This window comes from Urocampus carinirostris, chromosome 17, assembly GCF_059441175.1.
Source record: "Urocampus carinirostris isolate Australia breed hairy pipefish chromosome 17, RoL_Ucar_1.0, whole genome shotgun sequence".
Taxonomy (NCBI): Eukaryota; Metazoa; Chordata; class Actinopteri; order Syngnathiformes; family Syngnathidae; genus Urocampus; species Urocampus carinirostris.
This window is the reverse complement of record NC_142365.1, coordinates 21,175,753-21,319,931: the sequence shown is the minus strand read 5'-3', so window position 1 is coordinate 21,319,931 and position 144,179 is coordinate 21,175,753. Positions and strand designations below refer to the sequence as shown.

The 144,179-nt window shown below is 40.0% G+C and overlaps 1 protein-coding gene across 2 annotated transcripts; it reads left to right on the top strand.

The window, feature by feature from the left end:
• Window positions 1–30,723: 30,723 nt before the first annotated feature.
• Window positions 30,724–124,579, top strand: gabrb4 (gamma-aminobutyric acid type A receptor subunit beta4). Of its 2 annotated transcripts, XM_088320711.1 has the most exons (10): window positions 30,724–31,431; window positions 40,424–40,512; window positions 89,686–89,753; window positions 91,032–91,252; window positions 100,532–100,614; window positions 106,372–106,509; window positions 108,278–108,430; window positions 109,986–110,242; window positions 114,931–115,020; window positions 119,526–124,579. In XM_088320711.1, the coding sequence occupies exons 1-10, from the start codon at window positions 31,352–31,354 to the stop codon at window positions 119,883–119,885; spliced, it is 1,539 nt and encodes a 512-aa protein (XP_088176837.1). In that variant the 5' UTR covers window positions 30,724–31,351; the 3' UTR covers window positions 119,886–124,579. The 2 variants fall into 2 exon arrangements, with proteins under 2 accessions (XP_088176837.1, XP_088176839.1); XM_088320713.1 differs by lacking the exon at window positions 114,931–115,020.
• Window positions 124,580–144,179: the final 19,600 nt, after the last annotated feature.

Genomic DNA, 144,179 nt, shown 5'->3' with positions numbered 1-144,179 from the left:
ATAGAAGTGTGTGTATGAGTCGAGAGTAGTATGTGTGTGAGGTTAGTTTTATGTGAGAGACAGAATAGTAGTCAGTGTATGAGAGTATGGAAGAATGTGTGAAAGAGTATAATAGTGTGTGTGTGTAAGTATAGAGGTGTGTTCATGAGAGTATAGTAATATGTGTAAAAGAATAGTGCATGAGAGAGTACATGTTTGTGTGTCTGTAGGAGAATATAGTTTTGCATGTGAGAGCAAGTAGGATTCACCTCTCAAACGCCCTCTCATACATACCTCTCATTCTTCCAAACTGAGATGCAGGTGCTCAAGGAAACAACATTTACTTGTTACATTTGACAAAGGAGAACGTCGCATTCGAATCTCTTATGTCCCTAAAGCATCAGCAGGGAAGAAGGACGCATGACTCCATCCAGAGGTCTGCACTGGTAGTACATGCAGGTGTAAGCGACGCTTTGGTTTGGGGGTGGGATTGGGAGGGGCGAAGGGGGCATTTTATTCCCTTGCCTCCCTCACCGACTTGCAGGGTCTCGGTGGTGGTCACCAGATGGTGCTGTAAAGGCGGTTTCATCAATTCCAGGACTTTATCTCAACTCTGCTCTCTGTCAATAGAAGCAGATATTACTACTACTACAATTACTACTACCAGTACTACTACTACAACAACAACTACTACTACTATTACTACTTCTATTTTCACATATTTTCTTTGGTCAAACAGCACCAGATTTCCTTTCAACGTAGGATTTGGGGCAAATAGGATTCATTCAGATACTTGATTTAGTACTAATAAGGTCCCAAAATTAGTCAAAAAAAAGGAATTTGAAGACTATTCTTCAGCTTTTACTTCTTTACCAAATTAGGACATTTTTTCTCAAGGTTTTTGCTGGCTGGGAGAAACAATAGAAATTTCAAAGGATACAGTGATTCAATTACAAATAAATGATCAAAATACGGTAATCTGATTGAATAATGCTCACCCTGTGCTATTGTCACCCCAAGAGCAGGTTTTAAGGGACAGTGTGTAATATTTAGTAACTCCTATTGGTACAAAAAAACTTACATTCAGTAAAAAACAACATTGATTTGAATACTTGGCAAAATACATAAACTATCAAGCCAATTGTAATTTTTATCAAAAATCATAGGTCCAGAAATGGGTATTTTTTTACACAGGGCCATCTTGTGGTCAAATATTACACACCGTGGTTTTAAAGTTTATGACAAGGTTATAGCACCTTTATTAATGGAACAGTTTAATTTATTTGACCACTGTATTGTTTAGTGCAGGGTTACCCAACCATTTTGAATCTCAGAGCTACTATGTGTTACTGATTAGCTCGAAGGACTACCAGTTTGGTACACATATAAACACATTTGTTATTACTATGTTGTTACTCTGTTGTTAAAGGTTATAATTATTAGAAGTAAAATCAGTCTAGTCAACCACTGAAACCTCATGCCAGTTAGAAATTATATTTCCTAGAAAATCACAATGACCAACCACTTGTGAGTTTTTTCACAACTTGTCAGCGGGCTACTCGGGGCTACCTGGTACCTAGTGTCTACTACAGAAATATTACAAAACAACTACAAAACTAAATATCAAATATAGTGCATAAAACTGGGACTTAGTGTATTGCTTTGCTTTCATAGATGACAATAATAATAATAATAATAATAATGATACTACTACCACTACTACTAGGACTTAGTGTATTGTTTTGCTTTCATAGATAACAATAATAAGAATATTAATTATTATACTACTACTACTACTACTACTACTACTTCTAGTACTACTACTACTACTACTAATACTAATAATAATAACAATAATAATCATAATAATACTAGGTAGAAGAAGAAGAAAAACTTCAGAAATGCTTCTACTATATACCGTACTACAGTAAAACTATAACAGAGAAATACAACAAAAATACCACTCCACTAATACAGTACTACGAAATTACTGAAATAATACCACAAAATACATCTACAGTAATACTACAAAAATGCATCATAAATACCAGAAAAAAACCTTGACAGAAATCCGACTACAGAAATACTACAAAAGCTTGATGAAAATACAACTATGGTGATACTACACAACTAAATATCAAATCTAGTGCTTAAAGTAGGGGCCTAATATATAACAGGTATTTTGTTGTGAGATTTCAACACCAGATCGACTAGACATATTCTATTAAAATTAAATATACAAAGAAATACAACAGATGTCTGATGTCTGCATGGATATTTATTCCCAAATGATAAAAAAATGGAAAGACCTATGAAGATGGCAATTATTGTTATTACTACTATTGTTATTATCATTTGGTAGTATTATGATGGCGGTAATGATATATTTCACTATTGTTATCATTATGACATTGAAACAAAACCAAGCACAACTGGGTCTAAATTTCGTCCACAATTAGTTCCCATTTTTGCCGCCTCCATTTTTATTATAAAAATCAAATAGGTCTTTGTTCACTACCCACGTCTATTTTTATCAAAGCGTTTCGAGGGAGGAGTCTGAGAAATGACGAGGCTTGGGGGATTCGCTCATCTCCATGGCAACTATATTGCAAGTGTTTATTTTCAAGTGTCATTTTTTGCAAACCTCATATAACTTCCATCTGTATTCCCCCCATCTAATCACATTTGTAAAAGACCACTTCTATGAGGAGAGACTCAGCTTTTATCTCCTGGGGTGCTGGGTTTCCCCCCCTCTATACCCCCCACCCTCACTCATTATTCCAAACAACACACTTAAAGAGACAGTGTGTAACATATTAACACTTACTGCCACTCAATTGTGTAGTATAAGTATGAGTGCTTAAAATCACATGGGAGATTACAAACAACGGAGAATCAAAGTGACCATGTCTTTCTTCTCATTTTTTTGACCAGCCTTTCATGAAGAAAGCAAAAAGGAGGGAAAAGCAATAGGGAAATGAATGAAAAGATAGAAAAACAAAGGAAGAAAGAAAAAACACAAAGAAAAAAGAAAGAAAGAAACAATTAGGAAAACATTAAATAAAGGAATAAAAAAGAAAAAATGCAAACACAAAGAAGAATGAAAAAGAAAAAAGACAGAAAATAAGCAAAAAGAACAAGGAATACAGAAAAAATAAAGAAAAAAATAAAGAAAAAAATGGAGAAACAGCAAGAAAACAGCTAGAGAAATGACAAAAAAAACGACCGAATGAAAAAAATAAAGAAAATAATACAAAAAGAGAAATACGAAAAAGAAAGAACAAATGAAAAAAAGAGGAAAAAAGCAAAAGGATAAAGGAAGAAAAGTAAAAAAAAACGACAAAAGAAGATAAAAGGAAAGAACAAAGAAAAAAGGAAAAAGAAAGACGAAAAAGTCAAGTCAGTTAGGTCATGTTTATTTGTGACGCTCTTAATCACAAGGAGTCTCAAAGGGCTGCACAGACCACAGATTTTTGCAAATCACAGACTATTATTACACCATCCCCTGATCTAAAACCTACACGAGGGCAAGGAAAAACTCAAAAACCTCAACATGAGGAAAATGAAGAAACCTTGAGAAGGGACCCTCACATGAGGTAACACCCCTTCCAGGATGACCAGGCTGCTAGATTTTTGTTTCTAAATAGATTACTTTCATCAAACTATTAAAAGGCTCAAAATTAAAGCAAAATAAAAATTTAAGTCATTTTGTTACGCACTACATTTTTAACTAATTTTTGTATTATAACTGGAAGTTATATTGTATTTTGTAGTATTCCTGCAGTCCGATTTCTGTAGTATTTTTGAGCAAAATAATGTATTAGGTCTCTGTGTTTAGTCGGTATATTTGATATTTAGTTTTGAAGTAATTTTGTAGTGTTAGTATGAGTATTTTCGTTGTAGACACAAAAACACATTTTATTAGTAGTACTTTATGGGGCAAATGCGTATTTAGTCAATCACCAACTGTGCAAGTCCTCCCATACGAAAATATCAGCGGGGGCTGCGGCTGTGGGTGTTGGGTTATATAAGAAAATAAGAAATAAAATCAGGAAAATTAGGCCTTAATTTAGATTTTTTAAACTTATTTGACAGTCCAATCTTAAACAACGTCATCAAGTTATTAGATATTTTGTGCTACCTCATGCGCAGATTAAAAGAAAGAATAAATAGTAATCCTCTGCCACCTACTGATATGGATGAGTGATGCAGTTACTCGGCTGATAAAAGCAACTGACTAATGGTACGCCTTTTTGGAAGAATTAAACTAGGGAATTTCCAGCGGCGCACTGGTTGAAAAGCAACGCTTTAGATATTTTCCGACGAATTTGATATTTTAAAGTAAAAAAAAACTGCAATCTAACATTATTGCAATACTACTTGTAATACTACTTAATACTTAACATAGTATTTAAATTAAGATATTTTAAATTTGTTTCAAAAGGGGTTTTGCCATTTCCTTTCCCAAAGTTTGACAAATAATTACCAATTTTAGGCACTAAAAGTGTTTCAATTTTAATCAAACAGCTACATTGCAAACTTTAATATTATAAAAAAATACATATACAGTGCACGTGTACTTCTATTACAACTTTTACAGAACAAGAGCTAAAAGAGCCAAACCAATAAAGCAGCAATGTAAGAAGATACTGTACTGTATAACATTGTCACCTGGAGAACTATAACATTTTTAATTGCAGAATACTGTGAAAAGTGTTAATTGTCTCTCATTGAGTTTTTTGTTAAAGAACACAACATGTTTACAATTTTGGTTGGTACTCTCTGCAGTTTGAGATGTATTTCATGTGTTCATGTAAATGTGTGGGGTTGCCAAAACAGCAGACCACTGTACCAGACAAATTACACCTGGCATTGCTCTATACATCGTTAAAAAAGAAAACCCACACAGCGCTGCGCTACATATTTTCGTCTGTCATTTTTAACTTCTGTTAGGGATGAGCACACAGAATCGGCCTTCTCTTCTGCCTGGCATGCAGGTTGCAGCAGCAGGCCAGGTGGGGAGGTTAGCTAAAACTGTGCCTGCCAATCACACACTCAAGCATAACCTTAAAGAGTTGCGAATGGCGCTGGCTGAGAGAGAGAAGGGCCTGGCTATCTACAAATATATCGGCAGGGCTTTGAGGAACATGGTGGAGGAGTGAAGAATCAATCCCATGCCAAGACGATCCAATCCAAATACCTGCTTAGTATTGATAATATAGGTAATTGAATCAATATGCCCAACTCTATTAATTATTCCTTTAAAATTTCATTTACTCTACTTCTGGTGTATAAGCAGTGGTGCTACTGGGGGGTGGCCGGGGTTGGCCGCGGCCCCCCTATAAATGTGATGGCCATCCAACTGGTATATCGTTCACTTATGCACTTCATACCAAATTAAGCCAGTTAAGCAATGTGGACTATACACATGAATGTTATGATTGCCTAAGTGAAGTCACCTGGGGGAAATCGTTTGGCGCGAAAGAGCGCGCTCTCTGATTGGCTGACGTTCTCCTCTTAAGCGTTCAGCTTCTAGAGAAGGACGTCAGACCGTACTCCTGTATTCCTGTGTGTTTTGCCAGATTACCAAGTACCAAAGACAACTCTTGCTTGATTCCTGCCTGCCTTCTGATTTTGACCTGTTTCCGTTCCACATTTTCGACCTGCTCCCCTGCCCTGGCCATCGACCTGCCCGCTAAGCTGTACCGATTCCACCTACCTGTCACGGAACTGCCATTCCGTCCGAAGCGGCTGATGACCGTCAGACACCGCCGTCCAAAGCCAGTTCCGACAATTCTTTCTAATAAAGATTCATTTGAAAGAAACGCAATTGGGTCAGAGATTCCGTCCCAGTTCATGACAATGGAATCATTAGTAACATTAGATATTACACAATACACCTAAGTATATCAGTAGCCATGTACTTAAGTCTTTCTGGTATTATCTCTGACCTTCTTACTTCAATAACCTGAAATGATGGCTTAGGGTTTTGGTGTGCCGCCTCAAGATTTCAAGTGCCCCCATCTGGCCAATCCTATAAAACATGCAGGCGCCACTGCCTATAACACAGGCGGCAAACAGGCGGCCCGCGGGCCAGATCAGGCCCGCTAAGGGATTGAATCCGGCCCGTGAGACAACACTCAGAGAAGCACAAGAGAAAAACAAGCTGCAGGTTGAAATATGTCAACTTGTTGTTGCCATAGCCAGGTTCCTCTCACAAAGACACTGTACTTGTATTTATTTCTCTCCCTCTCTCTCTTTTCCACCCCTTTTCTCTCACTCTCTGTCTCTTTCACTCTCTGTGTCTCTATTTTTCTCTTCCTTTGTTGCTCTTTGTCTCTTTCTCTCTCTGTTTCTTTTTAACTTCATTTGCTCTAACTTCCATTTTTGCTGTTCTCTCTTTTCTCTTTCTCTCTTTCTACCCTTCGATGCTTTCTTGTCTCTTTTCTCTTCTCCTATCTTTCTATTTCTCTTTGGATTTCTTTCTTCCCCTGTCCCTTTTTTTTCTTTCTTTTGTCTCCTTTTACCTCCCTCTTTCTCTTATTTCTTTATCTCTCTTTTTCTTTCTCTTTAATCTACTAGTCCAGCCCCCGACAGAATGTTTGTTCTATCATGTGGCCCCCAAGTTAAAATGAGTTTGACACCCCTGGCCTATAAAATGCATCGGATTATTAGGGGCACTTTTGAATTTCTAGGTGCCCCCATAGTCCGGAAAATACGGTATACCCTTATTGATGCCGTCACTGCTTAGACATTGCCATCTCCCGTTCCTTCCCCCTTCTCATGTAGCCTTCGTTTGCCTTGACATGAAGTGACTGACAGTCCAGCAGGCATTCCACGGCAATGTCTGAGGTCATCGCTACCCCCCACTCTCCATCCCTGAAATACAACACAATCAATACTAGCAATGAGATGCAGTTTGACGAGTGGTCCATCAATACTCCCGGTGAGTAAGAGCTGGAATTATAAATATTTCTCATTGCAGCAGATAATAACTCAGAATATACCGTAAGCACGGGAATTCACGTCAGCACCGTTTCCAAACTGCAGAAAGCATCTCCGTAGTACACAATATTACAACACCCCCACTTCTCTTTGATTGGCCGGAAATCAGCTGGATTTCTACCCACAACGGCGCATAGCAGGGTAGGCATCTATGAAAAGTACTAAAATAAAATAAACTCCGCCTACATGCACAGTTAGACCTTGCACCAGATTTAATGACATTTCAGATACACAGGGGGACCTATTATACGTGCGATTATTTCGTTCCCGGATCGAGTTTATATCAAGTATTTCTTGTATCCAACAACATCACAAACACGACTCAGGTGAAGAACTTGGAGATACATGCAGAGATGATGGGACCTCCTGGTACTTTAGGACACAGATACACATTCCAAGCCAGTGTCAAAGAATAAAGATCTAACTGTCACAGACCAGAAACAGACACAGGACCCAGTAGCGTTCGTTTACTCAGTGTTATTGATAAAGAGGGAGAGTAGGGCTTGCTTCCACGATCCGATGGTTGACGGACAAGGGTAGCAGGTGGCTGCAAACGCGGAAGTGGCACTTGCGTGTCGAGCGAGGATGATTGTACATTTGCAAGAATACTAGTCGTTAGCCGGGACGGGAGAGCGAGTGCGGTATCGAGTTTGAAAACGAGGTCGGCAACAGGTGTCAGGCACGTAGCGGGGCAAAACAGGTCGGATGTTGGGATGGCAGAACAGGGCAGAATTGGGTCCAGAAACAGGTCAGCAATGGGTATCAAGCAGAGGAAAACAGGGCAGGAAAAATGTCCGAAAGTGTGAGCTTGGCTGGCTGGGAGTATCGGTTCGCAACGATCTGACGGTGTCCTCTTGAAAGCCGGGGGTTTAAAAAGAGTCTCTTAGCCAATCAGCTCTTAGGGCTGTTGACGCTAATTGGCCAGTTACAGGTGCCTTGAATCGGCAATCTTGACACGAACAGTTTTACTGACCATGACCCAGATGGCAGGGTCCTTAGCTATGGATCATTCCTTGTTGGGTTGAGCCCCATGATCATGGGCACTGATTGGTAGACTGTATTAAATAGTAAATAGTCTGGTTTCATACAGCGTTTTTTAAGTCACTCAAGACCTCACAAAGCGCTTTACATTGTACTTCTGTCAAGAACCAGAACAGGAGGAGAACCCAAATGCGTGCTGTTTCTCACACAAGCTTTTATTTTACGTGAAAAAGGGGCAGTCATGCACTTGAACACAAACCGTCAATGATTCGACGATTGCTGGGCGAAAGATGAAAGACAGAAGACTGGCTTGGAACAACAGAAAGCAAGAGACTAATGAGATTGATACCAGTTACATGAGCCTATACCGGACAGATGATGTCGATACCGGACAGAATGGGATTGAATGGATTCATAACAGGTGTAGGAGACTGGAGAAACAGGACGAGAATGACGGGCACGATACGAGACATTGAAGACCGGAGACGGAAATCAAATCAGGATGAAACAGACGAGATTTATACGGGACAGGATACACAAACAGGATACAGGACAGAGTCAATCCCACTTCTTGCGGGTGCAAAGGTTCGTTGACGGACTGACAAAGGGTGAGTGAGAGAACTGAGCTAAAATAGAAGGGAAGCCAATTGGGCGCCATGGCAACCGTGACAACTTCACACCTAAACATTCACACATTGATAGGAGCAACAGCCATGTTAGACACCTACCTGCTCATCAGAGCCCTTAAGGGTTCAGTGTCTTGCCCAAGGACACTTTGACATTCAACTCAGAGGAGCCGGGACTCGAACCTGCGACCTCTCGGTCCCAACACACAATCACCTGATGCAGACTGGTTGTTCAAAATATCCTCATGGCCAAGTTTTGGGAGTTTCTTGGAACTGTTTGGCATAGCCCAAGTCATAAACGAACTAAGCAGCTTCTTGGGGCCCCACGATCACTAGGGGGCCCCCAAAAAGCGGTAAACATTGTCACTTTTGTGTGTCTCCGACAAAAAAACTTCAACAGAAATACTACAAAAGCACTACAAAACGAAATATCAAATTTAGTGCTTAAAAACAAACAGGTACTTCCTATATTACTCAAAATAAATGAGGAACATGCGGCCCTCGAGGACTGGAGTCCCCAGGTCTATTTTAGAGCAGGGGTGTCCAACGTGGTGCCCGTGAACACCAGGTAGCCCCCTAAGAACTCTCAAGTAGCCTGTAGACAGGTTCTAAAAAATCTCACCAGTAATGGGTCATTGTGATTTTCCAGGAAATTTGATTTCCATGATGGCTTAATGGTTGTCTAAGCCTTTGTAACCCTACTTCTAATGATCGCAACCTGGTATTAGGATAGTAACATGTTGGGAATTAAAATATCAAAAAGAACTGTTTACCAAATTTTTCGAATTAGTTATCTGACTCCATTAACCAAACACAACCTACATTCGGCTAATGAGGAGATGAGAACCTACATTCACCCAACAATTTGTGCGTGCTTGTTTCTTGAGAGAAAATATCAACAGTAAGCTGACATTTTCACACAGGAGCAGATTTAATTTCCCTAACAAAAGAACTAAGTGTACGCCATCGAAAACGGCCGAATTAGTGACGTTGGAGTCTCTGGGAAGCCTTCTTCTGAAGTCCTTTAGCTTTCTCTTCTTGGCCCATGTCTCCCTGCAAGATGGCGTCTCGGCTCCTCCCATGGGCGTGCCAAGGAATTGTTTTGCGCCCACCGTTCTCACAACACAGCGCCTTTTTCTCAAAACAACGCCTGCCGTCCTCCGTCAGAGTCCTGTTATCAAAATTCCCCAGACAAAGTATTCTGCATTTGGAACAGACTGCCCTGTCATTGAACTAAAGCCCAGTCAGTGCATATCTTTTGCATTAAATGTAATTTGTAGTCAATCGTATAAAATCCTTTATAGTCAAATGTATAAAATCCTTTATAGTCAAATGTATAAAATCATTCAAACAACATAGTAATATGATATGCTGTCAATTTCAAAATGGTTGGTGACCCTAAACAGTGTCATACAGTGGTCAAATAATGCCAACAATGTCTTTAATTAAGGTGTTATAAATCTGTCATAAACCTTAAACCTGCTTTTTTAGTTCTAATAACACAGGTCGAGAGTATTTATATTATTTCCCAATTTGCAAGCATGCCAAATATCACCTGTCCCATGGGCTAGCTCTGCGTGCAGAGACCCTGCGACGGCCATCGAACTGTGGCCCGTTTGAGCCTCCTGATCTCATCTGACAGGACTGGGAAAAAAACAGCGCCAACATAACTGCGCTGATTCGTGCAGATGTGAACAATCCTGGGGGAGTCCGAGCGACAACACACTATTCTCCTTCTCATGCCTGCCTTTTTCTACTATTTTTTCGTTAAATTTGGTTTGTTTCAACAGTCACTATGGTGGGCTTAAACGAAATTATGTCAGGACCAGAACAGCGACAGGACCCACTTGCATTACGTTTCTCTCAGTTTCATTGGGAAGAAAGGAAAGGATTACACACACGATATGGTGATCGCTGGTCATGGGAAGCAGGCCACTCTGAACAAGTGGGCACTTCCGTGGCGACCGATGGCGGTGTCGGGAACGGAAAAAATGGGTCAGTAGCCGGGACAGGAGAGCAAAAAACGTGGTCAAGATCAAAAAACAGGTCGAAGCCGGGGAACAGACGGGAGTAAAAACAGGAGTGAGTCAGGGTCGAAAAGCTTGTCTAATGTAAACTGTGGTTCGCAGACAGACTGACAACAGGTGACAGAAAGATGTGAATATAAATAGTGACAGGGAGCCAATCACAGTCAGAGGCAGTTAGCGCCAAAGGGGCGGGCACAGGTGCATCACATCGGTAATCATGACAAATTACTCACCCAAACCCGATGATCTGTGCACTCCAATTTTCTATAAAAAGAGAATTAAATTTCCTTTTTGCATACAAGCTACTCTCGTTATAAGGAATTTGAGACAGGAGCATCTTGCTCGACACACGAAAGAAAACACATGCGACGAGAATTCGTTATGCTACCACCAAAGGGCAGAGTGCTCAGGCCTGCTCGCCGCCAGTATATGCTTGTCCATGCTAGCACAGGCCTTTCCCGCCACAAGTTGGAGGAAATTGTATTGACAGAAAAATTGTATTAACAGTAGATGGCGATAATGCTCCCCTTTTGAGTGGGACCACGTCTCATTTTATTATGATTTTTTTGGTTTTATTTCCTTTTTCTGCTCATGGTAATGGGTCCGAAGAAAGATAGCAGTAAGGGAAGGGAAAAGTGGAAAAGAATGGCAACTAGACGTAGAAAGGAACAGTTTTAAAAGACGATAATGGCGAACGGGCGCTGGAGGAAGGTACTTTAAATCTTATATTTTAAGCTTTTTACCCGTTTATTAATATTGATTAACTACATAACTAAATGATTATCAATGTTTAGGTGCATGCATTGTTGATATTTTGAATTTATTTTATCATGTTGCCATCTAAAGCAGTTTTAAGGGGTCTCTTGTATGCAATGTAGGCTTTCATGCAAGTAAATCTGGTTCTTGAAGACCTTTTGGGTTTGCAGGTCATTTTGTTTTTTGAAAAAAAAAAAAAAAAAAGAATATATATATATATATATATATATATATATATATATATATATATATATATATATATATATATATATATATATATATATTCTACTATCTCTGCTTTAAACTGCAAAATCTTTTCATTGGAGAAGTGGGATTTTGCTAATTTGGGTCGCAGCTTGTCATTGGGGTAGAATGGTGGGTCAGACTAGTTGAGAACCAGTGCTCTAGAGCAGGGGTCTCCAACTTTTTTCAAGTCGAGAGCTACTTTTTGTTGCTAACAGCGCAAACGACACCCGGTTTAGGTTAAATATACTAAGTCGACCAGTAAAAAATCGTTTTACCAGATGACCCAGCACAAGCTATTTTCAGTCCGCGGGCTCCTCAGGTATCCTTAAGAGGGCACCCATACTAATACCTGTCATGATTTGTCAATTGCCCTCACCTGCACTCACTCATTCAGCCCCAGCTGCCACTCGTTCCCTAAATGAGTCCTCCGCCTATTTAAGCAGGTTATTTTCATTCACTCCTGGCCAGTCAGTCAGCGAACCTCAGCGCAAGCAAGGCAAGCACTTTTGACTCTGGCTCCTGTTTTGATCCCGATCTGTTTCCTGTATCGATCCCCGATCCAAGCTCCGTTCTCCTGTCCCGGCTACCCGTATCCTCGTCGATTCTGTTTCCTGTATCGATCCCCGATCCAAGCTCCGCTCTCCCGTCCTGGCTACCCGTATCCTGCCCGATTCTGTTTCCTGTATCGATCCCCGATCCAAGCTCCGTTCTCCCGTCCCGGCTACCCATATCCTGCCAGATTCTGTTTCCTGTATCGATCCCCAATCCAAGGTCCGTTCTTCTGTCCCGGCTACCCGTATCCTGCCCAATTCTGTTTCCTGTATCGATCCCCGATTGTAGCTCCGTTCTCCTGTCCAGCTACCCGTATCCTGCCCAATTCTGTTTCCTGTATTGATCCCAGATCCCTGGCTTCCCACTCGTCCCAGCTACCGACTTCTTCAGATCTCTGACCACGCTTCTTTCGCGAGGGCTTTCAGCTCCTCCTGCCCAGTGAGCACCATATCACTGTCTTTTTCCTCTTGCCCTGACTTCCCCGATCCCTCAATAAAGCGTTTCACACAATACGTTACGTACTTGGGTCCCCTTCCTTGTTCCGGTTGTGACAATACTACGACAAAGATATAACAAGAACACTACAGAAATACTAAAAAAATGCTATCACAGCAATACCTGTCATATTTATTTGTATAGCCCTTAATGACAAGAAGCCTCAAAGGGCTCTACAGACTATACACAGACATTATGACAGAGATTTAAAAAAATTCCCTTAACATTATCTGAAAAAAACCCCCAAAAACTGAAAAAAAGCAAAATTGTGTTGTTGACCGCCCACTTTATTAATTCTTATTTACATAATTAAACATTCATTAATGTTTGGTACATTCTTTATTAATATTTTTAATTGTATTTTAGTATGTGGCTATCTTAAAGCAGTTTTAGCTTACATGGAATATAGGCATATATGCGAGTATATAGTATATAGTATATAGTATATAGTATATAGTATATAGTATATAATATATAGTATATAGTATATAGGACTGTCTTTTATAAACGTTTTGTTTTTAACAAATAATTTCTCTACTGTAACATTGTAATAAAAAAAAACTTGCTGCATGTACGTTTTTACTTTAGATGACAATTTGGCGCCATCATGTAGATATTATGGAAATCTAGGCCCAAAACAAACAAACAAACAAAACTAAACAAAAAAAACAGTATGTAGCCGCAATAAGTTACATGCCTTATATAAGCCTTATAAGCAAGGAATACGTACTGTATCTATTTATAACATGTTTAGACGTGTTCTAAGGGATGGGCAGGACAATTGCATGATGCGGCAGGGGTAAACCAGTGAAAGCTGTTGGGCCCTGCTGTTGAACAGAAGAGTATCTTTTTCCCCTTTTTATCTTCTTTGTTTTTGTGTATGTGTTTGTCTTGCTGTTGGTCACCCCTCTCGAGGGATATGACCATGGTAGACAGATAGATAGATGTCAAAGATATGGCTCGTGGGCCAGATGTAGCCTGTTGGTTGAGTTAATCCGGCCTGCAATCAATTTATGAGTATGTCAAAAATACAATATATATACTACAAAGACACTGCTATTGAAATACTACAAAACAGCGTAATAACATAAAAATATACAGAAATACGGCAAAAATCATTCTATAAGTTAGGAAACAGGGAAAAAGTGGATCACACAGACAATCTTCTATTGGAGTACTTATTTAATACCGAATATTGACCCTTTGGGCGAATATTGCAGCATTGTGGCAGCCTTTCGTATACTGTACCAAGTGAATCATCTATAAAGGCCTCCATATATAGCAAGTAAAGCATAAATAAGCCGCAGGGAAGATTCTGTTGCTAAATTAGCGGCCAGTGAAGGTCACATTACGGAAGAATGCATAATCAGCCTTGTGCTTAATTCAACACTGACCATCTCTTGAGAGACAAGTCGAGTTGTTTGCAAGACAAATTGATTGCGTGCGATCTTACTCGACTAAAGTCGTCGCGAGCTTTTATATAAGAGATACGTTTTGAAGTATTATTGGACGACATAAAAGTTATGAATTTATTGCTTTCATTGTTTTCCAAAAGGGCAGCACAGCTGCTTTGAGATCTCGGGTCCCTGGGCTGAAGTCAATTATGCATCCACACTTACACCAAAAACACACGCAATCTCGCACACTGACACACACATCCAATCCCCTTATGTGCGCTCTGCAGCTGCTGCTGTCGGGCACGGTTTTCGAAAACGACCGCTACGGACAAGTTGGAGTTTACAAAAGGAATGAGCTGCCTCGAGGACTTGATTCAAAAAACTTGCATGCATAAAATGTGTCAAAACTATTTTTAGTAAAACAAAAACAATCGTACATGCAGGAATAGCTACCCTCTGCTGTGTTACCAAATATAGCTCATTTATGGTATTTTTTTCTTATTTTAGTGTAAAAAGACTGGTTAAAATTTTGGGGAAATGAGAAAATTAATGCTTAAATCGATAGTGTGCATAAAGTGGTAAACAACTTCATTCATATAATAACAACTATGTTAATTTGAATGATAAGAAGGAATATATGAACTTTGGCGCAGTGGTTAGCGTGTATGCGGCACAGGTCATAAGATTGAACGTCCTGAGTGGAGTTTGCATGTTCTCCCCGAGCTTATGTGGGTTTCCTGCGGGCACTCTGGTTTTCTCCCACTTTCCAAAAACATGCATGTCAGGTTAATTGGGTGGTCCAAATTGTCCCTAGGTTTGAATGAGCCAGTGAGTTGTCTGTCTCTGTGTGCCCTGCGACTGGCTGGCAACCAGTTCAGGGTGTCCCCTGCCCACTGCCCGAAGACAGCTCCGATGGGCTCCAGCACCCCGCGACCCTACTGAGGATAAGCGGCGCAGATAATGGATAGATGGATGGAATACATGAGCTCATGTTCTACTGGGAGACCAATTATTTTAACGATAATTTTTTTTCTTATTTAAGTAATTTTCCCCTTTAAAAGAAGAAAGACTGAAAAAAATACTGCTCCCTACTACTAAATACTACTCTGTGAAGAATAATTCATCGTGACAATAGAGCAATGACAATTGGTGCTATGACATTTAACAGCAACAGAAAAATTCCAAAAAAAGTGGCAAAATATATATTTTCACAGTTTTGCGTGCTTGTTTACGTTGTTGATGGCCCTGGGGAAGAAACTTTGAGCCTGCGACTCCAAAGTGACACTTGTTAATGGCTCCTTTAGCAAATCAGCTAGTATTGCTTGACATACCTGTCGATTAGCATCAGGTTTTTTATTTTTTTATTTTTTTAGTGACTCACTCCTCCGTGCTGCCGTTATTACCTTTGATAGTTTGCCTAATCTTGTAACTTCTGGCATCTGTAAGCTATCTTGTCAATTAACAAACCACAGCGGAAAATCGTGTCCCATGAGAAATTACTCGTAAATTATTATCCATTTATGGCCTGCTTACAGCTGTGTAATTACACTTGACCGCAGTTCCTCCCACCGTGCCATAAGGGAGGGATTGCACAAGTCCGCCTCCTTTTAATTAGCCTTCGTGAAAAATATCGGAAATGTAGCTGAAAATGCCCGGGATCTGTTTAGCTCAATTGACTTGAGGGCCGCCCACCGGAGCCAGGGTCCGGTTGAGGTTGAGCCAAATAGTTTTCCAAAAGATAAGCTCTTATTAAAAAATTAAAAATAAGATTTTAGAATAAAAAACATGAAGGGTTAATATGAAAATAAATCGATCAATCATACGTAATTCTTCTGGGCTGCACTTACATTAAAGACTTATGTGACATAAGCAGATAATTAGTATATACAAATAAAAACATTATCACAGGAGACAAAATTTCAAATGAGCAAAAATCATCAGCCAAATTATCAGCGGACTTGAGAAGCTCCCCATCCACTCCTAGTTTCCTGTCTTGGAGGGCAAGTAGGAAGCTCCTCGGCCGCTCCTGATTTCCTGGTTGGCGCACTCTGGCGTCAGGTGGCGTACCAGATCATAAAATAACTTCTCCTCCAATGACCAGATACGATTGAGCCCGCACAAAATACAAAACAAGAAAAACATTTGCGAAGGCTGCAAAAACGGGAGCGGCACAGCTGGAGGCCGCCGAGACAAGAAACTAGGAGCAGCCGAGGGGCTTTCGCCTCACCGTCGGATGTGGTAGCCTCACTCTGAAATGTGGAAGACACCCCGACATGGTCATTTTGTTGAACTTTTTTGGGTTTGGACCCAAGAGAAGAGGAGGCATCCTCAGTTCCATACCCAATTGGCGCCCTCTAGGGTAAGGTGGCATAGAAGATCCTAATGTAACCTCCTCCTCAGAGGCTGCAGCAGCGGGTTTTTTAGTGGCCAGGTTACTCTGTTAAGCTTTTTGGGAGTGGACCCAGGTGAGGGGAAGCATGCCCAGTTCTGAACACGGCTGGCGCCCTCTGGAAGAAAGTGGAATATCGAATCCAAACAGAAAATAACTGTTTCTTTTTTTTAAGTACAATTACAATAATACAAAATAATTCAAATCAGCAAAAATGACATGCGTTTGGCCAATTTCTTTCGGCACCCTAGGAAAAGTCTCATGGTACAATAACGTTCCCTGGCACACTAGTTGAAAAAACACGGATTTATTTGAAAGTTTGAATGATTTTTCAGACAAGTACCATCAAATATTTTCCATTGTTTCCAGTTGAAGAAAACAACAGCATTCAAAAAAACCAAGAATCCATCGAGTGTAGTAGTTCATATTAGAGTGCTCCAAGGATGGCTCCGCCTCCAGTGGCCTGCATCATCGGTGAGCCAAGTTCTCTCCGAGCACTTAAAAGCTTTTCAATGCATCTGAAAATATTTATGAATCGAAACACAAGTTATTTTTCCTCCAGCGACTGAGTGCTATTGGTGACGGCTGCGAGAGCCAACAGAGCGAGTCTTATTTGCAGACCCAAGCAGAGAGTCCATTTGGGTCTGTATTGACTCACTATTAAGCAAATGCATAGTAGCACCAGAAGAAGGGATTGACAGCTGCCCTGGCAAATACCATATTTTCCGGACTATACAAAAACACCCCAAAACCCAGAAATTTGAACGTGCAACTTACAATCTGGTGCACCTGATGTACAGAATAAAGGGAAAAGCATACCAGTGTATTATCATTTGGGCAATTATTGATCATTCAATATATCAAAGACCACAGTTGAGTGACAAAGGTGACAACCAGGATCAAATAACTGAATAACGAATGACTGTAAGAACGCCGTATCCTAACCACTATAGGCAATAGGTCTTATCTTATTATCACATTATTTTTATTCATGGTACTAGATACAGAAGTTAAAGAAATGAAATGTAAATATGAATCTATATTAAACTTTAATTTCACATTTTCTTTGCTCAAACTAAGAATTGTAAGTGACAATGTTTTTAAATATGTGCAGCCATGCGTTGCCTTATATATTGTCGGATGATTGGATTACTTCCCACAGTGCCTTTCCCTTCATTCAGTTTAGAATATTTTGTGCTTTGTAAAGACTTTGACAGTTTGCCGCACTAGGTACTTTGTTTGAAAGTGATTCAGTTCCCTCTAGATTACTGACTCCCATAAGGCGCATATTACTATTAAAGTAACTGTCTAAAGCGAATTACGGTATATACACACATTAAGACCGACCCCTTAAAACAGCTTAAAAACAGCCCCATAATAAAAGAAATAGAAGACAACATGCACAGTAACCTGTGGAACGTTGAAGCCATCATATTTCTTGGCTTGTGAATACAGCAGAGACACTCCACATCCATTTTGTCTCCTGTCTTCAAACCTTTCAAAGATTTATTTTTCAGTTTCTGGGTACTGCCAAGCTGCTTTATTGTTCTTCTCCAGTTATGGTGTAAAGAATGAGGAAGTAAGGAGAAGAACTGATGTGGTGAGAGATCTTGCTGAGAGGGTTGATGAAAATGTTCTGAGAAGGTTTGGTCATGTAGAAAGAATGTATGAGGGCTGTTTGACCAAAAGAGTATGTAGTGCAGAATTGGTGGGGAATAGAATGAGATGAAGGCTCGAATATGGTTGGATGGATGGGTTGAAACGTGCTCTGAAATGTGAGGTCCGTTAGGTTAATGTATGGAAGAGTGTGTGGTTAAGAACGACTGTTATCGACACATACGATGCGGAGGGGGTAAACCAGTGTATGCGGTCTGGCCTCTCTGTTGATGAAGAGTTGCATGGCACCTCAACTTAACCGCTTGTTGTACTGTGCGCTTAATGTTCCTTGTCAGGTTGGGAAGAGCGAATGAGAATGAATGTTTTGGTGAATGTGAGCGTGTTCTTGACTCTAGTCACTATGGAGATATAGCTTTGGTACATAGATAGATTCATGGTGTATTCCCAAAATTATTTCAAAAATAGACAAAAATTCAGACATTTTGTGTTCGCTGTTCCTGTTAGAGCCACACCTCCTCCAACCATTCGCTACTGGTGACATACAACTGAATACTGTATGCAGATGAGCCCCTGATTTCTGGATTTTATTTAATAGTTGTAAATACAGCTTGAATCATAGTACTGTATATACAGTAGTGTCAGGTACAAGCACAGAAAACAGGAAGCAGAACCCACTCGCGTAACGTTACTCACAGTTTTTTGGGGAGAAGAGAAAGGAGCGTACACTCGATCCGGAGCTCGTTGGTCGCGGGGAGTAGATTGCTCGGAACGCGGAAGTGGTCAAAATCAAACAGATCGTGGTGAGAGCAAAACAGGAGCAAAAACACGGGAAAAAAACGGCGAATCACAGGGCTTGGCAAAACAAGAGCAAAAACACAGAAAAACTGATATTCTCAGGGCTTGACATGTCAAAACAGAGTTTCGCAGACGCTCCGACAAAAGACGACTCACAGGACAGCGTTTAAGGAGTGACAGGGAGCAACCTGTCAATGAGTTTCAGCTGGTGTCCATGGGCGGGGCCAATTGGGCGCCCTGGCAAACGTGACAAAAGCTGCTGCCACGCTGCGGGGGCCAATTGGGCGCCAGGGCAACCGTGACAAGTAGGAAGAACAAACATCAGTAGGGAGAAATTACGCATTCTGAGACGCTGCCACTGTAACTGTATTCAGTTGTATTTTGTAGGTATATATAAAATACAACACTTTCATAACCCATTAGGGGAACTCGTTACGATGGAAAGTATTAGCGTTCCTAGAGTTCGTTCCCTCGTAATGCATTTCTCCTGACACTGTTTCTGACCAACAAAGAGTAATATTAATCTGTCCAGTCACGGCTCAACAGTTTGTTTTTTCACAATATTTGCATTAAAAATTGTGTTTTTCTCTGCAGTGTTTGAACTGAAAATGTCTAAGACTGACGTCAAACAACTTGCCACAGAAACAAAAGACAGCGCTGCCAAAGAAAAACATGGATTCCCTTCTACTTCCAGGAATATCAGATGTCGTATTTCATAAATAATAGCACGCCGGTTAAAAATAGCTCGGCGGAATTGGCCCCAATCTGTATTCAATGTGGGATTTGGGCGCACCGCTTCTGTGAGAAAGGGTTAAATGAATTCCTCTCACAGATAGCTATTGCCATGGAAACAGCCGTGAGACTGCTTGCGGCTTGAGGGCGAAACAAAACAATGGTGGCAAAGGTAGTCGCGAATGCTCTGCTGTCAACTGCATTTATTCCTTCATTTATGGATTTATTTGAGAAACAGCTTTACAGAAACACCCCTGCCTCGTTTGCACGCATGTCAAACTCATGGCCCGCGAGAGCATTTGGCCCCGCGACATCGTTTTATGTAGCCCGCGGGACGATGCCGAGAGAGGCACAAGAGAAAAATGTGCCGTGTTGCTTCAAACAATGACTTGCAGTTTTAAATATGTCCTCTGGATGTCACCAGAGCAAAGCAACACTCACGAAGCACCCACTGTAGCTGTATTTGCTGACTCATCTCCCTGTGAAAACATTCCCGTCTGGATCATAAAAATACTCAAGTATATGAGCTAGATTTTTTAAATTTACCATTAGGTGTTAAAATTACACATTTGTGTCATACATCACCACATGTTTTGCTATAAATCAAAGCAAAAATATTCAGTGGTATGGACACATCTGATCTTAAACAGCCTTCCGTCACACAAACATTGCATTGAGTAGAAAATAATACCGGACAGGACAGCACAGACAGGATTGATATCAAAACTGGATATCAAAATTTAACAGGACAAACCAGACGAAAACGAAACTGAAGATCGATATTAAACAGGACAAACTAGACGGGAACGAAACAGGAGATCGATAGCAGACAGGAAAAAAATAGACGGGAAAAATACCTGATAGGAAACACAGGCAGGCAACCGGACCCCATGTCTTGCGGGTACAAAGGTTCGAAGACGGACTGACAAAGGGTGAGTGAGAGCACTGATTTTAAATAGAAGGGAAGCCAATCTGTCAACGAGCCGCAGCTGGCGCCACATGGGCGGGGCCAAATGGGCACCATGGCAACCGTGACAGTTGAGGATTTTTTCTCAAAAAGAAAGGGTTTCCATATTGACCTCATGTTGAGGTTTTGAGTTTTTCCTTGCCATCATGTAGGTTTTAGATCAGGGGATGGTGTAATAATAGTATGTTTTTTTGCAATACTCTGTGGTCTGTAGAGCCCATTGAGACTCCTCGTGATAAAGGGCGTCACAAATAAACATGACTTGACTTGACTCCCAGTAACCGACCAGAGAACATTGACTTTTACTTCAAATAACAGCCACAGACGCACTAGGACAGGGCTGGGCAATTGTTTAGAGTCTCAACCCTACAGGTAAGGCAAAGTTCTTATACTATCAGTATCTAGTCCAGCCCCAGTGAAAATGTTTTTTTTTTTACAATGTGGCTAAAATGAGTTAAATCACTTGCCCCCTTTGGATTATAAATAAGGATTCTTAAGAACCGAGCGAGAAAAAGCAGATAGTTTCCGAAGCCGACAACGCGTGCTTGTTAATGCTTGTGAGGAACCAATCAGCTGCCAGTATGAGAAGCTGTGTGCAGGAATCGTTACAATAGTTTCAGGGAGTGAAAGATTTAGTGAGTGAAATGGATCCAATTTACGGATCACGCAAGAAGAGGTAACAGTTATTGAGCTCGTGAGTGAGTGGTTTGCTCACGACAACTAGATAGTGAACGATTTAATGACTCAACTTCCTTCCATTTCCTGTTCCTGCAAATGAGCGACTTCGGAGTGAACAACTTGCGCAGATTTCCTATTCCCGTATGATGAATTAATGATTAGAGAGTAGGCTGGGCGATTCATTTATTCATTCATTTTCTTACTAGTTACACGTGTTACCGTAGAGGTAACTATCTAGTTACAAATTACCATATGTACTCGCATAACAGTTCAGACCCTTAAAACAGCTTCACAATAGCTACAAAATCAAATTGATATAAGATAACGTACTGTATATAGCAACCTGGGGAAGCGGTGAAGCCTTCATATGTTTTGGCTGGTATAATCTTGAGAGCTTGCAAACCAATACTCATCGAGACACTCCATATCCATTTTGTTTCTAGGCTTCAAACCACTCCAAGATCTTCTTCTCCATTTCTGGGTACAGTACAAGATGTTTTCTTTTATTCTCCAGGTACAGTGTATTGCAAGAATAATCTTACAATTTAAAACACCCAAATTTAGCACTTTTACCGTAAATCCTCTGATTTCACGCCGCTTTGTTGTTCCTATACAAGCCACGACCCTCCCTACCATTCACTCCTGGTGACACACAACAAAATATATGCATATGAGTGGACCTCTTGATATGAATATTGTCTGTATTAGTTTTGAATACAGCTTAGATTTATACACGGTAGGGAGAATATCTCCATGAGGATGAATTCCTCTGCCTCGTACTCTGTGCTTGAGACGGTGCCACCTTAACTGTATTAATTTGTACTTGTAGGTAAATGCAAACTTTTTTAGCTTTTCCTGGTCTTTCTGTCGGATATTGGGTTGTATGATACGTCGTGAACAAAGTAATAGCAGTTAATGATCAGAAGACGATATCGTTCATGAGTAACGACAGTTAATTTTCAAAATAATATTTAGGACGCGTTAGAGTATTTATTACTGAAATATATTCCTTTGTAACGCGTTAGCTCCAACCCCGCGTAGTACACATTTTGTCATCCTGGCTCTCGATGTGCTAGCCGGTTTCCCTTCGACTATTTTATTTTTTAATCAGGTATTTGCCCCCGCGACGTGGCATTTTGCTTTTAACGAGCTACGGTAACGTAGCAACAATGGCTTGGAGCCTGCTCGGAGGCGGAGCTTCAGAACTGTCTGGTCGGAATGTTCACCGCTGAGGTGACTCACCGCGTAGACTTTTTTTGCTACCTGAGGTTTTTTCGCTTTTTCTCAAACAGCTCGGCAGCAACGGTCGGCAGTTGGCATTAAAACAGAGAATGTCAGACCAACAGAGACCAAAAAAACCCTTGAGTAGAAACCAATAGTTACAGAGTACAGTGGAATCTCTTCTTTGGAGTTTAATTCATTCCAGGATAGCGCTCGTAGCTCGAATTGCTCATTTACGAACCATTTTTCCCAAAATGAAATCATTCAAAACTAATTGGTCCGTTCCTGTCCTGAAAAGCCTACAAGTGAACCCTCAATAGCTATAAAACGCATACTCCTGATCACTAAAAATGGATTCAAACAATAATTATCCCCTTGGCAATCCTGTAAAATTCACCTAAAAGATGTACCCAAAGTAAATTGAATGCTGTTGTTGAAATGAAAAGCAAATGAGTGATAACTCTTTGATAATTATTCCTGCAGTAAAGATAATAGGAATTTATATTTGGTGCTACTGCTGGGTGATAACTCAAATATTCTTCTTCCATTTGCCATTTTATAAATGTACAATTTGCTAAATCATTAATTTGAGTGGAAAAAAAATTAGGAGTTGTTGCTCATTATGATTGTTTCAAAATGATCAAAATGCCGGATTGGGTGGTTTCTTAGACGTGCTGATAGTCATTAAAAAGCAGGTTTTGTTGCTGCCTGGGCAATTTCTTTAGGACAATTTTACAGGCTTGAGGCTTCGTTCCTTTCATGCACTTCCTGGACAAATTTTTACATATTACCTATCTTATTTTTTTTAATTGATGTTCACTATGTTCTGTGTATGGTTACCCACTGCTAGATCCATTCCAGCCTGGTCATTCTGGAAGGGAGAATACCACTTGTGAGGCCCCTTCTCAAGGTTTCTTATTTTCCTTATGCTGAGGTTTTGAGTTTTTCCTTGCCTGCATGTTGGTTTAAGGTCAGGGGATGGTGTAATTGTAACCCACGCAGTCCATTGAGACATTTTTGTGATTAAGGGCTATACAAATAAATTAATAAGACTTGACTGTTTGGAGAATCTGGACGTTATAATCTCTTTTGAAAGGTAACTCTCCGAGGTTTGGTCCCCATTTTTGGAAATAATCACTGCATGTGCTACTGACATTGAGTAATCTGAAATAGATGTTTATTTATTCTCACCTGAATTTTGTGTTTTTGCAATCACATACCTGCCTGGAAGACAGCTGAGACAAAAGCATTAACCTCCACCTGGTCAAAGTTGATCACAATCTGAAAAACAAAACGTTAGTATTTTACAGATTTGTATACCCTGAATCACAAAAGTTCAAACTTTCTAATATGTTTCATGACGTATTTCAGTGCCTGGGGACATCATGCAGTACATACCCATCTTTGCTTCTTTCCGCCACTCATCAACTCATCAAGTAGCCGTATTCTGTTTCCTGGAGACCACGGTCTTGATTGACCAACGCGTCAATGCATTAACCGTTCTAAACTATTTATATCCAAGGAACAAGGTCGACCCGGTAACTGACATGCTTTATACAACATGTGAGTGATGCCAAATAGGCACACGCATGAACTTAAATCCAAAGGGTTATTAAGGGTAATTAGGTAATGACTTGAAAATCAAATACGTGCGGTCGATTACGTTTTAAGTGTGGATACGTCTTGCGTCTGGGTATTTTTCTACACATGGTTTCTGTGTACCCATGCATTAACTTATTGCTATTATCAATGTAAACAAAAACTGATCTTTTAAAGTGCAGCAGTTTTACCCAGTGCAACTTCCAGTTATGTGACCTGGAAGTTGGCAGGCTTTTAGCCAAATTTGAATCGTAATAGTATATTAGCTTAATGTATCAAAGCAACAGCGCCCTCAACCCAATACCACTGGGAAATGACACCGTCCAAGACGGCGAAACCTTTGCAAATTTTCGACTCGCCATTTGTAGTCTGTTTTTCAAAAATGTTTGTAGTGAATTTTTCATTCCTGAATGTCCAATGTGTCCTTCGGCCTTCTTCTCAGGCTCCGTCGACTTTAGAAATTGCATCACTGACCAGTGTTTTTGTGTCCGTATCAACTTCTAGCTTGACATCTACATGATTAATACGCAAGAAGTATAGAGAGGATGGATTTGTGTTAGTGTTCTTGAAATTTGTCAGGGGAGACTTGTTGTATTTACCCAGAACATAGCATTTAGGGTGCCCTGCGACTGGCTGGCAACCAGTTCAGGTTGTCCCCTGCCCACTGCCCGAAGATAGCTAGGCTGGGCTCCAGCACCCCCGCGACCCTACTGAGGATAAGCGGTGCAGATAATGGATGGATAGCATCAAGGGTCAAATTGTTGTTGGTAGAATAATAAATGAAAAAAAGTAGATAGATAGATAGATAGATAGATAGATAGATAGATACTTTGTTCATCCCCGAAGGGAAATTCACATTTCAAGTATACAAAAGCAAAGCTGTAACCCTCTCACAATACGTTATTCTTCTATTCTACTATAAGTATTATAAGCAACTAATTTACTGTCATTGTAGCATACGGAAAGCACAACAAAATTTACAATCGACTCCGGTACCGACTAAAGGTAATGTGATGATAAGACGAAACCCAATGTCTTTTCATATGTCATCTATATCACTGGTATTCCAGTAGGAAAATTGGATGGACCCAGGTCCTAATACCGTTACTTCTTCAAGTAGAAACAAGAAAAATATGCACCCAGATGCTCTCTCGTATTTTTCAGGGGGCCGTACCAGATGTAGAAGTGGGCAGTATCAGGCCCGTGGCCCATTGTTTGGGCTCCACTGTTCCCATGTGAGTATACAAGTGTGCCGTTGTCTTTGTAAGGTTTATTATCACTTGCCTCATTCATTCCCAAAGACAGCTAAAGATGTCAAAATCAATTTTGAATGGATTGTCATACACGGCGGTAGACATCAAGCATCCATTCATGCTAGGCTGCCATTGACGGCTATAGATGTTAGAGATTCTAGCTTGATTTTAGCTAGGCTGCGGCTAGAGACTTCCAAGATCAGTTTTAGGTTGCATGTTATTGAGGGTTATAGACGCTACATATACATTTTAGACAGGCTGCCATTGATGGCTATATATGTAAGAGATTCATTCTAGCTAGATTTCAATTGAGGGTAATAGATGTCAGAAATCAATTTTAGTTGGACAGCCATTCATGGTTAGGGGCTAGTGGAGGGTTAGGGGGCTGGCTGTCCCCGCGCCGCATCGCTGGGCTGGTGGCTGCTTGTCGTCCTGGTGGCGTTTCTATGGGTCTTGGGGCCGGCTCTCGGGCGGGTTCTGTTGCTGGGGGTGGGATTGGCATGACCGATTGCTAACGGAGCCTTGGGCAGTTGGTTGGGTGGGGAGGATTGGAGGGGATACTGCCCTATTAGGCCCTACACCCTTTTTGATTATGATGTGTTTTTTTTTTGCATTTTTACTCTACCATGATTTGTGAGAATAATCCCCTTTAAGATTATTGAGATGACCCTTGTGTCTATGGCTAAAAATCTGCCTAAGCTAATTTTATTTTCATTCCCCCTCTAGTTTTCTTTGTAAGATAGGCACTGGCCTCGGTAAAACTACATCTATTGAAGGAAAATCAGTTAAGGGGAAGACCATGTGCTTATCAGACCCACCATTTCAGCATCTAGTCAAACTAGGCTGCCATTGTCAGCTATGGATGTCAAAGATCAAGTTCATGTAGCCTGTCATTGACAGCTAAGGTTGTCAAAGATCCATTTTAGCTAGTCCTTAACTGGGGGATATATACATCAGATATCTATTTTAGCTAGGCAGCTGTTGATGGTTATAGACGTCAAAGATAGATTTTAGTTCGACTGCCATTTTTGGTTGTTCACGTCAAGCATTCAGTCAAACTAGCCTGCCATTGACAGTTATAGATGTCAAATATCCATTTTAGCTGAGCCGCCATTGGAGGCTATAGATGTCAACGATACATTTTTTGCTCGACTGCCACTGACGGCTATAAACCTCAGGCATCCAGTCAAACTAGGCTGCCATTGACAGAGATGGATGTCAAAGATCCATTTTGACGGATATAGCAGTCAGAGATCCGTTTCGCCTAGGCTCCCATCGACGGCTATTGATGTCATATGTCCATTTGAGCTAGGCTGCCACTGACGGTTACAGATGTCAAAGATCCATTTTATTGAGGCTGACAATGAATGAGTAAAAAAGAGGAATTGCAATCATTGATAAGAATTGCATTGCAATTGGGGGATGATGACAGGTATAGTTTTAAGACCATTTGAATGACAAATACACGAAAGAAACACAACTACAACTTTAGGAAGTGCCAATGAGACCAAAAGTCCACCAAAATGGAAAGAAGGTTTCCACACATCCAGTTGCCACCCACGCTTTTCCAGTCTATTCATTTGCGCAGATCCTTTGCGCATCGCCTTCGAATCCCATCCACAACTGCATCGGTGCCGGATGCGGTTGCTTAGCAACTGGACAGCAAAGCGATCCCAGAAGAAAAAGCTCCAAAATGCGAGCTTGCGTGCACGAGCACGCTTGAATGGCAACGTACAGAACCAACATTTCATATCCACGGATGGGGGGGCACAATTGATGTGACGAAAGTAAACATACCATTGTCAAACTATAGAAGCATTTCCATGTTTGTAAACAAGTGTGACGCAACCAGGCTTTGCGCGCATTGTTGAGGCAGAACGGCAGAATTCATGTCAGTTTATACCAGCCCATTGACAGAAACTCAATGTGGATCGTAGATAATTAAAACCTCAAAAAACGTTATCCCGATCAGTAACTTATTCGCCTCATGTACAACTCCGGCCCTGATTTGATAATGAACAAGTAAAATACCTTTTTATGACAGCAACGAAAAAGGTGGCTCACATAGGTGACATTAGCTTAGTTTACTCGTAAGTTAAACTTTAGAAGAATTGACTTTCACTGGCTTGCACCAACCTAAAGTAAATCGTTAGTGTTCATGAGATCAATAACTTTAAGTTCAAATATACAATTTGCACAACATGGAACACAGATTAAATTACATATTTTGTCCTGTGTGCTAACGTGTTATAAATAAGGCACAATGTGTGGCCCCTTTTCAAGGTTTCTTCATTTTCCTCATGTTGAGGATTTGAGTTTTTCCTTGCCCTCATGTATGTTTTAGATCAGGGGATGGCGTCATAATAGTCTGTGGTTTGCAAAAATCTAAGGTCTGTGCAGCCCTTTGAAACTCCTTGTGATTAAGGGCTATATAAATAAACATGACTTGACTTGACAATAAGAATAACAAAAAGAAGCAAGGTCAAAAAAAGAAAGAAAAAAAAGGATGCATATAAAAATATAAAAGTAGATGAAATGCAAAAAATGCAAAATATAGTTGGAAACTAAGTAGAACAGTTTTAATTGGATTAAGCAGAAGGCGGGATGCTGGTAGAGGGTAAGCTGGGAAGAGAGTTCAGAGTCCTGACTGCCTGATGGAAAAAGCTTGTCCCTGAGCCTGCTGGTTCTGGCTCTGCAGTCTTTTCCCTGAGGGCAACAGGTTGAAGAGGCTGTAAGGTGGGTGGGTGTTATCACCTGCCATCTTGGTGGCTTTGCGAGTGAGGTGGGAGTTGTAGATGTCCAAGAGGGGTGTGAGGGGACACTCCTAAAATCTAATGATGCTTACATTAAAAGTTAACCCGTTAGCTGTTGAGAGGCAAATACATTTCTGTACAATGTCCCTGAAATATATCATCCAACATATCATTGAATAGCTCAAACTCTTTGGATACAAGAAATGCTAATTCATCACAGAAACATCACGACCAGTGTGAAACCGGAAAACTATAAAGCCGAGGAAGCTCACCAAAGACATCGTCTTGCAGCCATCTTATTTGATGACATGGCCTCTTTCCCGCGAGAGTCCAGTGAATCCAAACGTGAAAAATATTTACTCCAAAACAGACGATACTGCCGACAGATTGAAAAAAAAAATCCGCCTAAAAGCATCTCTGCCTTGATTAGTGTTCCTTGTTGCTAGCCATCTGCCATAATTCCCGTTTACAAATAATCAGACTAGCAAACGCATTTTCTCTTGGTCATTTGTTCTCGATTGTTCTCATTGTTCTCAGCTCAGGGATGCTGCTGGAAATGTGAATTTTCCTTCGGGGATGAACAAAGTATCTATCTATCTATCTATCTATCTATTTGCATCCACTTGTGATTGACATATTTTTCGGCCAATTGCAGGCTTTGTTTTACGGTCCACAACCCGCATTAGACTATACGGCAACTGTATTGCTATAAAAAGACCTGCCTTTTTACCTCAGAATAACTTAATGACTGATTCAAATGATAATGGTAACATTAGTAGGCCAATGAATATGAATAGATCGATATGAAGATATCCCTAGAGTATTCAAATTAGGAATGAATGTGCGTAAGGCCAGAAGTGATTCATTTTAACGGACCATTTTTACACACAAATGTGTACAATGATTGATTAGGCTTTTGAAAAAGATAATTCAAACATTTACAACTCTTTCACAATGTCTTCAAAAATTGGCCAAAGTAAAATGCACATTTGCAAAGATTTCATGTTGAAAACTGTTCGTCTCTAAATAGCCACTTTTTGAATCGCCTAAACATACCCCTGGAAAAGTCAAGTCAAGTCACATTTATTTATATAGCCCTTAATCACAAAAAATGTCTCAAAGGACTGCACAGGATTACAGTGACACAATTACCTGATCTTAAACCAACATGCGGGCAAGGAACAACTCAAAACCTCAGCGTGAGGAAAAAAAGGGAAACCTTGAGAAGGGACCTCACAAGTGGTAATCCCCCTTTAAAGATGACCAGGGTGAATTACCTAAATCTACCCCTGGAAAAGTGTCTCAAATCAATGTTTAGCTTTTCAGATCGTGATTAACATTCAGTTTACTTTTGTTCCGTCTTAGGTTGGGATTTAAGGCAAGTTTTACAGGAACGTTTAGGGGACAATCCATATATCCTTGTTTCACAATGAATCACGTTTTTATTTTTGTTTTATTAAATACATATATAATATATAACATATACACTACTAATAATATTATTACTCCTGTTGTACTTATTATTAGTATTGGAAAATATCTACATGCTAGCACCAGTAGTAGCAAATGTACAGTCTATAGCACGCATTGGTAGCAAACACTTAAAACTCCCAGAGACGCTTCCTACTTAAAATTACCAAGGTATTTGGCATTCAAATAAATCAGTTTGTTCTGTAGGTTTTCATTATGAAGTGTCTCAACAGTGAACATACATTGTTTAATGAGCTTCCGTATAAAGCAGGGATGTCAAAATCAGTTTGGCTCTAGGGTCGAATCCAGACTTCCTGTTCTGGCCGATCAAGCATTACTTGACTTAGAGACTCGCTCTTAATTTTTTTGATTTTTCTTTGTTCCACCCCTTTTTCTTCTTTTTTCCTATATTTTCTTTCTGTTTCCCCATTTTGTCTATTTTCTTTTGTTTTGTTTTTCTTCTTGTTTTTCTCCTTTATTTCTTGTTTTACATTTTTATTGTATTTTCTTTTTTTTCTTTCTATCTGTTTTTCATTTTATTATTCAATTTTTTTGTTCAATAAAGGCTGATCACTTTTCCTCTTACTAATTTTTTCGAGTTGTGTCCTTTTTATCTCTCCCATTTCCCTTTTGCTTTGTTTATTTCTTTTTTGACTTTCTTTTGGTTTTGTTTTGCTCTTTTTTCTCTTTTTTTGCTCTTTTTCCTGTTTAATGCTTCTTTTCCTTTTTTTCTTTCTTGTTTTTCTTTTTTACTTTTGTTTCTCCCATAGATCTGGCAAAAGGCAGATCACTTTGAGCCAGAGTAGTTTGTATTCTTCCTCGTGCTTTCCTGCACTCGTTTTTTGGTTGCACGGCAGAAACCAGTGACATCATGTGGTCAATGATCACACACTGTCCCTTCTTATATTCCTTCTGTCTCCATTTTATGTCAGAACTTTAAAAAAAGGAAGAAAAAATACAATAACTGTTGACGCTTGAATCGCAGGGTGCGCATTTCGGGGCTGGACTGGGACGCGCACGGAAGCGCAGACGCGGGTGGACTTTTTGAACCTGAGAAGAAGCGCGTTGGGGCTTGTTGGGGTGGGGGATCTGTCATCCATATCAGGGGTCTTTTCTTTGCTTTCCGTGCAGTCACATCAGCTCCGCTGACGTCTGCATCAGATATCACCACTTGCTTTCTTTTTCCTCCCCTCCCTCCCCAATGTTCATTTCCCCCTCAGTGACTTTGCGCTGATCTCCATCATCAGCATTACCATCATCATCATCTGCAGCAGTGACAAAACAGGGAATGATTTTTTTCCTTTCCTTTCTTTTTTTCTTTTTCTTACGGGGGGGGAGTCCACCGATCCAACCCAACAGGAGCGGCGTCTGGTTTTGCGTTTAGCTGCAAGCATGCAGCCTCTCCTTGTGCACATACTCGGACCGGGAAATTCCATGCACCGATTTGAATCGACTTTCCCCGTCTGATCGTTGACGTTTCCCGGCACTGCCATTGTTTTGTTTTAATTATTTGATTTAAACGTTTAGCGATCGTGCTCGTTTCTCGCCAAGATGTCCGATCTGTTGGTGCTGGTCGAGGGGGTTTGTGACCTGCACGGATTTCCATAGCGCAAGGGGAGGAATTATCAATATATTTGGTCACCGAGAAGCCTGCGTAAAGACGTCGCATGCATAGATGTAGGCGATAGTTTACGCCACGTTAGACTCCCCATTTCCCGTTTTTTTTTTCTTTCCCCCCTTTTTTTTTACTTTTATCCAGAGGGACCTGCTGGACCGGTTGGATTATAGAGACTAAAAACAAGGATTTGTGGAGATGTTGGGTCGTCAGGAAGAAAAAAGATGTGGAATTTTCTCTGCTCTGGCAGCTTTGTCCTTCGTATGCTTTTTTCAAAGGTAAGAAAATGATAAAGACATATTAACAGGGGTCTTCCATGTGTGCGCCTCCCCAAGAAACCAAAATCATAATGGGAACCTCATTGGGGGGATTGGGGGGCGCTGTTGATTCCATAAAAATCAGATTAGAATTCCCCCGATAGGTAATCTTGCACCTTTTGTGATGAATCCTGACTATACACAAATGGATTGTTTTCATGATAATTTCTCCACCTCATAGTTCGCGTTTTTTTTATTTCCACGCAACAACCTCCCATTATTGTCACCGAGGAGCATCATCACAGCATGCAGGATCCCCTTGACGATCAGTTTTATCGTTGAAGGCTCGATGAAGCGAGCATCCCTTGCGGCCTGCTCCCTTTCCCTCGTCTGCAGTCACCTACGGCCTCTGGAAACATCTCTTGAGGTGTAACTATGCCAGGAATTTCAAACATAAAGCCCGCAGGCCGGATCCGGCCCATTGGATGACTTAATCCAGGCCCACCATACATTTGTGATTATGTCCATAAAAGAAGCAAGTCTGTAGGTCATTTTCATCAAAAGTTATGATTTGTTTTAAATAAATAAAAACAAATACTAGAAGTCAGTGTTGAGTATGTATAGCGTGGTGTGTTGGTTGGTTCAGGTGAAAATCGGCATTCACTCAACTGTCAAAATAAACTATTTAACACATTAAATGGAAAACATGAAAATGGTTCCCCCCATTTTACTTAATGTGCTTAAAAAAAATCACTTTTCATCCGTGATTACAATTAGTATGGTAGGTCACTAACGTAGGCTGAATGATAAAGAATTATACGGACAAAGTTACACATTTGGAGTTGACATTCTTTCACTGACCCAGCCCCTCCGAGGACAGAACGTCAGGATCCGGCTCCAAAGCCAAACCGAATTCGACATCTCTGTACTATGCAATCCTGATACTGTATTTTGTGGACTTTGAGGTGCAACTAACAACCCCAAATTTGCCAAAAATGTAAAAGTGTGCCTTATAATCCTTATAAACCGGAAAAAAGTTGGATAAAACTGGAAACACATAGTTACAATTAAATTCTACGGCATACAATAACTCTACTGCCTTTGAAAAACATATAGAGTGGTGTGTAAATTCCCTCTTGTGGTTAACATGATCATTGTTTGTAGCTAAAAGGAAACAAAGGAGAAGCGCAAAACATCTATGGCAACTTAGCGCTATTCTTCGAACATTCATTGCAAATCCTTTTTTGTTTCACTTTGGACAATAATTGTCCGGAAGTATAAAACTTAGTATGATTACTTCAACGGAGATTTCTGTTCAAAGTAACATTTTTCAAAACATTACGCACCCTTGTTTGAACTGCTGTTAGCAAGTCTTTGCTTAGACTGCGTTTTTATAGTTAGCAAGCTAACGGGACTATTTTGTACCTTGTTTTAAGTTTTACGGCGATCTTATAAGGGTTATGGTCAAGGCTATAGTTTGGATAAAATGAAACTAAAGAAAATAAGTCTAGTTATTTGGGACGTCGTTCACTAGCTGTGTGGCTGGCGAAAAATGGGATACTCCTGAGTGAGGACAATACACTAATTGTTCAAGACGAAAATAACATTTCTGATGTTTCGCTTTGTGTTCTTTTCCTTGACCAAACCAAGTATCCGAACTATGAAAAATAGAGCTAGAGAGAAGCGATGCAGTTGAGGACATTTATTACAAAGTTTCAAAATAAAGTTAAAAACAGAGTGCACTCTGGTGCAGTCGATAGGAAGTGCGTCATCGAAATTTGTTAACTATAGTTTTGATAGGAAAGGTGTGTGGATTTGTGAGGATCTCGCATTGCAAGGCAAAAAGAAATGGAGAACTCCCTCTACAAGATTTAGTACTGCACATTCCTGAGACATGAAAGGTTGTATCATAAGATAAGGGCAGAAGACCATTGCTGGGAAAATACTGGATACAGCTAGTAAATGTGATGATCAAACAATAAACTTACTCAGGGTGGAAAAATCATGTCATGGTGACAACATACTCAGTGACCTATTTTAATAATCTAACACCGTTTATGAAAGAATTAATCCATTTTCGGGCGAAACAAGACTTCATAATCCTAATTTATGTTCTCTGAAATAAATTGTTTTGTTTTAAATGTATTTATTCATTTTTATGCAAACCTAGCTCTTACTGTCGTTTTAATTCCATGAGGCTTATAGTCCAATGCGCCTTACATATGAAAAATATATCACAACAGACTATTTTCTGGCGGTAATCCTTTCAATCTAGTGTACCTTATAGTGCTTAAAACACGAAACATCTTGGAATTCGGCAGGGTGGGTATCCCTGTGGGATGCCAGGTAGGCAATCTTGTCAGGTGTCGCCCATCTCACTCACGATGCCTTCGGGGGTCCAACCTACAGGTTTTTTTGAGAATCAGACTAGATGAACAGCTGCGCTTACGTGCTAAATGAGCGGCGCATCCCCTCACTAAGCTGCCGAGTATGGGATTTCTATCAGGGGAGGCATTTTTGGATCGCGTTAATGATTTCTCGCTGCAAAGGAGAAACAAATAAACACTGATATTTAACACTTTGCTGTTATAAAGCAGGGGTGGGTGATACCTGGGATTTTTGGTCTCGATCAGATACAAGTAAGTACGGGTCTGAATCGATCGATTCCGATACCGATCATTTTTGCCCGTAAATGTCATGATCATTCAATAACTGAACGCTACCCCCTTGAACTAGTTTATAATTATGAGAAAAAAAAAGATATTAGGCACTGAAAAGGTTCCAATAACTACGATGAACACTGTAACAGTAAACAAATAAAGATATAAATATAACTATTACAACTGTTTCAGAACAAAAGTCAAGAGAGTCAAACCAAAATAAAGCAACAATGTAACGAAAATACAAATACAACAAAGTCACCGTGACAACTGTAGTACAGTCCAGTACAATATTTTGAAAATTAAAATAAAGTGAAATTAGTGTAAACAATACTTCATAAAAACCTTTAACAGTATAAATATAAAATACTTTTACTATAAAAAACGGATTCAGAACAAAAGTCAAAAGAGTCAAACAAAAAAGTGGAGTCATTTAACAAAAATATGTACGGCGGCGCGGTGGTTAGCGCATGTGCGGAGCAGTTCATGTCTAGGGAACCTCCTGCGTGGGTTCAAATCCAGCTCCAGACTTCCTGTGCGGAGTTTGTATGTTCTCCCCGTGCTTGCGTGCGTTTCCTCCGGGCACTCCGGTTTCCTCCCACATTCCAAAGACATGCATTTCAGGTGGACTGGCAGGTCCAAATTGTCCCTAGGTGTGAATGAGCGAGTGAGTTGTCTGTCCCCGTGTGCCCTGTGATTGGCTGGCGACCAGTTCAGGGTGTCCCCTGCCCACTGCCCGATGATTGCTGGAATGGGCTCCAGCACCCCCGCGACCCTACTGAGGATAAGCGGTGTAGCTAATGAGATAAGATGAGAGATGTATTCTTTCTAACAATGTTAAAAAAATAATAAATTCCATTACACAGTATGTTGAAAATAAAATAAGTAGAGAAAATACTGTTTTAAACACAATTGGAACAAATATAAAAGTTATAATGAACCTTAACACCCACCCAATACATTATCATGGTGATAGTTGTAACGGGAACACAATTTCAACCGGGACAGGCTACAAAATTGGCTGAGGAACCCCAATCTACCCGTCAGAGTACAGAAGCGGCCCAGGGACCCATTCCTTGCCGCCAGGCCAGGGTACAGAAGCGACCGAGTGAGACCCCCCTCGCCACCGGGGACGGAGGTAGAAGATTCCCTCAGGGCCCTTTGGCATATAGGTCACTCTGCCATGCTTTCGGAGGTGGACCCGAATGCAGGGGACCCGGAATCGAGGCAGGAGTATTCATCAAAGGATAGTAATTATTAACAAAAACAGGAACAAACAAACAAACCATGTCTTAAAACCACTAGCAAAGTGTCCAAACCAGGAAGAGAAACCAAGGCTCACATAGTAACAAAAGACAGGATGAAATAGGCAAATGCAATGACCCGACGCAGTGTGCTGTCTGAGCAGTCAGTATTAAGGATTGGTATATTTTGGCACAGGTGTGTGGAGCTTGTGCACAGGTGTGTGCAGTTCAGCAACCTTTCTCCAGTTTCGTGCCTGATCCTGACACATGATGCAATGTGCCACAGTTGACGGCACTAGACGTTCGTTTTTCACGGGCCTGACATGGAATGAGTCCAGAGAGGCATTGCCGTTCCTGAGAAATAGCACCACGGCACAGTTCAGCTCGTCACACGAGACCAGCGCTAATAAAAATGATACTCAGGGGAACAGCCTTCTGACCCGTATCCCCGCGCCGTAGCCAATTTTTTGACCTTGCGTGAAGTGATGCAAATGCACCCGTATGAACAGAAAGGTGTACTATTCAAGAGGAGCAGCTTCAGAGAAGTCCTAGACGGCTGCAAATTCATTGCTTCGGACGACATAAATATACATGACAGTGGGCTGTATAAGAGGGCCTATGCATGTTATGGTCCAATGCGTATACAATAAACGCGCCCCCACCCAACCTACTCCCAACAAACACGTACCATTCCTCTTCTCTTAATGCAGGGATGTCAAACTCAGTTTTGCTCGGGGTCTGGATTCAGGCTTCACGTTTTCAGGTAGGCCAGGTCAGTAAAAAAAATGTCAACGCCAAATACCTCATTTTCCAGTGATATGCTTTATAATTCAGTCTATGTTTGTACCCTACCTTAAAAATTGTAATCATGTATGATTGGGGATCTTTTCTAAGCACAGCACTATTATCCACAAAAAATGTCGGACATATTTTGCATTGAATGTGTTACAATTATGTTAATTTTAACAGTAATTGCAGCCTTACACCTGAACCAACTAACCATAAAAAAATATCATAGAAACTACAGTGGGTGCTAGGAATAAAAAATACGCTTGCCTCAATAACCAAAGAAAAAAGAAAGACAAAATAATAGTTTTAGAGGTGAATGGGCAGTAAACTTAGATCAAACTATTACTCTGGGCCTACTGAAGCTGATAAAATACTGCACAATAGTGTCTTTAACATGAAATCAGACTGGACGTCAGTTCTTTTATATTTTCTCTTGTGACGGAAAGGAGCATCCATCCATCCATTATCTGCACCGCTTATCCTCAGTTGGGTCGCGGGTGTGCTGGAGCCCATCCCAGTCATCTTTGGCAGTGGGCAGGGGACAACCTGAACTGGTTGCCAGCCAGTAGCAGGGCACACAGAAACAGACTCACTCATTCACACCTAGGGACAATTAACCTGCATGTTTTTGGGAATGTGGGAGGAAACTGGAGTGGCCGTAGGAAACTCACACAGGCACGGGAGAACATGCAAACTCCACATGAGAGGCTGCGGTAGCTGGACTTGAACCCTGAACCTCCGCACGGTGGGGCTGCGTGCTAACCACCCCCAGCCGCTGTGCCACCCTACGTGAAGAAGCATTTGATTTGTATTTATTAAAGAAGTCAAACCGTTTGATGAAAAAAAGCTGACTTGCTTTTTTTACCATACTCAGAAATTCACGATAAGCCAGGTTAAATCATTCAACGGGCTTGATCCAGTCCGCGGGCCGTAAGTTTTACATGACGAACCTAATGCTTCATTTTAGTTTTAGTTCATTTTAGTTTTTTGCTTTTTTTCATTTTAATATTATTACCTATAAGGATCAATTTGACTCATATATACACTATGTACTTCAAGATCAAGGGTAAAAACCTTTTTTTAGCAAAATAATTTAAATGGTAAAGGGTAAATGGTCTGCCTTTACATAGCGCTTTTCAAGTCAATGAAGACCTCCCAAAGCGCTTTACAATGTGCTTCACACTTACCCATTCACACACACACACTCACACACCAATAGGGAATCAGTCATGCAAGGCGCCTACCTGCTTATTGGGGGCATAAGGGATTCAGTGTCTTGCCCAAGGACACTTCGACACATAATAATAATAATAATAATAATAATAATAATAATAATTTCCTTTGTATTGTCATTCTTTGTAACAATGTACACAGAACGAAATGTCGATACACCTGGCCCGTTGTAGCGAGTCGATGCAGCCGCAGCCAACAGAGGGCGCCTGTGACCTTTTGATCCCAAGATGAGCGCTCTACCTCCTAAATTTAAAATTGCCTAAATTTACTAGAAATATAAAATGAAAAGCACAAGAGTTCAAAACAAGAAAAACAAATTTGCAAGACCAAACAAACTAGAGCCAAGAAGGAACAAATGACAATTAAATAACAAAATCAGGGTAAACGTCTGTGTGCAAGAACTTGCATATGTATGTACTTGAGAATAAAAAATTAACACTTTTAGTGTCTTTATTTCAGAGATTTTACTTGCAGTTGATGCATAATATGGACAGTTCACATACGGTGTTATGTTCACTATTGTTTTATAATCTGGTTTTCATAGCTGGGTAGAAACTGACCCTAACAATAAAAATGTAATTTTGATTGGAGAATTTTACGATATATATATATATATATAATTTTTAGCATGATTTGGTTGAAATAGACATTCTTGACAAACCTTAAGAAGCCTTGATGCAGTAAAAAATGAATGCGCTTCCTGTATACAGTGGTGATTCTACACTAAATTACTCTCCCTCCAAGCGCCCTTCCACTGAGCCCCCCTTCCCCATCCAAAAATGGCCTAGACACATAATAAACATGAATAAAAGAGGTATATATATTTGTCAATTGCAAAAATGCTTAAAAAAGTATAAATACACTGTATACATAAACATGCTAAATATTTATTTTAAAAAAATGATTAAATGATAAATACAACAGTATATACAAAACAATTGAAACAATGTTGTTGACTCATTGTTTTTGTCCTGTTTTCATTTTATTGTTCGAAATAAAAGTTTTCATTCATTCATTAATTCAATATTGAATAACAAAAAAAACTTAATTACACAAGTCAGACCAAATCATAAAATCACCCACAATTGAATATCCATCCATGATCTGCACTGCTTATCCTCAGTAGGGTTGCGGGGGTGCTGGAGCCCATCCCACGTATCTTCAGGCAGGGGACACCCTGAACTGGTTGCCAGCCAATCGTAGGGCACATAGAGACAGACAAGTCACTCGCTCATTCACACCTAGGGACAATTTGGACCCGCCAATTATCCTAACATGCATGTTTTTGGAATGTGGGAGGAAACCAGAGTGCCCGGACAAAACCCACGCAAGCACGGGGAGAACATGCAAACTCCGTACAGGAAAGTTAAATCCCATGACTTCAGAACTGTACCGCGGAGGCGCTAACCACTCAGCCGCCGTGCAGCCCACAATTGAATATACACTTAAGAAATGTACTTGTATGAAAAGAAAACAAACTTAAACCTGACCTTTCTGGCTTTTCGTGATGCAAAATCTTCGATGATATCGTCATAAGCGATTTGGTCCACTATTTAGCGATGGATGCTGATGACAGTACGGCCAGTGCGCTGTTCCTGAGATAAGGTTGAACTCAGGTACGACCTGATCAATTTCAGTTTTCGAAAAGCTCCTTCTGCTTGAGCCACCCTGACTGGCAGAGTGAGTGCAATCCTGAGGGCAGTCCAAAAATTTGGGTAGATCTCCTCTAGATCCTTATTATCTATGAAGGAGGAGCATGGTTTTTGATGAACCTTTCATTCATGGCCTGGATACCAACCTTCCGGTATCATATAAAGAAAAGTATTTGCATACCTTGATCCATTACTCATTTTTCTTCATCTTCTTTTCTTTTTTTTCTAAATTGGGCACCGGATGGCTTGGGACGTTCTTTTTCCATATCTGTTTATTTTCTCCTCTTCTTGAATGTAAACAGATGTCCATCACTCACAAAAAGCGGTCAAGGCTAACCCAATTCACCCGAGTGACCTCATAATCGGTTTTGTACCACATATTCGATCCATTTCGAACAATTTAGAAAAATGTGCAGCCGTTTTCAAAGTTATTTATGATGTGCGGGAGCCACCAACAGGAGCCACAAACTAATTATGCCATGTACAGTATAGTAATACCGTGAATCCCCCCCTGCAACCGTTTATTTTGAGAGACCTTGTGAGAGGTGAACTGACCCCCACGCCGTCCCTCTTCTACGTTTTGCACACCTTCGAAAGCTAGCTATGGCATCAAAGCTGCAACAAAAGGGTACCTGTTTGACAAGAGGCAAAGTTTATTGTTAGATAATACAAATTTGCTTTCCGGTGCACATTTATTATAATTTTTTTATTATTTTCGGAAGTTCTCGTACCGGCCCCCATGTGTCAGGGTTAAAATGCTGCCCCGGGTGGCTCTCCGCCTTGCCTTTGCCTAAAACCGCGACTCTCTATGTGCATTTAAACTCAAAGAGTGGTGACCCTAACACAAGAGGATAATTAAAACAACCCTCGTTTCATGCGTTTTCTTTTGTGACGCAATGCATTTTAGTGTACATTAATTGGACGTGAACCTTAAAGTGTGATAACTTAGCTATTTATGAATATTTTTTACTTCCAACCACTCAATATATTCAGTGGCATTAGACTTACGTATGAACATATAGTTTTTCATTACGGGTCGGGTCAGACCTAAAATGTCAATCAATACCTTCGGGACTGCCGGGCTTTTCTTTCGCTGACTTTTTTAATTATTATCGACCAGCACCATCGTAGTGCTTCTTTCTATGTTCCAAGGGTCTTAGACTTTGTTAGAGTCGTGCAAAAGACAGACTCCAGGTATTGTGTGTCCGTCCGGCGCAGAGCCCATCGAAAGCCTCCCCCCTCTTGCAGTCCGCGTTGCCGGTTCCCCTGAGCGGCCCATGTTGGCAGCAAGTCCCCTCCGTCCATTCCAATACGACCTGATATCAGTGGCTGCCATTGCCTGATAATTTCTACTTGCAACCACATTTGGGAATCAATGTCATTGTCAATAACTGCTGTTAGAAATTACATTTCATTGTTGTGTTCTACCCACCAGCTCCACTGGAAGTGGGATGTCTGTGGCCAAGACGACCGTGGACAAGTTGCTGAAGGGATACGACATCCGTTTGCGGCCTGATTTTGGAGGTACGTGTCTTGCAAGCTCTTGCATAAAAAGTGTCTGTGCTGCACGATCTGTGAGTCACTCCTCTGAGATTGTGTCCGAGACTCTCGCCTGTGGCAAACCCTCGCTTTCAAGTAATTGCGCTCTGTGTTGATACTATCGCATAACAAAGATAGCTTCACTATAAAAGAAGGTTAAATGTGGACATTGGCCGTAGTGCATACAATGTTACGAAAAGAAACATGCGGGAAGTAACAAACCCATGAATTATAATCTCCGCTTCAGACAGAGACAGCATAGCACGAATTTTAGCAATGTTGCGAAGATGGAAAAAAAGCTGTTCTAGTCATATTCCTAACGTGTTTTTGGAAGGACAGATTGGGGTCAAATGTGGCACCTACATGTTTGACTGAGTCACTCTGGGTGATATTACATTTGTCAACATTCAGACCAGTTTCTGAGAACAAGTCACGGCATTTAGATGGACCAATAACTAACATTTCGGTCTTTTCAGAGTTAGGGCGCAAGAAGTTGAGTGACATCCATCTTTTTATCTCAGTGAGGCAGGCCTCCAAATTTCCACAGTTTAGTGAGGCCGATTCCTCCATCGGAAGATATAGTTGAGTGTGATCCGCATAGCAATGGAAACCGATATTATACTTGGGAATAATATAAACTAATGGAAGCATGTAAATGCTGAAAAGGAGGGGGGCAAGTACTGAACCCTGTGGAATACCACAAGTAACACTAAAGAGCTCAGATGTCCTTTCAGATGTCATGTCTGAACTGATCCTGGTCAAAAGTAGGATTTTACAGGTACGAAACCCGATCCTGTCTATGTCTAATAGCAATACAAGTTTCGTATTCCATCCAGCCACAAATGTCTGCGTTGCAAGGCATTAACTGCTACACATACAGGCTATAACCCATTTAGCCGCTTTTGAAAATCAAAGAGTGGTGCCAGGCAGACGTCATTAAAGGAACATGGTAATAAAGTGTGGTGTCAATTATGTATGCAAGGAAACCAATAGACAATGGTCCACCGCTTAAACAGTTTTGCCTGGCCAAAAAACAAATTTACTGTAAATGGAAACATATCAACATAGATACAGTTATAATAATAATAATAATAATAATTTCCTTGTATTGTCATTCTGTGTAACAATGTACACAGAACGAAATGTCGATTGCACCGGACCCGTTGTAGCGAGCCGATGCAGCCGCAGCCAACAGAGGGCGCCGCCGACCACTTTTTAAGTCTTAGGAATGACTCGGCCGGGGCGCGAACCACCGACCTCCCAGTCTCAAAGCGGGCGCCTTACCATCTAGGCTACTGAGCTGGTTTACCATGTATATACATTTTTTGATTTTACATGATCTGCTGCATTAATTTAATTTTATGTTTAACTGATAAACAAGTTTATTGAATCCTTCCATTGTTTGGATCACAAAGTCGCTGCACTAATCTCATTTAAGTTATTGGTTTAAGTATGCACTGCCAAGAAAATGTTCAAATAATAAACCCCTTTAAGCATAGCACTATCATATTCAGTTTTATGATAATGTATGTCAAAAATAACCCAAATTTGGTCAAAAACATACATGTATACATACCTCAGACAATGGTTCCCTGCATTAACCGTGGCAATTTCCCAATTAAGCTATAATAAACCTCAGAAACACAGCGCGGGACCTATTTACTCACAGTAGGACTGTCTATACAGAATCACGGTTTAAGGATCCATTATTTTCTTGGGTCGTAGGGGCAACACTTCCTGTGGTGTGTCTTTGGCAAGTACAGCCTGGCAATCCCTATCAGTCTCCAGGTAGTTTTTTGGGGGTATGGGTTTGCTCCTGCACATGAAACACAGATAGTGCTAGTTAACCTGTTTAACAAAAGCAGGAGAGGCCTCCTGATCTGACCCATATACAGCACTTTCATCACACCGGCCACCGTTGTTCTTCAGTGCAATGCTTCGTACATGATGAAAAGGACCTCTGCAAACACAGGCAACGACATGGGACTATGCTCATGGGTGGGTTGGTGTTTCCCTTTTACCACTAGGGTTGTAGGGGCAAGATTTTCTGCGGTGTCTTGGGCAAGTATAGCCTGGTGGCACACATCACTCCACAGGCCAATAGATCCTAATTCACTGTGGAAAAACTTTTGAGTATTTTATGCAGAATACTGTGACAATATTAGCAATCTGCAATGATCTCTAGTGACCAAGACGATCTGAATTAGAGCCTAAATATTCAAGACAAGATTGGTCGAACAAAAATGTTTTTTTTTTTGTATTTTCCGTACAAATTTTATTATTCGGCGTAAACAATTTCAAATGTTTAAAAACAAAGTAAAACATACAGGGAAATTGTATTGTTCTTTACGAAACAGCCTTTGACAATTTTTGCTTTATTTTATGTACACTTGTTTTTAAAGATTTACCCTTTTGGGGTTGGAGGGTCTGGTTGGGTCTACAACAAATAGACACATATTTCTTAAAAAATGGAAGAAAACCCCCCACAATTCTCGATATTGGAAACCAAATGATTAATTTGTGTCATTTTAACAAACTGACCCAGTTATTTGGAATTGTCTTGTGCAGTATGACCCAATTTTGGATTGTCTTTTATCAAAGAGACTACTTTTAGTTGATTTATTAGACTACTACAAACTCTTATTAATATTATAGGTATTTTATGGACCTACAGTATTTTGGGAAATTTGAGTTAAATCAACCATGTCAACCATGTGGCCCGTGGGTCAAATTTGGCCCGTTGGATGATATAACACGGCTCGTCGTAAATTTCTGAGTATGTCGAAAAAAGCAGTTCTCTAGCTATTTCTTTCAACAGTTATGATTTTTTTTTTATTAAATAAAAACCAAATACTTCCTGCCGCTACAGGGCATTAATAGTATAAAAGAGCTGACGTCCAGTCTGGTATGTTAAAAACAACATTGTGCAGTATTTCCTCAGCTTCAGTAGACCCAGCCTCATAGGTTGATCTGACTCGATGCCCATTTTTTAATTATTATTATATCAAAGCTGTATGACAATTGAAACAAGTATATTTTATTCTTAGCTCCTACTAGAGTTTGTTTATGTTTGTGATGTTGGTGGTGATTAGGTTCAGATGTAAAGCTGCATTGACAAAGCAGATTCGATGCCAAACATGAAAATCATTTTGTTTCCATTACTTGTGAATAAATGACTTGTGCTTGGAAAAGATTCCTTATCCTCAATGATTACTATTTGTGCGGTAGGCCATACATGTTGTCAAAATGATAAAATATAGTACAAAGCTAACAATTTGGCTTTAAATTAATCCAACTAGCGAACCGGGGTCAGGAGTAGACAGATCATTGATTATTTCTTACACAAATGTTTTTAAAGTGTCACATGTATTCAGACGAGATGACGTGTTTTCTTGAAGTTGTCGTTGACGTGAGAAGCGGAATGGTTAGCTTCCGGAAAACGTCACGTGATAGAGATGCAGGCATAAAACGCTCTCGGCTTCCCAACATCTCTGACACATTAGTGGGTAGGAAGCACTGATGGGCCTTTCAGTCACGTAAGTGATGAGATACTCTCTCTCTGGAGGTCCATTCCTATTCTGTCGGCAATGCCGGCTGAATATTTGCCGGGCAATCGCTTCTCCTTTGATAACTATTGTCAAAGTAATCCAAAGTGTGTGCTGGCCATTGTCTGAGGCCTTTCATCCGAACACAATGTTACAAGTAGTGAGGATCAATAGGGAAGACCTAGATGGTTGGATCCCTTTACCGCTAGGGTCATAGGGGCCCCATTTTCTGTGGTGTGTCTTGGGCAAGTACAGCCTGGTGGCGCCCATTTCTCCAGGCAAACATTTGTTTCCACCCGGTCTCGAAGCCGGGACCTTTCGCATGTCAGGCACCACTGCACTATGGAAACACTAAGGATTAAACTACAGGCAAGATATTCAGATAGAACAGTGCTTCCCAATTATTTTCTGTCACACCACTCCTCAGAAAAAAAAAAATCCTTTCTCACCCCCCATCTTTTTTTTTTAAACTGATCACATAAAACTCGAGGGGACAAAACAACTATTGCTCGATATTGGAGTTAACACCTCACCTCTGTCCATTTTTGTGATTGGACTGTGATATCTTTACAGAGTAAATGTTTTGGCTTTGTGCTGTCCGCTGCCAACATTTTTGATATTGCTAGCAATATGTTTTTTCTCGTCTCCCTCTGTGGTCGCAGTGAAGTGCGACGTACGCTTTGTCAAACATCCTCGTTTTAGCTCTCAGGAGTAGACTATTTTTTGTCTCTTCATCTCGTCTCTCTTTGCATTTATTTTAAATATTTTCTTCATGGGGTCACTTGAGGGTCAGCTACACTTCATGTCTACAATTCATACTCAATGCTTATACTGAATGGGGGCTAAATGTAAAGAACACATTCTTTCAAAGAAAACACCAATACCCCCTAAGTGTAATGTAGGTGCAATTGCAACCCCAAAAAACAAAAACCTGTCATTTCCCCCTTTTCTCCTTCATTTCTTGCTTTTTCTTTTTCCCACTCTTAATTATTTTTTTTCTTCCTTTCTTTCATTTTCCATTCTTATGTCATTCTTTTTTTTTTACATTTTTCCTCCCCCTTTCCTCTATTCTTTGCTTTTTTTTTCTTTTTTTTTTCCTTTTTCCCCTTTTTTAATTTTTTTTCCTTTTAAGAAATTTAATGCGATTTGGTCACTTTACATCTCCATAATATTCCTATTCATTTTTGCCTGCACAGTCAGATCTAGTCATCAAATATGACACACTGTCCGTATGATTTAACTGCTGGAAAGTCATGCAAACTCGAAAGTGCAAAAAACAATACATAAAACCTTATCTAAGTGTGAATAATATAAATGATCGATTTAATGATTCAAAAGTCATTTTCTGCTTTTATTCCAAGACGTTTTTATTTCAAGTAAATGACACAAATGTTCTCTGGTTGATAAATGGTAGTCGACAAGTGGATCTACAGTTGTTTTGGGAGTGGCGACAACAAGTTTGCATATTTAAAACTGTAAGTTCATGTTTGACGCAATGTGTCATTTTCTCTTTCTCCTGCACTGCTCTCAGTGTTTTCCAGTCGACCGGATTAAATCAGAACCGGCCCGCGGGTCTCATGTTCGAAACCCCTGTTTAAGGGGCTTCTGTTCCTTTCTGAAGGCTAGAGCGCAGTCTATGAGAGCTTGTTTGAATATGAATGCAAGAATATTTTGCAGTTTATCGCTGTGAATCTCTATCTGGCTCGTTCCGATGTTGGGCTTTTTTGCCTTGAAACTCTGCTAATTACCCTTGACTTTGATAGCATGATGTTCTGACGAGTAGTGCTTAGATTTTTCCTGTGGCATTATTTTGAAGCCGAAAGATTGATTATCAAAAGGCGCATAAGCGTTTGAGACATTTACATGACACATTTTGACCTCGAAATGAGGTTGTGTTTAATATTTTGCAAAGACTGTGTAATCATCAAACTTGTCCTTCTGATGGACATACGGTTTTTTCAACCGAGCTGCCATCTTCACTGTGCTAGCTCTCATCATTTCCGAATCCCTCAGTCCAAAATAACCATGAACCATATCATAAATGCACACGCAAGAGTTCCCACTTGGGTTAGACATAAAACATGATTATATAGAACCAGATCTGTGTAAAATATATTAGCTGACAAGGTTCAACAGTCTCAGAAGGTATTTAAATGTGCAGGGTGGTCGTTTTTATGGCCGAGACACAAATGCTGATCATGCGACTCATGCCACCGCTAAATCCAGTTGACAGGTCTAGAAAGCTGTCTGAGCAAAGGTTCTATGAGGGCTTTGTCGTACAAGAGGAAATCAGTTTGCAAGCAATGGCTAACACGAACATGTTTAGACTTTGAATCATTTGTTAAATCACATCCAAAAGTGGACTGATGCCACCATTTCAAACAACAGTTCTGACATTTTCTTTCAAATATTTTTTCTATTTTCAGGTTTGAAATACATTTCACTGATTTTGAATCCAAGTCTAAGGACCTTATTAGGAGATCAGGTTTAACATTACCAAAAGTCATACAAGTCCGAAACACAATCAGACAAAAGGTGAGAGTCAAATCACAAATGTCATAATTGGAGTTATGATAATTTTGTGTTGCAATATGATGACGGTGCTGTATCTGAGTCAGACCAGGAGGTTCCTCCTGCTACTGGTAACCGTGGAAATCAGTGCTCTGTTTTCTGTTCATGTGGGGGAGCAAACACCAACCCCCAAAAAGCGGACTGGGGAGGGATGGGCACTGCCAGACTGTACTTATCAAAGACACACCACAGGAAGTGGTGCCTCTACAATTCCGGTGGTTAAGGGATCCGTGAACCAAGTCACAATGTTCAACTTGAGACTGAATCACAATAGTCAATGTCAAGTAAGTTACACAGGACAGCATCCGAATCTAGTCCATGTGAACTCCCAATCACAGGAGTCAGAATCTATGTCAAGTCAGAGTCAGAAACCTTCAAGTCCAAGCCAAGTATGAGTCATGGAGGCCAGATTCCGAGTCGAGTCTCTCTCTCAAAGGTTAGAGTCCAAGTCGAAAGATTGAAGTCCAAGTCAACTCTGAGTCATTAAGTTCAGGGTTCAGGTCTTAGTCACAATGGTTAGTGTCAGTCAAGTTAAATTCAGAAAGTTTTTAAGTCTAATAAAGTCCGAGTAAAAATAGGACACATCCAAGTAAAATCCGAGTTACAAAGGCCAGAGTCCATGTCAACTCAGTCATAAATGATCAGGGCTAATTCAAGTCAGGGTAAAAAATGTTAGCATCCAAGTCAACTGAGTCACTCTGAACTGAGTCCAAGTTAAGTCTCAGTTACAAAATTCCGAGTCCGAGTTATCGGAACTATTTGTTACAAGAGGCTAAGATTAAGTCAAGTCCGAGTCACAAAGGTCCAAGTGAGACCATATCACATACGTCCAGGTCAAGTCAATGGGAATTCTGAGTCACAAAAGACTGAATTTATGTCAAGTTAGAGTAAAGATGTTCAACTAAATTATGAGTCTTAAAGATCAGAGTCTAAATTGAGTCTCAGTCAAAATGGTCACAATGGTCACAATGGTCACAATGGTCAAAGTCTAAGCCAAACCAGAGACAGAAAGCTTGAAGTCAAAGTCAAGTATAAGTCACGCACATCTATGTCAAGTCTACGTCAGTGATACAATGGTCCGTGTGCAAGTCAATTTTAGGTCACAAGGGTTAAAGTCCAAGTGAACTCTGAGACATTAATATCGGGGTTCAAATCTCAGTCAAAATGGCTGGGGTGTGAGTGAAGTCATTGTCTAAAAAGTTTAAGTCCTGTCAAAGTAATGAAAGGCACTTTTGAGTAACATCTGAGTTACAAAGGTCAGAGTCTATACCAACTCAGACAAAAAGGTCCGAATCAAATTGAAGTCAGGGTACCAAAAGTTAGGATCCAAGTCAACTGGGTCATTATGACAGGTGTCCAAGTCTCAGTCCCAAAAGTCAAAGTCCAACGTCAAGTCACAGCAGCAAGAGTTCAGATAAAGTCCAAGAAACAAAAGCGAAGACAGAGTACCGAAAATCAGAGGCCAAGTCAAGTCGGAGAGCACGGTCAGTCCAATGATGGAGTCCAAGACAATAAGATTGCTCATCAACCTGAGCAGGCTGCATATGCCTTAATTATTAATGCAGCGTCGCAGTAGTGAAGACAGGAAAGGTTTCGGTTCAAGTTGTATAAATAAATGATCGCTTCTGTTGCAATAAGACGGACGGCGCAGAAGGAGGAAAAGTACGCTGCCGGGATTGCAATGTCAGAGTAATGAATCACTCCGTAGAGAGTAGAACCGGAGAACCAGATGACCCTTTGCATCCCGGGGGAGGGAGGTTTCTCCTGCTCTCAGCGAAGAGTCACCCGTCTTTGTAAAGCCTCTTTCCCCGCTTTTTTGTCTTAGTTAAGCGTCCGTGATAAGATCTGACATGTTCTGCTGTTGAGGAACGGGCGCTGTTATTGTGTTCTTGTGACACACAGGCATAGAAAAATAAGGTTTGGGTCTATTATTTCAAACTTCAATTAGCCACTCAGATAAACAAACTTAGGGAGGTTTTTAGTCATTGACCTTATTTGGGTTTTGTAATTTTTTCCCTGTTTTAGGAGACACATACTAGTTGTATTTGTTTTCTGGTCAATTATTACAGTAGTATCAAATTCAAGCACTTTTTAAGGACTTTTAAAGCCAACTTTCTATTTCGTCCAGTATCATTAAAAAAACAAATCATGTATCCAGCAGAGCCACAAATATATCTGCGATTTACATTGGTGATTTTCGAGTAAATTGCGAATATATTTGTTTTTGAGACAAACCTGTCCTCACAAGGTGTCGGGTAAAAACGGCAGTGACATATAGCTTACATTTTCAGTTGCAGGAAGTTCTTCCCATTACACATTTACTACTGAGAATTGCTACCTTATTATTTTGGCACGGTCTATGGTAAAACTCTATCATCGTAACCCTTGCGCTAATGACATGGTGCCTTGTTTAGGTGTAGCATGCTTCATAGGACAGTGCCATACAAACAAATGCCAGCTGTCGTTAATCACAAGGAAAGAAGAATGGCAATTGCAAAGTGAAGCCACCAGAGAGAATGGTCGGTGACGTTTTTAAGCGGACTTGTTGAGAAACATGGCAACCATTTTAAGCATTGACAAGAAATTCACACAAAATTCAAGCACATTTCAATCCCAGAAAAACTCAAGCATTTTGAAGACCTATATTTTGATAACCACTATTGGTGGCCAATATTAATTTTTTACTACAAATTAAATTTCAGTGACATTCCCAAAATATAAAGCACATTTTTTTTGCATTTATTGAAGTTTATTTTGAGTAACTTTTAAGTAAAATGGAGTATTTCTTTGTCTGAAGGGACGGACATTTTTTCATCACAAATGAGAGATAATGACCCATCACGGCTAACTCAACTGTGATTGTTGTGAATAAAGACAAATGACAGGATGGCCTGACTAACTGTTTGTTTGCAAATGCTATGGCTAATTCTATTCTTTGGGGTTGACGTGTGCGCAAAATCAGAATCCTTGGTTTCACTATATCCTTCTGCAAAGAGGCAAGAGAACTCCATGCCTCACTCTGCATCTGCAGACGCTCAGCACACACAAACACTACATACAAAATGCATTAATAATCACAATATGTGAAAAATCAGCGATTTGGAAAAATAAGATCCCCAAACTGTGAGGTTTAGCGAAAATAACTATCACATTGAATACACATAACACATTCATATATATTTAATTGGTAATTTCCATGAGGACAGGTGAGGCACAGTGTCAATAACCCAAAGTGTCCCGGCTGAGTAGTATAGTTATATTTTTTTCATTTCATTTAAAGTGTTTTAGGATCACTTAACACTGTTTGGGGTGTCATTTCCCATTTGTGAACATCATATTACACTTTGTGGTTAAAAAAAACACTGTTCCTATGCCATGCACAATTTTTACTCATTTATTTCTAATAGAGTACACACACATATATATAGTAAGGGGGTGGGAGCTGTGCTAGGAATTAAATGGACTCAACTATTTGATGGCAGTGGAATATTTCCGACGCTGTGTTGTTAACATTTTTATTTTGGTTTACTTTTATTTTAGAATCGAGCCTTTTTCATCGTATTCAAGCTTATTCTGTCCTTTGGTAGGAAAACAGTTTTAAAAATGCTATTCTTTTTAGAGGTGCTCGGATTTAATTTAACACCCCCCCAAAACGAGCTGGTTACACCCAGGCCTCAGACTGTTAATGCCCATGCGAGTACTTGTCAAAACCCTAGTTATTCACGTTGATCATCACACTCACGAGTTTGTACTTCCCTGGTTATTATGACTGTATTCCAAGAATTTTTTGTATCTATCCAATCCAAGTACATACATGATAGTATCAATTCAATACTGATCTAATACTGACAGTCTTTGATTGTAAATGCAATTATCATTGAATAACTGAACCCTTCTCCTTGAGTTAATTCATAATTACAATAAACACATGTTAGGCCCTAATAATATTTCATTTTTTTAAACAACTACCACACAAATTTTACCAGTACAGACAATAAATAGAAATGTTCTACTACAAGCGTTTCAGAATAAAAGCCAAGAGAGTCTAACCAAAAAGCATAATTGTAAGAAAAATACAAATACTGTATATCATCGGCAACTACAGAATTATAATTGAGTACCTTCCATTGCACAATATTTTAAAAATGTATTCAGTAATGCATACAAAGTGTCATTTGTTTTGGCCCTGTTGCCATAGTGACAACATATTTACAGATTTTTGTTCAGGAACAGTAACAAGTTTACAGTTTTGGTTGCAACTCGTTGCTCTTTGCAGGGAGAGATTTTTTTTCTTGTGTTTATTTATATTTGTGGTGCTGCCACAGTAGCAGGCCACTTTACCACACAAATTCCACCAGGAATGGTCCTTTCCTACAGTTAAAGAAAAGGTCCTCACCATGCTGCGTTTCCTGTTTGCATCTGTCATTTTTCAATTCTGGTAGGGCTTAAATTTGGTAATTTCTCCTGCCTATCAGGCAGGCTGGAGAAGCAGGCCGGATAGGAAGAGTGTGACGAGGGCGCTGGGTGAGAGAGAAAGGCTGCGTTATATACATAGAGGAGTGGCTTTTTGAGGATATTGGCGCATGAGTGATGTATCAATCCAATCCAAGTACTTGCTTATTATCGATAATATTGATATTTGGATCTTTCAAATCAATGTACCTCCTTGTATTGAGCAGTATTCCTCAGATTGAAACGGGACAGCTTTTCTATGCCGGACTCGATATTCATCACAATGCACTTAAGTTTTAATGGGTCCAGCAGAGAGCACATTAGCGCATATGTGACACTTTAATGATCTCCGGCGTAAAAAAAGCATCGCTAGGTGCCACAAAGCAAGGGCCAGACTTCATCGCTCAAGCTAAAACTTGAAATAAGTGTCTTTAGCTTATGAGTAGCAGTCATGTTTCTTACTTTTTTTAAATTGAGGTTTGGATTCCTCTCAGCAAAATAGAACAAAATGCACCATTTTACTCAATTATGTCAGTTGCCTTCAGGGGAGGCTTATGTTATGTACAAAAAGCAAGGTTTTCAACCTACGAGCATTTTAAAATATATATACCAACATGTTAGTTCAAGCACTTTTCTTGTTCTCAACGTATTATATTTTCTTTTTCAACCACTACGGGGCGCTAAATGCTGCTTGTTTGATTTAATCCTTCAATTTTTTTCCTACGATATTTTCTATTTTTTCATAGTTGTACTACATTGTCTTATTCATTGCTTGCAGAACCACAGTGCCAAAAGTCCAATTAAAAAAGGTAATGAGAAAAACAGTTAAAAATCTAAATATACAAAATGTAGGAAAATTGATGGTTTATCTATTAATTTATGAACTAATGAACAGAACAATAGTCACCTGCTGCTATACTAAAATAATCTATTAGCTGACACTTCTTGTTAGAAAAGATTCCAAGCATTTATGTTTAATAACTTCTTTATGGAGCTCTTAAGATCAGTCAAATGTAGAATAGCTGTGTACTGTTGTGATTGTATGGGCTTCTGAATTTTTGTATATACAGAACATTGAATATCGTTTTGAGAATGTTTTTGTCATACTCTTGTGTACATGCTAATGGCAATTGAATTAATATTGACTGCTGCACTTGTTGATTAAAATTGCAGTGTTTGTTAACCGCGGAACAATGTGTTACTTTTCTGTACTAGACATTTCCCCGCTGATTCTTTAAAATAGAAGAAGTGGACGTGAATAAAATCTTTAAGTCAAATTTATTTGTATAGCCCTTAATCACAAGGAGTCCGTCTCAAAGGGCTGCACAGACCACAGATGCAGATTGCAAACTACAGACTATTATGACACTATCCCCTGATCTAAAACCAACAAGAGGGAAAGTAATAATTAAAAAAACCTCAACATGAGGAAAATGAAGAAACCTTTAAAAGGGACCGCACATGGGGTATACCCCTTCCAGGATGACCAGGCTGAGACGGATGTTGCAATAACAAATAATACACAGATATTGCCAACGTGAAATATAGGTCACTCATAAGTTAGAGAGTAGAAGTGTGTTTTAAGCCTAGTTTTAAACAGTTCCACTCAGGTTGCAGATCTTCCCAAAGTGTGTGCATGCGGCTTTTAATCAGGTAGGCTCTGTAGTCCAGAATTTACGGTTTATACTTTAAGGTGCATTGTGGAACTCGCCACAGTTAGTATTACCTCATAACTTTTACCGGTAGCCAAGTTGGTAATTGCAGTTAATAATAATTCAAAAGTCAAGGCTTTTACGTGGAACATTCATGGAGCATGAACTATTCATTTAACACTAATTCTTTCATTACCAGGTCTTCTTAAATGAAAAACGATGGTTTGACGTCAATAATTGGCAATGGCACTGAATGTGTTAAAATTTCAGGCGGTTTAAATTTTGAAGACACATTTTGGCCCACATTCCGAGTGGGGATATTGGGACCGTTGCGCTTTGAAGCCTGACTGTCGTTATGACCTCTAGCAGACACTTAAATTAGCAGCGACTGTTGTGCTAGCTAGGACTACAACAATAAGTGAACGTTGTTGTCGTTAATAGAAATAGTCGACAATGAATTCCATTGTCAAAAAGACCCAATTTTCCAACAGAGTTAAGCATTTCTACATGCATAGGATCTCTGCAGAGAGCAGCTCATGCGCAATAGCGTCTCCGTCTCGTTTTAGCCTGAATACGGCCAATAATAGTACTTCTTGTAAAGTTTGCAAAGCAGACTTTCTTAACATGGCAGGAACTCCACGATGCACCAACATTGATAGACAACAGTCAGGCAATTACCGTATTTTCCGCACTATAAGGCGCACCAAAAAGCCTTTATTTTTTTCAAAAGCTGACCATGCGCCTTATAATACAGTGCGCCTTATCTATGGATCAATATTAAGTCGCAAGGTCTCGCAACAAAGGCAAGCAGCCGCCGACTAGATTTTTCCTCGTAGGCGATGTCCGTGGTGTATGCTGGGATACATATGCCGGCGTTTCATTTCCCAGCCATTGTGTCAATCATCATTTGAATCGATCAGTATTGGCTAAACTTATTCGGAGGTAAAGGGGGCGGATCCTTTTTATCATTTGCAGGCTCGCATAGGCTAAAGGGGCAAAACAAAGCCTGCAATTGGCCGAAAAAGATGAATGTGAATAGCAAGTTTGCTTGAACCACGGCATAAAGAAAATATGTTTTATTATTTTGTATTTGTAAATATTTTACTTTTCTGGATTTACTACACTCACGGATATAAGAGGACCATGGTTGCACATTATTATTGAACGCAACGACTTCGGTGAGCTACTCTGGCTATATATTTTCCCAGTATCTTGTTTCAGACTGATCTCGATGTTTCTGTGATGAGTCTATTTTTAAATTAAACTCAATTCCAAGTGTTTATTGTCATATTCACAGTAAAGTTGCGAGCAAAAAAGAAAATAGAAACTAAGGAATGGTTGGCATTTCTTGAATCCCAAGACTTTAACCTTGCGATCGATATTTGGAACGATGCATTTGAGTGACATCGTACGGACGCCGCATCCGCGCGTGTCTACGACACGTATTTGCTTCTTTGCAAGCTTTCGGAATGTTAAGGGGGTAATAAGTTTGACTGAACTATCTGACTGTTTGGTCCACGTTCCCATTGTAGCGCCTTATAATGCGGTGCGCCTTATGTATGGAAGATATAGGACCAAAAACTATTTTTTGGGGGTGCGCCCTATAACCCGGTGCGCCTTATAGTGCGGAAAATACGGTAAATAAAACAGAGTCTGAATTGGCTCGGTAAAATTGAAGTAACATTGAAGCCAATACAATTTTGATGACATGCACTTTACGTTTTATCCCGGTATATTTTGCTATAAAAGAGAGCTTGAGCTATGCCTGAGGTACCAATTAAAAATTAAACGCATGAAGTTCGAAAATGTTAAAAACGACATATATCAATCGTTATAACTGTTTGATTTCAAACTGAAGGGGATTTTAAGTACTTTTTGTTACAGACTATGAAGTAAACCACTTAATGTACACCTTGAAAGCCTCATATTTATTTTCTGTTCTACTGCTGCTTATGAGCCTGACCCTGGTTTACAGGGATAAAAAGTGTTTATTTGGTTTATTTAGGTCATTTATTTACCTGTCCCTTAAAACGGACAATAGTTTATTCATGTATTTATGTAGGTACTGTTGTGGAAAATAGACTCGCATTTGTAGAATAGAGTTGCATACATTAGAAATGTAGAAAAACCTGCTTACGTTGCTTACAGTAGTGAGGGAATGTTGACATCATTCGAGAAGATCCTTGACAAGATAGTCGAGTTTACCAAAATGGGCATGAGACCTACAAGGCCTTTCTTCAAGGACTCTCTGAGCAAACTGAGGCAACAACATGTCCTAATAAGGGTACGAACAACATGTCCGGGTTGATTACTGAGGACTAGGGCCGCCTTTTGGGCTGAAGCTATAAAAGCATTGTTATTTTTGGAGTTCTCTGAGTTCTTTTGGGATGACGAAATAAAAGGCTCCCCCTCATGGCTGGTTCCCGATGTACTTAATTCAATCACGAAAGAAGACTTAAAAGATTATCGAACCTACAATTTCTCCTACAAATGGCGCCCAGACGTGTTTTTTTTGGCTCAAATTGACTTCTCGTCGTGAACGCTGCCCCGAGAAGCGGTTGAGGTAAGGACAAGGTTTTTCTTTCCTTATTTCGGTTGGCTTGTCGGGGTAAGTGAAGTACATTGGGGCCTGTGACGTGAGGGCTAAATTATGAAAATGCGTGCACGTGGGTAATCCGTCTGTAGTCCGGCAACAAGTTGGACGGATTGTATGAGTTGATATGAGGTTTATGTCCGGAGACAATCTTGTGCTCAGGGACTGTTGTGATGTTTTTGGTCGGGCTCCGGGGAGTCTAGATGAAGTAACAGTGAACTAAGTGTCGGTGTTTGTGCATTTGGTGACGGTTCGGTTCTCCGTGGTGATGTTAGGGGAGGTCAGTCTAGAAGGCGATGATAACGGGTCATCAGTTGCTGATGTTTTCAGTGACGGAAAGTAGACGATCTATTAATGGTCCTACGGGGATGTGTTTTTTATGTGAAGAGTTATACCGGCAGAGGTTAATGAGCAGATGTTTAGATGTTGTATTATTGAGATGACTTCGCGTATAAACAGCGTCTGAGGAGCTGTGTGTGTACTGACATTTTTTTTTTCGTTCTGAGCGATATCTCGCTCAGGAATTTTCTTGTGATAATCTGCCGCTCCGTGGCGATGTTAGGGGAGGTCAGTCTAGAGGGCGATGATAACACGTCATCAGTTGCTGATGTTTTCAGTGACGGAAAGTAGACGATCTATTAATGGTCCTACGGAGGTGTGTTTTTTTATGTGAAGAATTATACCGGCAGAGGTTAATGAGCAGATGTTCAGATGTTGTATTATTGAGATGACCTTGCGTATAAACAGCGTCTGAGGAGCTGTGTGTGTACTGACGTTTTTTTTTTCGCTCTGAGCGTTATCTCGCTCGGGAATGTTGGCTATTGGTGTGTGCGTGAGTTGTTTGGTGTGCGTCTTTGCCTTTTGCGGTCTTGTGTGTATCTTTCGCGCGTCTGAATGCGTGTTAGGGATGGGAGTGTGTTTGAGACAGTTGTAATCGAACTTTGTGTGTGGGGGTGTGTGCCAGCTGGCGATAATTGTGCGTGTGTCTCTCTGTATGTGGATGTGTGTTCTGTTCGGTTCGGTTTCTCCTCCGCTCGCTCGACCCCGCCCGCCGGAGTGAGTGTGTGCGGATGATTTCTTAACTGTTTAAGGGCTGGGACGACGTTGTGCGGAGGAGAACCTTTGTTTCTTTTTGTCTGTTTTGTTTTTCGGTTTGTTTGGCGTTGGGAGGGGAGTTAAGGACGTCTGGATGAAAGATGGAGTGACTGCTTATTCTCGCGGGCGAGGACACAGTGGTAGTAGAGAGTGGTTTAACGGCATGAGGGGTTTTGGAAAGCAGTGAAACCGGGATGAGAAAATATCGCGCGATTGGTGTGTGAGATAAGTGTAAGATACTTACGTTACTGGGGAATACATTGGGATGAATGATTCGTCCAGCGCTTCGTCTGCGTGTGGCCTCTGATTTGTGAGATCTTGTTCCGTTAAAGGTATAGTTTGGGTAAATTAAGAAAACGATTTGTCAAGCATTTTCAAAAGACAATAAGGAGCAGATTACTCGATCTTGAGGAAGACCATGAAAAATTTAAGAATTTAATTGCTAAGGTGATGTCTTCATGGTCATTTAACCTAGACTAAACATCCGAGTTTGTAAACATGACCGATTTAACAGGATTCTGAAGTCAAACGGACTGTTGAAAAGGGCTGAAGATGGACAGAAAAACAAACAAAGAACAAACAAAGACGTTCACTCATCCGTTGTCTGCGCCGCTTGTCTACAGCAGGGTCGTGGGGACACTGGAGCACATCCAGGCTGTCCTCAAACAATGAGCAGGGGGCAATCTGAACTGATTGCAGCCAGTTTCGAGGAGAAAGAGGAGGAAAACTGGGCACGACCAAGGTCAGTGATAAGGCTCATGGACACATTCCTGCTGCAGATTGCGGTGGAACGTCACAATGGACTGAGCCAGACAGCCAAGGCCGTCGACGAGGCGGTGATAACGAACAACACGAGTCTGCATTGAATCACGTTAGGATCTTGTTGATTGACGTGGTGTTTACAAATCTGAGGAATATTGATACGTTTGGATTGTAAATTATTTTATTTTTAACACAGGAATACTGCTAAAATTGTATTTTGAATCTGCTTTCCAGGAAAACGGTGATGTGTCTCCAGATGCAGGAGCATCAGGAGGATTATTAAGGAGAATAGGTAACAGGGGAATACCTTTGTAAAATAGCTGGAGAAATAAGGTTACAGGTCTCCGTATTTACAGGCCACGGTAGACGGAGTGCTCAACCAGTATATGAAATCTGTGCAGAGAACAATATCAGGAGCAGTTCCATCAAAAGATCTAGGTGCGGAAACAGTAATAAAGTTTTTGATCAGAGAAGTTATTCCGCGATTTGGTATACCGTCTGAAATAAGCTCAGATGGTCGTAATAAGCATTAGTTCAAAAGGTCGTGGAAAGAGTAAATGGAATATTAAAATCAAAGATAAACAAGATCTGTGTGAGTACTAGGCTCAACTGAGGGGATGCGCTACAGTTAGCGCTGATGAGTTATCGCATGCAAACTCATTGGATCACGCATTTAACACCGCATGAAATGCTAACAGGCAGACCAGTGCCGCATCTGGGAGGTCCCTACAAGGGACCGCCACTTGAGCAACTACAAACTGAACTGAGAGACTGTATGAGACAATTGACGGCTGTCATCTACCGGCTGGTTGAGAGACGAGAGTCCAAGGTCGAACGACCGTTTGAGAAGACGGTGGTCCCAGGGGATCTCGTCTACATCAAGGTTTCGTCGAGAGTGGAACCAGCCGAGGCGTAAGGGACCGTACACCGTCGTGAGGGCAACGCCGACCGCAGTCCAGGTCGAGGGCAGCTCAACCTGGTACCATCTGAACCACTGTACCAAGGCTCACGCTGCCACCGTCAATGGGATCAACCAAGATCAACAGGGCAGTAATGTTAAATTAGGAAAACAAGATGTGTATGATAAAGTGGTGTGTGGTAATAAGTTGTTTGATATGGTTGTTACTAGGAGCAGAGCTCGAGAAATCACAACGGCGAATGGAAATCGCGGGTCCGGAAGTGCAGACCTTGACGCATCAAAAAGACAGCAGCCCGGTTAAGTGTGACACTACTGTACAACATGCCAAAACGGTTGAGAATTTGGAAAGTACAAGTACATTTTACCTCATGAAGGGCTCATTGGCCCTGAGGTATGGAAACTCGAAAGTACAAAAATTAAATTATTACGGAAAAAAAAAAAAAAAAAAAAAAAAAAAAAAAAAAAAAAAAAAAAAAAAAAAAATTGAGATGAGACGAAAACGTGTAAAATATAATTTGTAAAATATGGTGTCATGAGAAACATGCACTCAAAATCTTTTAAAGGGACAGTGTGTATAAATTGACCCCAAGATGTCTCTGCATTGTGTAGTGCAACCGAAATAAAAGTGCTTAACAGGATAAAAGAGGAGAGTCACAGTGCCCAAAGAAGCACTATTTTCTTCTAATTATTGTGTCATATCCACTGCCCCTAGGTGATGCTCATGTTATGGAAACTCTAGTAACTCCAGTTTACAGTCACGTTGTCACACCAGCAGTCCCTGTTTTGGATGTAAATTACTAAAAATACTTTATAAGAAAGCTGATTAAACGACTTAGGTTCACTATCGAGACATTTTTGATAGAAACTCACAGGAAAAAACTTTAACCCAAAACTCAAACAATTTTGATTGGGTGGGTGTTAGGAACTATAAACAGGACATGCGCATTTTACTCCATTGCCCAGCGCCTGTGCTAAAAGTAAATACTAAATATCTTCAGTTTTAGGAATTTTTGACATTTTCACAAAATTAACTTTGAGACAAAACGACAGACAAAATGAGCCTCAGCACTCATAAGTGACGGCGGGAGGGAGTCGAATTTTAAGTCCTACACCTCTATTGATATGGAACACTCAAACGTCACACAGTGAAATTAAATTCGCTGAAAGAAAAACACCGTAGAAGTACTACGACAGTAATACGGTAATGCAGAAATGCCACTAGTGATATACTACATAGTTACTGAACGGGTTAACATATCTTAACTGACAATTAAATTTGGCATGACGCTCCATCATCAAAGTGAGGTAAAGGAACGGAAAAGATAAGGTTTAATACAGTATTTACAAAAAACAAAAAAACAGAAATACATACCACACAATACATAAAAATGGTATTATAAAAAGAAATGTGCTGAGCACGGGGGTAAACAAGTTAATCGAACACATTTTTCTACAATTGGGTCAGAATTAAACCTCTAGGGTTTAATCCAGCTATTCGTTTGCAGTTAACCAAAATGGAACAAGAAATGAGATGGCAAAGTATTACAATAATATAAATGGAATTACTAGGAAAAGAAATATGGAGCTTACAAACAGGGACATAGTATATGGTGTTGCTATAATTCTAAAAAGACCAACTACAGAAGTTCTGCAGGAATACTGCTACAAAACTAAAACAGCATTAATACTAGCACTACTAAAGAAATCCTTCAAACATAAAGCCTCAGGTGTACTACAACCTACTTCGAAAATATTACAGAATCTTATTTTGTAAATATTATAAGATTACACTGCAGGAATGGTTGAGTTAAGTGCAGACCGGACCAGAATTCAATCGCGTAACGACCAGTTACTTTATTTAGCAAAATTGTCCAACACCCAGGGACAAAACAAAACAAAAACAGGCTTACAGGCAAACAGGAACTCAGACTAGGAATTCTCACAAAACTGGCTTTTACTCAGAACGGGCAAGCCCTTAAGAAGGACACACGCAAATTAGATGGTCGCCACGGCGACCATGCTGGACATGACAGGGATACTACATACGTGCACAACTTCAATAACACAGTTGTACCTCTACTTATACGTTTAATTGGTTCTAGCAGTTAATATGGAATAATGAAATTGTTGTAAATCAAAACACATTATCAATTTGAAATTGATTGAAACGGGATTAGTCCGTTCCGAAAGCAAACGAACCTTGTTGAATCAACTGCAATTGCCCTGAAGGTATGCTGGTGTTCAGTAAGGGTTCATACATATACACAAAATAAATAAACATGAATTAATATAATGAAATATAACATCATAATTGTAAATGAGGAAAACTGGATGTGTCCCCAGGCCGTGACGACAAAAGTTTGCCCACCCGTGACCTAGAACCATTGTTTTTGGGACGATGGACTGGTGGTTAATTGCACTTTTAATGACAGATTTTTTTTTAGGTTCTTTCTAAAAAGCAGAATGGAAGCAAAGTTTTGAGCTGTTTATAGGTGATGATGAAATAAGTCAATATATTCTCTGTAGAGCGTGCCGTCTCGTTTGGTCTCATGTTATAGTCGTCATAGTTCCATTCCACTCCATTTAGTTATTAATATCGATACGACGAAACACACACACGCACACTGCCGTCGTCTTAATAAAACTGAATCGTCTCCGAGTCTGCACCACACAACACAGTCGGCACAATCCCACTCTCAGTCCACTCTTGGCGTCCATACTCATTCTCTTGTTGTTCATCGCTCTCCTCAGAGCACCCAAAGCCTTGCTTCCTTGATTGAATAGAAGGACGTGTATAAATAGTGCAATTCGCAATAAAAGACAAATTTGAATTACTGAAATTCCGAGTATTATGGGATGAGTCAGACAAAAGAGAGACGTGCAACCAGTCGGAGTGCCGACTGACTACCAGAAACCAAATATGTTAACGACAGTACGGACTAAAGTGACGGATAATAGGCCAAACCTTAACGGCTGGTGGACCACTCCAGCACCTACAGTGACGATACAGACGAGAGTGGTAATGACACACCAAAGATCAGAGAAACCTACACCCACGGCGACAACCCTGAAGAGTGAGGTTACAACGCCAAAAATGAGTGCACTGCCAGTACGTAAAATTCAGGAAAATTGTGTAGAAAAGGAAAACCATAACCAAAACTCGGTAGTTGTGTAGGCGCATGGCTTCAATGTGCACTGACTTAATTAAACTAATTAAATTAAATTTTGTGGGCCATCTGTCTTGTCTTATGTTTTATGTTTGTTCAATGTTGTAAGTGTTTGTATTCTTTCCTGTATTCTTATCTTTCTTGTCTTATGTGGTTGTCCAGCGCTGGCGTTTGATCGGCCCACGTAACTGAAAGAAATAACAGAAAACTATCGAAGGAAAAAGAAAAAGGAAGAAATACAGTGCTCATTGAAACGAGAAAAACGTTTTTTAAAGAGTATGACGATTTGAAATGTGTTGTTTTGGATGGAAACGATAGCACATCTCGTTAGGCCACACCATGAAGAGATGGAATAGTGACAGAAAACGAATAAAAATGTTTCGTTTTACAGTTAAAAATTGGAGAATTAAGGAAGTAAAGACGAGGAAATAATCCAATTGAGTGAATTGGGATAGATTAATGTGAGTTGAAGGCATGGTTATAAGATCAATGCACGTCAATTTCACATTAAGTAGGCGAAGCTAAAATAGTAGATTTAGTTGGTTTGGTAAAGAAATAAAATGAGAATAAGGTAAAATTAATTGGGATGGTTATATGTCAATTTCCCATTTGGACTAGTGGGCTAAAAAGCAAGTGCTAATATTCAATATTCAATATTTATCTGGATAACTCCGGATGAGACCGCAGACTGGATTAATTACATTTATTAGTTTATTACAACCAACGACGTTTTATTTATTACACTAACAAGGCCTTTAGTAAAATAGGAGAACGTCATGATTTTTATCTGGTGGCATTAACAGTCGGGAAAACCTACACTAGATGATGGAGCATCTGAGGGAATGGACACATACAATGATCTGGACTAAATGAAATATCTAATAGTAATTTCGGTTGACACACAACACACAAAAGCGCTAGGAATAAAAGCTACAAATATGTTGTTTTCTAATTGTGATTCTCTTGTTGGTATGTCACACTGCCGGGGAGTATGCTGCTGTCTAGGATGGTCAGGATGCATCGTCGCTTCCGGGTTTTGGGCTGCATGGAAACTGCGCGTGATGCCTGCTGGGATGAACACTCACTCCAACATCTGACTTCACGACACCCGTTGACGAATACGACAATGCATGGTCTTCAAATTGTTCACGGGGGTCAGGCCAAAGGCCAATGTGTATACTGTATCATTATCCAGTCATGCACTCATCTTGAAATGTATCAACGACTGTTACCAAAATTTGTTATCACTTATCAGTTCAATTATTCATTTACCTTTATCACGTACCGATCAACCGTCGACGGTCTACGTGTATAATCCAGTATGTACGGATAAAGATAAATGAAGGGGGGGTTAGTGCATGGGTCAGATGTTTGGAGTGTTGGGGTTTTTATCGAAACATGAATAACAAGAGTTGGGATAATCGCAGCAGGCTGACCGCCAGGATCTTATTTTCATTTTTATTTTTTCCGATAATTCTGTGTAGCTATGATTTAAGATACTTTACCAATACCCTGTATTGATTTTTCAATTTTAATTTCCATTCAAAATGGGAGTATAAACTCCCAAAGGGGGGATATGTTGTGGAAAATAGACTCGCATTTGTAGAATAGAGTTGCATACATTAGAAATGTAGAAAAACCTGCTTACGTTGCTTACAGTAGTGAGGGAATGTTGACATCATTCGAGAAGATCCTTGACAAGATAGTCGAGTTTACCAAAATGGGCATGAGACCTACAAGGCCTTTCTTCAAGGACTCTCTGAGCAAACTGAGGCAACAACATGTCCTAATAAGGGTACGAACAACATGTCCGGGTTGATTACTGAGGACTAGGGCCGCCTTTTGGGCTGAAGCTATAAAAGCATTGTTATTTTTGGAGTTCTCTGAGTTCTTTTGGGATGACGAAATAAAAGGCTCCCCCTCATGGCTGGTTCCCGATGTACTTAATTCAATCACGAAAGAAGACTTAAAAGATTATCGAACCTACAATTTCTCCTACAGTACTGACCGAGAATTGTGCATAATTGGGTTTGGCTAAGGTAATTTAATTTTATATTTTTACAAATTTGCAGTATGTTCAAAAAAAAAAAGAGTATTTTTCATTGTAGCCATTTTTCTTCTGTTTATTATAATTTGTCCCATAATTAAATCAAATTAATTATGAAATATAAGAAATAAATTATTATTTATCAGATTATTTGAATAATCATTTCAATTAACCATGACAAGTCGACTGTTTAAATAGTAATTTGTTGCAGCCCCAGACACAAAGCCTTTTCAACACGTTCGTCCTGCCAGTTGCTTCTTTTATGCATGAAACATGATTTATTGTACTGCTATGTTGACTGAAATGCAGTTGTTTTATTCATAATAGTATAATTTATTTTTAGTATACAGACGCTCCCCTACTTACGACCATTCGACTTACGTAAAACGGTAGATACGAAAAATATTTGGGGGTTGTCGAAAGATATCCGAAAAATTGCTGTAAGTTCGATTTTGTATTGTGTGGACCTTTTTCTGAGTATAGGACCGTACTGTAGTGCTTTTTCCCGCCGCGTGGCTCCATGAGATCTAACCCAGCGTCCACCAGGAAGAAAAAAATCCGCTTCCTCTTCCAAGTTCGTGTGTAAACATTCTATACTGTATCTCCAGCGCGCTAAGAACTTTGATATTTTATTTTTTAATACCTAATGCATCCTTTCAATATGGTTGGTGTAAAGTGTAAAGAAGAGGCGAGCCGTTTCTTTTGAAACAAAAGTGGAATAAGACATTTTGATGCAGTTGACAAAATGGTCGCATCGCTTTTTTTCGGCCACTTTGTACCACGGAGGAAGAAGTCGCTTAACTGTTGAAGCTCATCTTCCAAAAGTAGGTTGAGCTTTATTTATCTTTATAGAGCATAATATTTAATGAAATGTTTATTTTTTAGTACAAAACAATACAGGTTACTTCTACAAGCCTTTAGCATATAAAGCATATAAACCTTAAACATACAAAATATAGCACTGAAGCAACTTATGAACAAATTCAACTTACGAACGAAGTAGGGCAGCGTCTTTACACACATGGCATTAGTTTGGATGCGAATCATGAAATGTCCAAGTACAGAGCTCTGTGGTACACCTTAAATTTAGAAATCATAATAGTATCTAAAAGTATGTACTAATCATTAGCCACATAATTAAATCACCTTCATGCTTAATCAAAGGAAAATGAAAATAATATAATTATTTGACGAATCATTTCTATATTCGGAGACTAGTCGACTATTAGAATAGGCGCTAGTTGCAGCCTTAGTGCTAGCAAGCACAGCTCCTTCATAAAATACCGGGGCCGGTTCGAGGCCAGTGGACACTTTTACAACTCTCCGGGCGACATATCGGGCTATGTCAAACGTCCGGGGCGGGGGTTTGTCGATTTGCATACGGGCTGATAGCGAAGCCGGTCGTAATTCAACGGCAAAGTAATGCCTGCTCAGCACAAAACAGGCGAGCGTTGTCAGAATCCTGGAATGGATGTCGGCCCATGTACAAGCGATAGCTATTCTCATGAAAAGAGAACGGCCCCGTGATTTATTACAAAGGAAACACGGGAGAAAATGCTCAAGCTGGGCGCTTTTCCCTTCACTTAGATTTTCGATTTGAATTAAATGAGGTGTGCTCGTTGGGGGGGTGGGAGGTGCGTTCAGATAGGGAGCGGAGGGCAAAATGGGAATACTTCATCCTCCCCCGTTCGGAGAATTGTTTTCAGCAACTTTGGAATAGAGGTGGAAAATGCTGATAGAATGGTTTACACAAGACTGCAAAAAAAAAGTACCGGGTCAGATTTTTGGAGAGAGAAGTTGCATTAGTACGCATTTCTATACTCCCTGTTTCCTATTCAACCAACCAGGGTGCATTGATTGATGTGAGGTGTGACCTTGACAGGTCCAAGGTCAATTGATCCGTTTTACAGATGTATAAATATTGAATTGAATTGTCTTTTATGTTATTGATTTAAACATTGTGAACCATTGTATGCAATGAGATTAGACATGGAACTCCAGTGTAAAACATGCAATAATGACTTTGAAAGAGATTGAAAACTACCAGGATAAATGGGAAAAAAATACTTACTATATACTTTACTATTTAGTGTTTAGAAAACTGGATGTATGGTTATAAGAGCCAAGAAGATATCCGCAGGTTCGAGAGCTGTCTCCATTCAGGCCCCAGGACTGTGGAATTCTTTGCCCTCTGAGATTTGATCTGCAACCTCAGTGGAACTGTTTAAATCTAGGCTTAAAACACACTTATATTTCAAGCTGACAATATCTTCGTATCATTTGTTATTGCAACATCCGTTGCAGCCTGGTCATTGTGGAAGGGGATTACCTCATGTGCCTTCAAGATTTCTTCATTTTCCTCATGTTGAGGTTTTTGCGGTTTTCCTTGCCCTCATGTAGGTTTTAGATCAGTGGATGGTGTAATAATATTCTGTAAATTGTGGTCTGTGCAGCCCTTTGAAACTCCGTGTTATTAAGGGCGTCACAAATAAACATACCTTCACTTGACTTGACAATAATATGCAATGAAAAGGAATACTGCATCATAACAAGACTGCAATGAAAAGAACTGCAAAGCAGAAACGATTACAAAAAGCAAAGATTTACAAGATTAGAAAAAGGGTTATGTATTAAGTCTTTATTCAACTACAGTAACCTATTTCATATCTATTTATATATTTATTTATTGATTTATTTCTGTATGTTGAATGATTTTTTTATGCATTTATGGCATTAATTTCACATGTATTCCTTTATTTTCATTTTATTTATTTATTGATCCAGGTAATTATTTAATCATTTAAATACATATTGATCTCATCTCATCAGCCGTACCGCTTATGCTCATTAGGGTCGCAGGGGGCCTGGAGCCCATCCCAGCCATCTCCGGGCAGTGGGCAGGGGACACCCTGAACTGGTTGCCAGCCAATCGCAGGGCACACGGGGACAGACAACTCACTCGCTCATTCACACCTAGGGACAATTTGGACCGGCCAATTCACCTGAAATGCATGTTTTTGGAATGTGGGAAGAAACCGGAGTGCCCGGAGGAAACCCACGCAAGCACGGGGAGAACAAACAAACTCCGCACAGGAAGTCTGGAGCTGGATTTGAACCCACGCAGGAGGTTCCCATGACATGAACTGTGCCGCACATGCGCTAACCACTGCGCCGCCGTGCTGCCATTACATATTGATATAAAATACAAAAAAGTACAGAACAAAGTGCCTTTACCATGCCAAAAAAGCAAAATAAAAGGGCGACAGTTCTAACTAGCAATCAGCTTTCCTGTGCGGTCTTTGCATGTTCTCCCCATGCTTGCGCGGGTTTCCTCTGGGCACTACAATTTCCTTCCACAGTCCAAAAAAACAAGCATGTCAGGTTAATCGGCTGTTTCAAATTGCCTCTAGGTGTGAATCGGTGAGTGCGTTGTCTGTCTCTGTTTGCCTTGCGACTGGCTGGCAACCAGTTCAAGGTGTCCCTTTCCCACTGCACAAAGATGACTGGGATGGGCTCCAGCACCCCTGTGACCCTACTGAAGATAACAGCTGGAGATAATGGATGGGAAAGGAATTAACTTCATTGCCACAAAGTTTGTTTTTTAACAAAAATATGAAAGCCACAATTCATGCAAAGCGTATTGTAGAATATGGTACTTAAAAGTTTATCCCCAGTGATTTATGATCTAGTATTAATATCGTCACATGTTGCTTCCTGTTAATGCGGAAGTCCGGCTTATCTCTGAAGAGTGGAATGATGCCTTACACTGAAAAAAAAACAAAAAAAACAACAGCAACCAGATGATGAAGGTGCTGTATCTAAGTCGGTTCAGAAGGCTACTCCTGATACTGGTAAACATGGAAACAAAGACTACATGAAACAAACCTCTGTTTCATGTGGGGGGAGCAAACCCGTACCCAAAAAAACGCCTGGAGAGTGATGGGCACTGTCAGGTTGTACTTAGCCAAGACACACCACAAAAAGTGGTGCCCCTTCGAATTAGGTGGTAAAGCGATCCCTGAACCGTGATGTATTTTTACAGTTTCATGCTATAGTATATATTTTCACAGTTTCATCTAGCACCCAAAAAAAACCCATCCTAAATACGTTGTTTTCACATTTTTTTCTGTTTGTTTAGGGTAGTGATAGCCCGGTGAAAGAAGCTGTATCTTAGCCTAGATGTCCTAGTTTTAGGGCCCTGTAGCTCCTACCAGAGGGCAACAGGTCAAAAAGGTGGTAACTGCATTGGGAATTGTCTGTTATAATGTGAATGGCTCTGCTACAGTATCACAAAGCGGCAGTGTCTTCTACACTGGGCAGAAAGGAGCTGATAATGTTATGGGCTGTGTTTATTACTCTCTGGTTTGTTTTCCGCTTCTCTGCCATGTTTCCAGCATACCACATGGTGATGCCATATGCCAAAATGCTTTCCGCTGTGGCTTTGTTTAAGCAAAATCAGGAGCATTTGTTCCAGGTTGTTCCTCCTAAGAACCCCCAGGAATACATGACCTACTCGTCCTATTGTCCTAGGAACATATATACAGGACCTACTCGCCACCGTATACAGGACAGTATTATACCCATACACGTATACGGGACCTACTCGTCCTATTGTGCCAGGGACACGCCCTACTTTCTGTCCTTAGTTTTATGGACTCGACTGTCCAATTCTCACTTTTAGTTTTGGAGGCTCCTCTGCCTATTTCTGCGGATACATGTCCCAGGATTTTACCTCAGGTGTGCAAATCACACTACCAATATAATGATATATAATAATATAAGTATTCATTCCCACTCGCCAAAGACACTTGCCTCAATGGATTTCCTTCAACCTTCAGTCCCCAGAAAGGGTGTCAGTCGCCATGGAAGTTCGGTCAGATTCTGGAAATGTTAGGTATATTGGAATCCGGCTCAAAGGACCAATTAAATGTCAGGTTCATTGAGACCTTTTTTTTTAAATCAGAAATAACCAAAAGAAGAGGCGCAGACACTTATTTACTAGAAGGTGCTAAATTATACACAATGTCCCTTTAATCAGCTCTTAAATTATTATGGGGATGGGATTATTTGTCATGAGATAACGATTGATCTCCCAAAAAATAACCTAAAAAGACACTGTTTAGCATTTACCCGTCAATGTCGCTGTATTGTGTAGCGCAACCGTAGACTAGTGCTACAAAACACTAGGGAGAATACAAACTATGGAGACTCAAAGTGACCAAACAGCACCATTTTTCTTCAAATTGTTTTGCCTAGCGTTTTACAAGGTTTTGGATTTTTTTGGCTACTATCTGCAGCAAGATGACAAACCATAATGTCAGCTCCCTCTAGGTGAAAATCACGTTATGTAAACAAAAAAATATCTCGACCTATGTGTCTTCTTTGATAATTGATGTATTTTTGCTTACACTTCAAATCAATGTTTTTTCATCACCAGGAAGCAGTAAACAATATCTAATGTCACTTAAAAACAGGAAATTGTTTCATTTATTCTATTCAGAAAGTATTTCTACCTAATGTCTTTATTTCACTTTTTCGAGAATCTGTCCAGTCTGAGATAACACCGACAGTGTACACCTAATAATATCATTTGATGGGTATGACGTTTTCCTTTTGTGTACTGGAAGTAAAACAAGTTTGACAGAGCTGTCACACTTCCCTTGCATTGCTATGTTGAGCTGGAGCTCATGTTGCTTTTGTAAAATTTATGCTGCCCATTTTAGATATTATTTTTCTTTGTTACTTTGACTCTGCTATCTTAAGACTTGTTCTTGTCAGCTTGTTGTTTTTTTGTAGTTTTTTTTCAAAGTCGATGCTTTGTTCAAGGTTCTTAAATCTCAACCTGTGCGGCAACCTGGCTGTCCGCTCTTTTTGTGACTGTTATATTGTATTTATTTTTTAACCCCAAGTGGGGATTTGAATTAACCCCAGAAGGTATTTTTTACATATTGGTTGTCCCAAAAATGTATATACTTATTAGCATCTGGGTAACCTAATCATTTGAATGAATACAACTTTTATATCAAACATGACAAAAGCAAAACCAAAAAATTAAAACAAAAACAGAAACAAACAACAACACTAAATACACAAACTGTCATGATTACTGTGACTCACCTGTGCCAGCTCATTTGACGCCAACAGCCGCTCGTTCTGATTGGCTCCCTGTCACTATTTGTGCCCTGTTCTGTCACTCCCATGTTGTCAGTCTGCGAACCTCAGCGTATACTAGGCAAGCCTTTTTCGACCCTGACACCCACCTGTTCCGTATTTGTTCCCGTTTGTCTCCGGCTACGACCTGTTTTTGATCCCGACCACGTCTGCTTCCCCATTCCGGCTTACGACTCGTTTCCGACTCCGATCACATTTTTGCTCTCCCTGTCCTGGCAACCAACCTGTTTTTCCGTCCCTGACACCGCCATTGCTCGCCACGGAAGATCCACTTCCGTATCAAGATCACAATCCGAGTGCGACCTGTTTCCCGCGTCTAGCGAGCACCGGATCCCGGGCGCTGCCCTTCCTCTCTCTATCTCAATACACTTGAGAGAAACGTTACGCGATTGGGTCTACCCTTTGTTCTGGACGTGACACAAACAATATTAACATACATGTTCGAAAGGAGTATGAAAAAGCATATGCTTATTAATTCCTACCCCTTTGACTTCCTCAATAATTGTGTCTCACAGTTAGCTTTTCTGTGTATTTGCATACAAACAAACATCTCTCGAATATACATAATTACATTGGCCTTGTGGATACTCAGTCTCTTCATTACTCATCTATTAACTCTATAATGCTAGCAATATCATTCATTCACCAAAAATGACAATAATAACAATAAATGACAGTTATGATAATGATAAAATTAAGATTAAAATATTAATAGAAAAGCATTAATAACAATAACGATAACAATGTTGATTCGCTTACATCTACCATTTGCTTTATCATTCGGACGCCATTTTTCTCCTTTCTGTACTTTGACAATATTGTTCTTTTTGAATGTGGATTTGAACAGGTGAATATTTGGACATTGTTTGAGCTCATCCTGTAATTTGTTCCAAAGTTTCACTCCGCATACAGACACACACATACTCTTCCTGGTGGTTCTTCCCGCTTGGATCTTATAGTTATGATTTCCCCTCATGTTATAGCTTACTTCTTTTTGTGTGAATAATTTTTGTATGTTCTTTGACAGTATATATTTTTTCACTTTGAATAGTAGTTGGGAAGTGAAAAACACTTGATCAAACTGTTTTTATAATTTGGACTGCAGAAATAGAATATTGGTATGATCACGGTATCCTGCCTTGTGTAAAATTTTTATTGCACGTTTTTGGAGTACAAAAAGGGGTTGGAGTGAACTTTTGTAATTATTGTATTCTTTGTTTATGGACTGAACCCATAGAACGGTGTGATGACAACTAGGTTAAGCATATTGTTCCAAAACGGGTTATGATCGATACTAAGCAAGTACTAGGATTGGATCAATATTATTGTCCTGGGACCAATCCTTTGCTCCTACACCAATTGCCTCAAAGTGTCGCTTTTTTATCTCGATTGCGCAGCCCTTTTCTCACACACTCAGCGTTCTCGGTCACTCTCAAAGTTTATTCCTGAGGGGTGACTGACAGGCACACTTTTAGCACCTCTCCCTATCTTGCCTGCTGCTGCATCCTTCATACCACCGCTTCGGCTAGAAATGGCAGTTCTACTGAAGCGTTTTTTTTCCCGCTTTTTTGTTGTAAGTGAAATTGCTGACATTTTGTTAAGCCTTCAAGAAGGCCCTGTTCCACCAACAACAGTTTCATCGACAATGACGTTATAACTCAGGGCCTGCAGAACTGATTTTGAAGTCCTCTGGGTAGATTCTGACCCTGGCAACACGTGATGGCGGAAATGCGATTGGTTAATTGCCTAAATATGAAAGCACACACGTGGAAGCAACACAACAAAGGGAGTAGCATTGAAAGGAAGCTGACAGACACTTTGGAATTGTAAAATGAGTATTCATGGACATAATATAAACAACATCACATGGGTCAGATATTTTTTAGGCCAGCAGAGAATACTTGCAGGCCTTGATGTCCTACCCTTGTTAGAATGTAACTTCTCTATTGACTACTCTTCATAATGCTATAGACAGATAATTTAGAAATGCCTCACCACTGGGGCAACACGGCGGCACAGTGGTTAGCGTAAGTGCGGGACAGTTCAGAGATCAAACCTTCCTGTGTGGAGTTTGCATGCTCTCCCCGTGCTAGCGTGTAGCTGCCCTGGCTTGTTGTTTTGTGAACCCTTGTTTGTCTGTCACTTTGTACATCTTTTGGTTCTTAGATACCAAGCTTTTGTTTTTCCGGCTTCCCCAACTTGGGTCAACCTCACAAAATCTAACATAGTATTTGAATTGAGATATTGCCCATGGCTATTCCAAAAACATGCATGTCAGGTTAATTGGCCGGTCCAAATTGTCCCTAGGTGTGAGTGAGCGAGTGAGTTGTCTTTCTATGTGTGCCCGGCGACTGTCAGGCAACCAGTTCAGGGTGTTCCCTGCCCACTGCCCGAAGATTGCTGGGATGGGCTCCAGCACCCCTGCGACCCTACTGAGGAGAAGTGGTGCAGATAATGGATGGATACCTCACCACTAGCTTGCGGGAAAGACTCTCTTTGATGGTTCTAGTAATGTCTAATCTTTTGTGGGCCTTTTCGTTGTATGTACGCTTCTTCAGGTTTGTTAGGTTTAAACTTTAGTAGACACTCAAAATAAAGAGAAAAGACATCAGTGGTTTTGAACCCGCAAGAAGGAACAGGGTAAGGGGCCTTCAAATAAGAGAATTCCATTACCCGTGTCTGCCGGCCCCCCTCCCCCGAGCTTGCTCTTTTTATCAAATCGTCAAGGTTGCAGAAAAACAAATAGCCCTAAGGGGTGTGGGTATCAAAGAACAGAAACAATTTAATAATAGTTAAATATAGAACATGCATCCTATGAAATTTTTCCAATATTGAAAACAGAATTAACATATCACAGCTCCATCAGCTTCAAACTTATCTCTAATTGAGGTGATGGTAAGTTGTGTTGGTGGTCTTTAGTTAGATATCCCTCTAAATTATCTTTGCACAGCATATTCATCATTCTGGTAGCATTTTAAAATAAATTCCTTTCTTCAAAATCAAGTCTGGCTGCCATCACTTGGTTCAATGGGTCTATGAAGAAAAAATAAATATTTAAGTTAATTAGCTCCTGAAATGTGTATAATTTTTTTTGGGACACCCTGTATAGACGGGAATAGCCAAATGCCATACAGGATATTGAGTCAAATGTGACGATCGTCTGTTATTTCCAGTAGGAATATGAATTCATGGTAATCAACCCAAACCTAATGACCAGTTTGTTTACATCAATTGTGTTTCTAATTGTCCCTCTGATAAAACGTTTTGACTTGTCTGAATTATTCATTCAAGCGAAATGAGGTCATTCTGCTATTTTAACTAGAGTGTTTGGCAATGGAAGATCCTTACTCCAAAATGACTGTCCCGCAACAGCTTCAGCGCGACGGCAATATTTAAATAAATTCACAACCAGATTTATAATTAATTCCTGTCTGCATCAATCTTTAACACTGCGGTGCGATTCACACCTGCTGTATTTACTAGGTCGTTCACAAAGCTCGTGTTCCTTCATAAATAAACGGTTGTTCAGTTCAGCAATATCAGTTCCATAGTAGACAAACAAAGTGATATTTAAAAAGTTACTTTCGTAGGATTTGCAGAAAGTGTGCATATAGGGGTGGACACTACTGGGTTTTTGGTATCAATCCAATCCTAGTAAATACAGTACATGGTAGTATTGATCAATACCTGTCATGATCATAAAGTCAGTAATGCAGTAATACAGCTTTTCTCAATGGGAACAGTGTCATGTCCTGCACGGTTGTCATGGCGCCCAGCTGGCCCCGCCCCTTGACACCGGCTGAGACGCATTGGACTGATTGCTCTTGGAGTACTTAAGCGCGCCTTTTGGAACTGCCCGCTACCAGATCATTGTTTAACCCTCATTGAAACCATGTTCATGCCCGTTTGATCTGAGTAAAGCCTAGTTTGTAATTTTGCCTGCCTTTGAGAATACTTTGTTTTGTTTTTGGTCCGTTTGTGTGTTGGACAACTTTTCTTTCTCAATTAAAGTGACAGATCGTCTGCGCAAATGAGTTCCGACTTCCTGCTTCCCGGCTCGTTTCGTAACAAACAGCTACATAGTTATATTTTTGGTTCTAGTTTGTTGCTCTCTACATGGTGAGCTTTTTTGTATGTTTATCTAAATTTGTAAGGTTGCTACAGTAGCAGACAATGTCATCATACAAATTACACTGATATTGTCCCACTGTAATGGATGGTATAAACAACAGTTTACGGTTGTAAGTTGGATCCTAGCTTACTTTACTTGGAAACGTGAAAATTATTTAGGATTTTTTTTATAGTGCAATTAAAAATAGTGCAAAGTGGGACCCTACCGTTTTACAGTTTTTCATAATTTTTTTTGTTTACATAAAAATACATTTATTTTTTATTTTAACACTAATGTGTACAATTTGCTGAAGTCCAAATCGATATAATGCTTTATTTTCTAAACTATTGGAGCTGGTAACAAATTGTCTAGAAATTTGGAAGTAGGCCTTATAATCAGATGCACATTATATACCGGAAAATGCAGAGGATATCATTTGAAATACTTACAATTAAATGATAATGCCACGACCGGAATAAGCAGTGGACCCAAATGCGTAACGTTTCGCGTTGCTCCCACTTGAGTTTGTTTATGTTGGTGGTGAGTTGGTTTGGATGTAAATCTGCATTTACTCAACCGTTAACATAAACAAAGTGTCAATACATTCAATACGTAACATGAAAAACATGTTTTCATTGTGAACAAATGTGTTGTGTTTAGAAAATATCCCTTTTCATCTATGATTTTAATTTGTAGCTTAGGCTACAAATGTAAGATGAATGATAAACCATAGTACTTAAAAACAAAACTGAATACTTGGCGTTGAAATTTTTTTACCTACCGGGCCCACCCATAGAACCCAAAGTCTGTATCTGGCCCCCAAACCAGGCTGACATACATTTGACATACCTTTTTTATTTGTTAATTAACACCGGTTATTTTACTGTGTAACATTGTTAACATGTTTTTTGTTAACCAAAATACATCTGTAACACATTTCCATTTTGGAATGAAAATATAAGCGCACTAACCATATAAACTTTTTTAATCACGGGGGATCCGTCATTAAAGCCCCTCGGTCGGACGGTGATTTATGAATTGCAAATCTCTCGGGTAATATGAGCTCTCTTTCATAATTCAATGCCACAATCAGTGTATGCAAACACCGAGGAACCTTCACACAATGACGCGTTTTTGCGTTTTTTCTCTGAAGTAGCTTTCATTCATCAGCTTTGTGACAGCAAAGGATGTTAAGATGAGGCCACCTTTACATCTCCTCTGTCTTTACCTTTGCGGGAGGTTGCCGCTTTTTTTGTTTGACTTCTTTCCCGATGTTCTCTGTTCTGCTTTCACGTTTTGGATCTGTTGAGCATAGTTCCTTTGGCCAAACTGGCGGTGCAGTGCAGTATCCCCTGCTGTCTGATATGATGCGGCTTTGGAACTGCAATGGTAGAAAGTAGTGATTTTACAGCAAGGGTGGGTAAACTCTGGCCCGCCGGTCACATGCGGCCCGGCAGGCTTTTGAATCCGGCCCTCCCAACGACAATATTCAAATATGACTGTAGTGTCATTGATACGAGACCGTGCTAGACCACCAGGTACTGTAAAATAGTAAATAAAGTACTCCCAAAGAAAAATGTTACATTTCTTTTGGGTGACAGCATTTTCCCCATGGTCCCTTTCTGTCTTCTACAAAATAATACTCCTACAGAAATACTAAGGAACTACTGCAAAACTAAATATTAAATTAAATGCTTACAACCAGATCTAATTTACCATCCCAGTTCGTTTTTATTCTGAAAATAATACATAAAAACTACATATTTATCACCACAGTAATACAATCATTTAGAAGTACTGCTGCAAAAATACTGTGATAAAAATATGTGAAAATACAACTACAGATACATTAAAACCTACAGGAGAAATACTTAAAAATAGTACTACAAAAATACAACAATAATTATATGACAAAAATACTACCAAAATCTTATTCAACAAATACTACCATATCCAACTACTAAATCCTAGCGGGATCACCTCCTTCTACGCCCGCTTCTATGCTACAGGTACTCACAGGAACCAAAAATCTTCCTTGTGCTTTTCAGCACACGTTTTTGCTTGCATTAGAAAATACAGTAGCAAATTTGACACATTGTCCCTTTAACAATGTCTAAGAACCACTTTTGACTTGGGATTCTTAAACGCTACTTCCAAAACATTTTCAATATCTGAAAATTGTCCGTTCATTTTGAAATATGATTTCCAACGTTTGGCAGCTCTGCATACTCTAAATACTTGTCATGAAAAGAGGCACAATATTATACTGCCTCTTCTGAACCACCGTCAAGTTCTATATTAATCAAGTTAAAAGCATGGACTGTCAAATTTTATTATTTTATGGCCGCATGCGATGTTAAACAGGCTATATCTATTATTTATAGTTCATGCCGGCAGTTCTATATGCATCAAAAATACTTTTATCTTTTTTATTTTAAAATAATGAACTTTGCTAGTTCCCTAATGTAAATACAAAGACAATCTATCCTAATGCAGAAATGATGCCAATGCATACAAAGTGGCACGGGGAAGAGTAACGGTCTTTCGTGGGTCGCGTTTTTATGGTAATATTCAGCCGATGACTTCATCTTGGAGGCCGAATTCCAAAACATGCTGGAGGGTGACCTTCCGCGCTTCATGGCTCTCCATTCTACGTCTGCAGAAATTGATGTGACGTTTTACATGTAACATGGGAGCCAGTATACACTTAATACATTTTCCTGGCGGGACGGACATGTAGGTTAAGTGAGGTGGAAATTTGCCGGTGGGTGTGGAATGCTGTCTGCAAATATGTTAGTCTTGTGATTAAATGGGATCCTGGGCAAGGTGAACTCTCCATGCGGGCAGGTCGGAAGGCTTTGACCACAATTCGTTTTGTGTAGGATGATGGAAGTGGTGGATAAACTACAAATACTACAAAATAATACTACATTTATACTATAATACAGAAATACTACTAAAGAAATACTACACAATTACTACCAAGTTCAATCTCAAATTTAGTGACTAAAAACTGGTACCCTATATATTATCTTGCTTTCATTTTGAAAAGAGAAAAAAACCTCTTTCAAAATCATACTACATTATAACTAAAATACAGAAATATTACTAAAAACACTACAAAATAAAATAGAATATTTAGTGCTCAAAAACAAATACCTGATGTATTACTTTGATTTCATCCTGATAATGTCACGACCAGAACAGAAAATTAGGACCCAGATGCGTAACGTTAACCACAAATTTATTGAGAGAAAGAGGAAGGGCAGCGCCCGCGATCCGGTCCTCGCTGGGCACGGGAAGCAAGCCGCTCACAGAATCGGATTGTGTTCCGAATGCAGAAGTTCATCTTCCGGAGCGGGAAATCGAGGTGTCGAAGACGGAAAAAACAGGTCGATAGCCGGGACAGGAGAGAAAAACGTGGTCGAGATCAAAACTGGTAAGCCGGGACGGGAGAGCAAAATGTGGCCAGGGTCAAAAAACAGGTCGTAGCTGGAGACAAACGGGAAAATCAGGAACAGACGGGTGAAAAACGAGTACAAAAAGTGGGACCGACGGGAGTCAGAGTCAAAGTGCTTACCTTGTAGAAACAGAGGTTGGCTGACGGACTGACCTTAAGTAGGACGGGGAACCAATCAGAAAGCCCGCAGCGCCTGGCGCCAAACGAGAGGGCACTGGTGAAACAAATCAGTCATCATGACAGATAAGAGTAAAATACAAAATAAATATTACAAAATTATTATGACAGTATTACTATAATACAAAAACACTACGACTACTAAATTACTATCAAACTGAAAATCAAATTTAGTGACCGAAGCCTGAACACCGTGACAGAAGGCAAAAGCACTTGGCTGGACGGCAGTTGAATAAGCAGTTGAGTTCACACAAATACAGAAGAATATAACCACAACTTTTTACAAAGGTGATTTCTTGCTGCGCCATAGGCTGTGCAAACCGGCAAGGTTCTAAGCCCGATTTGGCATTTAGTCGTATCCCTTTTGACGAAGACAGAAGACGACAATGGATATCGGAAATAAATCAGCACGCTTTAAAGTACCCAAAGATTAACAGCGTGTATTTTTACGAGGTGCGTTTTATGTATTTCCTAGCAACTTATTTATCCGTAGTGCAGTGGTTAACACAATCACCTAACACTTGAAAGTTACCCGGTTCAAGACTGGATAGAAACATTCGTTGGCCTGGAACGGGATGGGCGCCTCTATGCTGTACTTGCTTAAGACACACCACAGGAAATGGTGCCCCTACGAACCTAGTGGTTAAGGGTTCCACGCTCCCACCTTGTTAAGTTGGTCCCAGATCGCGGAAGGTGTAAACATGGCCTGTGCAGTCCTTTGAGACCTTTGGTAATCAAGGGCTATACAAATAAATGTGACTTGACTTGTCTTGTACGAGTCTCTTTAAAGACACTACCAATAACTTAGCTTGTGCTACTCTAGCTTAGCATGCCAGACATTTGCTGTGGACAAACGCATTTCATATTTATTTTTGAGGGAATATAGGGGCGCCACCAGGCTGTACTTTACCAAGACACACCAAAGGAAATGGTACCCCTAGGACCCTAGTGGTTAAGGCATCCAACCAACCAACCAACCAATAGAATACTAAAGCATGGAGATTTGGCACTTTGTATACATTGTAGAAATCATTTTTGAGGAAATTTACAAATTAATTTGACGAAATGACGTCTTAGGCTACCTTCGGAACGTTGGTCTCCCGTTTTATTTGTTGAGAATTGGACAATTAAATCACGTGTGTGCAACGTAGTGCGGTAGCTTTTTGGGTTTAACGGCGATCTCTTTCCACGATGAATCCGACTGACTTAGCATAAATGCCACGTTTAGCGTTTGTGTTATTGCACAACAGCTCTAATTGCGCCACTGGAAAAGCTGTTGATGTCGTCTTTGCTGAATCACACCGTTCCACGGCGCCATCCGAGATTGCTTTCCTGCCCTTTTTTTCTTTCGTTTCACTCTCCCGGGGCAGAAATAATTGATGTGAAACACTGTATTAACCGCGGGGGAAAGAATTTGGCTCAACATCTTGTTTTTTCTATTATTTTTTTCTGTGAATCTCAAGGAAAGGTTTTCGTAAGTGCAGTCGCCGTCGAAAACAAAAGCAAATATGTACTCGTCTTGCAACACTGTAGGGAAAATGCTGCGCAGTTGCCATGGAGCCCTCTGTTGCTAGGCAATAGGTTTATTTTCAGAGTTTTTATTTTTTATTTCCTTCGTTTTTTTTTTAATAAGAGGCAGAGTGGTGTTTTTGTTGCTGTCCAGAAAGGTGCCTTCGGTGGGCTTCAAACAAAGAAACAGGATATGCGGAATGACGCTATTCTTAATTTGAAACACGCTTATTAGAATAAACTGCTCGTTGCGTATTCGAACCGGCGTGAATTTGCATGAAATGTGAGCGTTGTGACATGCGGGATATACTTGGGAAAGCTTTGAGTGATACATTGTGGGGATGTTTTCAGTAAGAGAGCACAGCTGGTCTCATATTGCGGTTCACGGTTCACCACCTGGACCGTCGAGGCACCACTTACTGTCGTGTGTCTTGGGCAAGTACAGCCTGGCAGTGCCCATCCCTTTCTAGGCCGATATTTTTTTGGGTATGGGTTACCAAAGTAATCAGTTGCAGGAGAAGCCTACTGATTTGACTCAGCTACAGCACCTTCATCATCTAGTTGCTGCTGTTTTTCGGTGTAAAGCGTCATACCGCTCTTGAATTCAATACCTTATGAACAGAGTTGGGTAGGGTTACTTTAACTGGATTACGTTCAATTACTTGTGGATTACTCCAATACCAAATATGCTAATAAAAGACAAAATAAACTAAATATGAATAAAATTATGACTCACAACACGTGGTAAGCTTTCTCTCCTGGCTTTGATCTCTTTGATCTCCGGCAAAACTAACATAAAATGCGACAGAAACAAAATGAAAATAAATCCAAACAGCTTGCCAACATCATTTTTGCCGTTCCATGTATTCCGTTACTCCCCAAGGCTGCACAAAATTTAGTCATTTTATATGAATTATGTTGACCTCAGGAAGCTGTCGACCGGATATTCTGTTACCTATATTTCATGTTGATGATGGCTGTGTATTGCACCATCCATTGGAGCCTGGTCATCCTGAAAAGGGGATTAGCTCATGCGTGTTCTCATGGTTTCTATATTTCCTCATGCTGAGGTTTTTGAGTTTTCCCTTGCCCCCATGTAGGTTTTAGATCAGGGGATGGTGTAATAGTAGTATGTAGTCTGTACAGCCCTGTGAGACTTCTTGTGATTAAGGGCTATACAAATAAACATAAATTGACTTTAGAGATGAGCCGGATCTTGGCATTGACAGACAGCGGCCTGTGTGGGTTAATACTGATACTAAATCCTAAATCACTGGGGAAAAACTTTAATTCTGACATTTTGTGTAGGCCCGTTTTGTTCATATTCACATTGCTCAATAAATATTGCATAATGTGTGTCTTTTATATTCTTTTAAAAACTACCTTTGTGGCGTTGATGTTACCCTTTTCTGCTTTTGTGACATATTAAAGGCTCAACGGCTCTTTGTACGGTAAAGGACTTTGTGTTTAGTTTATTTTTGCATCTATATTTAAATTATGTATGTAGTTAAATGAAATAATATTTATATGGATAAGAAATGAAATGGTTCCCTCACAAATACAAATCACGGTTCACGAATCGCTTAAGCGCATGGCACCAATGAGGACGCAACTCTGGACAACTTTCTCCACTGCTGATGGTTCCTGGTTTGGTTTTGGTTCTTGGCAAAGTGAGCACCAGTCCATTCCTAGATGTTGTCTGCCCAGTTATTTTTGGGTCTTCCTCTTCTCCTGCCTAATTGGACTATGCCCTGGAGAATTCTGGATCTTGTGCTGTGACCATACCACTGAAGTTTCAGTCTGCGCACAGTTGACAACAGTTCTGATGGTGTTCCGCATACATATATATATATATATATATATATATATATATACATATATATATATATATATATATATATATATATATATATATATATATATATATATATATATATATATATATATATATGTTTATATGTTTATATGTATATATATTTAAATAAATAAATGTTAAATAAAGAAAAGATAAACACATTTAGATAGACATGAGATTCAGGTTTTTACACGGCCACTAAATGCCACTATTGTTCTGCGTAAAAGAAAAAGCGCAAGATAGAATACTGACACTCAAAATGATCAGTTTTTTTGCCTGTTCTAAGGTTGATGTTTTTTTGCTGTTCCTGTAGCAGCTCCCTCTTAGTGAGACTCATGATATATTGAATAAATGCAAAATTCTCCACATTCAAGTATTCTTTAAAAATCCATGTTTCTATGAAAGTGCGTGTTGAAAGAAATTTTTGGTCTATTCATATCAGTATTATTTTTTTTACCACATTCATTATTTTTTTATTTTCATTTTTATTTTTTCAAACCTCGGCGACACAGTGGATGAGTGGTTATCCCGTCAGCCTCACAGTACGAGGTCCAAGGTTCAAATCCAGCTGCTGACCTCCCAGCGTGGGGTCTGCATGTTCTCCCTGTGTCCTCCAGGCATTCTGGTTTCGTCCTACATTCAAAAAATTGAAATTGTAATGGAAATACAAATGCTGTACAAAATGTATTGCATTGCACAATAATTTGAAAATAGTCATTAATGCAAATAAAGTAACAATCGTCTCTCATTGGCTCCATTGGTATTGTGACAACATCCACCCATCCAATATCTGTGCCGCCTGTCCTCAGTAGAGTCGCGGGGATGCTGGAGCCTATCCCACCTATCTACGGGCAGTAGGCAGGAGACACCCTGAACTGGTTTTAGTGACAGCATATTTAAAAGTTTTTGCTCAGAAATAGTAACATGTTTACATTGTAAGTTGCAGCTTTTTGTTCTCTACAGGGTGAGCATATTTCATGTATTTATGACAATTTGTGGTGTTGCAACAGAAGCAGACAACTTTACACAAATTACACCTAATATTGTCGTTTTTTGTTGTTGTTAATAAAGAGTCCACACTGCATTGCACTTAGTTTGCCTCATTTGTAGCTTTTGCCAGAGGAGGTTGCATCGTTTTGACCGCCTCCAAGGTCTGAGGCAGATGTAGCAGCAGGCCAGGTACAGGGACGGTTGCTAAAATTGTGCCTGTCAGTCACTACACAGGCATAAACTTTGAGTGGCTGAAAGCACTGGGTGCAAGACAGTAGGGCTGCACTATTTACATAGAAAAATTGCGCTTTTAGGTTTGAAACATGAATACCAGGACAATAGTATTGATTTAATCCAAGTATTAAAAAGCAATAAGTGAAGTCAAAAGTGATAAGATTAACTTAAATAAAGACCCATGTTTCATTTTTCCCTCCACTGCTTCAAATCCTTGCCAGATTTCCAAACGACACAGCACACACTACTCTCTGATAGTTCTGCATGTCTTATCAAAAACAAAATAAACGCTAACAGCAGGGTGGTCTCACTCTACCGGGCTTTTGGCTCACCAGCTGTCCTTTTTTCCCTCTTCTTCTTCCCTGGGGGGCAAAGGCTTTTTTTCCCCCATTTCATGACGTGTGATGAAGGATTCACACAACGCGGCGCGCCGTCCAAATTCTTGCTGGCATATAAGCACTCCACTCGGCCCCTTTGAACAGCGATAGAGCCTTTAATTAGCCAAATGGCGATTTTATCAGGTTGCATGAAACATGAAAAAATACTGTGGTACCTCTACATAGGTGCTTAATTTGTTCCAGGATTGTGCTCGTAGCTCAATCTCTTGAATAACCAGCAAATTTTCCCCTTATGAAATAATTAAAAACTAATTGGACCATTCCCATCCTCCCAAATGCATACAAATGATCCCTAAATAGAATAGAATAGAATAGAATAGAATAGAATAGAATAGAATAGAACACAATATAATATAATATAATATAATATAATATAATATAATATAATATAATATAATAGAATAGAATAGAATAGAATAGAATAGAATAGAATAGAATAAAACACCTTTATTGTCATTACACAGAGTGTCAATGAAATTTAAAGTTGCCCCATTCAGTGAATCCATCTCCCTGCTCAATAAAAAACATACAAAACACAGCGATAAGACAAATAATATGATATTAAAATGTGTGTGCCCTTGCTTTATGTATCCCCCATATTTTAAAAATGTTTTGATCATTTAACATTGTATATATTGTATACTAATTAGGAAAGACTTACGGTATCTCGTCTTGCTCATTTTGGCTCCAATCTGGTAGCAGACAGCAACACCATCATAGATTGCTAATATTGTCGCAGTATTCTCCATATTCTGTCTTGGTGTTGGTAAATAGGTGCCGCCTTGTGTTTGTAAGGTTTATTAGAAAAGGAGGTAGAGCGATCGTTTTAGGATTAAGGGATCCCAGTTCGAATCCCGGCTTGTCCGTGTTACATGCCAAAGTGTCCTTGGGTAAGACACTGAACCCCTAATACCCCCAATAAGCAGGTTAGCGCCTTACATGGCTGCACAGATCACGGCCGCTATTGGGAAATGTGAAGCACAATGTAAAGTGCTTTGGGAAGTCATTGACTTGAAAAGCCTTATATAAATGCAGATCATTTCATTTCATTACGTCTCTATAAGGAGGATTTGAAATCATTAATAAAGGAAGCAATTGGCAGAGATGAGATCAAGAGACTGTTGATGATGCGTAAGCTCTTACTGCACACTTGCTCTCGAAGTTATTGTTACTTTAAATTAATATAAACATTTTTTTAAATTACAGCAACTTTTGGGGTTGCCGTCTAGTAGTTTGCATGCACAAACTGGACAAGCTGATGCTTTGAGAAGAGCATAAGAGATGAAAGACCTGCATCACGTCAAACAATGACCGTCAGTTTTTGAATACGGCCACTCGATATCGCTAAGGCTAAGCGCCACTACCATTTAACAACCAGAGAACATTTGAGGAAACAAACCATCCCAATGTTATTTTACTTGAAATATAATTCACGGACGTGCTTTGTAAGGAAATCCGATTGCAATTACTTGGATGAAAAATACAATAAAAATGAAACTAAAAATAGGTCCTGGCTGTCTGCAGAGATTTAAAAGTATTTCCAAAGAGATTTTTTTGTGTTCGATTTGGCACAAAACATGTCGTGTTCCTCCCCACAATTATTTGAATATGTTGCAAAATATCTGGCTTGTTTGCTGTAAAGCAGCGATGTTATTGAAATAATACAACACTTTGAAATGGAAAATCCTATTAACACAACATGAGAGGACACCTCTGAACCAGACACAGATTGAGCTAATTTCTGCTTGAAGTTAGGCAATGAATTTTTGTTTGTGTTTTTTGCTGCGCATGTCTCTGTTGGTATAATTTTAATTTCTTATATATATTTGATTCCAGGCTAGCTCCCTGTAAGATGTGGGGCTGCCGATGTCTTTCTTGTTTTGTTTGCTCCTGCTGGTTTTGCTGTGTTTCTTGGTTTGTTTATTCCTGGCTTGCCACGTTTCGTTGTAGAACCCAGTTAACGTGTGTTACCATGTGTTTTTAAATATACTGCCTTTAATAGATAAACATAAATATAAATATAAAATGTACTGCTTTTCATATATAAATATAATATAATACAAACATAAAATAGGACAAATATAAAATTACTGCCTTTCATTGTGTCGTATCAATATTGCATCCATCTACGACACAACGCCTAGGCATTCACCACAAAAACACTCGTAACCTCTTTAACTAATTGAAACTTAAAACAATATGACGACTGTCTTGCTAGGGTGCTGGTGTTCCTCCTTTGATGTCACACCTCAGGATTGCAAAGACAAGACATGCATTCTTCAAAACACATTATATTGGAAACTAATTAGAATACACTGATGTCATTTTATAGATGTTATGACAGAACATTGTACTATTTCCTTACATTGTGCACGTTTAAGAATTTGGTAATGCCTTTAATGATCAATGGTGTCAGATATGCACCGCCAGTTTTTTTAGCCAAACTCGTAACATTTCCAATTTGACGGACAAACGGCAACCGCATTAGCGTCAATCGACAGCTGGCGACAGATCTTATCACAGTCGGGCTGACGTTGCAAGTGTAGGAGTTTTGTGAGTTTCGTGCGTTTCTGTGCATTTTTGAGCTTTTGTACTTTGTGTGCGTTTTGTGCGTTTTGTGCAATCCGTGCGTTTAGTGCGTTTAGTGCGTTTTTGTGTGTTTTTTGCGTTCCCTGCCTTTCGTGCGTTTCGTGCCTTTAGTGCTTTTGTGCTTTGTATGCGTATTGTGCGTTTTGTGCATTTCGTGCGTTTTGTGCAATTCGTGCGTTTAGTGCGTTTTTGTGTGTTTTTTGCGTTTCCTGCCTTTCGTGCGTTTCGTGCGTTTCGTGCCTTTAGTGCTTTTGTGGTTTGTATGCGTATTGTGCGTTTTGTGCGTTTTGTGCATTTTGTGCATTTTGTGCGTTTTGTGCGTTTTGTGCGTTTTGTATGTTTTGTATGTTTTCTCCGTTTTGTGCCTTTCGTGCGTTTCGTGTGTTTTCTGGGTTTCGTGCGTTTTGTACATTTTGTGCATCTTGTGCTTTTAGTTCATTTTGTGTTTTTTGTGTGTCTTTTGAGCGTTTTGTGCGTTCTCTGCGTTCCTGGTGTTTTGTGTCTTTCGTGCGCTTCGTGCGTTTAATGTGTTTCGTGCGTTTTGTGGATTTTGTGCATTTTGTGCGTTTTGTACATTTTGTGCATTTTGTGCGTTTCCTGCGTTTCCTGCGTTTACTGCGTTTCGTTCTTTTCGTGCGTTTCGTGAGTTTTGCCCATTTTGTCCGTTTCATGCATTTTGTGCGATTTGTGCGATTTGTGCGTCTCGTGCGTTCTGTGCTTTTTGTGCGTTTCGTGCGTTTTGTGCGTTTCTGCGTCGGTTTTGTACACTGGAGTTTCCGTGTAAGGGCACAACCCATGGCAGACTATTTTAGGTGTTTAAAGTATAATAAGGGAACGTTACGAAAGCGTCGATGTGGTGTGCAATTCCATTTTAACTGTAGTGGATCTGCTGTGGTGTGGTAGAATTGTAAAGCTCCAACAAGAATTCTATTGGGACCTCTCATACAATTAAAACTGGGCGATATTCAGAAATTCAAATCCAAGTAAATACAGGGAAATGAAATGAAATGAAATGAAATGAAATTATCTGCATTTCTATAGCGCTTTTCAAGTCAATGACTTCCCAAAGCGCTTTACATTGTGCTTCACATTTCCCAATAGCGGCCGTGATCTGTGCAGCCATGTAAGGCGCTAACCTGCTTATTGGGGGTATTGGGGGTTCAGTGTCTTACCCAAGGACACTTCGGCATGTAACACGGACAAGCCAGGATTCGAACTGGGATCCTTTAATCCTAAAACAGGGCAGTATCGATTAATACCGATACAATCCCGATAAATTTAATCAACGAATTTAAACCCCCCTTGAGTTAGTTTATGTTTACGATAAACACAGCACATTGATTGTTTTAAATAAGACAATGCAAATTTTAACAGGGGCAGCATGGCAGTGCAGTGGTTAGCGCGTGTGTGGCACAGTTCTAAGGTCTTGGGAACCTCCTGTGTGGGTTCAAATCCAGCTACCGGACTTACTCTGCAAAGTTTGTATGTTCTCCCCGTGCTTGCGTGGGTTTCCTCCGGGCACTCCGGTTTCCTTCCACATTCCAAAGACATGCATTTCAGGTGGATTGGCCGGTCCAAATTGTCCCTAGGTGTGAATGAGCAAGCGAGTTGTCTGTCCCTGTGTGTCCTGCGATTGGTTGGCAACCAGTTCAGGGTGTCCCCTGCCCACTGCCCGATGATTGCTGGGATGGGCTCCAGCACCCCGCGGCCCTACTGAGGATAAGCGGTGCAGCTAATGAGATGATATGAGAGACATTTTAACGGTATAAAAAACAAATATAGATATTTCTATTACAACTGTTTCAGAATAAAAGTCAAGAGAGTCAAACCAAATAAAGCAGACAAACAACAATGTCAATTATACCTTGCATTGCACCATATTTTAAAAAATAGTTCAGATAAAGCAAACAGTGTAAACAATACAATGAAAAAAATCAGTAGGGGGCTGCACATTTCACACATAGGCCTTCAGTAATGGCATTTAATGATGTGTTATTCACAAACTATGAGTTGGCCTATCTTGGAAGTGAGAGCGAGAAGAGCCGGCTCCCCACCAGTCAGTCCCTTCAAGACATTTTTTTTTCTTGTGATTGATCAACATGGACGTTTTTGTTTCAGGGATTCTGTGTTGGAGACTTTAAATTTGTTGTGTATAAAAAAGATTACATTTTTTTTGTATCTATCTTTTTGTATACATCTGTGAATATCTTAAATTATGTTTTCAGTGTTTTTCAAGGATCATGTGTTATACATAACATTATTGTATTTCATAGCTTGTTGGTTGTTGCACTGAAAAGTCATTGTTCTTAATAAACATTTTGCTGTGTGATTTTCAAAGATTCTGAGTTTCTTTACAATAAAGCTGATTAGTATAAAAACAGTTTAAAGTTTGAATGAGTTCAAAGTACACTGTAGAGTGACACAATAATTGCAAGTAATTGAATAGAATAATGGTATTTAGACATTGGTTCATTAACTCCCCCAGTTTATGTTTCCTAAAGCCTTCTATGAAGGCTCCCACTTTGCCAACTCAAAATCTGATTAGCTAAACCAACAGCATTATTTACATCTATGTTATGCTACAGGGGGGCCTTCATAGTTATTTGAGAAGGCCTCCAGGGACATTTTTGACTCTAGCAGCAAGTAATTGCGGATATATGATTGGTAAAATTCTTGAATATACTAGCACATTAATACGTATTCATTTACAAAATATATGTGACATCACATGACTGTGATATTGTTTTAGGCCAGCAGAAAGGGCGTTGCAGGCCCTGACGGTCCACCACTGAGCTAACGACAAGTGATTGACTTAAGTAGAACAACCTGCCACTGCATCGTTTATTCTCTAAAACAGTACTTTTGTTGTTTGCATTTAATAAGACTGTTTTTGAAATTTGTCATCAAATGAAGTTCTGGCAGATTTATTTTGGATAGAGCTGAACTAACAAAGCAAGAACGGGATCAAAATATGCAAGGCACTGGACTTGTCGTTCTCGCTTGCTCTTCCTCTCGCAAATAAATTTAGTTTGACGTCTCCTAGGAAAACCGTTACTGGTTGCCTTCTCAAAGCAAAGGAAAATAGCCCTACTTTCTCCTTCTGTTTTTTCTTTCTTTCAGTTTTGCAAAGAGATGGGTCAGGGAATGTGACAAAGCTCCAGGGCATTTTGAAACGGGTAGACAAGGGCCCGCTGGTGAAAGTAGGATTATAGGACATGAGACAACATGTCTTGTGTGATTAAGGCAGAATTTGTCAACTGCTCGCTAATTAAAATTAAAAGAGGCCCTGCTGATATTTCACTGGACTAGTATAGTTAGAAGAGAGGCCGTTTGAGAAGTAAATCATACATGCTCTCACATATAACATCATACTCTCACCAATGCACAACTATACTCGTGATGATTACTGATGCGGGGCACCTGTGGCTGCCCCGTTGGCGCCAACAGCCACAAACCCCGATTGGCTGTCGGACCCTTTTTAAACTCTCGTCTTCCAGTAAGAACCCATCAGATCGTCTGCGAACCTATGCTCCCAGCTAGGCAAGCTTTTGTACTCTCCAACTCTATCCTGCCCTGTTTTCTGTCTGATACCTGTTGCCGACCTCTTTTCTGGACCTGATTATGTTTTTGCTCCTTTGCTCCGGCCATCAACTTGTTTTTTCGCTGTCAACGACTACCTTCGCTTGACATGGAAGTGCCACTTCCGCATTCCTGATATCTGCTACCCGTGACCGACAATCATTGGGTTGTGGATGCAAGTCCTGTTCACCTTCTTAATAAAAAACGAGTAAAACAAACGCAATTGGGTCCCGTCTATGTTCCTGTGTTGTGACAACACTCTCATACAGACACATTCATACCCATGCACAGACATTACTATACTATATATATATATATATATATATATATATATATATATATATATATATATATATATATATATATATATATATATATATATATATCATGTATGTACATATATCTCATGTATAAAATTAGTACTCACAGTATATAATCCATAGCAAATGTATAAGAAGTGTGTTTTTGTGTGTTTGAGAGGATAGTAGTATAAGTAAGAGAGTATACTCGTGTATGTTTGAGGGTATAGTAGTATGTATGTGCCAGTATAGTAGAGTGTGTATAAGTATAGGAATATGTGTGAGAAAGTAGAGTGTATAAGTAGTATGAGTTAGGTTATAGAAGTGTATATGAGAGTGTAGCAGTATTTGTGAGAGAGTATAGTAATATGTAAGAGACAGTATAGCAGTGTGTATGAGAGAGTACAGTAGTGTGCATGGGATTGTAGTAGTATGTTTTACAGAGAATATACTGTAGTAGTGTTTGTGCATGGGTATGATTGTGGCTGCATGAGAGTAAAATTGTGCACGTGTGAGAGCATGATGTTTATGTGAGAGCAAGTATGAATTAGCTTTCAAACAGCCGGTCATATATTTATATTCACTGACATCAATCAAAGCTTTTATTGTTGTTTGTGTTTGAAGCACATTGTATCATATTGACATGGCGTCATTTAGTTGGTCCTGATGATTACATTAAGACAGAAGTGTTGTTTTCACGCGTTGGTTGCATGCTAAGGGCAAATGGCTTCTTCATGTAAACTAACTTCTGAATATTTAAGAGGTCTTAAGTGTTCATAGTACATGTAAGCAACTCGCTGTACATAACTGTTTACAAGATGTACCGCAATCATGTAAATGAGGCCCTGGTTTGCTTTTGCTCCCGCGTAACAAGAATTTCTAGCATTCATATCAGCACGGGTGACTTTTCCGCTAGTTTGAAGCTACAGAGTAGCTCTATGACGTTCTGTTCTTTGACATGTGTTCTTTTTTTGTTTCCTCAGGTGCTCCGGTCATAGTCGGGATGAGCATCAACATCGCGAGCATCGATTCCATCTCAGAAGTAAACATGGTGAGTACCAGGATTTTGGATTCCAAACATCTGAGTGTAGAAGGCGAGTCGCCACCATTAGATCCAAATGACGGAAATGGACTGATTCTGCATCAAAAGACCAGAGAAATCTGCATGAATCCTACCGGATTTTGAGGTCTCAGATGTATTCTAGGACTAAACCGTTCTTATAGCAGCAGAATTTCAAAGTGAGAGCAACAAGAAAAAAATCCTCAGAAGAGAAGTGATCTTTTCTACTTGTGTAGCTGCTGTTTGGACTCAGTACATGCAACACCCTTGCAATTATATTGCGCTACAGTCACATGAGGACATTAAAACGTACATTCAACAATCAAAATAAAACAAACCAGGTCCAAAATAGACCAATCCACTACTTGCTGGGTTGTTGTGTACCAAATGGCCCATATTGTGAGTCACCTATTATCAGTGTTGGGCACGTTTCCTCAAAAAAATGTGTTATAGTTACTTCCTACTGTTTCCAAAAAGAAAGTAACTGAATTACTCTATAGCAAGGTAACTAGTTACCAGGGAAACTACCGTATTTTCTGCACTGTAAGGCGCACCGGGTTATAGGGCGCATCCCGAAAAAATAGTTTTTGGTCCTATATTTGACATACATAAGACGCACCGGATTATAAGGCGCTACAATGGGAACGTCGACTGCTTCCTCAGCGGTCCGGGCTGTTGGCGCCAATTAAGCAGTTGCCGGTGCTCTGAATCGGCAATCATGACACCTATGTACTTATTAATCATGCACCATCTGTGTAAAGAGCCCAATGGTTGTAGATGAATAAACACTGTAGCTCTTACTATCTTCTCAATTTACATGCCCTATAGTCCGGTGCACCTTGTGCATGAAAAATACTGTATACGACACAAGACTATTTTTGCGGGTTCCTACTCATAATAATATGCCTTATAGTGTTTAAAATACTGTATTTTTTTATCACATTATGAGCATTTAGTGACATATGTGTAATACTATTAGGCCCTTAATATTTCAAGTAATTCTAACACATAATACTGACAGCGGTAATTCAACAAATTACACATACGCTATCATAAAGCATGGTCAGGCAATGATAAGTTGGCTTACATTAAGGATCTGTACTGAACTGAAGTCATTTAATGACACTTGATAAATCCTCAGAGGATTTTGTGTAAGTGGCACCAAATTTAGGATTTTTTTAGAACCTAAAACTCGTTATGTGTACTTTTAATGGAGAAGACATTTTTGTGTGACAAATGTGTTGAAAACGATGTATCCCTTTTTCCTAGGACTATACCATCACGATGTATTTCCAGCAAAGTTGGCGAGATAAGCGCTTAGCCTACGGTGAACTGAACCTGAACTTGACTCTGGATAACCGTGTCGCGGATCAGCTTTGGCTCCCGGACACGTACTTCCTTAACGACAAGAAGTCCTTCCTTCATGGAGTGACGGTGAAAAACCGCATGATCCGACTTCACCCCGACGGGACCGTCTTGTACGGTCTAAGGTGAGAACGGCGTGGTCTCGTTCATGTTTGACATCGCCAAGGGGAAATTAAACCATCTGTTGACGATTGTGGCGGTAATCACCCCACAGACTTTTAAAATTCAAGCTTTTTTTTCGTAGGTTATTAGAATGCTGTGCTAAGACTAGATTCACGGTTCACTGTTCACGGATCCCTTAACCCACCTGGGGTGTTGGGTCACCACTTCCTCTGGTGTGTCTGTGCAAGTACAGCTTGGTAGCGCCCATCACTTTCCAGGCTGTTTTTTTGATAGTGGTTAGCTCCCCACATGATACAGATAGTACTGGTTTCCATGGATACCAGTAGCAGGAGAAGTCAAGTCAAGTCAAGTCATGTTTATTTGTATAGCCCTTAACCACAAGGAGTCTCAACAGGATGCACAGACCACAGATTCTTGTAAACTATAGACTAGTATTACACCTCCCTGATCTAAAACCTACATGAGGGCAAGGAAAAACACAAAAACCTTAACATGAGGAAAATGAAGAAACCTTGAGAAGGGACTGCCCATGAGGTAATCCCCCTTCCAGGATGACCAGGATATTACAACCTCTTTATCTAACTCAGATACAGTGCCTTCATCATTTGATCACCGTTATTGTTGGTGTAAAGCAGAGGTCCCCAAACTATTCCCTGTGAGGGCCACATGATTTTTCCCTTCTCTGATGAGTGGCCGGGGTCAATTTGTTCCAGAAAAAGTGTGAAAATTGCAAAAATTCTTAAATGTACAAAAGATTGTTTTACAGAAAGCCACATACAAATAACTCTTGTGATTTTTTTTACACACCAAAAGTCAGAAAATAGATAATAACATTGTTTTTGAAAAAAATAATAACCAAATAAGACTCTGTTGGTCCTTCACAGGAAATAAGTCAATGCAATACAAACTTTCTGTTTGTCCGTACACAGACTTAATAGGTCCAACTTCAGTTTAGTTGTCAATGCACTGGACCACCAGTGGTAGAGATGACATGTGAAAAGGCAGTGAATTTTATCTCATTAACATACTATGTTTAGACATGGTACCACAGATGAATGTTAGTTTTGTTGTACATTGGTTACAATGATATTCTATTCTTCAATCATATTCTGAGCATTGTAAATGACAAACATATGATGTGACATGGACAATAAACTTACATTCTGGTACCATGACTAAAGATGGTGTGATACTCAATGCCTTTTTATATGTCATCTATTTCACTGGTATTCAAGTAGTAAGAGTTCCCTGCCCTCAACCCAAACTTTTTTGGGGTTAAAAAAAAAGTGCCTCTGGTATTGTTTCGGGGGTGGGACTTAAAGTGGAGTTGGACGTAGTTTGGGGACTACTAGTGTAAAGCATCCTCTTGTTCCTCAGAGATGATGGTTTTTGACAATTACGGAAGGAAAAGAAGCTCGATTCTGTTCAGAAAATTTCGAGTAGGCCTGTTTTATTCACATTTACATTGTACAATAGCATCACTTGTGGCTTTCAAATTTTTGGTCGAACCATCCCTTGGTTTTAAAACTTTTTGCTCTAAAAATATTTTGCCCACTTTTGCTAAAATATAGATTACTTACTACGCAACACTGGCTTCTTTTGTTGAATATTCATGTGATGGGAATTTACCTGTCAAGAAAGTATTTTGTGCCTGTTGAAAATTACTGACAGTTTAGCTAGGTGTTGTTAAATAGTGGTGAATAATTATAACATGGAAGGGATTTTAAACATTGTCTTGTTTGAGTAAGTATTAAGCAGAATAGCAGATTTAAAGTTAAGACCTCTGGGGTTGAGTGAGTGTTGAATGTCCGTTTAAATACAAGTTATACCACGTGCACTGTTTTAAGACACAGCTTTTAAGCGAAGAAGAATTGAGAGTGACATCTAAAAGAAAAAGAAAGGCTGAAAAAAAATTCTGAGAGACACCTTCGGTGGTACAGAATCTGTTAGGGACATAAGGTTATTATTTTTTTCATAAAAACTGAATTTATTCTAATTATTTTCAATATGGGCGGCACAGGTAAGCATTTCCAAATCAAAGTTTTGAAGTTCTGGGTCCAACTATAGCCTCCCTGTGTGGAGTTTGCATGTTATCCCCATGCCTGTCTCTGTGTTCTCTGGACACTGCAGGTTGGTTGGTGGGTTAAAATGGTCCTTATGAATATATGATTGTGCAGATTGTCTGTCTCTTTGTGGCTCACGACTGTCTAGCAACCAGTAAGCTGGGATGAGTTCCTGCAACCTAGTAAGGATAAGCGGTATGGAAAATGCATGTATGAATATTTGATCCGTGTTTGGACTCTCTACATGACTTAATTTGTTCTGACAGTGAAAAAAAGGACTAAGACCTTTTTTTTTCGTCCCTGACCTTTTTGGACACTATAATCGTACCAACATAAAAGAACGGGTTGGCTAGGACCCAAATGACAACTTGGCAGCGCCAACTTCACTGACGGTTGCAAATATTGTCGAGGACATCAAAAAGTCATCTTGACCTACACCCTCTGTATTTTTGCATTTTACAGCCCTTAATACTTGCAGGACCATCCATCAATCTTATGTCCAGACCATTTATTCTCTTCAGGGTCAGAGGGAGGTGAAGCTTAACCAATATAGCTTTGTGTCTGAGTTCAGGTTCAGTATGTGTTAGTCCTTAGCCCTAAGTTGGGCAACTACAGACCTTGAAGGCCATAGTCGTATAGGTTTGACATCTATCCGTCCCTTCAATACACCTGATCTGACTCCAGTCTCCAGTGTTTGGTATCGATCCCGTCTGTCTCGTCCTGTCTGATACCATGCTACAATCTCCAGTATCGGGTATCGTTCCCGTCTATCTTGTACTGTTTGATGTCGAACTCCAGTCTCCAGTGTCTGGTATCGATCCTGTCTGTCTCGGTCTGTCTGATACCTTGCTACAATCTCCAGTATCGGTTATTGTTCCCCTCTATCTCGTCCTGTCTGATACCTTTTTACAATCTCCGGTATCCGGTATTGATCCCGCCTGTCTTATCCTGTCCGATATCTTTTGCCAATCTCCAGTTTCCGGTATCGATCCCATCTGTCTCGTCCTGTCTGATATCTGTCTCCAGTCTCATGTATCTGATATTGATCCCGTCTGTCCCGTCTTGTCCGGTATCAATCCCGTCCGTCCGGTATCTGCTCATGTAGCTGGTATCAATCGTGTCAATCCCGTCCTGTCCGGTATCGACCCCGTCTCTCCTGTATCTGCTCATGTATCTGGTATCGATCTTGTCGACCTCTGGCTTCCTGTTGTTCCCCGCCGGACTTCTACCTTACTTCTTCCTCCCAGCGATTGCTGAATCACTGCCATTTGTGTTAACATGCATGACTGCTCCATTCCCGTAAAAAAAAAGCTTGTGGGTCCTCCTCTTGTTCTGGTTCTGAAAATACGCCTGCTAATGAGCATAATCTTTATTTCACATCTATTGAAGAAAGAAATACCTCAAATCCGTGGGATCTTTGAGGACCAATATTTTGGAAGCCTTGTGTGATCAGTATTAATGTTTTGCTGTAATATTTGTGTTTGTGGGGAATTCAGGTTTGGATCATTGGAATAATGGTTTTCTTGCAACCCAGAGGGTGTGAATGCAATCCTAAACTATTGTGACCGCATCCAAGTGTTTTGGCGCAAGGTATTGAACTCAGCATTTCTTTTGATGCTGCTCTGAGGGCTTTTTCTAACATGGGGAAGAACTATATCTATTAAATAACATTTTCCTACTCACTGGTGCAGTGTTCTAGTTTGCTTGCTTGCTTCAATGCGTTTGGATTTAAACGTTCTGTGAGGAACCGGGTATTTTTAAAGCAGGATTGATTTGTTTTGCTTGATTCTTTTTTTCTTGTAAACTGCTGAGAAACAATAGCATCTCTTGGTCTTTTTATGCAACCACTGTTTGATACGATGGACTCCTGGATCCCATTGTGCCTAAATAGTCATTTTGGTGTCTCTAAAAAATTGTGTAGAACTAAATTTGGGTGGAGGGAGTCAGATCTGATTTGCACCCATATATATTAGACCCAGAAGTATTGGAAACATGGTTTATCTTTTTTTTTTATCCTGGCCCTGGATCTAATGCAACCGGACTTGGTGTTTGTCTTCTCGCATCTCACAGTATGTGAGCCTTAATGTGAGAAATGGATGGTACGCATGCTTGTTTAACACAGACAAAAAAGAATGCTGGAATAGGCCTGATCCAATGAGATGCAAAAAAAGACCCAGGAGCGTGCGTTGTAATCCATAGAATGCATTCAATGTGAGTCCATCACAAAATTACGATATGTGACTTTCCATAACAGAGACAACCTCTCTGAATCTTCATTCCAGTTTCATACTTTGCAAAAAACAAAGCAAGCAAAAAATCAGACATGATCTTCGCAAAATGGCATAAAAATCCAAAGGGTTTGTCATCTGGATTACTGTCCCTAGCTGCGGCACTTAGGGGCACCGGATTCCATCGGCCCCACAAAAATACTATCATGAGCTGCGAAAATTGGATCCGAGCCAAAAGAAAATAGGATTACACCTGCACTAGTACATCCGCTGATTGTACGCCGCCACAAACTAGAATCTCGTTGATATGGGTTCCGGGGTTGGCCTTTCCCAGGTGGTGCATCACAATGTTGGCTGTGGCATTGGAAGCATTTTTTTTAAACCACCAAATCACAAGCTAATGGATTGAGCAGAGGACTCCCTGATTTCGTAAACAGCCCTTGTATATGTTCTGCTATTGCCCAGGCGATCAAAACACATTGGTAGACTGTGTAGGTGTCAGAAGTGGTACTGGTGTATTTCACTGTCTGGAGTCCACCCCCGCAACAGAGTTACAACAAACACAGGCTAGCCAGCTGGTTTATTTTTGCCATCCGCATATCTTACCTCAGAATGCCGACGTGTATTAGAAATCCTGCTCATGTTTACAACAACGGCAATACATTCATGTCGGATTCCCCGTAAGAATGTCATCCATCTCTATCAGGACCATTTTCTGCCTTAACATCTACTGACTTCTATCAAACGTTGTAGGCATATTTGTGTACGCATAATTATTGCTAGTGCCTCCCAAACATTGATAGCATTAGCTACACAGCCAACCGAGTACTTACAGTATCAGAGCCTTTCTTGTTAAAAATCTGAGGCCCAACCTCAGCATGACCCTAGCTCCAGTGGCTCTCAAGTAAATTGAGTTTGAGACCCCTGACATACAACAAAATTGATATTGTGCATGTTTTTTTAAGCCAGACATACTTAAATTATCATGTGGTGTGTTTTGGGCAAGCGCAGCCTGGCAGTGCTCTTCCCTCTGCAGACCATTTTTTTGGGTAGGGGTTTGTTGATTGCACTGGTTTTATGGTTACGTGTAGCAGAAGAAGCCTCCAGATCTGACTTTGCATACTTCAAACATACAGAGATAACCCAACCCAACACTACACAAACATTCTTCATACTTAGAAAATATTTGAGTACCTTAAACATATCAAACCTAGACAAACTGAAACCACAAAAACGTTTTCTAGACTTACCAGAATGGTTGTAAACCTCAGCAGGAACTTAACACTAGCTTAGCGTTAGTGTCAGGTCATCATTAGTTTAGGGCAGGCGTCACCAAACTACAGTCCACAGGCCATATCCAGCCAATTAACGGATTAAATCCGGCCCATGAGATAATTCTTAGAGAAGTATAAGAAAAAAACAAGCTTCTTCTGGTCAAACGACCTGCGGTTTTATTATGTCCACAGCCAAGCGCCACTCCACCGATTGTAGCTGTATATGCTGGCTACCGTTTTTAGAACAGACATTTGTGCTACAGCCCATTCGGGTGTTGTTTGATTTGAATAAGAAGTCTTTGTTTAAGGCACTACGATTGGACTTACCTGGATTTCTTAGCCGGTGTCCCTGTATATCCCCATAAAAACTATATTTTTCCTTTCAAGGCCCACAATTTTATATCAATTTAATTTATCAAAATAATAAATTGTACTCAAAAAACACTTTTGAAGTACAGTAAGACCTTGGTTATCGCGGTCAATGGGGACCAAAACCTCCCGCGATAAGTGAAAATTCGCGAAGTAGCGGCACACCTAAAAAAACAAAAAAAAAAAACATTTTTTTTTTTTAATTATTATTTTTTAGACCCGGTTAATGGGGACCAAAACCACCCGCTAAAAGTGAAAATCTGCAAATTAGCGACGCCCCTTCAAAAAAAAAAAAAAAAAAAATCTCATCTCATGTCATTATCTGCACCGCTTATCCTTATTAGGGTCGCGGAGGGGCTGAAGCCCATCCCAGCCATCTCCGGGCAGTGGGAAGGGGACACCCTGAACTGGTTGCCAGCCAATCGCAGCAGCAAGTCAATCATTAGTTTTCGCAGCTTGCTGCGTTCTTCATCGACGCACGAGCCGAGTGATCCACCGCTAAGAGTCGTACAGCTGGGCGATTTTACGTCCGCCCGGGACGATCGGAGACAAATTCACGACAGGGTTTTTACTTGCGCCGCACCGCGGGTGCCGTTCGGTCGCTCCCGTGAGCGAGCCCCTAACCCGCGGCGCGGGTACTTTCGGGCGCGATACGCACGACACCGACACAGTTACGGGGTCCCGCGCACGTCCGCCGCCTTTCGCCCGCCGCGCGCGGACGGCCGCCTGTCTCGCGCCGCGCTACTGGGGTCGTCGGAGGAGAGGGCTTCCCCCCAGTTACGGGGGTAGCCCGATCACGCCCGCCGCCTTTTCTCGCGTCGCGCCGTGTGACACCGCGTGTGCCGAACTCGCTCCGTCGCGCGGCCCGGGAGTAAAAAAATATATATAAATATTTTTTTTTTCTTAACCATTACAGACCGCGAAGCTCTGAAGCCGCGAACGTCGAACCGCGAAGTAGCGAGGTCCCACAGAGTTTTCAATACGAAGGATTAAATTTAGTGCTTAAAAAGGCAGATATTACTTAATTAAAGTTTATATTTGTAAATTGATATTATTAATTGTATATTTTGTATGTTTCAAAACCAATTGGATGAAATGGTCCCTTCATAGATAAATAGACACATTTGTTCAGACCACCGTGGCCTCAACTCAAAAAGTTTGGAGACTCCTGGCTTAGGGTAAACTTAGCATTAGCTGTGCACTTTTACAAAGATTAAAAATGTTAAACTGAAACAAATTAACCCCACTCAAAACCTTCTCCAACCTTACAAAGACCTTTGTCTACACAGACAATCTCAACGTTAGCTTAACATTAGCATAGACTGGTGCCAACTTTGCCATTACCCAAATACAGGCCAGGAACTCTCAGTACTGGAGAAAGCTGCAGAGTTGCATCCTCAGGGGTGCCTCAACGACCCTTGCGGTTAAAGCATCCCTGAACTGTGATACCCAGATCAGAGCTCCCCTAAGCACATTTTAAACAGTTACTTCCAACCAAAACTTTTCTGTGTCTCGGCCCAACTCTAATAACACCGTGAGTCAGGAGAAGAATCCTAGTAAATGAAATGTGTGTGACCGGCGTGTGATATCTATTATTCACAATGACACTGAGCTGCATTTTGCTGCACAAGCGTTCTGCTGCTCAGGCTGCATTTGTTACCGTTCTGCTGTGCGACATCTCCCCGTCGACTTCACAGCAGTCCTTGCTGTACAGCGGGGCTACGCACCGCTGATACACTCCGAGAGGAGATAACATCAGCTCTTAATTACATTAATCGGAAAGGTCACTTGGCAATTAGACTTAGCGTGTGAAAAGTTGCAAACAAGCAACGTAGCCATTAATAATATTGGTTCAATTTGGTACGTTTTGTGACAAAGACTGCGTTCTACTGAAGCAAATGATATGGCTTTGTATCATACTGAGAAGACATATGCCTAAATACCAACACATTTGTCATGAGAAGACGTATGCCTGAATACCAACACATTTGTCATGATGATACTTGACGTTACAAAAGAGCATGTTCCTCAGGAACAAGTACTGCAACCATTATATAAAAATTTTGCAACTATAATGTCATTACTACACGGAATAATTCTGCCTCACTTGCATTTTTACATCCAAACCTCAAACTGCAATGGCAATGGGTGGACTTTATATCTAACTACAAAGTAGGCACTTATGGGGGCACCGTCTAAGACAAAGAGTACAAGAACGCCGAATTTATCCTCATGCAGATATTCTCCCTACCATTTACTATAAGGCGCGCCTGTTTATAAGGCGCACCCTCAAAATATCCCTTTGAGATTTTTTTCATAGTCGGTCAGTGAATACGTCTTCCTTTTACATCCTTAGGCATTTACTTACGTATCTTTAATGGAAACGTTTTAATGAATTATTTATTTATGTGTTTTTAACTTGAGATGGGCACCGTCAGGCTGTACTTCCTCAAGACCTACTACAGGAAGTGCCCTATGACCCAGGTGGTTAAGGGATCTGTCAACCGTGAACTTTATAAACTTTTTTTTTTCCGAATAACTTGTGGACTGTCAAAATTAAATCTTAAAAATCATCTTGCTGCTATATTGCACCATTGATTCAGGACACTATCCATTGTTCTACTTCGCATGCTATTTTGTCGTTGTCATGTGGACAGTATTGGGAAACATAAATGTGACATAAAACTGCTTTTATCTTCCTTCAGCATGTGGAGAAATAAGAGTTTGTCAGTGATAGTAAGCATCTTCTTCTGCCTTTTGCTGCTTTTGTGGGTCAAGAGCGATTTTTTGACATGATGGTTTTTGAAGAAACTGGAAATTGAAAAAGATTTGTGCGTACCTAATGTATGTTCATCAAGCTGTTTTACACATGTGTAATGTACGATATGACATTCAGAATTTTGGAACAAAATAGTTTTTCATCAGTGAATCAGATTATAGAGTGGGATGTCGCTGTACACCGAAAAACAACAGTGACCAGATGATGAAGGTGCTGTGTCAGATGCCCGTCAGAAGTCTCATCCTGCTACTGGTATCCATGAAAACCAGTATATTTTAAATGGGAGAGCCAACCCCTACCCAAAAAACTGACAGGAGGGGGATTGGCACCGCCAGGCTGTACTTGCCCTAGACACACCACAATAAGTGGTGCTCTGACGAGCCTGGTGGTTAAGGGTTCCGTGAACCGTGAACATCTTAGACAGTAAAGTTTTTACGCACAGGCACCACAAAAAGTAAACCACGATACAGTGAGGGATTATTATATACGCCTTGCAATTTGTGGGTCAATAATACGTCTTATCCCCATCCACGCACCCACCATCCCTACCCACCCATTCCTCCCACAGAATAACAACTACTGCTGCTTGTATGATGGACCTGAGGAGATACCCCTTGGATGAGCAGAACTGCACCCTGGAAATTGAAAGCTGTAAGTAAATGCCAACACCTTCCAAAAAATAAACACGATAGCTGCTGATGCCCTCGCCTTCAAATGATGAATTACGGCATGCTGTGTCAAGTAGATTTTTTTTGTGGTGGACTGAGCCGATATGGGATCTTATTTGTTGCCTGTTTGCAGGTTACGAAAGCAAAGTAAGCAAATACGGAATAGAACCTAGTCAGTCTCCACTTAACTGTCAAAACAAATACAAGTATAAAGTACTTGAGAATTTACCGCAGTCTGCCCGCTACTCTCACCCCTCAACCAAAACAAGTTCGATTTTTAATGAACTGGGAATAAAAAAAAAGTACGATGGGAGTAACATAAGCAGTGATCATAACTCGAAAGACAGCAATCTGTGCTGTCCTCAACTCATTTACTGCCACTGATAGCTATCGACGTCATTGACAACTAATTATTAATTGAAGGATGATAGTTAAGGACGCCCCCAACAGCGAAAGAGTTAATCGGAGCAGACCCGGTTTCCAGACCAGATACGTTAATCGTGAATTTATTTTAGAGTGTGACTGACAGCTGCCATTTAACCCATTCACTGCCACTAACAGCTATATACGTTATAGTTAAGGACGTCATCAGCAATGAAGGAAATAATCCGGGCAGACCTGGTTTCCGGCTCGAAAAGACCAGTTAAAATTAATAGTGAAGTTATCTTGTAGTGTGACTGACAGATATATTTAACCCATTCACTGCCACTTAACTGCGATGTAACCCATTGAAAGAGTTAATCGGAGCAAACCTGGTTTCTGGCTCGAAAAACCAGATAAGATAATAGTGAGGTTATTTTATAGTGTGACTGACATAATATACACATATCAATATAATTCCACTGCCACTGATGGCTATAGACATTGTTAGTATCTAACCACTCACTCCATGATGGTTAAGGACAACACCAGCAGTTGAAGAGTTAATTTTTATTCTGTATGAAAGGGGCAGTGTGTTATTTGCCAGCTACACATCGCTGTATTGTTTCATCAACCAAAACGTGTCCTGAAAAGCACAAAGGAGAATACCAAGTACTGGGACTCAAAAGTGACCAAACCATACTATTTTTTGTCATATTTTTTCCCAAACCTTCTGTTAGCCTTTTGTAAGCTTTTTTGTTTTTTACAGGTTCGTGTTGCCGCAGGATTGCGGGAACTTATGTCAACTCCCTCTTAGCTTAGACTCATGCTTCTATCACAACTGTTTCAGAACAATAGTCAAGTGGGTCTAACAAAAAAGCAGCAATTTAATGAAAATACAAACATAAAAAAAGTCAACATAACAACTATAATAAGTTTTATTGCAATATTTTAATGATTAATTCAGTGTTAATATTACAAAAATTGTCATGTATAAACTTTTAACAGTATCAAAATTAAATTACAAAAGTCAAGAAAAATTCAACCAGAAAAGCAGCAATGCAACAAACATGCAAATACTGTTTAACAACTTTAACAAGATAACTAAAATACCAAATTGTCCGGACTACAAGGCCCAACAACCCCAAATTTGGAAGAGATTTAAAAATGCACTTCATAATCTAGTGTGCTTTTATAGAGCCAGAAATACGGTAAATAAATTCGGCAAAGAATAATTTTTACAAAACACTTCTACGTATGGCAACCATTTATGAATGAATCGATATATTCTTTGTTGTAAACTCAGATTACCCAATATTTATGGTTTATGAAATATGTTATTTATATTGCTTTAACCGCATGTGCCTTTATAGTTTGATGCTCCCTATTTATGAAAAAAATATTTCACAAGGGGGTATTTTTAAGGTACGTCTTATATTCAGGTGCGCCTTATAGTCCAGAAAATACGGTACCTTTCATTGCACAAAATTTGATAAGAAAATCACTAGTGCAAATGAACTGGAACCACAACCGCATCAAATTTGAAAGTTATAATGTATGTATAATGTATGACTAACAGTATTTTAGTAATAGTTAAAATGGGAAGACAGTATCGATCTTAAGACAATAATATTGATTTGATCCAAGTACTCGCTCCGTATCAATTTTTGGATCGATCTGCCCATACTTTTTCTAATCGAATATTCCACGAATCAATACATCAGGGATTTTTTTCTATGTATGCTTATTGGGTTTTTGCTGCCAGCAGGAACGACGCAGTCTTATCGGTTTGATTGATGAGCTCATTCCCTGCCAGCCCTGTTAAAATGGATTTTTGACGTCTATAGCCGTCAATGGTGGAGAATGAGTTAGGCACCAGAAGCCTCTGGAGAGCCTGGGTGCTAATGACTACCATCCCTAAGTGGATTTAATGTCAAAAGTGTGGAAGTGACGCCAGTAGATGGTGAAATGTAGTGAAACCTTCGGCGCTGCGAGAAGTCGCGACGGTCCGTTGGCATAAATCCGTGATTGTGAGAGGCCGTTTGAGAAGTAAATCAAACTTGCTCTCACGTTCAACATCACACTCTCACAGATGCATAACTACACTCCTATACAGACAAGTCGTACCCATGCGCAAACACGACTATACAGTGCAACCTCGGTTCTCGACCATAATCCGTTCCAGAACCCTGTTCGAAAAGCGATTTGTTCGAACACAGACATCATTTTTCCCATTACAAATAATGTAAATAGTTTTAATCCGTTCCAACACCCTGAATATTTACCTTTGTTTACTTTTAAGACACATAAATGAAACCCAGGCTAATCGTACGTTCGCGTTAGCGTAATCTTCCGTACGAAATATTACGCTAACATGAACGTGTAAAAATTAAAAAAAGGATAAAGAATTATGAATAGGATTTTTTACCTTTGTGGTGGTCAGCAGAAGGCGCAGATGGACGGTGAGAGGGATGGAGGAGGAAGGAAAATGATTGTTTGGAAGGACAGTCCCCTTCCATAAAAACTTTGGGGAGCTCTTCTGTCTGAGGGGTGCTCACACGTTCAAATCTCTTTGCTACAGATGACTGGCTACAGGATGTTCTTTTCTCTTAAAATATCTATCCAACGACACTTGCTTCTGCCTTCTTTTTAGCACTTTTCAGAAGTGGTTCATGACAGTGCCATTAAAGTCATGATGACTCTGGTGGCTGCAGCTTCATCGGTGTGGTGTAATTCTGTAACTCGGCCCATTTGCTACACACTTGTTTAATCTCGGACGTCCCCTAGTGTATTGGATGTACAATTTCACCTGAGAAAATTAAAAGGATGTGAAAACATCCACCCCGGCGTTCGAACTCCGATTTTTTGACAGAACAGCGAAGCAAGAATTTCTCGAAATTTTTGGTCGGACTCCGATTTGTTCGAACTGAGAGGCGTTCAAAAACTGAGGTTCCACTGTACTCTCTCATACCCACTACTACACTCTCTCACACACAATGCTTTCCCCCACATACTACTAAACTCTCATACGCATACCTAAGACTTATAACATTGGTAAAATGGCGGCGCCCTCTGTTGGCTGCGGCTGCATCGGCTCGCTACAACGGGTCAGGTGTATCGACATTTCGTTCTGTGTACATTGTTACAAAGAATGACAATACAAAGGAAATTATTATTATTATTATTATATACTTCCACGAACGAACAACAGACTCTCTCACACACTATTATACACACTTACACTACTATAGTCCCCCCCACACACACCATTATGGACTCTTACATACTCCACTATACTCTTGCACACACACTACTATTGTTTCTCACATACCATTAAAATGACAATATTTATCAGGGTTTTTCACACCTCGTGGAACATCACCTTACCTATCCGTGTCGTTTTATTTTGTGTACTTTTCGTAACCATGGCAATGCACACTGACCGGTGTGTATATGAGTGAGTATATGTTGTACAGTATAACGTCAAACAGGAGTTGATCCTAGTATAGTAGTATGTATGAAAGAGTATGGTAGTACATGTGAGAGAGTAAAGTAGTATTTATGTGACAGAATGGTCGTGTGTGTGATTATGAGTGTATGGTAATATTTAAGTAAGAGTCGAATAGTGAGTGAATGAGAGTATAATAGTACGTGTAAAAGAGCATAATAGTGTGTGTATGAGAGTATAGAAGTATAACTGAGAGAGAAAAGTAGTCTATGTTTCGGAAAAAAGTAATATTTATGAGAGAGTACAGTAGTGTGTGTGTGCATCGTGCATGACTATATCTGGACCTTTCAAACGGCCTCTCTTACGCGATATATTTCGATTGCATCGCCCGCCCGCAGACAATCAGCATACTGGCCAAACGACACATGTTAATGAATATTCATGAATTGGGGTTGGGTGGGGGGCTGGCTGTATTGCTCGGATGGGTGTTATGACTTTTTTAAGCCCCATTAAGAGTTTTTGTGATCCAAAGTGTGCAGTGAAGTTTATATCTCGCGAGCTGACCTATTTCATTATTTCATTTCATAGTTGTAAATTTAGTTAAGAGCTGAGCCTATATGGTAGGGAGAATATCAGTGGGGAGTAATTCTTGAAATATGTGCTTAAGAGGATGACACCGTAACTGTATTGAGTTAAAAAGTACATGCAACGATAACAAATATTAATGGATGGCTTCACTTGCTGTTACCTTGCGAATACTATGACTAATTCTGTTGCCTGAGGCTAAGGTGTGTGCCAAATCAGAATTTTAGTAACGCCCTCTCATTGGACCGAATATAATTACCTGTTTGCTATTAAAAAAACAAACTCAAAACTTTAGTTATTTGGTTTAAAACTATAATATTGAATTTCTACAAACACAACATGGGGTTGTATTTTACAAAACCTTAATTAATTGTGACATTTGTCACGTAGCATGTGAAGTTTTTTAATTTGGAAAATCTCAACAATCTGGGCTATTCTATACCAAACAACCAAGACAGTTAACATATTTTCTGCACTATAAAGCGCACCCCAAAACATTGACTTTTTCGATTTTTATTTTCACAAGTAAGGCACAGCGGATAAGGGCAAAGGATTAATTAAAAAGTGAAGGCTTTGATTGCTCCAAAAATAATTAAGTACCATATTTGTTTATTGATCAGCCGAAACATATCGCTGATCGCAATTGGAAAAATTGGATACACCAGGAATCGAACCTAGGCAGTGATAGGGAAAGAACTGAATTCTACCCGAAAAAACAACTTGGGATACAGACAAAACATAAAAAGGCATTTTTAGGTTAGTTTTTTAGTCACGGTATCTATGTACCTATGATGCTATTATTAGACTGGGCAGTAAGGATATTATCAGGCATTACACCGGTCAATGGTACAGAAAAGTTTGGGGACCATTGAAATACAGTATTGTATCGCTGGCTCGCAAAGTCTTTGCGAAGCGCAATTGATTTAAAACTAAATCAAGACAAAGATATTGTAGGAAGCAATTTGGTCATCCTGAAAGATTATTATATATACTCATGCTCACAGGTATTAAACAGTGTTTGTCACTTACACTGCTTGGTTTGAGATTAGAAAGAGTGAAACGCATTTCTATACTCATTTTAATCACTTTACTTACTTGTACTTGATTCGGCTATCACTAGTAAACAGTTAAGCCTTCTTCACCTGTTGAATTAGTTGCATCCCGAAATTGGAATTTGAGGTTTTTGGGTGTGGCTTATAGTCCGAAAAATACAGTACATTCAATTGATCTAAGGAGTGATTTGGGCTATTTGGGCTCGTGGCCCTGACCTCACATCACTGATAAAATATATTTTTTTTTCCTTGTTATTGCTTGACCGTACCTTTTTTTTTTACCGCGGCATGACAGATGGATATACCACGGATGACATCGTGTTCTTCTGGCAAGGAGGCAACAGTGCCGTGACAGGGGTGGACAAGTTAGAGTTACCTCAGTTCTCCATCGTGGACATCCGCTTGGTCTCCAAGGAAGTAAGGTTTACAACAGGTAAGCCCCTTGACAATTTCATAAAATGACCACACTTAAGTGTCCGTTATGGCTGTGAATCAATAAAAGATGGTGGACGTGGCGCTAAAAAGTCCACACAAATATAGCCCGTGAAGGACATTCCGATGTCTTGCCGCTTGTTATTTTCCGGGACCAGACCGAGTATTAGGACTTTGAAAAAATAAAGCAATGCATTTGAGGACATTTATTACAAAGTTTCAAAACAAAGATAAAATCAGAGTGCACTCCGTACTACAGTAATTTATGGAGATTCGTTCTCCTACCAAAGGCAAGCAAGAATGTTTCTGCCCCTCTCTTTTAATGAGGAATAATTGGAAAAAGGGAACATACTGTCACAATTTGTCAATTGCCCTCACTTGTACTCACTCTTTCAGCCCCAGATGCCACTCGTTCCCTAATTAGCCCTTCTCCTATTCAAGCACGTCATTCTCGTTCACTCCTTGTCAGTCCATCAGCAAACCTCGCCACATGAAAGGCAAGCACTTTTTGACTCTGGCTCCGGTATGTCCCGACCTGTTCCTGTATCCTGCTTGATTCCGTCCTCTGTTGCCTGTTCCGATTTCCGATCACTCTTCCTTCTCCCGTCCCGGCTACCCGACTTGTTCCGATCTCCAACCACGCTCTGTTCTCCCGTCCAGGCTGCCCAACTTGCTTTCGATCCCTGACCGTGCTTTGTTCGCGAGGGCTTCCTGCTCCTCCAGCCCAGCGAGCACCGGATCGCTGTTGTTTTTTCCTCTCGCCCTGACTTCCCGTTCCCCTAACAAAGCATTGTGTAAAACGTTACGCATTTGGGTCCACTGCTTGTTCCGGTTGTGACACATACAGCACAAACAGACACTTAGTATTCACATTACAAGAAATTAGCACACAGCTGAACCTTCAAGTTGTATGATAAGACAATTTCTGGGGAAGAATACACGCAGCAAATAAATACTTCATAAAATGACTGAAATCTGAATAATTAAATGCATTAATATCAAAGCACACATCTGGAAGCAGCACAGCCTGGGGGAAAACAATGAAAGGAAGCTGAAAGACAATTAGGTATGATTTAATAAGTATTCATGGACAAAATATAATTGCATCACATTAATCAGATATTTTTCAGGCCGGCAGGGAAGGCCTTGCAGACCCTGACAGCCCACCACTGATGGCATCATCTTTGAGCTTAAACTAGAAATAAGTTGATGGAGATAAAGTGGTGGGATCTTGACAGTTTGCTTTTATTGTTTGTGCATCCGTATTTCATACACATTGTCGTTAAAATTGAAGTGTAATAAAACAAAAAAAAAGACAAAAAACATTTATCAGCAAAATATTTGCACAAAAACTGAACATATTCATTTATTTTGTCCTCTGGCATGCAGCCGTGCATCGTAACCACCTTTGAAAATGGCCTATTCCGGAACGTTGTTGGGGGGGGCTAGGTGGGGTAATGTCAGCAAAGCACTTCCCCGTGACAAGTCTCTGAGGGACGCTGGAGCGGCCTGCTGAGATAGGCGCTTGCAGAAAAATCTGCCCTGTTTGCGACTTTGCGGCGTGTTTAATTGGAATCGAACTCGTTCCCGGGAAGGAATCCATCGCTTTGGGGAAATTAAGAGCTCCGTTGGTACAAACGGAGAAATGACGACCCTGCGTCCTGTCAAGTGAAAGCAACTAACGGTCGTCCTACCTTCCACCCCCCACCACCTTTTTCTGCATCGTCCCTAATCTTTATCTTTGTCCCTTGTTTGTTTTTTGCCTGCAGGTTCTTATCCAAGGCTTTCGCTGAGTTTCAGGATCAAGAGGAACATCGGATATTTCATCCTACAGACGTATATGCCCTCCATCCTGATCACCATTTTATCCTGGGTCTCCTTCTGGATCAATTACGATGCCTCCGCAGCTCGGGTGGCCCTGGGTGAGTTATGGCCGAGCAGCTATGGACAATATCCATCCATCCATTGTCAGCACCGCATACCCCTCAGTAGGGTCGCGTGGGTACTGGAGCCCAACCTAGCTATCCTCGGGCAGTGGGCAGGGGACACCCTGAACTGGTCAGCAGCCAGTCGCAGAGCACAGAGAGACAGACTATCCGCTCGCTCATTCACACTTAGGGACAATTTGGACCGGTCAATTAACCTGACATGCATGTTTTTGGAATAGCCATGGACAATATCTCAATTCAAATACTATGTTAGATTTTGTGAGGTTGACCCAAGTTGGGGAAGCAGGAAAAACAAAAGCTTGGTATATAAGAACCAAAAGATGTACAAAGTGACAAACAAACAAGGGTTCACAAAACAACAAAATGCCCAAACTAAACCAAATCTGGTATGATCCAAACCAAAAACCAAGATGCAAGGATTAATGTAACAACCAAAACAAGTGAGCAATAAACTACTAACAAGTGTCCAAACAAGAGAAAGAAACACAAAATCAGAGTTGGCAATGACAGTGGAAAAGAGAATGACCTAACTACCCTGTCACATGTATCACTATACTCTTATACACACATACTATGCTGTCACACACCTACAACTATTGTCTTTCGCGTATACTACTCTACTGGGAAACACTCTCCTCCTATCTATCTATCTATCTATCTATCTATCTATCTATCTATCTATCTATCTATCTATCTATCTATCTATCTATCTATCTATCTATCTATCTATCTATCTATCTATCTATCTATCTATCTATCTATCTATCTATCTATCTATCTATCTATCTATCTATCTATCGATCTATCGATCTATCTATCTATCTATCTAGACATCTATCTAGACATCTATCTAGACATCTATCTAGACATCTATCTAGACATCTATCTAGACATCTATCTATCTAGACATCAATCTATCTATCTAGACATCTATCTATCTACCTTGGTCATATCCCTCAAGAGGAATGACCGACAGAAAGACAAACACATACAATAACACAGAAAATGAAAAAGGGAAGAAAATAGCAAAAAAAAACACACAAACATTTTTGGACCATGGCCAACCCAAATGCCCAAACACCCAAAAAAGTTCCTCGGCACCCAAGTTGGTCATGCTTTCGTCCTTCCGGATGAAACGGGACACAAGAAAGCGGTCATGTCACTCGGGTCAGGGTGACATTACACACTCTTCTGTTCAACAGCAGGGCCCGACAGCTTTCACTGGTTTACCCCTGCTGCATCATACAGGTGTCCTGCACATCCCTTAGAATGCGTCCAAACATCCCACTATCCTTTTACAACACCTCTCCACTCATTCCTATCACCAACAAGAGCTCTAGCTTCCACTAGATTTAGACCTCTTTCCTGCAGTGCACTCATAACAACAGTCATTACCGAGAAAAGAAATTGTGTTACAGTAACACACTCCTTTGTAACTCCTTTGTGTTAGTCCCACTACTCCACCCCTGCTTTCTAGACTTGTTATTAAGATTTACCTGTCTGTGTCCATGTGTCCTTCTTTACACAGGTGTGACAACGGTGCTCACCATGACTACAATTAACACCCACCTTAGGGAAACGCTCCCCAAAATCCCCTACGTGAAAGCCATCGACGTCTACCTCATGGGCTGTTTTGTCTTTGTGTTCCTGGCCCTGCTGGAATATGCCTTTGTCAATTACGTGTTCTTCGGCCGAGGCCCGGCCCAGCAAAAGAGGATCAACGAACGGCTGAATAAAGTCAACAACGAGCGCACACGATACGAAGAGAAGCGCCTGAGGGAACAGGTTTGCACCGCTGTCAGGTTTCCTTTTGCAATGACTGCTGCGTGCATGATGAAAACAGGTTGATTGTTTTGCAATTTTCTATTGTTTACTTACTGGAGGAATGTTGCCGAATCACAAACCATCAATCATTGCTTTTTTCTCAAGCACGGAATGTTTTTGGAGCGAGCGTAACCTCTCCCTTTCATTGAGCCCGACAGTACGGAAGAGTGTTGCTGCCACATTACAAAAAATAAACCTTACAAATGTAATAAAATTTACAGTGGCCCTTCTACATATAGTGTCACGACCCAGAATGGAATCTCGGACTCAATTGCGTTCGTTTTAAAGGAATCTTTATTGGATTGAGTTTACAGAGCTAGTTTTGGAAGCCGATTGTTGTCGGTCGCTAGGAGCGTTGGACGGAACGCCAGTTTCGTGACAGGTAGGCGGAATCAATATGTCTTAGCGGGCAGGTCGATGGCCAGGGCAGGGGAGTAGATCGTAAACGTGGGGCAGAAACAGGTTGTAACCGAAGGCAGGAATCAAAACAGGAGAGTAGTCTTTGGTAATTGGTAATCTGGCGAAACACACAGGAACACAGAAGTACGGTCTGACGTCCTTCTCTGGACGCTGACCGCCTAAGAAGAGAACGTCAGCCAATCAGAGAAATTAAAGCGTGCCAAACAATTGCCACAGGTGTCTTCACTTCGGCTATCATGACATATAGGCGAAATATATAGGAGAAATTTAACATAAGAAATGTCTATCAAGCAGAAAGTTACGAGAATTTCCAGACCCGACCGCTGGAGCAGACTTGGGCACTCTGGTTTTCGAGGGCCACATGTCCTGCATGGTTTTGAGGGTTTTCCGCTCAAATCAGGTGATTCCAATTGACCATTATCAGTAAGGAAAACTAATAAGCCGATAGTTTCTATAACCCGAATTGAAGAAATGAAAACTCCAAAATGATGCAGGACATGCAGCCCTCGAGGAGCAGAGTGCCCTGGTCTGGTCTAGAGGACTGAGTGCTCGAGGCTACATCAGCTCTTCCCAGCTACAGCTAGCACGTGCCTTTCACGGCATACAAACCTGATCCCATGCTCTTGTTTTGTTCATTCTATAATACTCTCTCGTGCTCCCTCACTCCTCCAACACCACTCTCTATTAGCAACCGCCAACTTAGTCCATGGTAAGTAGTCCTAACAAACTCACATTTTACTTCGCTTGCTTATTTCATTACTGTATTCTTATGCTCAATTACAATCAAAAGTTATTTTCATTGATGAGGAGAGATGTTTTTTAAAGCTGTTTATGGTTAATTTGAACTATTTGTGAAGGCCAGGACAGATTACAATTATCTCTTGTTTTTTGAGGGGGTCCAAAGAGGTCCTGTGATTGTCAAAGCCAGCAAAGTAGAAACACATTTTATATTTTTTAGGTAACAGTAACACTATATATATAACAAAATAACAACTATAGATCTGAAAATAAAACACAGAACACAGATTTTTATCAATGAAATAAGAGGGCATCCGTTAGCATCGAGGGTCCTCGGTGCGAGCCAGGTCTCCATGATGACGGAAAAATCACATAGGTAGCGATTTCCGACAAGTTACAGCTCTAGTTTCATTGGTAATGAATCTAGAGTTGGTACGGCATGGAAAAGGTGGTTTGTAAGAGTTTTAAGGTAACCTAGCCGCAGAAGGCCGGACATACAGCCCGCTTTTGCTTCATCTCCCCAAGCCGCCTCACTCTCTTTCTGGAGCACCTATGATCAGTTTTTCTCTGAGCTCTTCTGACTCTCCTCACAGTCTGATTTAATAAAGGAATTTTGCTTCAATGTAATGAGCTGCTAAAATACCGCAGTACATTGAGGGATTGCTGTATTTGGTTTTTAGTTATCTTATTAGGGACATAGAGAATTCCTAATTACGAGATTGATCTGGAGCCAAATGAATCTTGTATATAGAGGGGCCTCTGTATCTGTATTTTTAATAATAATGAAAATTAATGTATAAATGCATAGAACTGACGTTTTCATTTTCATATTTTTACAGGATATTTATATTCGCTTTTACATGACCTGTTTGACATTCCCGTATGCTAATTTTCACATCTTTAGCTATTCAGTTTCACATTTATTCATGTTAATAATTACGTTAATGCATGAAACTCAAGTTTGACCTTTTGCACATGATAATTTTTCATTTTACAATGTAATTTTCATGTTTTTTACATGATATTCTTCACATTCAGGTTTTTCATGATTATTAGAACATCAAAGCATGAAACTTCACATTTTTAGATGGTCAGTTTTACATTTTACATGAGCATTTTCACTTTCTATTGTCACACTCACTTTTTAAAATGCTAATTCAAATGGCAAACTATAAATATATTAAAACGTCAAAATCTGACATGGCCATTGTGTGTTTCTCTTTTTTCGTTCTGTAATTATTCAAAAGTTGGCAGAAATACTCTCTCGAACAACAGTGGTTTGAACATTTTCATTTCCTTTTTAGGTGCTTGTCACTGTGGACTTCATTCATTCTCAGGCAGCTACCTCAGATTTACAAAATTGAGTTTTGTGAGCCTCGATTATTATCATTTTTTTGCTCAACTTTGCAAATTAACTATCTAATACACGATAGTAAATTTGGTTAAACACAAATAAAATGGCAATATTAGGTGAACAAGATTCACAATGTGCTAAATATATTGATGTAAATACTCACTGTGGAGCATAGCTTCAAGTAATTAAATTCCTGGTTCGTTTAGCAGGTACAGTACACAGTAAAATCACCAGTGTTAGTTTAACACTCTTATGATAAGGTCTATATGTTCACTGAGGACGTTTTAAATGTTACTGTTATAGTGTTAATTTGACACTGTTTATTTTGATTTATCAGTAATAGCTGTTTAGGTTAAGGCTTCAGTAATAATGTGTGTTTTTTCAAAGTATCAGTAAAAGTGTTAATTTAACACTTAACTTTTAACCTCTCTAACACTATCGCAGTACACATATAGTCCTTATTCATGGATTGTTATATTAACAATGGTTTCACTGGTAATTTAACACTACAGAGTGTTAAACTAAAACTGGTCACACTGGTGTTAATTTAAAACTTTGTATGCGGGTGCCACCAGGCTGTACTTGCCAAAGACACACCACAGGAATTGCTGCCCACCCACCCCTATAAGGACCAAATGTTGACTGAGGTAGTGTTAAAAGTTTACTGTTTAAGTGTTTACACTGTTTATTTTAGGGAATCTGCAATAATGTTAATTTAACACTTAAACAGTAACACTGTTTATTTAAGGTATCAGTAATTGTTTTAACGACACCTCGGTGAACATATTCCTTGTCTACAGAGTGTTAAATCAACACCAGTGTTACCAGTTTTAATGTAACTTTCAGTATTTAAGGGTCATATGTTCACTGAGGTAACACCAGTGTTACCAGGGTTGATTTAACACCCGGTAGAGAAGGACCATATTTGCACTGAGGTAATGGTAAATGTTTACTGTTTAAGTATTAATTTAACACTGTTTAATTCAAGGTGATTGTGTAATATTTAATTTACAGAGTAACACTGTTTTGTTTATTTTAAGGTGTCAGTAATAATTCTAGTTAACACTTAAAGAGTAACTTGTTTTATTTCAGATCAACAGTTAAAGTGTTCATTTAACACTTAAGGAGATAACTTTTAAAAATACCTCCGTAGACATATGATCCACGTCTAAAGAGTGTTAAATTAACACCAGTGTTACTAGTTTAATGTAACTTTCTGTATTTAAGGGTCATATGTTCACTGAGGTAACACCAGTGTTACCAGGATTGATTTAACACCCGGTAGAGAAGGACCATATTTTCACTTAGGTAATGGTAAATGTTTGCTGTTTAAGTGTTCATTTAACACTGTTTAAATCAAGGTGATCGTGTAATATTTAATTTATAGAGTAACACTGTTTTGTTTATTTTAAGGTTTCAGTAATAATTCTAGTTTAACACTTAAAGAGTAACCTTTTTTTATTTTAGGTCAGCAGTTAAAGTGTTCATTTAACACTTAAGGAGATAACTTTTAAAAATACCTCCGTAGACATATAATCCACGTGTTAAATGAACACAAGTAGGACCAATGTTACCAGTGTTCATTTAACACAAGTATGACCAATGTTACCAGTGTTCATTTAACACTATATGAACAAAAAAATATAATTTCACGTGGGTAGTTTTAAAGGTCTACTGGTAAAGTGTAAAGTTGACACTTTTAATTATAAGGTATCGGTAATAGTGATAATTTAGCACTTGAAGATGCAATACCTCAGTGAACAATTTTAAATTAACACTGGTTAATTTACTGTGTAGACGCGTTTTTTTAAAATTGTTTATTTTCTATTTTATTTTTCATTATTGGACAGTCACTATTGAATGCAATCCCAGCCAGTAATAGCAATATTAATTTAACCTTTTTTTTTGCCTTTCGCCCAAATCTGTTGCTAGCTAGCTAGCTTTCCGTGCCTTGCGCTAAATCCCAAATTTGACACATTTGATGCAAAATGCCTTATTTGGAAGTTTTTCGGTAGAACTGTCAGAATGAATGACGCCCGCATTTCTCCAGCGTAAGATCCGAATGCTGAGCTTTGCTGTCTGTGTGATAAAAATAATCGTTTTTAATGTTCTCTTCATTTTTCTTTCACATTGCAAGGACTCAATTTCCGTGCCGTTTCAAAGCAACACCTTCAGGTCATTTACACAGCGAAGAAATCTGTATCTCGAGGAGCAAAGAAAAGTTGGGGTACAGTTATTTAGAAATCATATACGCTGTAGGCCATCCTCCACTTTGATTCGCGTGCTAAACTGGTTCCTAAATAGTTCTTATTTTTACATAATAAGAAGACTAAAACCTTTCCAACACGTTACTCAAAAACTACTATGAGCAACAAAGTGCTTTTTCTACCATGGCCTTAGCTTAGTTTGACACCCCTGATTTAAGCCAATTGATTTGCTCATATTTGACGAATGAACCGACAAAAGGAGATCAAGTTGGGAATCGGTCTACTTTTACCCAAGTTGGGTCATTTTTTGACCCTAGTATTTTTAGAACTCGCCTTACTTTAGAATATTTTAACTGTTTAGGAACCAGAGTTTGCACTTCCCTCATCTACGCCTTGATGCACTGTCGGGAACTTATGGCTTGCGAGCCAGGTATTGTAAATCTGGCTCAGGAAAAATTTACAGTTTTACCGCATCCCAGCCTGGAGTGCAATACCGTATTTCTACCACCAGCAGCACTAGCAACATCGTATCAGAACACACATGCAAGTGTGACATCTGCCTTCAACTTTAACTTTATCGTCAAATATGCAATATGCACAACATACAGCATACATGAAGTAACTTGCTCCTTCCCACATGCAAACATGCAATAAATAAGACACTATACAAATAACAAAAAAGCAGCAGGGTAAAGAACGGAAAATTATGCATACAAAAATATAGAAATATGAATTTAGACTAAAAATGTGCAAAGTATGAAATCTGGAATCTAAAATAGCAGTTTGCATTGATTTGGCAGAAGACAGAGTGCTGGAAGGGCGTAGGGCAGTAAGATAGTTCAGAGTCCTGACAGCCTGATGGAAAAAGTTATCCTTGAGCCTGCTGGTTCTGGCTCTCGTTGTTCCGATGGCAGCAGGTTGAAGAGCGTGTGAGATGGGTGGGTGGGTCACTTGCAATCCTGGTGGCTCTGCGGGTGAGGCGGTAGTTGTAAATGCCCAAGAGGGGCGCCGTGGGCCTTCTACTATTTCCTATTATTTCAAGCATATAATTGTAGAAGTATAGAATAAAAAATGAAAAATGACAAGTAATGTTTAAGAGGACTTTTAGGACGATTTGTTGTATATATCAAGGATATTGAAGATTCACATCTATAAACAAGGGAGGACGAATAATGACCACTTGATTCCAAGGTTAGAAATCTGACCACGTTATATTGCTGATTGTAAATACTTCCTTCTCATTTGTAGTATTTGGGTACATTTTTACAAAAGAACTCTGCTCGCACATTGTTTGGGAATTATTATTTGCAAGAAAAATGACAGTCAAATTAGCCTCAACCTTCTTAAGTAACTGCAGTAGGAATAACATGTTAAGGGGAATTTTGCTTGGTATGGAATGCATGGTCTGGGAATAATATTATTTAATATACTGTATTTATTCAAGTATAACTCGCATTGTTTTTTTACCTAACAAAATAACTTAAAATTTAGGTGCAGGTTGTACACGAGTTTTTAGCATATTATTGTACATTATTGGTGGAAGCAAGAATTGAACCTGGGTTGTGGCATCGAGAGCGCTAAATTGTAACCACTGGACTACCAGTGATACACATGATTGGGTTATATTTCATTATCACACTATCTTCAATCACTGCACCAGATTCTAAATTTGTGAATTCCACATCTTTCAAGAACAATTAATTTGTCACAGTGCTTTGAATAGAATAGAAGAATAGAGAAGAATAGAAGTTTATGTCATTGCAACATGTGAAACGCATGTTACATTGTGCTGGTAGACCCAAGTGAAGGGAAACAGGAACTGAAATAAGGATGGTACTTAATAAAAATAAAAATAAAACGGGAATAATGTAACAAACAAACAATGGGTTACAAAACAGATAACATGTCCAAATGAAAAAGAACCTGATAATATCCAAACCAGAATAGGAAATGAAATGACCTGACGCTGTGTGCTGTTCGAGCAGTCAATAGAAAGTCTTGGGATAATCAGGGACAGGTGTGTGTAGATTGAGCTCAGGTGTGTCCAGTTCCACACCAAGTTGGCGCCCCCTGGGGGAAGGTGGCGTACCAGATCTGGACAGATCCGTGACTAAAAATAGTGTAAAATGAGATCAAATGTACAGCCTTTTCATGTAAGTGGTAGTCCAGTGATTAGACTTTGGTGCGCTCACTGCCGAGGCCCAGGTTCAATACCCAATGCATCCAACCACAAAATTTAAGCTGAGAAAACGTGGAACAAAACTGATCACTGCGTGTTATACACAAGTGCATGTTATACATGAATAAACTAAGTATTTAAAATATTTTATGAAAACATTAAAGTGACACATTCAATTATATTGAAAAAATAGCTTTTGCCTGGAGATCTAGTTTGGCAGCTTAGTTCAATTTTTGTCTAAAAAATATGGTGTTGCTCTCACTGAAAAAAAAACCCTATATATTTGGTTTCATGGCTTCTTGAGTCACATAGGTTCCCGACACTTGCCTTAATGCAATTACTAATTGTTTTTTGTTTTGCTCTGTTTTTTGGCACACAAGATCAAACCAGTCCATACCACCTCTACCATTCATGCTTAGTTTAAAAACAAATATAGATGGAGTTGAGTTGAATAAACGTACAATTTAGAACCCTTTCCGTGTTAGTAAACAAAGGTGACGTAGCCGAGCTGCATTGTTGAGTCAGAACGGTGACATTCATGTCTCTTTACACTTGCGGGTTAACAGAAAAAGAATCGTGGATTGTGACATCTCAATAAGCATAACTTATGTGTTAGCAGCAAGATACCGACTTTATTTAAGTAATCCAAGTCAACCAGAACATTAAAACACATTGTTAGATAGTGCGAGGTTTCTGTCCATAAGTACCGAGTAAAATACTTCCCTACCAAAGCTATTTTAATCGACAAAAATAGTGGCCCCGAGAACAAGTTCATATTTAGAGTAGCTTCGTTCACACTAGACGTAAGATCGGGCCTAAAAAAAATCCAGCCAGACCCAGCCCACAGGTATTAAAACCTGAACCAGCCCGGACCCGAACGTTAATGTTCCCAGTATATTTGGGTGTAATAGGAGGGTTTCACCTCGGAGCGCACGGACGAGTGCCTTGAGCAGATATTTTACAAAGAAAAAGAAACAAAGAACAATGATGGGTGGATCATTTAACAGAATAATTGCAAGAGAGAAGCCCGTCCCGAACTCAGATATAATGATTTCCATTTAAGGCCTGATCTGACCTGCAATTCTGGGCTAAAGATCTTACCTCTATTTCACAGATAAGTTAAACTTCAGAAGAATTTACTTTAATTGGCTTTTACGCACCTTAAATACATCATTAGTGCAATAACAATAATAATAATAATAAACAAGTCATGATTATTACCATTATAAGTATGTCACATTATTATTAAATATAAAGGGTGTTTCAAAAACTTTCATATCCTCTGTGATGTAAATACCACAGAAAGTACATGATTCAGGCAAATGCAATTAAAAAGTATTCATTTTGAAGTACCTAACATATTTTCTTCCAAATCTGAATGAGAAATTCAAAAGCACATGGATTAAGTGAACAATTTTACAAATGAAGCATACCTCGGGTAACAGTTTCCACCAGATGTCTTTTTATGTACAAATGATCTGCTCGTGAGTTAGTACAGGGAAATACATATATTTATCATCATAAATAATCATAAATAATCAAAGGGTATCATTTTTTTTTTTATATATTAAATATACATTGACAAAAAAACAGTAAGATTGTTGCTATCTTTATAATAGTATAAAATATCTACTAGCTAGCACCCGTAGTAGCAAACTTACAGTACATAGTAGGTATTGGTAGCAAACACCTATAATACCCGACACTTAATTTACACTTACTAAAGCATTCGGCATTCAAGTATTTATAAACCAGATAGGCACAATAATTTCCCAGATATCAAATGGACATCACAACACATTCCTAAAGATATCCAGTCTGTTCTCAAAATGCAGACCTGGGCACTCTGGTCCTCGAGGGTCTCATGTCCTGCATGATTTTGGGGGTTTCTCTGCTCCAATACAGGGGATTCCAATTTATCAGGGTCGTTAACAAGCCCCTGCTAGCTTGCTAACAGGCTGATAATTCGTATCACCTGAGTTGAAGAGGAAAAACAACCAGAATCCTGCAGGACACAAGGCCCTCGAGGACCAAAATGCCCTGGACTGCTTTAATGGGTTACAGCTAAAGGCTCCTATGGTGCTGTTTGAAAGGTCTGTTTCCTCTGAGAATTGCAAAAAAATTTAGATTCGTCGTGCAACGGTTCACACCACAGCTGGGCATGCTAGTTTTGTAAATTGCGACTCTCAAAACGCAACTCAACATGCAAATCTTACCTCGCTCTATTCAAACTCGTACGGAAACTCCGGCTGTTTTGGGTCAACAATCCTGGGGTGTTCCAGTGATGACGTAGGCTGGAAAGGGGGTCTAGGGTGCCATCACTGATGTCTCGCCCCATCCTTTTAGGTGGACGCATACGGCAACATCCTGCTCACAACCCTGGAGATGAACAACGAGGTGATGCCTACGGACGTGGGGAGCAGCGTCAGTGACTCTCGCAACTCGGTCATGTCTTTCGACAGTTCCGGGGTCCAGTTCAGGAAAGCCCCTTCGGCCCCCCGGGACGGCTTTGGGCACCGCTCCCTGGACCGGGGCACTGCCGCCCGCAGCCGAGCCAACTGTCGGCTACGGCGGCGTTCGTCCAAGCTCAAGTTGAAAATCCCCAACCTGTCCGACGTCAGCACCATTGACAAGTGGTCCCGGGTCATATTCCCCATCACTTTTGGATTCTTCAACCTAATCTACTGGTTGTACTATGTGAATTGACGTGCACCCTGCTAGGAATCATGGGCCATATTTTGAGAGCACATTCAATTGGCTTTGATACTGATCCAAAATATGTACCGTATTTTTCGCATGGTAAGGCGTACTGGAATATAAGGCGCACCCCCAAAAAATAGTCATCTGTCATAAATCTTTCAAACATGAGTAGAATAAGGTGCGTAAAATAATGCAATGCATTTCCATGTACCGCCGCACAAAGTCACTTACCATTGTATGCTATGGGAATCGAACCTGAGTAGTGGCGGCAAAAGGGCCAAGACCTTGCCACTAGACCACCAGTTGTACGAATGTCATATAAAATGGTATGAAAGCTGATCCCATTATTAATACTATTTTAAAGTACCACAGTACTTATTTCCATTGTGCATTCTGATCGGATAAACACTTAGTTCACTCTTTAAGTACCTTAAACTAAACAATTGTAATTTTAACACTAAACACTGAAGAGTAAACTTTTAACATTCTGTCGAGAAGGACGATATGTTCACTGAAATAGAGTTAAAAGTTCAGTTTTTAAGTATTGATTTAACAGATTTTTTTAAGGTACTCAGTGATAGTGCTGTTTTAACACTGAAAGAGTAAACTTTACAAACTCTGTAAATAAGGACCATATGTTTGCTCAGTTAGCGTTTAAATAATGTGAATCAAACAGTGTACCCTTTAACACTCTATGCTCATTGATGTAGCGTTGAAATTCAACTCTTTAAGTGATTTGCATAGTGCATTCTAAAAGCATACCTGTCAACCTCCACGGCTCCATGCCCGTACAAACTCTTGTATTTTCCCGTACAAAATACAAAATAATCTTACACCATTTTTTTCAAACGTGTTTATTTATGTAGTTTAACATCTTATATTGTACATGTGTTTCGTTATATCATATATATTGTTAATTAACATTTTGTTGTGAGATACTGAGTTGCTCGACATGAATGAGGTTTATATTAAAAATAAGTTCAAAAATGAAGTAGCTTGGACATTCACCGTAGAAGAAAAAAAATACATACAAATATAATGAAGTAAAATAATAAATTTTTTAATTCAAATTATGAATTTATTTTCTGCATTAAATTATTAATATCCTGATTAAAGGGATAACCACAAACCTGTCTGTTTTCATTTTCTCCTTATATATGTCCTTTTTTTCTTAACTTCTTTATACAACATAATCATTCGTAATATAATGCATCCAAGCAAGTGAGTGCTCTCTTTAATGAGTTGAGCCGAAAAAGCCGGTTCTCTAAAAATACACGGACTTCCTTTCACTACATCAAACCGCTCGCTTCGTTTGCAACGGAAAAAAACGATGCCGAGATAGAGGCTACCGCGGCAAACTCGTTTGACTTGATTGATTTGCCGTTTCGTGATAGTCAGTGTATATCGGATGGTACCAATAATTGTCAAATTTGCGTTTTTCCGTACAGATTTTCTCGTACGTCGTTCACGTCTTAAAATGCATAATAAACGTACTTTGTACGGCAAAAACGTACAGCTTGACAAGTATGTAAAAGGCTAAACAGATGACTTCCTCAGCTCTGCATCAATAACTTCTCTGCGTACATAAAATAGCTTATCTAGTATTTTGTTGAAATACTTTCTGTTTTTTTCCGTTCTTTAACATTTGTTGCTGAAGAAGTGAAGAGACTATTCAACCAGAATGCACTAGACAAATCAGTGTTTCTGCGACTGAGTAAAAATAGTGTGATCATGAGATATCATGATGTCATTTATAGCATCAGTGATCTGATGGTAAAGTCTCCCCAGTCTCACCATCGCTACCCTGGTTCGATTTCCATTGCATACTATGCAATTAAGAACAACGATGATTATCGATTCGATCAATCGTTGCACAATAGTTATAGGTATCACCGTAAAACTTTGCATGGCAAAGCATACCTTTGATTGCAGTATGCAGTTTGAATCTCATCCGCCGTATTCTGCCATTTAAAAGGCCAAATTGGGGTTTTAGGCGCGTTTTATATTGTGAAAAATACGGTATACATATACAGGTTGGACATATGTATATGCATATTTCTATACAGTATATTATATTTATATATATACATATATATGTACACACGCACAGACACACGCACACATACAGACACACACTCACTCGCTCACAAAACACAAATCACTTTTCTTGCTGTACAAAGTATTAATAGGACTACTTGAATGTTCCAACAACAACAAAAGAAGAAGAATTTCAAGGCTTTGAGTTGTTTTTTCCCCACTTCCTGGAAGAAAAAACAATGAAAGTGGAAATCCCTCCCCAGCAGGGCCAAACTTCAAGACTGCATGATATTTTTGCTACGAAAAAAAGGGAAGGGGAAAAGGAGAAGCGTAGAAGCGCCGGCCCCATTCCCTTTCATCGACTTTTTATCGATTCTCGTCGTAATCGGAAATTCCCGACTGCGGGTCCTTGAACGCCCCTTCGACCCCGCCCGAAGCACCGCGTAGCCCTGGGAAACAGAAATGCACGGATCTCTGCTGTTCCGCCGTGTACAGCGACTTTGTTTGGAATTTGTGTTCTTAATTCTTCATTTTTTGGGGGGACATTTTAAACAGAACTTGAAAGCGTTCGATTGATCTGACGTGGATCGTTGAATTGGGGAAGGACGGGCGTTTTTCTTTTTCTTTGAGTGCTGATTATTGTGAATATGATTACGTCTTGAAAAAAAGAAAACTGTGATTTCAAAATACGGGAAATGTTCCGAGTAGGGCATTATGGCATAAATGGTCAAACTTTACATTGTTCGTTTTGATGGTTTAAAACAGGGGTGTCAGACTTATTTGAGCCCGGGGGCCACGTGGTGGGGGGAAAAAACATACTCACGGGGCCAAACTGGTATATTAAAGAAGAAAAAGAGAGAGAAGAAAGAAAGAGAAAAATAAAAAGAGAAAAAAGGACAGAGAGTGTGAGAGACATATATATAGAGAGAGAAAGATGGAGGAAGGGATAGAGAGAGAGAAAAAAATGAGATAAAGGGAAACATAAGGTCAGAGATGAAAATAGATATACAGAAATAAAGGGAGAGATAAAGAAAGAAAGAAAGAAAGACATAAGGAAAAAGAGAAAGGGCGAAAGAGAAATATAACATCAAATGAAAGAGGAAAAAAGAGATTGAAAGACAAAGAAAGAGAGAGGAGGATATAAAAAAGATTAATAGCGAGAGAATGAAATAAGAAAGATAGAGACAAAAGGAGAAAGACAAAATAAAAAAAGACTCAAATAAAGACTGAAAGAAAAAGAAAAATGGTCAAAGAGAGAAATAACAGGAAAATGAGTGGGAGAGAAGAAGAAGGAAAGAAAGAGAAAAAAGAGAAAGAACAAGAGAAAGAAAGAGAGAAGAGACACAGAGAGAATGAAAGACAGTTCAAGAGAGAGAGAGAGGGGACACAGAATAAGATAATGAGAGAGAGAAAGTGAGAGAGAAAAAAATGAGAGAAAGAGAAGAAAAAAGATAATTAAGAATACAGCCACAGTTGGTTTGCGAGTGGTGCCTGGCTTTGGCGACATCCAGTGGACGTATTAAAAACTGCAGCTCATTGCGTTCTCTTTCGGCTCTGGATACAAATTTTGGCGAGCCCCGTCCGGCCCGCGAGCCGCATGCTTGACACCCCTGGTTTATAGGGAGAGGGGGTTGTATGTTGTGTGTATTTTCTCATGACGTATTCTCATGGAATTCTATTTGTAACGTTTATTACTTCTTGTTGCTTGAGTGCCATGCGCTTTTTGATGCAGCGTTCTCGGACTTTTGTAAAAAAAAATGAAAAAAAAAGGGGAGCCGAAAAAGGGAGCGATATTTTCTTTCTTTTTTTAGTAGGTGTGGCTTATTTTTTGTTTGTTTTGTGATCTTTTGGAACTGATCCACAGTAAAAGAAAAATGTGACAATTGTGCGTTTGGGGCTGGACTGGCACAAAAAAAAACAACGAAATTAGGACGTGGCCACCACTGATATTGATTTGCTCAATTAAATGTCTGCATAGTATTGAATATTGACCTATTTATTCATAAATGACACTAAATAAAATAATAAAAACGGTTGCTCTGAATCATGGGTGTCAAACCCGTTTTATCTTGGGGGCCACACATTAGAAAAAAACGTTTTCTCTTGGGGGCCGGACAAATAGATTAACGAGAGAGAGAGAGAAAGTTGGATAGAGGGAGAGGGAAATAGAAAGAAAGTAAGAAAGAAAGAAAGCAAGAAAGCAAGAACGCAAGAAAGCAAGAAAGAAAGAAAGAAAGAAAGAAAGAAAGAAAGAAAGAAATAAAGAAAGAAAGAAAGAAAGAAAGAAAGAAAGAAAGAAAGAAAGAAAGAAAAAGAAAAACAGAGAGACAGAGAGGAGGAAAAAAAAGAATGGAGAGAGAAAAAAAGGAGAGAGAAAGAAAAAGAGGGAGATGTAAAATAAAGAGACAATGAGAGAAAGAAGAAAGAAAACACAGAGAGGAGGAAAGAAGAATAGAGATAGAAATAAGAAGAGGGAAAGAAAGAGAGAGAACAAATGAAGAGATAATGAAAGAAATAAAGAAAGAGAGAGGAAGAGAAAAAAAGACAGGGAATACAAAAAGAGGAAAAGAAAGAAAGGTAGATAGAAAGAGAGAAAATTATGCGAGAGAAAAGGGAAAGAAACAAAGCGAAAAGGTGAGAGACAGAGAGACAGAGAGAGAGAAACAGAAAATAAAGATCCAAAAAACAGAAGAAAACAAGACATAAAGAGAAAGAGTCAAAGCGAAACCAAGAGAAAGAGAGAAAAAAAGTAAGAGTGTAAAAGAGAGAGAGAGAATAAGAAAAGTAGAAAAGTGACCTGCTGCTCATTTTACTCTTGCGCTTCTCTCAACATTATCTCGCGGGCCGGAATTAAACCTTTGGCGAGCCTTGTCCAGCCCGCGGGCTGCATTTCTACACCCATGCTCTAAATTTCCAGCAGTTCGGCTGTGGATTAAAATGATCATTTCTTAGCAGTGCTCCGTATGGTCCAGCCCTTAACCATCTTTTTTAAATGTAATTTTATCATTGAATTGTACGTTGAACATTTCTTGTTGCCATTACTGTATAGGTACTGGAAAGAAAGGATGGGTAAAATACTTTGAACAAAAACATACAAATGCACTAAAATCGTACAAACCTTCGAAGTTTAGCAAAAAACGTCAAATGGGATTGATTAAAAGAGTCGGCATCGTTTCGCTTTGCTTTTTAACACCCTAAAAAGAACTGTCATTCTGCCTGGTTCGTACCCCCGCCCAAAACCTCGTAGCCGACAGAACTTTATGTGTTGCATATCTTGAGGTCAAGGCATCGTTTTCAATTGCATATCAAAGAATCGCATATCATATAGATTTATGACTGCTATATGTTGTTTCATCCAGAAGATTTGAGAGGTCAAAAATCATTGTCGTAGAACATGGGGGTGTCGATATCCCCTTTAGAACACATATCCGTGTATACATATACCTTGTAGCTGAATAGATGATTTTATTTTTCTATTTTTTGTTAAAAAACACTTCAAATGAAGTAAGTATTGTTTTTGTTATTTCTGGTATCCACGGCCATCGTAGAACCGTTGGTCATAGACAATAAAATAACCAGTGTTAATTTAAAACTCTGTAAAAAATGGACAATATGTTTACTGGGGTAATGCTAAAGGTTTACCGTACACTTTAAGTGTTTTTAAACACTATTGCTGAGTACTTTTAAAATAACCGGTGTTAATTTAACACCTGAAGAGGAAACTTTATCACTCTGAGTTTATTCTTTAAGTGAGTTAACGTAACACTTTTAAATCAAAGGTCTTAATAGTCCTAACAGTTTACTTTTTAAGTGTTTATTTAACCCTAGCACATTAGCCAGACACACGGAAGGTCCCCGGTTTGAGACCGGGTGGATACATGTGTTTGCCTGGAGTGGGATGGGCGCCACCAGGCTGGACTTGCCCAAGACACTTAATGGTTAAGGGATCCAACCAACCAAGAAACCAACCGTTACAGAGTACCTTAAAATAAATAGTGTTAATTTAACACTTGAACAGGAAACTTTTATCACTCTGAGTTTACTCTTTAAGCAAGTTAACTTAACACTCTGAAATCAAGGGTCTTAATAGTCCGAACAGTTTACCTTTTAAGTGTTAATTTAACCCTATGGTTAGCACATTCGCATACCTGTCAACCTCCACGGCTCCATGCCCGTACAAACTGTCGTATTTTCCCTTACAAAATACAAAATAATCTCACACCATATTTTTTTTTTTCGTAATGATGCATGATGGGAAATCCCCAGGCGGCAGACGCATGCGCACAGTAGCATCAAACCGCTCGCTTCGTTTGCAAGGAAAAAAACCATACCGAGATAGAGGCTACCACGGCGAACTCGTTTGACTTGATTGATTTGCCGTTTCGTGATAGGCGGTGTATACCGGACGGTACCCATAATTGACAAATTTGCGTTTTTTCGTACAGATTTTCTTGTACGTCGTACACGTCTTAAAATGCATAATAAACGTACAGGTTGACAGGTATACATTCGCCTGACACTCGAAAGGCCACCGGTTCGAAACCAGGTGGAAACATATGTTGGCTTGGGGAGGGATGGGCGCCAACAAGCTGTCCTTGCCCAGGACACCCCACAGGAAATGATGCCCCTATGACCCTAGTGGTTAAGGGATCCAACCAACCATTACTGAGTACCTTAGTGTGTTTATTTAACACTTAAAGAGTTAACTTTTATCACTAAAAAAAGGACCATATGTCCACTGAGGTATTGTTAAAAGTTTACTATTTAAGTATTAATGTATTACTGTTTGATTTTAGGTAATCATTTTTAGTAATAATGTTAATTTAACACTGTGTAGTTATGGACTGTATGTTCACCAGGGTAGCAGTAAAATTTAACTAATACAGTGTTAAATTAACACTATTACCGATTCGCTAAAAACAGTTTTAAATCAACACTGTTTTAAGGTTATCAGTAAGAGTGTTAATTGAACACTTAAATAGTTACCTTTTAACACTCTAGATATGTTGAGCTAGGTATCGTTAAAATGTTACTCTTTAAGTGTTAATTAAAAATTGTTGGTTTTCACGTAGCGAGTAACAGTGTGAATTTAACAGTGCATAGATAAGGACCATATGTTGACTTAGCCAGGGTTAAAATGTTCCTCTTTAAGTGTTGAATTAACACAATTTGTTTTAAAGGTTCAGTGTTTAATATTTAGTGCCTCCTAGTGGTACAAAAAACCTCTGTTCAGTAAAAAACGATGATTTGAACAATAGGCACACATAAATGAACTATTGTATAAATGTTAATTTGTATAAAGATTCATATTGCGAGAAATGTTGATTTATTTTACATAGCTAAATCCATACCTAGTAGTCGCCGCCATGTTTGTCTGGTATCTTGCTGCTATCTGACCTCATTTTGCACTGGTTTTGGTTTGCTCTGGACGTTTAGTGCCATCTAGTGGTCAAATATCACACCATGTACCTTTAAGGTACTCAAGTACCGTGTCAATTTAACACTTTAAGAGTAAACATTTAGAAATCTGTAGATAAGGCCTAAGTAGCATTAAAAGTTTCCTCTTTAGGTGTTAAATTAACACTGTTTATTTTGAAGTACTTAGTAATACTGTTCAATAACCACTTAAGGAGTAAATTTTAAACTCGACTTCATTGACCTTATGGTCCTCTACAGAGTGTTAAATTAACACTGGAATTGTTTTCTGTCTATGGAAAAAATGCTAAGGATGGTAAAAGAACATATATCGTTTTTTGATATAATTTATGAACAAAAGCAACGTGAATTATTTTTGTTGAGAATCATTTTGAAGAAATGTGTTTGATTCGCGTCATCGACGACTAACTCACTCACGATTCACTTTCCTTTGCACGAACAAAAGTTGCCTTGGCATGCATTGCATTCTGGGATTTTCTTCGTCACCAATTTGTACGAGTTTACACAGGTCGGCGCTTATGTTCAATCAACACATGCTTGAAGTGTGAAAGAGGGGTGAGGGGGGGTTTCGATCAGAGTTCTATTTGATTTTGTTTTCTTGCCTCTAGTGTATATGTGTAATTACATGTGAATTGTACTGTAAATAAGATGTCTTTCACTTAATACTTCTTTGCATGAACAAAAAACTGAAAAAAAACGACAACACGGCAGTTCGGAAATACCACCTAGCCTCACCGCTAACGGCATGGTCGGCTTCTCTCGCGTCGGCGCACTTCAGCAAACCGAATCGCAAGGGAGGATAAATCAAACGTCGACAAAATAATGGAGGATTCAACAAGTCCTACCACAGTGATGGAGTTTGCGGGTGCAAGTTGCGTTTTTTCTGCATAGTCAGCGAATTTCCCGCGGAGTTAATCCAAGCCAATCGCTTATCACCTTTTGTAATTTTCACGGTTATTGTTCGGCAAAAATAAGGGCGTTATGGTCAAGTCGGAGATTTCCTCAGAAGAAAAGAAAAATACATGCTGTGCCCTTAAGCAAGGCACAAAGCCAAGTCCTTGTGCAGCTTATCTCTCACTAACAGTGTTGGGCGCTTTACTGATAAAAAGTAAATAGTTACAGTAACTAGTAATTCCGTTACCCCCAAGATTAAAGACACCAAAGCGTGTTACTCCAGTAGCAATTATCTAGTTAGTAATTACCTTATATCCGAAATTAGTTATCCAGTCTATTATGGAACCAACCCCCTAAAACTGCTTTTAAATAGTCACATAATAAACGAAGCCCTGCGATTGGCTGGCAACCAGTTCAGGGTGTTCCCTGCCCACTGCCCGATGATTGCTGGGATGGGCTCCAGCACCCCCGCGACCCTACTGAGGATAAGCGGTGTAGCTAATGAGATGAGATAATAAACGAAATACAAAACAACTTGTACACCAACCAGTGAAGGCAGTGAACCCTTCCTAATTCTTGGCTTGCGCAATCCTGTGAGCTTGCAAACAAACACTCGGATGAGACACTCCATATCCATTTTGTCTCTGGGCTACAAACCCTTCCAAGAACTCCTTCATTTCTGGGTACTGTGCAAGTTTTATTTTCTCCAGGCATGATGTATTGTTAAAATAATTTTACAGGGAAAAAAATGGCCAATATTCAGTACACTTTTTCTGTAAATTCTGTGCTTACGTTTTCCCCACTAATTTCCTATTGGTTTGGTGTACCTGTAAAAGCCACGTGCCCTTCCCTTAAAGCTGCCTACTGTTTACTACTGTGTATACACAACCAAATATGCGAGAATAAGCTGACCCCATTATTCGAAGTATTTTATTCTGCTGCTGTAAATTCGTCTTGGATGCGAGGTTATACAGTAGGGAGAATATCCTAATGAGTAGAAATTCAGCATCCTCGTACTCATTACTTGACATGTAGTCTGTAGGTAAATATAAACATGTCGAGCATTTAGAGGACGTTTTTAACAGAATCGAAGTTTATATTTGTCCAACCATCAACACATTGAATAAAAACGACCGGACTTATTTCTTTAGGAATTTAAAAATTGTGTGGTACGAAAGTTAAATTTGATCTTTTGAGAAATTGATTTCAGATCTCAGGGTTCACACACCTTTTTAATGGCCAAATGAAAGCACTTTTTAAGGTCTTTCGACGCCAATTTTCCAATTCCTCCATACCGTAAAAGAAGAAATTCATGTGTTTTACAGATCAACAAATATATTTGTACATTTATTAAAACACAGATTTTTAGATCTTGAGTAACTCACAGATATATTTGTGGATCTGGAGAATACCTGAGTAAATATTTTTGAGACAAATCTCTCCCCACATAGTTGTTGCATAAAAATGACAGTAATGTAGCTTTTATTTTCAGTTGCAGGAAGTTCATCCTATAACAAATCAATGCTGGGAAACACTATCTAATTTTTTTACATGATTCATAATAAATCTTTGTAATCATTGCACCTTTTATAGTGCCCTGTCTAGGTGTGGCATGTATCCGTCCTCTTGGGCGCACCCGTAGGTGGCGATGACGCTTCATGTGACAAATTCATAAAAACGAATGTCAGCTGTCATTAATCACGAGGGAAGAAGAAATGCAATGACAAAGCGAAGCCATCAGAGAGCAGTGATATCTTCATTTTTTGAGCAGTCTTGTTGAAGGACATGGCAACAAATTTAAGCATTTACAAGCACTTCACTCAAAATTCAAGCACTTTTCCATCCTTGAATACATAATATCCAAATTCTAACATTTTAATCACACGTACAAACCCTGAGACGTGAAAAAAAACTCCCAAAGCAACTGAGAAAACTAAAATAAGTTGGTAAATTTCACCAAACCTGGTGTTAAGACCACTCACTGTTGGAAGAACTTCAGTTGTTGAATTCATTATTTTGTTTGCAATGTAATTTAGTTTTTGCATGTCCTGACCTCCATAACGTTTTATTTCCTTAAATTTGTTCACTTGACGTCGTAAGATTCTTCACCGTAGCCGGGTCGGGAAAGATCCGGCATTTATATGCTCAAATTGCACTTTGTTTACAGCCAGCCGACAATTAATAGGATCTGTTATTGATTTGAATGGTGGTGCTTGCCGAAAGCTTGCATTTTCTAGCCCTTTACGCTAACTTTAGGCATCACAATTGATTTCCTACAATAATCAAAACTCGTGAATTGGAAACATGTATTTATTTATAAGATATCAGTATTATATGATATATATGAAGGTGACAAAATAACAACTATAGATCGACAAATAAAAACACAGAACACAGAATGTAGAAAGTGTCCGGGTATCGGCCTGCTAGCATTAGGATCCTCGGAGTGAGCCAGGTCTCCATGATTATTAAAATACAACTGTCCCGAATGTGGCAGTTTACCCTCATTTGTTTTATGGTTAATGGATCTGGCGTTGGTGAGATACAGGGTCAAAGGGTGGCTTGTGAGAGTGGTTACTTAGCCACAGCAATAGGCCGGACCTGGAATCCCGCTTTTGCTTTATCTCCCGACACCGCCTCAATCTCTTCCCGGACCCAATAACAATGAAATGAAATGAAATCCACGCAGCGCGGGTTTGAATTTCTTCAGAGTCGGATTTCATTGTTGAAATTATTTTCAAAGTAACAAGCCGTGTCGCCGTGTTTCACACTTTGTTTTGGGTGGACACATTGACCTGTGCGCCTGCCCGGCTGTTTGACTGACAGCATACACCAGCCTATTATAATCCTCCACACAGACACTCACACCCACCCAACATTCACACAGCCCTCTGCCACCTGAAACCATGATAGCATCCGCGAAAAGTAAACTGTGAAACAGCGAGGGATAATGTAGACCTTAAAACCTATTTTTGGCTATCGAAATAGGGAAATATGGACTGTGATGATTAAAGCCTAAGTTGTAGACCACATCAGGTAGCAAAACTTAAAACACACACAATCAAGCAAAACCACATCCCTCCTCCCCAACCCTGCTTTCATGAATTATCGGTTGTGTTTGTGACATTTTGTCATGGATTGTTATCCTTGTTGTTTAACCACGAGAGGGTAAATGTAATTCATCAGATATTACTGGCACTGGAAAATCCGCATTTTTTTTCGTTGTTTCTGTTCACACTGGAGCCCTTATTTGGGTCGTTCGATGAAGTGTTTGATTTCATTTGGAGTATTGGTACCCATGGGAATCAACAATTGTGTGGTTATGATATTGTATTTATTTATTTTGTCGGTGCAAATTAATGTTTATGGTGTGTCGATCCGCTTTTTTGAGGTGTTTAAACAAAGTGTATTTTGTTTTTCTTACAAATACAAAGGTGTTGGAGTATGTGGTGAAAAAAAAGGGTTATCATTCAAATAACAGACTTTTTACAAATAAAGGCTTATACAGTAAAGCAAGTTCTGTTTTTTCATCTGTAACACTTATCCTCAGTCGGGTCCCGGGGGTGCTGGAGCCCATCCCAGCCATCTTCATGCAGTGGGCAGGGGACACCCTGAACTGGTTGCCTGCCAGTTTCATGGCACACAGACACAGCGATTAAGACAGACAACTTAATCGCTCAGTAACACCTAGGGACAATTTGAAAAAAAACAATTAACCTGATATGCATGTTTTTGGAATTTGGGAGGAAACTGGAGTGCCTGGAGGAAACCCACACAAGCAGGGTGAGAACATGCAAACTCCGCACAGGAAGGCTGGTATCTCGGCCGCCGTGCCACCCCATTTTGAAAACTAAAAAAACAAACAGAGGCTGCCCTACTTACGTTCCGTACGATCGTTCGTAAGTTGAATTTGTTCGTAAGTTGCTTTGGTGCCATATTTTGTATGTTTAAGGTGTTAAATAAGGAACCTGTATTGTTGTGTCCTAAAAAATGCAAATTTAATAAAATAATATGCTCTATAAAGATAAATAAAGTAAAATGTAACCTACTTGTGCAAGATGGGCTTCAAAAGTTAGGCTACTTCCTTCCTTTTGTAGTAGAAAAAGGGCAGAAAAAGTGATTTTCCCAACCGCATCAAGCTTTCTTATTCCACTTTCATTTCAAAAGAAACAGCTCGCCTCTTCTTTACACTTCACACCAACCATACTGAATGGATGCACGAGATATTAAACAATAAAAATTTCAAAGTTCTTTTTGCGCTGGAGATACAGTATGTTTACACATGGACTAAGAAGTAGAAGCCGGATTTCGTCTTCGGGGTGGATGCTGGGTGACCTATCACAGCGCTATGCGGCGGGAAGAAGCAGATGCATCTGATTCAGAATAATACATGGAGTGCAGGTGGACTTCTAATGGGCGGACTAACAGGTCTTTCAAGGTCAGAATTCTAGATGATACACAGGTGCTCAAATACTTATTTGCAGCTGCATCACACAAATAAATCAATAAAAAAGGCATGCATTGTGATTTCTGAAATTTTCTTTTTAGTTTATCACTCTCACTATGGACATGCACCTATGATCAAAACTGCAGACCCCTCCGTGATTTCTAAGTGGGAGAAATGGCCAAAACGCAGGTTGTTCAAATACTTATTTTCTTCACTGTATATATATTTTGTTTAGCCTGGCAACCAGGACAGGAAACAGGAATGAGAACCCAATCGCGTAACGTTACTCACAATTTATTGGGGAGAAGAGGAATGCACGCTCACTCGATCCGGGGATCGATGGTCGCGGAAGTAGATTGAAATCAGAACGAGGGAATTGTCAAAATCAAACAGATCGGGCCGAAAATAAAACTGGATCAAAACACAGGCAAATTCACAGGACTTGGCATATCACACAGAGTCTAGCAAGAGTTTCGCAGACGCTCTGACGCCAGGCGACTCACAAGACCGCATTTAAATAGTCTGACAGCAATCTGTCAATGCGCTTCAGCTGGTGTCAGTGGGTGGGGCCATTTGGGCGCCGTGGCAACCGTGACAGAACCTGGCGCCACACGGCGGGGACGAATTGGGCGCCATGGCAACCATGACAGGCAAATACGGAAGTTAAAAATAAACTATTTGCATTCATTACACTAAATACAGTAATCATTCGATGTATCATGGTTTACTTTTTGCGGTTTCACTACTTTGTGGATTTTCATCGTGCAATGTGTTCTGCATTCTTGCTGGCTTGACAGTCGCCCTGCACCATTTCTCCCTGTGTCTGCTTCTACGTCAATAACGTTGCGGTCTAAGTTGTACATGTATGTAAAACCTGACGAACCTGCTTTACGTATGCAGATTTTTTTTTTCAATTTCAAGTTTTCTAAAAGTCATCACGTCAACAAAACAATTAGGGTTTGGTACATCTCCTTCCACTGGGGGGAGCCAACTGGGTCTGGAATTGGGCACTGATGTATCTACTCACCAGAAACCTTTCCCCAATTTTTCTCACCCTTGATATTGACCTCTTGGACAGCACACATCGTCAGGTCATTTTCATTTCATTTCCACTGTGATTGATACTTAAGATTGGTTTTTGATTCCTGTTTATAGTTTACACATTTTGTTAGTAGTTTAGTGCCTGTTTGTTACTTTGTTTATTGCATCTGCATTTCTGGATTGGTCTTTGCTTCTGGTTTGTTAGGACATTTCTGTGTTTATTACTTTGTACCTTTTTTGTTAATAAATCAAATCCCTCTTTTTTGAGCACCTCTGCCTCAGTTCCTGCTTTCCTCACATGGGTCCACCCTCAAAACAAAAAGGCTCCAGACCAACAAAAAGCCAAAAGGCAAAGGAAGACGCTTTGTATTGCAGACAAAGTTGGACTTTTCAAGAGGCTGATGGAAGGTTTAAAGCATTTACACGAAACATTATTGTTTTCCAATAACGTCAACATGATAGCAATAAAATATCATCTGAAATAAAAAAGGATTGTGTCTTGAATCAATAGTGGAGTATAGCAGCAAGATTATTTGTAAAATTATAATTTGACATTAGAGATGTTATTTGTAAAAAAAAAAGTACAATTTTTTTATTTTTTAAACAAATTCTTGAGCCTGTAAATAGTGCTTTTAGTTTGATTTCAATGTATAATGGAGTATTTAATAGATTTCTACTAAGGAAGGCGATCCGCGAAGAACCAGGAATTACTGTAATCAGTATAAGGACAAGGGTAATCAGGGTATTTTTAAAACCAAAAAGAATAATTAGGGGTATGACATTGTTGCTAAGGGTAATTACAGCAAGCTTCTTGTATGAATTCCACTAAATGTGCCCGATGCCTTGCATGCATTTTTAGCACGGCTGTATAATAGAGTATTAAAAAGATTTCTACTTTGCGGGTTTTTAATATAACAAGTCCTTTCTGGAACATGACCCCATTAAAAACCAGAAACTACTGTGATAACTATAAGAACAATGGTAACCAAGGATTTTTTAAAACACCAAAACGAGCATATTTAGATAAGTAGGAGTATTACACTGTTGCTACATGTAATTACAGTAAGCTTCCACTAAATGCGCCCAACGCCTCTCAGGCTTGTCTGGCACGTCAGCGCATTTTTATGTTAAAGCTGTAGATAAGCCGGCTGGAGACAGCTGACAAGCGCGATGGTCTCAGGCCTCCTTGGCCTCTTCACCGCACGATCGTCTACTTTAGACCTTGAAATGGCTTCAAGGTGCGAACCTGAGTGTGAATGTGGGTGACTACAAGCGTTATCTGGGTGATAGACTGCCAGCCTGACACGTCCTTGGCGCAACATCATCGCCACCCCCCTTTTCACCAATCTCCCCCAATCACAGACAAGCCTCCCTTGAGCCGTTTGGAAAATAGACGCCTTCTATAATATTTATGTGTATGTATAAATAAGTTGCTGTTGTTAGTACCGCTACAAGGGTGATTGATTCGTTCAAGGATCATGCTCATAGCTCGAATTGCTCGCGAAACTAGCACATTTTCCTGATATGAAATAGGCAAAAAATAATTGACCCATTCCCGCCCCCTCAAAAGCATCAATGAACTCTAAATAGATACAAAACACATTTTACTGATGACTTAAAACATATTCTGTCATAATTACTGATGTGAAGCAACAGTTCCCGCTCATTTGGTGCCAACCACCATGGGATTCTGATTGGCCCCCTGTCACTATTTGAACCCTGTCCTGTCAATCCCCTTTTGTCAGTCCGTCTGCGAACGTCAGTGAATACTAGGCAAGCCTTTTTCGACCCCGACTCCCACCGGTCCCATTTTTGCTCCTGTCTGTCTCCGGCTACGACCCGTTTTCATCCTGACCATGTCTGCTCTCCCGTCCCGTCTTACGACCCGTTTTTGATCTCGACCACTTCTGCTATCCCGTCCCGGCTTACGACCCGTTTCTGACCCGACCACGTTTTTGCTCTCCGTTCCCCACTATCGACCTGTTTTTCCGTCCTTGACACCGCCATCGCTTGCTACGGAAGATCCATTTCCATGTTCGGATTACAATCCGAGTACGAGAGCGACTTGTTTCCCGTGCCTAGCTAACGTGGGCCCAGCCCTTCCTCTTTCCTTTTTATAAAACTTGTGAGAAACGTAATTGGGTCCTGGTCTCTGACATATTCAAATAACAAGTATGCATAAAAAATACAGTAATAGGATAAATATGATGATTTTAACATAATAAAATGTGAGTTTATTTTGACTTGCAATAACGAAGATGTATGCGTTTTGCGGGGGTGCGGGAGTAGAAAGGGCGTGTACAAGAGAAGTAATGGCCAATGACTTTTGATTATATGTATGCACTTAACTGAGATTCCGTCTACAACCTTAATGGAACTGTTTAGGTTTTTGAGGTTTTTCTTGCCCTCATGGAGGTTTTAGATCAGGGGATGGTGAATAATAGTTTGTGGTATGCAATAATCTGTTGTTTGTTCAGCATTTTAAGTCTTCATGTGAATAAGGACTATACAAATAAACACAACTTTATTTGACTTAACATCCAAGTAACTTTAAATAAACACATTTTTTACCGCCCTTATTTTACCTGTTGTAGTTTTCACTCATCACTCTATTTTACCCATTTAGCAGGACTAGAAAAGCTATAAATTCTAAAGGTCTTTTGGAGAAAAAAAAAACTTATCTAAGAAGATTTGTCTTTTGCCTCCACATCAAAAAGCTATTGTCCCAGGACAGGGAACGGAAGCGGCCGAGGGACTTTCTCCTCCTCACTTCGAGGGGGATGTGGAAGCTTCTGTGATGTCCTTTGGTAGTCGGATCATTCTGTCACTTTGGCGAAGGTAGACCTAAATGCAGAAAAGCCAGAACAGATGCAGGTGTACTCAACAAAGTTTGTGATTAATTAACAAAAATCAGGAACAACAAACAAAAACAAACCAGGTCTTAAAACAACTAAAACAACCCTGACATGGTACAGAAGATCGAACGAAAGTGGCATGGATGTCGCAACGACCCAACCCAGTCTACTGTCCAGGCAGTCCTTAAAAAGGGTCAGGGAAATCACAATCAAGGTTGCATCGATTGAGCAGAGGTGTGTCCGGTTCTACACCCGGTTGAGCCCTTTTCGGGGGGGCGTGTCAGATCCTGACAAGTAACCCAGAATAAGGAGCAATATAAAGTGTGGAATATGCGACCAAATTTAAAAAAACCTCAATCCACAACAGTCAAAGTTGCGACATGCGGTTACATGCATATTTGGATGAAGAAATCTTCTGTCATCAGGTCAAAACCTTTTCAAATGTCAAATAACTGATCAATACCTTTAATTACTCTTATTGAGCTTTGGCCAGTGAAGGCCCAAGCATATTAACAGAATTATTGCAGGTCAGGGGTGGAATATTGATCTCGAGGAGATAACCAGCCCTTCATACTTGGAAGGTCGATACCGCCGCTTTGTGAGTGCATCTGCCATTGAGAGGTCAAATTGTGGTGAACGTTATTCTGGAGTAGTCCAAGTTTCTTTGAATGCATTTGAAAAAAACTGCAGAAACAACATAGTATTTTGCATTTTAATGTCCAAATGTACTGTCTGCTATCAGCTTTCACCGGTGTAGGGAGTAACACATTACAAAGCGACACAAATTATATGTACTGTCATGATTTGCCAATTGCTCTTACCTGCGCTCACTCATTTAGCCCTAGCTGCCACTTGTTCACTAATTAGTTCTCCCCCTATATAAACACATCATTCTTATTCACTCCTTGTCAGTCTGTCAGCGAACCTACGCACATGCTAGGCCAACACTTTTCGACTCTGGATCCCATCTGTCCTGTCCTGTCATGTTTTCTGCTCGTCCGTCCCCGGCTTCCCGATCGTCTCCGGTTACCCGATTTGTCCCGATCTCCGACCACGCTCTGATCTCCTGTCCCGCCTGCCCAACTTGCTTCCATCCTTTGACCACGCTCCGATCTCTCGTCCCGGCTGCCCGACTTGCTTCTGTTCTCCTACCACGTTCCGTTCTCGAGGACTTTCTGCTCCTCCTGCCCAGAGAGCACTGGATCGCTGCTGTTTGTTTCCCCGATTCACCAATAAAGCTTTTTTGCGAAATGTTTCACGTTTGGGTCTACTGCCTGTTCTTGTTCTGACATATAAAATTGTCTACCGGTATTACTGTGTTATTTCAGCATTAGATAATGCAGATCATAATTTACAGTGTCACATATAACCTTTAGTCAGCCACCAAGGTCCTCTAATGAGTGGGCCTATTCATATTCCTCCTCTCTCGATCTTCCCTCTCAATCTTTTGAAGTACTTCTCTCGATCCACGTCTCTTAGCAAGCCAGCGCGCCGGCTCCTCCCATGGGCGCGCCAGGAAAGTCCCCCACGTGGGCTCCACGGCTCCACCACCTCGCCTCGATGTCTGAAAAACTCATAACAGCAGAGTGCTTATCAAAATAACTTCTCCAAACAATGCCTGCCGTTTTGCATCAGAGTTCTGTTATCAAAATCCCTAGCCAAAACATTCCGAATTTGGATCAGAGTGACCTGTCATTGAACTTCAGCCCACTCAGTGAAAATCTTCATTGCACTTGATAAATGTAACTTGTATTCATAGTAAAATGTATAAAATCCTTTATAGTAAAATGTATAAAATCCTTGACCAGAAAGAAAGAAGATGTTTGAGTGGTTCAAAGCCCATAGCCAAAATGGATGTGGAGTGTCCCAGCTATGTGTGCAAGCTCTCAAGCTCCACCACTTCCTCAGGTTGTTCTACACATTTTCTTCTATTTATTTTTTGTGGGGCTATTTGAAAGCAGTTGGGGATTTGGCTTCTATGCTAGTACATACAGTCATTTGTAACCCGTTCAAATTAGTCCCCTCTAAATACTTGAATACTCCTAAAAAAACATAATGTTACTGTTATATCCAAAAATTGATTTTTGTCCCTTTGCAAAGCCTCAACAAGGCTGGCGGCAGTTTTAATGTTCAGCATTGAGTCACCTAATTGATTTCTTTTAATTTACTCACAAAGGCCAAGAGCGGGAACTCGGACACTTGATGACACCGCTAAGTGAGTTCACCTTTCGAGGGTCAAGGCTGACGCAAAGAAATAAAAAAAATCATTGAGATGATGAAGAATTCCAGTAGTTTCTTGTTACTTTGCATTTTACCTATTGAACATCGTGGCTTTTTTATTAAGGTATATAGCATACTAAGTAAACACTGCAATTAGAAATGAAAGTCCTTAAAAATTTTTAAAAAGTAATTGTCACAATTCCCCATTGCCAAGTGTTGCTTGTTGCCTGATTGGTTCCTCTCCTATTTAAACACAACGCTTCCATTTACTCCTTGTCAGTCCGTCAGCGAACCTCTGCACACGCAAGGCAAGCACGATTTGACTCTGGCTTCCGTCTGTCCCGTACTTACATGTATCCGGCTCGTCTGCCCCTGGCTTCCCAATCGTCTCCAGCTCCCTGACTTTTTCCTCCCTTCGACCACGCTTTGATCTTCTGCCCCGGCTACTCAACTCGTTCCCGCCTTCCGACCACGCTCCGATCCCGTGAGCTCCCTGCTCTTCCTGCCCAGCGATCGCCGGATTGCTGGCGCTTGCTTTCCCATATCTGAGTTCAAAGCTTCAGCAATAACGTTTGTTGTGAAACGTTACGCGTTTGGGTCTACCATCTGTTCTGGCTCTGACAAAAATAGGCATCCCATTGCAAAAACATCATAAGCAGATAATTTCAATTAGTTTTATTCTTTTTTCCCTGTAACTGGCTGGCAACCAGTTCAGGGTGTCTCCTGCCCACTGCCCCAAGATGCCTGGGATGGGCCCTAGCGCCCCTGGGACCCTAATGAGGATAAGCAGTGCAGGTAATGGATGGATGGATTCCGTTTTTTTTTTAATTGGAGAATTGATATGTTTAAAGTTTAGAAGACAAAGGCATTAGAGCTTATCTCATTATTACTTTATTTTTTTCTCTCTGTGCCAGAAACACTCATTTGCATAGTGCACTCTGCTAGGTTAAACACTCTGCTTCTTCACTTCTCTTAGAGGTAAGATCTGGCCTAAAAATCCAGCCTAACCCGACCCGAGGGTATAAAAGCCAGAACCAGCCCGAACAGCCTGCCGCCTAAGTTCACGCCTCGGCATCAAAGTTGCCATTTCCGACAACGAACGGATTGTCAAAGACAGCAAAAATCACTCTTCCCCGGTCGTCAGGGTATATATAGCGTGCATGCTGTGCAGCTCATTTGCGAGGGAAAAAAACATAAAACACATAGCGGGTGGATTATTACCTCAAACCTGTGTGTCAATAACGTTGCGAAAGACGGAAACAGAAAGTCATTCAACAAAATACCATACAACCTCCCTTATACTAAACTAAGAGCATATTGAGGCTTTAGAATGCACTATGCAAATCAGTAGTTTGTGATTTTGATACGAGTGGTGTAATCTCTGTGTGGTTTGCTTAGTATAAAGAATGTCAAAGTTCAAATAAGGTAAAAGTTTACTCTATATTGCTAGATGTGTCACGGACCAGATACGGAGACGGGAACCAGTAGCGTTCGTTTACTCAGTTTTATTCATAAGAGGGAGAGAAGGGCTTGCTTCCACGATCCAAGGATTGACAGTCAAGGGAAGCAGGTGGCATGAGACGCGGAAGTGGCACTTCTGTGTCGAGCAAGGATAGTCGAAGATTGGCAGGAAATGCTAATCGTTAGCCGTGATGGGAGAGCAAGGGTGGTGTCAAGTTCGGAAACAAGGTCGGCAACAGGTGTCAGGCAGGTAGCGGGGCAAAACAGGTCAGAGATCGGGAAAGCAGAACGGGGCAGAGTCAGGTCCGTAAACAGGTTGGCAACGGGTATCAGGCAGAGAAAAACAGGGCAGGAACAGAGTCTGAGCGTAAGAGCTTGCCGAGCTGGGAGCAACGGTTAGCACAACGATCTGACAGGGATCTCTTGGAAGCCAGGGGTTTAAAAGGAGTTCAACAGCCAATCAGCTCTCAAGGCTGTTGGCGCCAATTGAGCAGTCACAGGTCCTCTGAATCGGCAATCATGACAAGATGTATGAAAAGCCGAACAATTATACACTAATAAACACAGTTGCTCTCACTGTAGTCTCGATTGTATGCGCCCTATAGTGTGGTGCGCCTAATGCATGAAAAATAAATAGATGGTTTCTTAAAATCCGCACACAGCTTTAAAGTACAAAAAATATGGTTTAAAAGAAGAAACTGTAACTGATAACAGTTTTTCTTGAACACGCCTGAGACTGAGTAGTACGTAAGACAACACAATACAAACGTGGTATACCAAAAGAAGCGAGTTTACCTCTCTGTTTGAACAAGTGGCCTCCCTCGGGCAGACGGCTGCAGAGTCACTCAAGCAGCGCCGTGAAATGCGCTTTCCATTTCTGCCTTCAATTGTCAGCACTCTATATAACAACATGAAATATTGAAACGATGCATTAACACGGCTAGGGAATTGATGGCTCTTCCTGCAGGGCTTGGCTCGGCGCTTTGGGGTTCTAGATTTGATTTAGGTCACTCTCATTTAATACAGTGTTTTCATTAATCGATCATTAACAGATGGTATGAGTATTGAATACTATTGTCATTTGTAATTTATACTGTTAAAAACTTTATAAACCCTACCTACTGTTTGCCGTAGACCAAGGGTTTAAACAATATCACTTGTTCCTCATTGTTGCCACAATAACAATACATTTACAAGTTTTTGTTCAGGAACAGCAACATGTTTACTCTTTCTTTTTGTTCTCCCTTGAAAAAAGTCCACCTTACGATTCCCGATTGCGTCTGTAATTTCAAACTCCTGATACGAGGGGGCTCATAGATTTAACCCTCTCTTCTACCTGGCAGACAGGATGCAACAGCAGGCCAGGTAGGAAGAGGTGCTAAAAGTGTGCCTGTCAGTTACACACTCAGGCATACACCGAAAGCAGGGGTCTCGATCTCGTGGCCCGGGGGGCTAATTGCGGCCCTCAGAATGCTAATTCAATGAGAAAGTTAAAGGGACAGTGTGTATTATTTGACCACTACATTTTTTAGTATTCTGTTGTGCAACCTAAAATCGTGAATGTAATGAAAATTACAGAGACTCAAAAAAAACATTTTTCTTGTATTTTTTTTGCCGAGCATCTCACCAGATTTGTATTGGATAACCATTAGCAGCTAGATGGCGGACAATTACGTCAGCTCTCTACAGGTGAGCCTTGTGTTATATAAAATTAATGTCACGAACCAGGACAGGAAACAGGAATGAGAACCTAATCGCGTAACGTTACTCACAGTTTATTGGGGAGAGGAGGAATGAGCGCACATTCGATCCGGGGATCGATGGTCTCGGAAGTAGCTTGAAATCAGAACTAAGGAGTGGTCAGAATCAAACAGATCGCACAGAAAATAAAACAGGATCAAACACGGGCAAAAATGGAGATTCACAGGACTTGGCATATCACACAGAGTCTAGCAGGAGTTTCGTAGACGCTCTGACACCAGGCGACTCACAAGACCGCGTTTAAATAGTCTGGCAGCAATCTGTCAATGCGTTTCAGCTGGTGTCAATGGGCGGGGCCAATTGGGTGCTGTGGCAACCGTGACAGAACCTGGCGCCACATGGAGGGGACTAATTGGGCGCCATGGCAACCATGACAATAAATGGCGATACATCAACACAACAGAGTTTTGTTCAAGGGTTTATTTTATTGTATTTTTTTAATGTCTGACATTTTTACCCCGAGGAGGCACTGAATAAAACACTGTCCGTTTAAGTGCAGTCGTAGAGTATTATAGGTGAATGTATTACTAGATGATGGATTGTCAAATATATATATATATATATATATATATTTTTTTTTAACTATTTTTTAAATAGGGTAATGTTTCACTATCCACACTTCTTGTAGAAAACCCGATATGGCCCAACGTCACCCAGACCCTAGCAGCGGCGTTCCCCAGGTACATTAAATTTGAGACCCCTGACTTAGAAAGTGGCTGAGCGTGCTGAGTCTAAGAGAAAAAGGCTTTTACATAGAGAAGCGGCGCTTTGAGAAAATCAGGGGAGAAGTGAAGTACCGATTCCAGGACAAAAGTATCGATCCAATCCTTGTACTTGCTTGGTATCGATGGCATCGATATTTGGATCGATCTGTCCACCCCTAATGTCATCTACGATCCTAATGGCCTAGTGGTTGTGATTCAGCGTTCTAACCACCGCGATCCAGGTTCGATTCCCATTGCATCCAACGCTGAGCAAATGCTTCCGCGATATTTGTTGACTAATGAGTCACTGCTCAATTACGGTTGTATATTAATGTAATATCTCAGTACAAGGCGTACTCCATATTTGAGTTTATAGGGTAAAAGAAATATGTGTTTTCACGAATAAATACAGTATGTTGTCAAAGCTGTTTTCATTCTTTGCGTACTGGTACCAAACGAACCATCGCCCAGTACCTGATCGCAACCGAATGGTTGCGGACCATTGATTCATTCGAGCGAACTGGAATCTCTCCAAAAATATTTTCAGTACTCTTTTCAGCAATTTGTAATTTTCATCAGAGTGTTTTTGGAGTGCAGTCCAATTAAGCGTTGCCTCATCTTGCTGCACGGAACACGGAACAGATGCAAGGTACAAGCGCCACTTGGAAATGCTCCCCGAGTACCGTTTGAGGAATAATCATTTCAACTACAAAGTCACAAATGCAATAATGATGCAACACTTTTGTCCTCCCCCCACTACTGGGAAACGGCTCTTTTAGCTCGGCTCAGTAACAAGAGACTCTTAGACGGCTCTTCAGATTTTGTTGCTTCAATAAGTATAGTACCAATTATTACGCAACAATATCAATCAATCAACTGATCAAAATGTATTCGGATAGCCCTTTTTAAGCAATGATTATCATTCATAGGGCATTATTGATTCACTCAATACAGAAGAACACACCCTGGTATCTGAAACATAGGAGATAGTAGAACCGCTACAAAAAAAGTAGCCTTTAAGAAATAGAGATAGAGTAAACTTTTGAAAACAGACAAGTTACCACGGTGAATGTTTTCACAGAAAATATTTAAGACAATCATCAAGATGGCTCTCAGCTTAGCATAAAATCAAACATGTAACATTTGTCTAGGAATTCAATTCATTTAAGGCCATGAGTGTCATGGTTGCCCAATGCCCTCACTTGGGTCCGCCTGTTTGTCTGCGTCTCGTTGCCTGATTGGCTTCCCTCCTATTTAAACTCAGTGCTCTCATTCACTCCTTGTCAGTCCGTCAACGCACGTTTGCACTTGCAAGACGTGTATTTTGACTCCGTCCGGTATCCTGCTTGTGTATCCAGTATCTGGTATCGATCCGGTCTGTTTCGTCCCGTCCAGTATCTTGTTCCAGTATCTGGTATCGATCCCGTCTGTCTCGTCCTGTCCA

Excerpts from the sequence above, each read along its gene's own strand:
- gabrb4 (XM_088320711.1), top strand. The coding sequence starts at position 31,352 with ATGTTGGGTCGTCAGGAAGAAAAAAGATGTGGAATTTTCTCTGCTCTG. Across the intron at positions 31,432-40,423 it reads TTCGTATGCTTTTTTCAAAG|CTCCACTGGAAGTGGGATGT; the intron begins GTAAGAAAATGA and ends TCTACCCACCAG. Across the intron at positions 91,253-100,531 it reads ACCGTCTTGTACGGTCTAAG|AATAACAACTACTGCTGCTT; the intron begins GTGAGAACGGCG and ends TTCCTCCCACAG.